The sequence below is a fragment of the Hyperolius riggenbachi genome, chromosome 7, assembly GCF_040937935.1.
Source record: "Hyperolius riggenbachi isolate aHypRig1 chromosome 7, aHypRig1.pri, whole genome shotgun sequence".
NCBI classification, from domain to species: Eukaryota; Metazoa; Chordata; class Amphibia; order Anura; family Hyperoliidae; genus Hyperolius; species Hyperolius riggenbachi.
In genome coordinates, this window is record NC_090652.1 from 25,871,131 (window position 1) to 25,993,026 (window position 121,896).

Here is a 121,896-nt window from a genome sequence, read left to right on the forward strand (position 1 = left end):
TGCTGCAATCATATGCTTCACATGTATTTCACCTATATGCTCATCTGTATACTCTGAATGCAAATGTCGCACAGTGAAAGAAAGCATTCCCAGAAGATAAGTGCAGCTGTTTAGAGCAGAGTCTGGGAGGATCATATTGCACAGCAATCACAGTGCCTGCAAAGTTACTGAGCTGAGCCATAAGCTTCCCATGTGATCACTGTGCACAACTCCGGAACAGCCTGCCTATAATGAGCAGCAGATTTCAGCCAGTATGTGTGCTCTACACATATCTGGCAGTGGCACCCATGTCCCCTCTCTCTAATCTACCTGTGGCTGCAAGGCTGGCTCCCATCCAACAGAGCGATCCATCTCAGCTCTGCTTCCAGGACCCCGCTGCCCGCTGAGAGGGGGCGTGTCGCTTCTGGCCCCGCCCCTTTTTGCGATCCGAATCACTCATTTTGATGATTCGGATGATCGACTCATAAAATAGAATCGTTCATGATCCGGACAACACTACTGGTCAGGGAGAAAATGACTAGTGGAAGCGAGGGGGGAGGAAGAGGGGGCTGTTTACCTGGCATACGGCTGGTGTCTGCAGGATGTCACTTGCCCCTGTATTAGTGTGTGCTTCGGAGAGGGAAAGGCAAACTGCAGCTGTTGCCGACAGAGATGGCAGCCTGGGAGTGAGAGGGTGGTTGGAGCTTCTGCACAGCCCACTACATAACAGACTGTCATGCAGCTAGCCACAGTCTGAATCTGGCGCCGGGGAAAAGGGGGAGGGCAGTCACGGAGAAAGCACCAATATGCCCTAATTGTGTGTACAAGCACACTGAAAATGCTGAAAATATGCAGGCACATTTGCCATGACTCACCTGATCACCTTATTAGAGATGGGAAGTTCGGATCTTTTCAATGATCCGGATGATTCGAATCGGATCATAGAAGAGATCCGGATCTTTGATCCGAATCTCGGATCATTTTACTACCGAAGCATTCGGGGGTGAAATGAATAGCAGGACAGGTCTTTTCCTGCTGTGGACAGGAGAAGGGGAGGGGGGTGGACACACAGAGAAGGGGAGAAGATGGACAGAGGGCAGGGAGTGGACCGAGAAGGGAGGAGGGAAGAGCAGAGAGCAGAAATGTTTGCTTGCACACAATACCCACATGCAGCAATCATATGCTTTACATGTATTTCACCTATATGCTCATCTGTGTACTTTGAAAGCAAACGTCGCAGTGAAAGAAAGCATTCCCCGAAGTGAAGTGCAGCTGTTTAGTGCCGAGTGCAGGAGGATCATATTGCCTTTCAATCACAGTGCCTGCAAAGTTACTGAGCTGTGCTGAGCCAAAAGCTTCCCATGTGTTCACTGTGTACAACTACTGAACAGACAGCCTATAATGAGCAGCACATTGCAGCCAGTATGTGTGCTCTACACATATCTGGCAGTGGCACCGATGTCCCCTCTCTCCCATCTACCTGTGTGGCTGCAAGGCTGGCTCCCCTCCAACTCAGCGATCCATCCCTGCTCTGCTTCCAGGACCCCGCTGCCCGCTTAGAGGGGGCGTGTCGCTCCTTGCCCCGCCCCTTTTTCGATCCGAATCTTTCATTTTGATGATTCGGATGATTCGACTCACAAAATAGATTCGGATCAAAGATCCGAATCGTTCATGATCCGGACAACACTACACCTTATGCTGTATGATGATAGCAGCTTCCCTCGGTCTGCTGCCCCACTCGCTGGTGGCTGTCTGCTTCCTTCTCTCCCGCATCTTGGTGTATTAGCTCCGCTGTTACTGCCCGCTTACTCAGTGGCGTACCTAGGGCATTTGGCACCCGGTGCTGGGTATTAAAAGACCCCCCCCCCCTTAAAAATGGGTGTGGCCACAACCTGCGGCGTGCTTCGCGGCAAAAATGGGCGTGGTCATGACCGGATGAGGGCGGAGCTAACTGTAATTTAAAGTATTAGCTAGTATAGTTGCCCCAGTATAGCGAGTAGTTTCCCCCAGTATAGTTGCCCCCAGTGAAGCTAGTATAGTTGCCCCCAGTTAAACGAGTTGCCCCCAGTATAGCTAGTATAGTTGCCCCCAGTATAGCTGGTTTAGTTGCCCCAGTATAGCTGGTTTAGTTGCCCCAGTATAGCTGGTTTAGTTGCCCCAGTATAGCTGGTTTAGTTGCCCCAGTATAGCTAGTATAGTTGCCCCCAGTATAGCTGCCCCCAGTATAGCTAGTATACCTGCCCCCAGTATAGCTAGTTTAGTTGCCCCCAGTATAGCTAGTTTAGTTGCCCCCAGTATAGCTGCCCCCAGTATAGTTGCCCCCAGTATAGCTGGTATAGTTGCCCCCAGTATAGCTGGTATAGTTGCCCCCAGTATAGATGGTATAGTTGCCCCCAGTATAGCTGGTATAGTTGCCCCCAGTATAGCTAGTTTAGTTGCCCCCAGTATAGTTAGTTTAGTTGCCCCCCCAGTATAGCTAGTTTAGTTGCCCCCAGTATAGCTGCCCCCAGTATAGCTAGTATACCTGCCCCCAGTATAGCTAGTATACCTGCCCCCAGTATAGCTAGTTTAGTTGCCCCCAGTATAGCTAGTTTAGTTGCCCCCAGTATAGCTGCCCCCAGTATAGCTGGTATAGTTGCCCCCAGTATAGCTGCCCCCAGTATAGCTGGTATAGTTGCCCCCAGTATAGCTAGTATAGTTGCCCCCAGTATAGCTGGTATAGTTTCCCCCAGTATAGCTGGTATAGTTGCCCCCAGTATAGCTAGTTTAGTTGCCCCCAGTATAGCTAGTATAGTTGCCCCCCAGTATAGCTAGTTTAGTTGCCCCCCCAGTATAGCTAGTTTAGTTGCCCCCAGTATAGCTAGTATAGTTGCCCCCACTATAGCTAGTTTAGTTGCCCCCAGTATAGCTGGTATAGTTGCCCCCAGTATAGCTAGTTTAGTTGCCCCTAGTATAGCTGCCCCCAGTATAGCTGGTATAGTTGCCCCCAGTATAGCTAGTTTAGTTGCCCCCAGTATAGCTAGTTTAGTTGCCCCTAGTATAGCTGCCCCCAGTATAGCTGGTATAGTTGCCCCCAGTATAGCTGCCCCCAGTATAGCTAGTACAGTTCCCCCCCCCCCCCCGCCCCCCCCCCAGTAAAGATGCCCAGGAGGGGGGGGAAGCAGGGCTAGAAGGAGGGGCAGTGGGGGCAGCGGTGGGGAGGGGAGAAATATCCCCCCCCTCCCTCACCTGGGACCCCTCCTTCTGCCTCTCTCTCCCCCTCCAGAATAGCTGCGACAAGTGCAGGGCAGCCGGAGGCGTATAGACAATTACTCACCTAATCTCCGCGTTCCCAGCGTCATGACGTTTCAGGTCTCCGCCTCCAATGCCGCCCACTGTGCTTCCACTAATCAGGAAGCACAGTGGGCGGCATTGAAGACAGAGACCTGTGACGTCATGACGCTGCGCTCCACGCTTGGAACGCGGAAATCAGGTGAGTAATTGTTCATACGCCTCCGGCCGCCCCGCACTTGTCGCCGCTATTCTGGAGGGGGAGAGAGGCAGAAGGAGGGGTCCCAGGTGAGGGAGGGGGGGGATATTTCCCCCCTCCCCACCGCTGCCCCCACTGCCCCTCCTTCTAGCCCTGCTTCTCCCTCCTGCTGTGCTGCTGTGGGGGGTCGTGGTGACACCCCCCTGGGTGTCTGACACCCGGTGCGCCCCGCCCCCCTGCGCACTATGGTAGGGACGCCACTGGCTTACTCCCTGCTTTCACCCCCGCTTGTCCGCCTTTTATTGAGATCCAAACTTCCCCTTGCTCGCTGCCCGGGCTTTCCTCTATCAGACCTGCAGGAAATCAGCCTGGCCCCCAGTGATGAGTCAGGCGAGTGGTGACCAATGAGGGCGCTGCATACTTCACATAAAGGAAGTGTGAAGTATACAGTGCTGTGATTGGTCATCACTCGCCTGACTCATCACTGGGGGCCACGCTGATTGCTGCAGGTCTTATAGCGGCAGCGGAGTAAGGGGAAGTTGCGTCTCACACTTAGGCAGATAAGCGGGGGTGAAAGTGGGGAGCAAGCGGGCAGTAATGGTACATAGCTAGGTTACATAGCAGGTGCCCCAGCTGCCCCTTCCGCCCTAGGCCTTTGCCTAGGAGGCCTGCCCACAAATCCGGCCCTGCCCCCATGACAAAGATGGCAGCCCTCATGACAAAGATGGCAGCCCCCATGAATCACAAACATTTGCCTGTTCTTTTAAAACAGGGTGGGTAAAAATTATATTACCTATCTATTCTAATTAACATAACTAATGTAACTTAATGACAGTATGTTTGTTTAGGCTGAACTTCCCCTTTAAATGATTATCAACTACTTAAAGGGCAAGCCTAAAAGTCGTCATAATCAAGATTTGCCAGCAGTGGGCACGTAGCTCACTATACACAGAATATTTATAGGTTAACAGGTTTACCTCTGGAAAAAATACGCAACACTCAACTGTTGAATTTATAAAATTATATTGATATATAAAAAAAAAATAGATAAAGCATATATACAGGAATATACATCTCTCCAGTTGTTGTCCATCATCTGATATACATTGTCAAAGTTCCTTTAGTGAAACAAGTCCATATCAATATAGCAACTCTTCTGCTGTAGATTTTATCCTCCATCGATAATTGTTATCTCGAGATTGTACAGTGTATGGTACACACAAATATAGTTTGATCCTTAAAAAATGGTATATAGAGTTCTATTCTTGTATAAAGAACTTTAAGTAGATATATCTTCAACAAGCAAAGCTGGGTAGTTGTCCCTAAGCTTGCAAATGCATTGAAAGAGACACTTAAGCCAGAAAAAAAAAAGAGTTTTACTCACCTGGGGCTTCTACCAGCCCCCTGCAGCAGTCCTGTGCCCTCGCAGCCACTCACTAATCCTCTGGTCTCCCACTGCCAGCTATTTTCGTTTTTGCCGACAGGCCCGTCAGGACTGGCCATGCGTAGCTTTTTCTGCATTCCCGACTGTAATTAGCGCTATTGCGGCAACGCGTATTTTTGTACGCATTGCGGCCCGCAATAGCGCTAATTGCAGTCGGGAATGCGGAAAAAGCTACGCATGGCCAGTCCTGACGGGCCTGTCGGCAAAAACGAAACTAGCTGGCAGCGGGGGACCAGAGGATTAGTGAGTGGCTGCCAGGGCACAGGACTGCTGCAGGGGGCTGGTAGAAGCCCCAGGTGAGTAAAACTCTTTTTTTTCTGACTTAAGGTTCACTTTAAATAGTAATGCTTACTGATTGTATATGAAGTATAGCATAAAAAAGTTATCTAAAAAACGTAAAGCTGCTGAAGTTTGAAATGACAATTCTTTAGCGTCTATATAAGCTATTGTCAATACATTCACCAAGAATAATGCATATTACCTCTCTTGTGTTCTAGAATCACAGTCAAAGGTAGACTAGGCCTCAGTCGATCTCAGTAGAGTTTTAGGCCCAATGATAAAATATACCAGCCTGCCAGGGATTTTTATTGTAAAGTTTCTAAGATGGCGTCTGTTAGGGGATTTTATGGTGCCGCACAAAATTCAAACTTATTTTTAACTGTTACATTTTGACATTTCGTGACATTTTAAACTACCGATTATCTGAACAGGTGCGTACATATATGACGCTACTTGGCTTATTAGCGTAAGCAATCTACGTTTTTTCTTATCAAAATTACATCAACAACATTTTAATTGGCTCTTATGACCCAAGTGGTGTCCTTATGACATCTTTCTGGATCTAATGGATGCCAAGATATATGCGTATGTTCAAGCTTATCTTATGTTCTAAAAATACGGTATGTTCTTTGGTACATTATTAATTAACGGGGATTTCTAAACGCCCCCTGTACAGGTTGTACTGTCTTGATCACATGGATTACTGTTTTGGTTTGGTATTCATAACAAACAGCCATCTGCTTTAATACATAAACACTAAAATATATAGAAAGCAAACTTATTTACCTTATTATATAAGTCTATTATTGATAAACTCATTAATTAATAACTCTGTGATCACTATACATGGTTAATATATCAGCGTATAGCAGGCTTAGCTTCTGCGGTGCATGTCGCTGGCCTTGCATAAGCGCATTGCATTGCAGCAACAACTGAGTATAGTCAAAACATTTCTGCAGCGCTATCTTGATATAAACATAACCTTGTACAGGGAACAGACAGCTTACTGCAGAAAATGACATTAAGTGTTACTCTAACCAACAATCTAACTGATTAAAGAAAAACTCTGCTTATAATCATAAAATCATGAAATTAACTCAAATAATCTGCAAAACATTTTATAACATATATAATAAGCTTAAAGAGAACCCGAGGTGTGTTTAAAGAATGTTATCTGCATACAGAGGCTGGATCTGCCTATACAGCCCAGCCTCTGTTGCTATCCCAAACCCCACTAAGGTCCCCCTGCACTCTGCAATCCCTCATAAATCACAGCCGTGCTGTGCGGCTGTGTTTACATCTGTAGTGTCAGTCTCAGCTGCTCCCCCGCCTCCTGCAGAGCTCCAGTCCCTGCCCCCGTCCCTTCCCTCCAATCAGCAGGGAGGGAAGGGATGCAGGTGGGGACTGGAGTTCTGCAGGAGGCGGGGAGAGCAGCAGACTGACACTATAGAGATAAACACAGCCAGCTCTGACAAGCTGTTTGTCAGCAGCGTGGCTGTGATTTATGAGGGATTGCAGAGTGCAGGGGGACCTTAGGGGGGTTTGGGATAGCAACAGAGGCTGGGCTGTATAGGCAGATCCAGTCTCTGTATGCAGATAATATTCTTCAAACCCACCTCGGGTTCTCTTTAAAGCAAGATGGAGATAATTTATCTGCATTAATATGATTTTCTGACAGGGCAGGGGGGATGCTTGACAGTCAGAAGTTTCTTACAGTTGACATGTAATTGGCACGCAACTGGAGCTGGTGCACTTGAGTCTTATGTTATGTCATTTTAAACAGACAATTAAATTGTGTGTAACTCTAGATAGGTTGTTTGGAGATTCTGTGTTTGGAGATCTTGTGCTATGCTCTCAAACATCCCGGACAACCCCACTGAAATGCTATCTTAGCGTAAAATCTTCACCCAACCTTCATTATGCACATAAAAAGCAGCATGGAGGGGCTCGGTGAAGGTGGCAGTGAAGGTGTGTAAACGGCTGATGATGTCCCCTAGCTGGAAGAAGGACAGACGGCCAGCTTCATACTCCAGATATATTCCTAATCTTCTGCAGGGAGACTGAGGATTTAATGACGTTTTCTGTGAGCCATGGGAAGCAGAATGTTCACCCTCATATCTACGGAAACTCCAAGATTTTTTATTATCTCCAATGCGGGATTCCTTCCCTTTTCTCTTTATACTAGGATAGCTTACCCCAACATCCCAATCTCCATCATCGCTGACATCCACTTCCCAGTAATGTCTCCCAGAGGAAAAGCTCTGAGAACTCATCACCTGAGGGTATTTTGTAAACCTCTCCAGTGAATCTCGTCTATAGTAACTTGTTTCAGAGTTTGTGGCCGTTCTGAAGTGATAACACAAATCCACAAGCATTGCTGCAGTGTCTACATCCAGAAACAGATCTGTTTTTTCTGGAAAAGAGAACTTAGTTTGTGATTTTATCTGATAAATTAGTTGATTCACTGATTTTTCTAATGCAAGGAAAATCAGAAAATCATCCAGATCAGGAACAGAAGGTTCCTCCATATCTTGGTCAGCTGTGTCGGATTTTGGATCTTGCAGGACATCTATTGGGTCAGTCATATCACACATCTTCTCAATGCGAGCCATCTTCCTGGACAGTTCCCCTCCTTGTGTCTCCAGATGCCGGATACAATCAGAGACAGACTGTGATATCTGCTCTTCTTGCCTGCTGATCTCATTCAGGACTTCCATCTCATGGACTTCCAGCTGTCTCCTGAAGTTCTCAAGCAGAGCTGTGACTCTCTTCTTCTCATCAGCTGCTTTTTCTTGCACGTTTCTCTTGTGGTCTTTTAAACTCTGAATTTTCTCTTCATCTATCCCTCTCTTCTTTGCCATCTTTTTTAGTCCATCTCTTAGTTCCTCCTTTTTCTTCTCAGAAGCCTCCTCTAGAAGTTCCACCTGGTGTCCTTTGTGTGTCCCATCAAGACAGCAGGACGCACACAGACAGGTGGAGTCCTCAAAGCAGTAATACTCCAGGAGCTTTTTGTGGATGGAGCATTTTTTGCTGATTAAAGATGATGTGGGCTCCACTAACACGTGGTCCACTGTCTCGTTATGAGCTGCCAGATGTTTATCACACATGGAGGTTTCACACTGTTGGCAAGTCTTAACTGCGGACACAGGGACATCCACACAAAACGTACAGCGAACCTCAGCTTTCTCTTGCTGCATAGCCATGAAATTCTCCACTATGTTAGTCAGCTTCCTGTTCTTCTCCAGCAGAGGGTGGTTTGGATACTCCGCTCTACACTCTGGACAGGAATAAACTTTTCCTGATGCCTTCTGTGTCTCCAGCACAGTCACAATACAATCCCGGCAGAAGCTGTGTCCACATGTCAGTGTCACCGGCTCTGTATACAGGCTCAGGCATATAGAGCAGCTCAGCTCTTCTCCGAGAGAGGTGGACGCCATAGTAAAAGGAACGAAGAGGAAACGAAACTGAAAATCTGTGCGTAGGGGGCGGACTCTTGTCTCTTCCCACTTAAAAAGTTAACCCATTCAGGGGAGAGAAGTGGAGTGAAATATTCATTCTTTTCTTTTTTTCTATCTTTTCTTTTTTTGAACTAGCAAAAGTGTGACTGTTTAGAGTCTGTACCGAATAGAGGGGAGCAAAGGGGCAAAGAAAGACAGCAGAGCAGTGGAAAATTCTTTTGTCTTTTAGTTACAATTACCAGCCTTATCCTCATCTGTAATTTTTTTTCTATCTGATTGCAAGGATAGCTGTCTCTTAAGGTGGCCACACACAATACAATAAAATTACTCAATTTTACAGCAATTTGATAAAAACGTTTATACAGAAAATTGAAAGCATTTCTTTTGATTAGAGTAAAAATTCTGATTGGATTTCGGTTTTTTTCCTTTTCTTATATTATTCTCCTCCTCAGTTAGGAGCGGCAGCAATTTCTGATGTTCTTTACAGATTGTATGGTGTATAGTAGATTGACAATTTTGTAATGTGGAAATGCAAGCAATTTTTTCTGAGTTTTCAATCATTTTTTTTTCATAATTGGGGAACAATTGAACACATGTGTGTGGTACATTGGTCAGATATTTTAAATGTTCCAATCAGTCAGAAAATTTGTTTGTAAATCTTGAATCGAAAAGAAATGTAAAAAAATTGTACGGTGTGTGTGGCTACCTTTGTGGCATAGCCTACCCTATTATTTTATTATGTGATATTTTTGGTTTTAAGCTACATACTCACCTCGTGATGCAGGAAGATAGATCCAGTAACGTCTCCCTGTCCTCCCTCCCCAGTCCATCTTCTGTCACATGACAGGCACAAACGAGACTTCAAGCAATTATGGTACTTTGCGTGGGAGTCGTCAGGAATCTTAAAGCCAGTTTCACACTAGGAATTGGGGGGGGGGGGGGCGCACCGCCAAAAACAGGCCTTTGGGGATTACCACAGCAGCACGGTGGTGTAGTGGTTGGGCAGCACGGTGGAGTAGTGGTTAGCGCTCTCGTCTTGCAGCGCTGGATTCCCAGGTTCAAATCCCAGCCAGGTCACTATCTGCATGGAGTTTACATGTTCTCCATGTATCTGTGTGGGTTTCCTCTGGGCACTCCGGTTTCCTCCCACGTCTCAAAAACTTACAGACAGGGCCGTGCCGAGGGTCCTTAAGTGGGGGGTGCTCAAATTTAAAAAAGGGTCCTTGCAAAGCGCTCCTCCCCCCGCTCCCCCTCCGCACACCCACCGCTCCTTGTTTCTGGCTAGGGGGTATTGGTTTGTCATATGGGTGCTGAATGCAGATGCTGGGTTCTTGGTGTGGGTATCGAGTGTCATGTGGGTTCTGGCTATGGGTGGGTATTGAGTGTCATGCGGGTGGTGATTGCAAGTACTTAGTGCCATGTGAGATCTGGGTGCATGTACTGGATGTCATGTGGGTGCGTAGTGCAGGTACTAGATGTGACATAAGTGTGAATACTGTACTGGGTGCTGGCTATGGGTGGCCTTCGGTGTCACATTGCTTTTGAATGCAGATACTTTGAGTGTAGGTACTGATTAAGTGGTTGTTTGGTGCAGATAATGGGTGCCATGTAGAGGCTGTGTGCAGGTGTGAGTACTGGGTGCAATGTCAGGCCTTGGTGCAGGTACTTGAGGTCAGGTCATGTGAGTGTGAGTACTAGGTGTCAGTTATGGGGGGAAGGGGTGGATGTTGGGAGAAGTACATTAGTGTGGGTGTTGCAGGAAGAGGAACTCATTGGGGGTGCTGGAGGAGGGAGAGGTCAGTTTAGGTGCTAGAGGAGGTCACTGTGGGTGCTGCTGGGGACAGGAAGGGTGCTGCTGGAGGGAGGGAAAAGTCAATGTAGGTGCTGGAGGAGGGAGGGGTCAGTGTGAGTGCTGGGGGAGGTAGAGGTCACTGTGAGTGCTGGGGGAGGTAGAGGTCACTGTGAATGCTGGGGAGGGACTCGGGAGAGGCCACTGCTGTCAGAGAGACACTATCTTACCTGCTCCCACACAGCTGTGGGGCTGGTTACACTTGGATTCCTGTATGGCACCTCTTTACTCCAAACTGGATATTGGTGGGATTGCTGTGGGTGCAGGGGGTGGGAGGTCACGGTGGTTGCTGCTATGAATGGCATAGTTGCTGCTAGGGGAGGTAGAGGTCAGTGTGGGTGCTGGGGGAAGGGTAGGTCACTGTGGGTACTGGGGTGAGGGGGAGAAGTAACTGTGGGTTCTGTGGAAAGTAGAGGTCAGTATGAGTGCTGGAGGAAAGGGAGGTCACTGTGGGTGCTTGGGGGGGGGGGCACTGTGGGTCTTGGGGGAGGTAGGGGGTCATTGTGGGTGCAGCTGATGGAATAGCCACACTTCATTTCAAAGTGGCCCGGGGAGGCGGGGCTTCTCGCGGGTGGGCGGGGATTATCGTGGTTGGGGGCGGGGCTTATTTTGCGTGGTCAGAGGGGCCTTTTTTGAATATTTTGAAAAGGGGGGTGCCTGGGCACCCAGAGCACCCCTGTCTCTGCACGTGCCTGCTTACAGATATGTTCCCGTGGCCAGGATCGTCCTGTGCATGCGCAGTACGAGAAAATCTCTACCAAGCGCAGTGGATGGTGACTGCCAGAAGGAAAAGTGAGCTGGGGCGGGGGAACAGAGGATCGTTTGGTAACTTTGTGTGCACAGGTCGGCTGCAGGGGGCTGGCAGAAGCCCCAGGTGAGTGGAACTCTTTTTTTTCAATATCTTCAGGTCTGCTTTAACCAGTTCGGCCTATCTGGACGAGCTTCCTCGTCCAGATAGGCACTGCTGCTGCTGCGGGCTGGTGCGCTCAATCGGGCGTGCCCCCGCGTGCGCTCCCGCTGCCCGCCGCTAGCCCCCCGATCAGTGAATGGGAATATAATTCCCATTCACCGATCTACCTTCCCCGCAGAAATACCGACGCTTTCTCTCCAGAGAGCGCGGTATTTCTGCCCCCAGGAAACATCTCCCCAGCATTTTAGTTCCTGGATGCGAGATTGTTCGCATCCAGGACTTTTTTCACTGTGGCCATCTTGTGGCCAAATAGTAAACTGCACCAACATACAATTTTAATAAAAAAAAAATATTATTTTACATATAAAATTAGCAGTTTCCCTCCAACACCAAAAATTACCCACATACACTTTTTTTATTAAAAAAATAAAATAAAAAATACAATTAAAAAAAACAAAAACAACATAAATAGTTGCCCAAGGGTCTGAACTTTTTAAATATGCATGTCAAGAGAATATGTTATTATATTATTTAAAATGATAAGCTTATAAATAGTGATGGACGCAAATTGAAAAAAATGCACCTTTATTTCTAAATGAAATATCGGCACCATAAATTGTGATAGGGACATCGTTTAAACGATGTAATAACCGGGACAGATGGGCAAATAAAATACATGAGTTTTAATTACGGTAGCGTATATTAATTTCAAACTATAATGGCCAAAAACTGAGAAATAATGAATTTTTTTCATTTCTTTCTTAATCTTCCTGTTAAAATAGATTTAGAAAAAAATAATTCTTAGCAAAATGTACTACCCAAAGAAAGCCTAATTAGTGGCGGAAAAAACAAGATATAGATCAATTCATTGTGATAAGTAGCAATAAAGTTATAGGCGAATGAATGGGAGGTGAACGTTGCTCGGATGCATGAGATTTTCGGACTGCGGTGCTGAACCGGTTAAGCCAAACACCAGACAATGTGGACTGAACAGCCTAGATGGATACATTTCCCTGATATTAGCCGGCACTATCTCCAAATCCACCAGGGAATTCTGGAATAGGAAAATCAATGCATTTGCAAACCACCTAGTATGGGATGCAGTAAGGACACCTGAACTGAGGGATATGGTGGCTGCCATAAATATTTTCTTTTTAACAATACCAGTTGCCTGGCTGTCCTGCTGATCCTCTGCCTCTTATACTTTTACTTTTAGCCATAGACCCGGAACAAGCATGCAGATCAGGTACAACAGGGGTAAAGAAGTGCCCAGAGATATACAAAACTAAGTTAAAACCTATACTAACAATGAAAATAACCTAACCTCAATGAAGACAACTTCATAAGAGAAAGGATACGTTTTAATTTAGCACAGGCAACACGTTTCACAGATCTATGTTCGCTTCCTCTGGCCAATTTCAGTGCTTAGAATCAACAAATGTGTATCGCTCAATATCTGTACATTCTGTAGACAAATATCTTTATAGCAATAAAAATCATCGAAACACAATGGAAATCATCCTATAACAGCAGGCTTAGCATTAAAAGAGTAAATACATTTCAATTATGTGGGAAAGATAATGTTAAAAAAATACTGTCTACACTCACATATAAGCCTCATTTTTCAGCACAAAAATGTGCTGAAAAGTTACCCCTTCGGCTTATATGCCAGTCGGTGGAGCAGGTTTTGTTACTGGCAGAGGAGCGTTAGAATCGTGTACTAGTGATCCTAAACTTACCAGCTGGCTCCCTGCTGTGTCAGTGCCCCCCATCCCCTGCAACATGGTGTGCAGAGTGCGCCGCTCAAGACTTCCAGTGTCCCCTGGCTTGTGGAGCGTAGCATGCAAGCAACGTGTCAGCGGTGCAATGATCAGGGATTCTTCCTGTGTGGCAATCACTGTCTCTCATATCTATAACGCCATCTAGTGGCATCTTGAGACACAGCTGTATCATCCTTGGGGCACACCTGGCTATGGGGAGAAGGAATGGCTTGTATTGGAGGGACATGTGGCTATTGTGGAGGGGGTTATACTGAGGAGGGGGCTTATACACAACTAAATCACTTTTTCCTGGTTCCTGAGGGAAAAGTGGGTACCTCGGCTTATATTCGAGTCTATACGGTAATTGGTCATTTTTCAGTATCGACTGTACATGTCTGCTATGATTATCTACATGTGGACACAAATGCCACTATATGTGTATCTATGACTGCACGCATAGTCAGTTTCATATGCATACATACACATACATGCATACTTGCATGTATGTAAGTGCAGGGAACAGTAGTCTTTTCTTTGCATGCTTCATTATAGCAAACACGCAGTAGTGTCTGAATCACACACCTGAAACAAGCATGTAATTAATCTAGTCACAATTCAGTCAGAGCACCTGATCTGCATGCATGTTCAGGGTCTATGTCTAAAATGTATCAGTGGCAAAGGATTACCAGGACAACCAGGCAACTGGTATTGTTTAACCACTTAAGCCTATCTTGATTAATATATCTGTCCAGATAGGCTGTGCTGCTGAGGAACGCTCCGGTGCGTGCTACCACCGCCTGCCATTAGCCCCCAGATCAATGAATGTGAATATAGTTCCAATTCATCGATCAAAATCCCCACAGAAAAACCAATGGCTTCTTATCAGAGGCCGCGGTCTTTCTGCGTAAAAAAAAATCCCCTTCCTCTTTCTAGTTCCTGGAAGCAAGATCATTCGCTTCCAGGACTTTTGACTGTGGTCATCTTGTGGCCAAATAATAAAACTACGCCCACATACATTTTTTAATATATAAATACATTGTATTACATTTAAAATGAGCTGTTTACCTCCCACACCAAAAACTACACAAATAAAAGTTTTAATTAAAAAAAAAACAATTACAATAAAAAAAAAAATAGTTACCTAAGGGTCTGAACTTTTTAAATATGGATGTCAAGAGAGTATATTAATATAATTTTTTTTAATTATAAGCTTGTAAATAGTGATGGACGCAAACTGAAAAAATGCACCTTTATTTCCAAATAAAATATTGGTGCCATAAATTGTGATAGGGGCATACTTTAAATGGTGTAATAACCGGGACAAATGGGCAAATAAAATACATAGGTTTTAATTACGGTAGCATGTATTAATTTCAAATTATAATGGCCAAAAACTGAGAAATAATGATTTTTTTTCCATTTCTTTCTTAATCTTCCTGTTAAAACGGATTTCGAATAAAATAATTCTTAGCAAAATGTACCACCCAAAGAAAGCCTAATTAGTGGCGGAAAAAAACAAGATATACTGTAGATCATTTCATTGTGATAAGTAGTGATAAGGTTATTAGTGAATGAATGGGAGTTGAAAGTTGCTCGGATGCATAAGGTGAAAAACACTGTGGGCTGAAGTGGTTAAGAGGAAATAAATAGGGCAGCCTCCATATTCCTTTCCATTCAGGTGTCCTTCAAAGTAAACTTGAAGCAAACCGGGGCTAGCCCATGCGCAGTATGGATGCGGCCGTCTTTGGAGGCATTCTGGGATGCGAGTTCTTCTGAAGCCTGCTGAGGAGGACAGAAGGCAAGTAAATTCAACGGGGACAGCGGTGGAACAAGGACACAGAGCGAGAGGCCGCAGGGTGTTATGATATCACCCCCTACAGCAAGCTGGGCAGCCTTATCCTGCCTTATTCTGCTGTGCTGTATTGCTGGAGCACGCTTACTCTGGTAACTATTCTTCCCCTACTGTTCTGATGGGTTTTCTTTTTGTTTTTTTTTGTTTTTTTTTAATATTGCTCACTATTTCTATCCTGAACAATTTTCAAATGGACTGCTTGTTCACACTATCAGCGTTTGCTGGTTTTTTGAAGTGCTGGCTAAAAGCACTTGTGTAATGATTTCCTATGACAGTGTTCACATAAGCATTTCAATTTTATTAAAATCGCAAATGCGCTACATGTACCATTTTCTGAGCGTTTTGGCTCAATGGAAGGTAGAGGAAATCGCAGAGTAGAGGAAATCGCAAAGTGCTTGAAAAGCCCTTTGTATAGCTTTTTCCTGAGCACTTTGATGAATAAATACGTTGTATTCCCGGGTTAAAGAGTTCACTTCCTGACAGACGTCAGGAAGTGAAAAATCAATCGCTCCGCAAAAGCGCTTTATAAAAGCGCTTTTTTAAGCCAAAATTGCTCTGAAAGCGATTGGAAAAGCACTTTCAAAATCACCCCATAAATCACTTGCAATCAGGCATGGGCTCAAATTCGGCTTCGGGTGATCCAGATAGTTACTATCCGGATTCACCCAGTAATTCTGTGCGGGCCGGGCGGGGGGGGGGGGGGGGGGGGGGAAGTCAAGCTTACCTAGCTGACGTCTTCTTCGCTCGTCCCTCGGCGCCTCCCACGATGCGGTCCAATCCGCCGTCACGTGATTACAAACACATCCTCCTTCAACCCGGAAGGAGGAAGTGTTTGTAATCAGGTGACGGCGGATTGGAACGCATCGTGGGAGGCACTGAGGGATGAGCGAAGAAGACGTTAGCTAGGTAAGCTTGAACCCCCGCCCACCCCAACCCCCCCGCCCAGCCCGCACAGCATTACTGGGTGAATCCGGATAGTAACTATCCGGATCACCTGAAGCCGAATTTGAGCCCATGCCTGCTTGCAATAGCGCTGGTGATTTATAATGTGAACAAGGCCTGACTGTCTGTTGCACCTCTGTTTGCTCTTGTTGTAGTGCTGTATGGTCATCTGATTGGACCCTTCCGCAGGGCTATGTGGCCCCCACTCGCCTACAGCAACTTTTTTTTGCAATTTTTCTACTTTGGACATTTGTAGGTTACGCACGTTCCTGTTGGTCCTGCCAGGTGCAGACACTGTTGGTTTTTTGTGCTGCCACCTTTTGTGAAGGGCTGCTTCCCCATAGTTGCACTACTGTACGAATCCTGCACGCTAACCCCACCCATCCCCCTCCCCAAGTCACGTAACCCAGAACCTCCACCCTCCCCCCACACCATGTGCATTCACAGTGTGTCCCCTGCAGCTTAAACTACTCCCCACCCCTTCCAGTCACTAGAATGCTCCTGCCTTTCCTCCCCTTCACCCCATCATTCATTAAAGGAAAAAGTACTTGGAAAAAAAGAGTTTCACTTACCTGAGGCTTACCTGCAGCCGCCCTGTGTCTGCGTCGTTACCAAACGATCCTCTGGTCCCACGCCACGGCTCTGTTTCGCTGTCTTCGGTCTCTACTGTACCTGCGCAGGATGCTTCCGGGAACAAAAGTGTGAGCGAGGTCACGTGCGGCCAGTGCCCCACAGGCGCAGTGCCCATCAACTTGTAAGTCGCCGAAAACGAAACCGAGCCGCAGCGGGGGACCAGAGGATTGTTGAGGGACATCGCGGGCGCAGGGGGCTGGCAGAAGCCCCAGGTAAGTGAAACTTTTTTTTTTGTAAAGGATACCCGAGGTGACAAATGATGAGATAGACATGTGTACGTCTAGCACACAAGTAACTATGCTGTGTTCCTTTTTTTTTTCTTTCTCTGCCTGAAAGAGTTAAACATCAGGTATGTAAGTGGCAGTTCCTGTAGTTAGGACCGGGTCAGACTACAGTGGGACCCTCACTGATAAGAAATTCCAACTATAAAACACTTTCCTAGCAGAAAATGGCTTCTGAGAGCAGGAAAGAGATAAAAAGGGTCAATAGTTCATAGATTTTAGCTTTGGCATACTTCAATGAATGTGTCATTGAACAAAAACATTAAAACAGTAAAAACTTAAAAAGTAGATTTAAACATAAAATAAAACTGTGGAATATCTTAAAAAGTCATTTTTAGGAGAAGGAGGATAGATACGATAGTTTATTTCATTCGTTTATTTTCACCTCAGGTGTCCTTTAAGTACTTCAGGTTTCCTTTTATCTCCTTGGCGGTAACCCCGAGCTATGGTCGGGGTGGAAAACCGCAGTTCAGAGCAGTAACCCCGACCTACACTTGGGGTAGCCGCCGGAGGCTCTATGCAGAGCAATGCGCGCAGCGGACATTTCAACTCACCTCCCGGAGGATTCCAACATCGGCCACCATTCTTCTTCAGCTCCTCCGTGAGATCGCCGTCTTTCGTCCTGGCGACAGCTGGCAATCTCACTTTAGGGTTACAGCGTGTGAGAAAATGCGGAAAAGCCGCCGCGTGTGCTCAGAACAAGGCGGCTGATTCCGCATCTAACGCGGCGGTTTGCACGCACAGGCCTACATCTGCTAGTATGGCTGAACGCGGAGAAACCGCCGCATGCCCTGATAGCGGTGCGGCCGGTTCCGCGTCCAGCGCGGCGGGTGGTACACAACACATGTCTGGTGTGGCTGGGACTGATAGTCCACACAGGTTCAGAAGGACGCGCACGCGCTGGGAGGCAGAACTTTTATGACAGCCAGAAGGGAGTCAGCTGACCAAGCCGGTCAGCTGACGATTCAATCAGTTTCCATTGGTCCAGCACTTAGGGGAGGCGCTGGTGAGCGCTGTGCTATTTATACTGGGTGCTGGACATTCACTGGTTGTCTGCCATTGCGATCACTACCTGGAAGCACTCAGACCTTATTGTCAGAATCTGTGTTATCATTCTGTTATACTTCAGACTAGTTCCAGGGTGTTGATGATCAAGGACCTCACATTCAAGATTAGGGAATTGTATTATCATTTATGTTATATTCCAGACTAGTTCCAGGGTGTTGATGATCACGGAACTCACACCCAAGACTAGGGAATTGTATTATCATTTATGTTATATTCCAGACTAGTTCCAGGGTGTTGATGATCACGGAACTCACACCCAAGACTAGGGAATTGTATTATCATTTATGTTATACTCCAGACTAGTTCCAGGGTGTTGATGATCACGGAACTCACACCCCAGACTAGGGAATTGTATTATCATTTATGTTGTGCATCAGACTAGTTCCAGGGTGTAGAGACCACGGAACTCACACCAAGACTAGGCATTGTTTGATATCTGATACAACCTTGGGAACTATCTCTCCCCCTTAGGAAATAGTCTCCTGTGCAGGTTCCTCCTACCTTCAGCCTGACTCCACCCCTTGGAGAATCGCAGGCTGTTGGAAGGTTCCTGTGTCAGCATAAGCAGTATTCCAGGCTGCTTCTTATCACCTGCTCAGCAGGTGCATTACTCTAAGTATTACTGTTGCACCAAACACTCATATTACTCAGGTGTCCAGAGGTTTGAGATATATCTGATTATCGGTGATACTGCAGATCATCAATAATCGGGTATATATCTGCATTCTCGGTGATACTGCAGATCACCAATAATCAGACCCTCTCTGTGTTACACCGATCGTTACACAGCGCCACCTGGAGGACGGAGGGAAAACTGCAGCACTGGAGCCCAGGGAACTGAGTGATTGCTGGGGCTGCTGAAGACTCTCTGCTGGTATGATTTATTTATGATTTTAGGGAGTAAAAGCATATGAAAAAAACTGTACCACTTTTAGACCCTAAAATCATAAGGAATCATACCGCCAGGGAGGTTAATGAATGACGGAGTCATTTTTTTTTTTTTTTATACTTCAGGTCCGCTTTAGGATGAGATACTTACAAAAGAAGCAGCCAGCAACAGGAAGCACCACCTTCCTCCTGGCCTCCCGTGACTCTCACAGCAGCCATTCATGTGCAGACACTCGCAGCATAATGCTGGCTATGCTGAATAACAAAGATCCAATACCCTGTAGTGGTGACGTCACCCAACTAGCGCACACCGGTACCAGCTGGGCGGAAGCAGTACAGCGAGAGGACTCTGTGGACAATAGAGAGCGGCCCCGCCTGAACACCGCCGGCTGTGGAAGGCAGCGCGGAGATCGTAGAGGATAACAAAATTGCAGATGATACAAAATTGTGCAGAATCATTAACTCTCAGGAAGATAGTGTCATATTGCAACAGGATCTGGATAGGATGGCTATATGGGCACATACATGGCAGATGAAATTCAATGTTGACAAATGTAAGGTCATGCATTTTGGACGTACTAATGGTCTAGCACCATACAAAATAAATGGGATACAGTTGGGGACATCAAACTTGGAGAAGGACTTAGGAGTACTCATTGACAACAAGTTAAATAATCGTACTCAATGCCAAGCAGCTGCAGCTAAAGCTAACAAAATTTTGGGATGCATTAAAAGGGAAATAAAAACTCGAGATGCTAGCATAATATTGCCCCTGTTTAACTCTCTAGTAAGGCCACATCTGGAATATGGAATTCAGTTCTGGGCACCACATTACAAAAAAGATATTGCAGTTTTAGAGCAGGTGCAGAGACGAGCAACAAAATTGATGCGTGGGATGGAAGGTCTCACTTATCGAGAAAGGTTAGATAAACTGGGTTTATTTAGTCTAGAGAAAAGACGCCTTAGAGGGGATCTAATTAACATGTATAAATACATCAGAGGGCAATATAATAGCTTGGCGGATGAGCTTTTTGTCCCTAGGCCTTCTCAAAGGACTAGAGGACATGATCTGCGCATGGAGGAAAAATGTTTTAGCCATTTATTTAGGAAAGGGTTCTTTACAGTAAGAGTGATTAAGATGTGGAATGCATTGCCACAGGAAGTCGTTATGGCAAACTCTATACCTGCATTTAAAGGGGGCTTAGATGCTTTCCTTGCGTTGAAAGACATCCATGGCTACAATTACTAGGTAATGCCTAATGATGTTGATCCAGGGATTTTATCTGATTGCCATCTGGAGTCGGGAAGGAATTTTTCCCTTTAGGGGCTAATTGGACCATGCCTTGTAAGGGTTTTTTCGCCTTCCTCTGGATCAACAGGGATATGTGAGGGAGCAGGCTGGTGTTTACTGGTTGAACTCGATGGACGTATGTCTTTTTTCAACCAAAATAACTATGTAACTATGTAACTATGTAACTATGATAAGCACTCGCATCAGAGCGGTTTTCAGAAGAGAATCCGTGGTGAGTGGAGCTGGCTATGAGAGACTGACATATGAGAATTATACATGCAAGGAATCGTTGTACTGGATACTGAATACACAAGACACTGGACCGGCCCTAAATCACTGAATGAAAGGCGGCCTGGGGGGAGATTGCCCCCCCTCCCCCCTGGCCAGTCCGCCCCTGTACTAAGTGATTACTAACAGAGCTCCTATATAAGAGACCTGAACCCTCTCACTCTGAGACATAAGCAGGATCTGTTTGTAATTTTCCTCAATGAAAACGGGACAATTCAAATTGGATCCCCTTCGTGCACAGATATGAGCGCTTCTACATAATAAATGTGGATTGTGTTATCTATAAACATAAGAACTATCTATTCACAAGTTTAAGCACAAATTGGATCCCTTCTGTGCATTGATAAGAGTGATTTCTAACAAACTTATTATGGTTAGTTGGCAATTAGAGTGCTGCTAATTTAAAGGGCCATATAGCAATATTGAATGGTTGTGGTGTGTATGAGTGTGGAGTGTGAATTGTGGATTTTTGAAATTTCATACATTATATTTTATTAAAATTTATTCTATAGAATACAGAATTAGCGCGAGTTGTGATTACATTATATTTTGTAATAATCAGATTACCCCAAAATACTAATAATGTGGCAGTGTTCCCACAACCAGGGCCGGCCCGCTCATGAGACGGGGTGAAACTTTTGCCTCAGGCGGCACATTTCTAGGGGCGGCATCCGCCCGTCGGTGGGTGCGGGGAGCCGGCCGCCGAGCTGGAGGGGTAGCGGGCAGGACGGGGGTATTGGGCCTAGCAGCGGGGAGGGGGGTCGGACCCCCCCTCCCTCGCCTGGGTCCCCCGATCTGCGCCCCCCTCCAGCCTTAAATAGATCAGAAGCAGCCGCTACTCGTAAGAGGCACGGGCGGGGAGGACTCGCCTCTTCCTCGATCCAGCGTGTGCTCCACTGACGTCACTTCCTGCAACGCCGCCCACTGTATTGTAAGTGTACGGCGTTGCAGGAAGTGACGTCAGTGGAGCGCACGCTGAATCGAGCGAGGAAGAGGTGAGTCCTCCCCGCCCGTGCCTCTTACGAGTGCCTCAGGCGGCAAAAAGTCAAGGGCCGGCCCTGCCCACAACATAAACATAATGCCACAGCATTCGCACAAAATACACACACTGTGTCTCTTTTGTCTCTTTTGTCCCCCTGTGCCGCCTCTGTTCTCCCTAGCCTAGGTAGCCATGCATAGGTGCCTTAGTATAAGTATCCAGGCATAGGGGCTCCAGTATAGGTAGCCAGGAGTAGGTGCTCCACAGTACAGTTAGCCAGGCGTAAGTGCCCCCAGTATAGGTAGCCAGGTATAGGTCGGTGCAGTATAGGTAGGTAGGCATGGGTAGGTGCCCCAGTATATGCAGCTAGGCATAGGAAGATGCCCTAGTAGGTAGCTAGGCATAGGTAGGTGTCCCAGTATAGGTATTTAGGCATAGGTAGGTGTCCCAGTATAGGTGGGTAGGTGTCCCAGTATAGGTATTTAGGCATAGGTAGGTGTCCCAGTATAGGTGGGTAGGTGTCCCAGTATATGTAGCTAAGCATAGGTAGGCACCCCAGTATAGGTAGCTAAGCATACGTAGGCACCCAATATAGGTAGCTAGGCATAGGTAGGTGCCCCAGTAGTTAGCTAGGCATCTGTGGTGTCCCAGTATAGGTAGTTAGGCATAGGAAGGTGTCCCAATATAGGTAGCTAAGCATAGGTTGGTGGTCCAGTATAGGTAGCTAGGAATAGGTAGGTATCCCACCCTTTTGTGTCATGGAATGTTATTAATTTAATTGCTTGCACTCTGTTAGACATTTATACATTTTAGCCATGTTAAATTTGCATTTGTAATCAGCAGTGCTGTATCTTGTATCAGTGTTCATATTTGATGTATATCATTGTCTGTAGCATTATGTATACCTTGTTTGTTTTCTTACATTGTACAGCGCCACGGAATATGTTGGCGCTTTATAAATAAATAATAATAATAATATCCCAGTATAGGGAGGTAGGTTCCCCAGTATAAGTAACTAGGCATAGGTAGGTGTCTCAGTGTAGGTAGACAGGCATGGTTAGGTGCCCCAGTACAGGTAGCTAGCCAGGTATAGGTAGGTACCCCAGTATAGGTAGCTAGACATTGAAAGGTGCCTCAGTAAAGGTAGCCAGGCATAGGTAGCTACCCCAGCATAGGTAGCTAGACATAGGTAGGTGGCTAGGTGCCCTAGTATAGGTAGCCAGGCATAGCAGTTAGGTTCCCAGTACAGGTAGCCAGGCATAGCAGGTAGGTAGGTGCCACAGTATAGGTAGCTAACTAGACATAGATACCCCAGTATAAGTAGGCACCCAGTATAGGAAGCTAGGCATAAGTAGGTGGCTAGGTGCCCTAGTGTAGGTAGCCAGGCATAGCAGGTAGGTGCCCCAGTACAGGTAGCCAGGCATAGCAGGTAGGTAGGTGCCCCAGTGTAGTTAGCTCACCAGACATAGATACCCCAGTATAGGTAGTAGGTAGACATAGGTAGGTACCCCAGTATAGGTAGCTAGGCATAGGTAGGTGGCTAGGTGCTCTAGTATAGGTAGCCAGGCATAGCAGGTAGGTGCCCCAGTACAGGTAGCCAGGCATAGCAAGTAGGTGCCCCAGTACAGGTAGCCAGGCAGGCATATCAGGTAGGTAAGTGCACCAGTATAGGTAGCTAGCCAGGCATAGATACCCCAGTATGGGTAGTAGTAGGTAGGAGGGGTGCGGCGCTGTAGCAGTGATGCTGGGCTGAGCATAGCGGGGTATAATAGACTCATGCAGTCGGGACTCACGTGCCTTCAGGCGCGGAGCTAGGGGGGGTCGCGGTAGGACAAGTGCCCCGGGGCGCCTGGTCCCCAAGGGCGCCCTCCGCCTGGCTGAGCTGCGGGGTTTTTTTTTTGTTTGTTTTGGTTTTTTTTCGGCGGGTGAGGGGAGCAGCGCAGAGAAGAGGGAGAGCTGTGCGGACGGTGGGGAAGGGGGGCCATCTCCCCCCTCCTTCCCTCACCTTAGGTGCTCTCCCTCCCTCGCTGTCCCCTCCAATGTCCGGGTGGCTGGCTGGCTGGCTGGCAGCGGCGGGCGGAACTCACCTCCGTCTCGCTCCAGCGCCGGCCGGAAGTTCGGGTGCGCAGCCGCTGTTCTGGTCTGGACCAGACCAGAGTAGTGGCAGATCCATCCGGCGCTGCGAGAGACGGAGGTAAGTTCCGCCCGCCGCTGCCAGCCAGCCACCCGGACATTGGAGGGGACAGCGAGGGAGGGAGAGCAGCTCTTCCTCTTCTCTGCGTTGCTCCCCTCCTGCTGGGGAGGGGGACACCTGACCTGGCTACCTACTCTGGGCACATATACCCCTGGCTACCTACTCTGGGCACATATACCCCTGGCTACCTACTCTGGGCACATATACCCCTGCCTACATATATTGGGCACATATACCCCTAACTACATATACTGGGCATATACCCCTGGCTACCTACTCTGGGCACATATACCCCTGGCTACCTACTCTGGGCACATATACCCCTGGCTACCTACTCTGGGCACATATACCCCTGGCTACCTACTCTGGGCATATATACCCCTGGCTACCTACTCTGGGCACATATACCCCTAACTACATATACTGGGCATATACCCCTGGCTACCTACTCTGGGCACATATACCCCTGGCTACCTACTCTGGGCACATATACCCCTGGCTACCTACTCTGGGCATATATACCCCTGGCTACCTACTCTGGGCGCATATACCCCTGGCTACCTACTCTGGGCACATATACCCCTGCCTACATATATTGGGCACATATACCCCTAACTACATATACTGGGCATATACCCCTGGCTACCTACTCTGGGCACATATACCCCTGGCTACCTACTCTGGGCACATATACCCCTGGCTACCTACTCTGGGCATATATACCCCTGGCTACCTACTCTGGGCACATATACCCCTAACTACATATACTGGGCATATACCCCTGGCTACCTACTCTGGGCACATATACCCCTGGCTACCTACTCTGGGCACATATACCCCTGGCTACCTACTCTGGGCACATATACCCCTGCCTACATATACTGGGCACATATACCCCTAACTACATATACTGGGTACATATACCCCTGGCTACATATACTGGGCATATATACCCCTGGCTACATATACTGGGCACATATACCTCTGGCTACATATACTGGGGACACATACCCCTGCCTACATATACTGGGCACATATACCCCTGGCTACCTGTTCTGTGGACATCTCTACCCCTGGCTATTCTGGGAACACCTATAGACCTGGGGCTACCTATTTTTGGGGAAGCACTGCTGTCAGATTGAGTGTATTTTGGGGAACTGCTGCCAGGTGAGAGGTGTCTACCATTTTAAGGGGGCATTCTGCCTATTTATGTGAAATGCTGTCTATTTATGTGCCTCATGACTGCTGAATTTGTCTTGTTGGGGGCCTCATGGTTACTGAATTTGTCTTGTTGGGGGCCTCATGATTTGTTGGGGGCCTCAAGATCGCTGAATTTGTCTTGTTAGGGGCCTCATGATTGCTGAATTTGTCTTGTTAGGGGCCTCATGATTGCTGAATTTGTCTTGTTGGGGGCCTCAGGATTGCTAAATTTGTCTTGTTGGGGGCCTCATGATTGCTGAGTTGGTCATGTTGGGGGCCTCATGTTTGCTCATGATTGCGGAATTTGTCTTGATGGGGGGGGCTCATGATTGCTGAATTTGTCTTGGAACATGCTGGAAGGTACATACTGAGGGAGGGTGGGTGAGCGTGAGCCTGCTAACCTCCATGTACATTTGAAGGGGCGTGACCAAATGTGGAGCACCCATAACCACGCCCACATTTGGTCACGACCCTTCACCTTAGGGGGTGCATTAATAGTCTTTGTCCCCGGGCGCTGAAAACCCTAGCTACGCCTCTGCGTGCCTTGTACTTCCGGTTCATGCATTCCAAGAAACAGGAAGTACAAGGCACATGGACCTCGCAGCGTGAGTCTATCAATCCCCGCTATGCTCGTATCTAACCAGACTATTGTTTAGCATTAGAAAACCTGCGCAGCTGCGGTCTTCTAACGCTAAACCGCGCATGCGCAGACCTGTCACGCCGGCCGGCGTGATGACACCATGCGTCAGGAACCAGGAGGAGCCGGCCCGGGTGTCGCCAGTAATGGGGGCCGGAGAGGAGCCAGGTGGACACCGGGGGACCTCGCCGCCTACGGTGGGCTTGAGGAAGCCCCAGGTAAGTGTAATCTTTTAATTTAAGTCACTGCTCAGGGTCCCTTTAAATAGAGTGACCAGACGTCCCAGATTGCCCGGATTTGGGGTCCGCTGTCCCAGGCTGCATGAGGTCCCGGGAAACGTCCCGCTTTCAGCAGCGGGACGTCCCAGCCTCGGGACTCTGGTCACTGTATCCTCATGAACTGGCAGCGGCGTCTATAGATGCCGTGCCAGTTCATTGCCTGCAGCCCCGCTCCAGCCTCCTCCTACCGGTGTCTGTTCCGACACCGGCAGGCGAGCAGGGCTATGGCAAGATGGCTGCCGAAGCCCTGTACTGGAGACTATTTGTGTCTCCAGTACAGGGCTTCGGGCGCCATCTTGCCGTAGCCCTGTCAGCGCGGGAGACGAGCAGGAGGAAGGTGGTCACGGGAGCAGCGTGCCAGAGGCCGGAGACTTCTGCCAGGTGAGTAAATGCTTTCTTTTCCAGGTGAAATTTGCTCACATTACGTTTCTTTTCTGGTGGAATGTTTGCCTGCATTGCGTTTCTTTTCTGGTGAAATGTTTGCCCGCATTGCGTTTCTTTTCTGGTGAAATGTTTGCCCGCATTGCGTTTCTTTTCTGGTGAAATGTTTGCCCGCATTGCGTTTCTTTTCTGGTGAAATATTTGCCCGCATTGCGTTTCTTTTCTGGTGAAATGTTTGCCCGCATTGCGTTTACTTTCTAGTGAAATGTTTGCCCGCATTGCGTTTCTTTTCTGGGGAAATGTTTGCCTGCATTGCGTTTATTTTCTGGGGAAATGTTTGCCCGCATTGCGTTTATTTTCTGGTGAAATGTTTGCACACATTGCGTTTCTTTTCTGGTGAAATGTTTGCCCGCATTGCGTTTCTTTTCTGGTGAAATGTTTGCCCGCATTGCGTTTCTTTTCTGGTGAAATATTTGCCCGCATTGCGTTTCTTTTCTGGTGAAATGTTTGCCCGCATTGCGTTTACTTTCTAGTGAAATGTTTGCCCGCATTGCGTTTCTTTTCTGGGGAAATGTTTGCCCGCATTGCGTTTATTTTCTGGGGAAATGTTTGCCCGCATTGCGTTTATTTTCTGGTGAAATGTTTGCACACATTGCGTTTCTTTTCTGGTGAAATGTTTGCCCGCATTGCGTTTCTTTTCTGGTGAAATGTTTGCCCTCATTGCATTTCTTTTCTGGTGAAATGTTTGCCCGCATTGCGTTTACTTTCTAGTGAAATGTTTGCCCGCATTGCGTTTCTTTTCTGGGGAAATGTTTGCCTGTGTTGCGTTTCTTTTCTGGGGAAATGTTTGCCCGCATTGCGTTTATTTTCTGGGGAAATGTTTGCCCGCATTGCGTTTCTTTTCTGGGGAAATGTTTGCCCGTGTTGCGTTTCTTTTCTGGGGAAATGTTTGCCCGCATTGCGTTTATTTTCTGGGGAAATGTTTGCCCGCATTGCGTTTATTTTCTGGGGAAATGTTTGCCCGCATTGCGTTTCTTTTCTGGTGAAATGTTTGCCCGCATTGCGTTAATTTTCTGGTGAAATGTTTGCCCACATTGCGTTAATTTTCTGGTGAAATGTTTGCCCGCATTGCAGTAATTTTCTGGTGAAATGTTTGCCCGCATTGCGTTAATTTTCTGGTGAAATGTTTGCCCGCATTGCGTTTATTTTCTGGTGAAATGTTTGCCTGCATTGCATTTATTTTGTACTGACATGTTTGCCCGCATTGTGTTTATTTTGCACTTACATGTTGCCCGCATTGCGTTTATTTTGTACTGACATGTTGCCCGCATTGCATTTATTTTATACTGACATGTTGCCCGCATTGCGTTTATTTTGTGCTGACATGTTGCCCATTGCGTTTATTTTCTGGTGTCCGGGGTAACTGTTACTGCATTTATTATTTAATGGTCATAGATGGCTATGTTTGCTGCTTTGTGGTTACGGTATACTATTAGCATCACACAGTTTCTGCACACCCATGATGCAAAGTCTCGTTTGTCCACATCATGGCGTAAACACTGCTTTCTTATGCCTCGCTGTTACATCATTACGTTAGCTCCGCCCATACAATGTCATGGCCATGCCCATTCCCCCCCCCCCCCCCCCCCCGGTCTTCATCGATGTGCGCTCCTCAGTCCTCCCCCACTTTTCGCCCCCCGCGCCCCCTCTCCCTGTCCCAGGTTGGACCCACAAAAATCTGGCCACTCTACTTTAAAGAATGTTTTTTTTCCAACCTGCCATGTATGTTTCCTGGATAGAGATGGTCAGAATTGTTCAATTCGATTGACATTTTGCTCCGAATTCCAAATTTCAGTTCTATGTTCAGAAAATGTTCCCTTACAATTCTAAGCCTCTGGCAGGGTCCTCCATTCCCTAGTGCAGTCTACATGATTGTGTGCTTTTTTCCTATGACAGCCTGTACTTGTATAACTTGGCCTACCTAACCAGCCCAAATCACATGATCATGTATCTTGTACCCTCTCCCTTCCCTAGTGTAGTCTACATGATCGTGTGCTCCTTTCCTATGACGGCCTCGTACTTGTATTATAACTGGGCCTACCTAACCAGCCGAGATCACATGACCATGTATCTTGTACCCTCTCCCTTCCCTAGTGCAATCTACATAATCTTGTTCTCCTTTCCTACGACGGCCTCGTACTTGTATTAATGGGCCTACCTAACCAGCCGAGATCACAGGATCATGTATCTTGTACCCTCTCCCTTCCCTAGTGCAGTCTACATAATCTTGTTCTCCTTTCCTACGACGGCCTCGTACTTGTATTAATGGGCCTACCTAACCAGCCGAGATCACAGGATCATGTATCTTGTACCCTCTCCCTTCCCTAGTGCAGTCTACATGATTGTGTGCTTTTTTCCTATGACAGCCTGTACTTGTATTACTGGACCTACCTAACCAGCCCATATCACATGATCATGTATCTTGTACCCTCTCCCTTCCCTAGTGTATTCTACATGATTGTGTGCTTTTTTCCTATGACAGCCTGTACTTGTATAACTGGGCCTACCTAACCAGCCGAGATCACAGGATCATGTATCTTGTACCCTCTCCCTTCCCTAGTGTAGTCTACATGATTGTGTGCTTTTTTCCTATGACAGCCTGTACTTGTATTACTGGGCCTACCTAACCAGCCTAAATCACATGATCATGTATCTTGTACCCTCTCCCTTCCCTAGTGTATTCTACATAATCTTGTGCTCCTTTCCTACGACGGCCTCGTACTTGTATTACTGGGCCTACCTAACCAGCCGAGATCACAGGATCATGTATCTTGTACCCTCTCCCTTCCCTGGTGTATTCTACATGATTGTGTGCTTTTTTCCTATGACAGCCTGTACTTGTATTACTGGACCTACCTAACCAGCCCAAATCACATGATCATGTATCTTGTACCGTTTGCATTGTATAACTTTGTTTTACGTTGTGCAACCTTGTTACGTCTGTCATTCTTGTATCATTGTATATATTTGTCAAATATATATATATATATATATATATATATATATATATATATATATGTACAATTAATAATAATACTAAAGGATTAAAATGTTACTTTGGATTTTCGCATCCGTGTCTCTAGAGCATGCACAGTTGATATGTTCCGCTATTCATGCAAAAATGAGAGCAATAAATGTCTGAAGAGCTTGCCCAAAACTCAAAGTAAAATGTTTTCTGATATAAAAAGTCGGTATTTGTCGAACTCTAACGTTAAACTTTCTATTTATTTATTTTAGCTTTGATGGACCTTAAAATCAACCTAATCATTATCTGGATTTATTAGATTTTTTTTGCATTATAATAAACAATATACATATAACATATGTACCGGTACTTTACTAGAGGCATCACTGTACAGCCTACACTAATAAATCCCAAACACAGCAAACAAGCCCTGTTACCATAGCAACCAAAAATGCAGGACGTTTTTTCCAAAAGGGGTAATTCCCCTTAACTTAATAACAAATTGGGCAAAATATTTAAGATATAAAGAAAAAAAACAAAAACACCAACATAACACTTGAACATTTACAAGCGACTGTTAGAGTGGGGGCAGGGGGGATGCTTGACAGTCAGAAGTTTCTTACAGTTGACATGTAACTGGCATGAAACTGGAGCTGATGCACTTGAGTCCTATGTTATGTCATTTTAAACAGGTGCAATTAAATTGTGTCCCACTCTATATCGGTAGGTTGTTTGGAGATCTGTGCCATGCTTTCTCACATACCGGACAAACCCTCTGAAATTTTAGGAAGAAATCAGTGCACAACCTTTGTTATACACATAGAAAGCAGCATGGAGGGGCTCCGTGAAGGTGGCAGTGAAGGTGTGTAAATGGCTGATGGAGTCATCCAGCTGGTAGAAGGACAGACGGCCAGCTTCATAATCCAGATATATTCCTAATCTTCTGCCAGGATTTTTTGACTTTCTTTCTGAGTCATGGTAAGTAAAAAGTCTCCAATGGAGGATTCATCCCCTTCTCTCTCTATACTAGGATAGCTTACCCCAACATCCCACTCTCCATCATCACTGACCTCCACTTCCCAGTAATGTCTCCCAGAGGAAAGGCTCTCACAACTCAACACCTGATGGTATTCTGTAAACTTCTTCAGTGAATGTGGTCTGTTGTGCCATGTGTCCGAGACTGCGGCAGTTCTGAAGCCATCAGACCAAAGGTCATTTGCAGTATCTGCATCCAGTAACATAGTTGTGTTCTTTAGAAAAGAAATGTCAGTTTGCGATCTTATCTGAGAAATTAGTTCATTCATAGACTTTTGTAATACAAGCAAAATCAAAAAATCATCCCGATCAGGAACAGAAAGTTCCTCCATATCTTGGTCACCTGTGTCGGATTCTGGATCTTGCAGTACAGCTATTGGGTCAGACATATTACACATCTTTTCAATGCGAGCCATCTTCCTGGACAGATCCCCTCCTTGTGTCTCCAGATGCCGGATACAATCAGAGACAGACTGTGATATCTGCTCTTCTTGTCTGGTGATCTCATTCAGGACTTTCATCTCGTGGACTTCCAGCTGTCTCCTGATGTCCTCAAACAGAGCTGTGACTCTCTTCTTCTCATCAGCTGCTTTTTCTTGTGCTTTTCTCTTGAGGTCCTGTAAGCTCTGAATTTTCTCTTTATCCCTCTCTTTGGTGCCATCTTTTTTAGTACATGTCTTAGTTCCTCTTTTTTCTTCTCAGAAGCCTTCTCTAGAAGTTCCACCTGGTGTTCTTTATGTGTCCCAACAATACAGCAGGACGCACACAGACAGGTGGAGTCCTCAGAGCAGTAATACTCCAGGAGTTTTTTGTGGATGGAGCATTTCTTGCTGATGAAAGATGACGTGGGCTCCACTAATATGTGGTCCACTGTCTCGTTATGAGCTGCCAGATGTTTATCACACATGGAGGTTTCACACTGTTGGCAAGTCTTAACTGCGCTTATTTGTAGCTTTAGAAGAGGACTATATAGACTGATGCAATCTCAAAAAACGGCAAAAATATTCTGAAAAATATTTATTAACACATGTAGAAAAACATCAAAAGAACATGGTTCTTCAGTATCACAGTGATTGGCCTTAGGAATGCATAAAGATAAATTTCGACAAGTGGTTGCAGCTTGGCAGGTATTGAACTTTAAGGCAACGACACATGTTCGTTTCGGGCTTTTATAGAAAATTGTATGCGCCCTTCATCAGGCCGTAATACCAGATTCTAAAAAATAAAAATATATAGCAACACGTTAAAAACACAAAATACAATTCATCAAGTGCGACAAAGAAACTGTCGCACAAGAGAGACCACCACCAAGAGGGATTTGTGATACCTATCCCAAGTTTAGTTCCAGAGTCTACATACATAGATAAGACCAAAAATCCGTGAAGAAAATTGAAAAGAGATGTGTGGAGATGAAGACAAGATAACGTAAAAAGAAAGGAGTCAGAGCCTCAGGATAAGGACCTAGGGTGAAAAAAGAGGCCGCAATAAACCCACTTCCTGGGGGCTAGTAAATATCAGTCCCCCTGTGGGAAAAGCAAGAGCCCAAGAGCGAAATGAACCATAGTGGACCGACTTCCTGGGGGCTAGTAAATATCAGTCCCCCTATTCCTAAGTTGGTCACCAAAGAGATATAGAATGTATAATGTATAGTACATCACCAAAAGCATGTGAAATGCATAGTATATAGTACATATATTGTATATATTCCAACCAGACCAAAAGTTTTGATATGAACATGGAGAAGATCAACAAACCTGTGCAGCTCAACCAGAGGGGAGGACCAATCAAGCAATGTCGGTGCTTACTAGTCAGATTTCCCACTTAATGAACAATATATTTGTGTTGTTTTGGGTGGGATATGTAGGGATATGCTGTATAGAAGTGAGCATTTACAGGGAGGCATTGTTGGCATTTGTACATTTATGGTTGTTTGATTTTGGGCTATGCCTCTGTCTGGGCCTCTCTGTGTGCCCATCTATTGAGTATCACATAGAGTTGGCTCAGGTCAGACTATACATATTACAGGGCTCTTTTTCCTTTTTCCTCTTTCTGACATATATAGGGGGCCTGACTGTGTGTTATATACTTGGGCATCTCACCATATTGGGACGAGCTTTTGCTGAGTTCATATATTTTTTATAATCTTTTTTAGACTTTGTGTGTCTGGTAAGTTCAGACACCCCCCAGTACTTGGCCTTCGTTGCTTGATTGGTCCTCCCCTCTGGTTGAGCTGCACAGGTTTGTTGATCTTCTCCATGTTCATATCAAAACTTTTGGTCTGGTTGGAATATATACAATATATGTACTATATACTATGCATTTCACATGCTTTTGGTGATGTACTATACATTATACATTCTATATCTCTTTGGTGACCAACTTAGGAATAGGGGGACTGATATTTACTAGCCCCCAGGAAGTCGGTCCACTATGGTTCATTTCGCTCTTGGGCTCTTGCTTTTCCCACAGGGGGACTGATATTTACTAGCCCCCAGGAAGTGGGTTTATTGCGGCCTCTTTTTTCACCCTAGGTCCTTATCCTGAGGCTCTGACTCCTTTCTTTTTACGTTATCTTGTCTTCATCTCCACACATCTCTTTTCAATTTTCTTCACGGATTTTTGGTCTTATCTATGTATGTAGACTCTGGAACTAAACTTGGGATAGGTATCACAAATCCCTCTTGGTGGTGGTCTCTCTTGTGCGACAGTTTCTTTGTCGCACTTGATGAATTGTATTTTGTGTTTTTAACGTGTTGCTATATATTTTTATTTTTTAGAATCTGGTATTACGGCCTGATGAAGGGCGCATACAATTTTCTATAAAAGCCCGAAACGAACATGTGTCGTTGCCTTAAAGTTCAATACCTGCCAAGCTGCAACCACTTGTCGAAATTTATCTTTATGCATTCCTAAGGCCAATCACTGTGATACTGAAGAACCATGTTCTTTTGATGTTTTTCTACATGTGTTAATAAATATTTTTCAGAATATTTTTGCCGTTTTTTGAGATTGCATCAGTCTATATAGTCCTCTTCTAAAGCTACAAATAAGTGTTGGTGGGTAAAGTGGATTACCCTGAAAAAGGACTGTGTTTTTGATCCTTCACAATACAAAGGACCGTACCTCTAGATTATTTGACAAAGACTATAGAATCCACTGGGTACCTTTTTTTCTTATTAAAACTATGTTGTGATTTGAGAACTACTCTTTGGCCCTTTTTTACTTTTGAGAGTATTTTAAATGTCAACTAACGGGCTATCTCCTCTTACAGAGGAAAATGTGCAATCTGGCAATATCTCTATTTTTTCATATTTAGATGAGGATGTTAAACGTATTTTGAGTAATGTCGATGGCTGCTGCAAGATCTTAGACGACATCGACAGTACAACCGCTGATTGGAAAGATCTTGAAAAAATTGAGAAATATATCATAGACCTGGAGCTCCATGGACAGACACTTGCTGAATACTATAAAAATAAGAAGATCCCTAGAGGTGTCAGGTCACATATTCGCCCCAATCTTTTCACTGATGACCGTGAGTTCTTGTGTCGGTTTGAGGGCATACTAAATAAATCCTCATTTGACATTCTTTTATTGTATGTAGAGTGGATCTATAAGAAGCTTCCTGGCTTTAAAACCGAGGCAACTGAAATCCGGAAAAAACTTGGTGAGAAGGCAAATAAAGAGGCTTTTGATTTCCAAATAGCACTATTGGAGGACGCCTTGGAAAGATATAAAAAAGAAACCTTACAAAACAAAAAGGAGAAATTCCAGAGAGATTGCCGGGACTATACGTCGGGCTACGTCTACAAATGGCAACAAAAAAACACCCCGTTGACCCCGGGAGGGGGGAGGGGCCAACGGAAACCGAGACGCAGATTTCCCAGACAAGGCCCAGAACCACCAAACTCTCCAGCACCATCTACTGGCTCTTCTGCATCGGAATCATCCTCTTTTTTAGGGGCAACAGGGCCCCCAACATCTCGGCCCCCCAAGAGACGGCAATCGAGACAGACGCCGAGGCGGGAATATTACTTCCGAGACCGCACATGACCCCTGAGCTATCGGGGAAGGGGTTGGATCTCTCACCAGTGATCAATATCTCTACTTATCAGCTGTCGCCTGATGAATTATCTGTATTATCAAAGGGACTTTCGTTCAGCCCAACGGCTACCCCCGACTTTTTTTCTTTGGATATTGAATTTGAGAAATTTTTTAGTCAACTTAGATGGAAAAGTTTTTTCTCTAGACAAACCACTGTCCCTAGGAGCACTTCTAATCTAGCTTTGTATGGTGCAAAAGAACTTAATCTCTTTCTTCCCACAGGTAATAGAGCACCTGAAGGCAATGAACAAGTGGAGGCATACATTAAAGTGGTGAAACGAGATATTGCCAAACTAGAGTTAGAATTTAAAAGAGGGCATACTCCCTATGTGAAACATAACCTCAGTCGAGCTGAGAAGGAGGCGCTCTTCAATCTCAAGAAAAATCGATCTATTATTGTAAAACCAGCCGATAAGGGTGGGGCTGTTGTAGTGATGAATAGAGATGATTATGTGTCAGAAATTTTAAGACAGCTTAATGATGAGAATGTATATCGAAAGTTGGACGTGGACCCGACATGTGTGTTTCTGGAGGAGCTCAAAGTAATCTTGTGTGATGCGTTGGACAGCAATATTATTGACCAGAAACTCTTTGAATATCTTTATAATGACAAACCTGTCACACCGGTCATCTATTGTCTGCCCAAAATCCACAAGAGACTTGACCAACCACCTGGGAGACCCATCGTTGCTGGATGTGACTCAGTGTTTAGTCATACTGCCATCTTTTTAGATAAGGTTCTTAGGAAGTATATGCTCAACCAGAGATCATACATTAGGGACACGTCGGACTTTATCAATCAAATGAGTGAGCTAGTCCTGCCACACGAGAATTGCTTACTCGTTACGCTTGACATTGAGTCACTCTATACATGTATTCCACACACTGAGGGTAAGGCAGCTATACGACAGTCTCTTTTAGGTGACCTTACGGTTGGCGGACTACAGGTTGAATTTATCATGTCCCTTCTAGAGTTGGTACTTGAGAGGAATTTTTTCCTCTTTCAAGATACATTCTATCTCCAACAAAGAGGATCCTCGATGGGTTCTAATGTGGCCCCTGTATACGCCAACCTGTTTGTGGAGAGGTTTGAGGAGGACTGGGTATACCGCAATGATCTTTTTATGAAATACGCCTGTATTTGGCGCAGATATATTGATGATATATTTCTGATCTGGGCGGGGCCTCGGTCCTCTTTTGACCTCTTCTACAATGAGCTCCAGGGAGCTTCTTCTGCATTGAAATTTACCTTCAGTGTGGATACGTCACAGATCTCATTTCTCGATGTGAATGTATGTAAACGGGGTCGGCTACTGTCGTTTGACTTATTTTCGAAACCTACAGATCGCAATACCCTCCTAGATTTTTATAGCTTCCATCCTAAATCCTTAAGAGAGTCATTGCCCAAGTCACAGCTTATGCGGGTACGTCGAATTGTTAGTGATGAAGAACAAACAAAAAGACGCATGTCTGGGATGACATCTAAATTTACAGATAGACATTACCCTAAAAAATTGGTTGAACGCATCAAACGAGATGTTATGAAATGCGAACGAGTTGAATTGTTAAAAAAATCTCGGAAAAACTTGGGCAATGACAATCAGGAACGTATGATTTTAGCTATGTCATTTAGTACATTGTCCTCGAGGGTTGCGGATGTAGTCAAGCGGCACTGGCCTATCCTGCGGTCTGTTAGCACCGAAATACCGGCATTTAAGCAGATGCCCATGGTGGCTTACAAGAGGGCACAGTCCATAAGAGATCACTTAATCAGGGCGGATGTGGGATCCTGTAAAGACGGGACGCAGAGAACTTTGGCACCCACGCGCAAGGGCACGTTTCCGTGCTTACATTGCTCGTGTTGCCAATTGGTCCTAAAGGGGAAAAGCATTAATCACCCCATGAAAGGGTTTCCAGTCAAATTTTCCCATTATGCCACATGTGATACTAAATATGTGGTATATGGCATCAAGTGCCCATGCGGCAAGATGTATGTAGGGGAAACCACTCGATCAGTTAAGGAGCGCATCATTGAGCACAGGTCTAAAATTAATGTGGCTCTGAGACGCAATCTAGATTTATCCCAGATTGATTCCCCGGTGGCCCAGCACTTCGTTTCTATGGGCCATTCGGCGAACCAGCTGAGATTTTGTATTTTAGATATAGTACCCCCCCCTAGAAGGGGTGGGAATAGAGAATTAATGTTACTACATAAAGAGGCCCGCTGGATTAGATTTTTACAGACACTAACGCCAGCTGGACTCAATGTGGAATACAGACCACTATAGGACACAATCTATTTTTCTGAAACAAACTTTCGAATTGAAAGTTTTTCTGTGTCTCCTTTCTCTTTCAGTACCGACTTGGACTATGGATTATTGATCAACATTGCCACCGTGAGCTCACCTGATGGCTTGAAGTTTTTTGGCCCTTCACTTCCGATGTGGGTTGGATGTTCGGGTATGTGACGCACTGTATGGCCCTCACTCTCGATTTCTTCTAGTGCTCTATATTGGTGGGACTTCTATTTTTGATGGGGCGGCACATTGTTGTGACATTGAAATAATTGATATGCCCCTTTAATAGAGTCACCTTAGTTTATATTATATTAATAAATATATTTATCATGTTGATATATCCTGCTAGCACTGGAGGGTATTTGGGAGCTTTTCTCTATTTTTTTTTTTTTTTTTTTTTTTTTTTTTTTTATATATATATATACCTTCCTCTACGTATCTGTTTGGTTAGGAATGGTTTATTGTAATATATCCCTATTAGCACCCTTAATATATACTTACTTCCTCCTGCGCTCCAGCGTGGGTATGAGATGATTCTCCATTGGTGCCTTTGGATTTCGTCATACTTACTTCCTCTTGCGCTCCAGCGTGGTCACTAGCCGCATTAGCCTTCCTCCCATTGGCCTGACAGCCGCTTCCGGTAGGAGGGGGCGGCACTCCCTCTCTACTGCTTTCTATTGGCTGCTCCGTGTGTGTGGATTTCACATCCGGGTCTGAGATGCGCTCCACGGTGGTTCCGCTCTCACGAGCTCCGGATTGGCTGACCCCCAATAGACAGCGTGGCTTGGTGGGATATTTAAGAGGCAGGACATGCCGTCTTTAGTTGGGTTCCCACCTTGCAGCGCTTGTCTCCAGCCGTTGGGAAGGTAAACTTATTCTTACAGCTTCCATCTTTTATTCAGTTTATTGACTAGTTGCTCCTCTTGTCATAGATTTCTAATGCTGATGGTCTGGCCTGTGTTGTATGTAGTGGATATATGTAGCTCTGTATATATTATTCATAGGCTTTCTGGTGTAGCTCTGTGTGGCCCTGTATATATTATTCATAGGCTTTCTGGTGTAGCTCTGTGTATATAGTTATGTCGGTGCTTACTAGTCAGATTTCCCACTTAATGAACAATATATTTGTGTTGTTTTGGGTGGGATATGTAGGGATATACTGTATAGAAGTGAGCATTTACAGGGAGGCATTGTTGGCATTTGTACATTTATGGTTGTTTGATTTTGGGCTATGCCTCTGTCTGGGCCTCTCTGTGTGCCCATCTATTGAGTATCACATAGAGTTGGCTCAGGTCAGACTATACATATTACAGGGCTCTTTTTCCTTTTTCCTCTTTCTGACATATATAGGGGGCCTGACTGTGTGTTATATACTTGGGCATCTCACCATATTGGGACGAGCTTTTGCTGAGTTCATATATTTTTTATAATCTTTTTTAGACTTTGTGTGTCTGGTAAGTTCAGACACCACCCAGTACTTGGCCTTCGTTGCTTGATTGGTCCTCCCCTCTGGTTGAGCTGCACAGGTTTGTTGATCTTCTCCATGTTCATATCAAAACTTTTGGTCTGGTTGGAATATATACAATATATGTACTATATACTATGCATTTCACATGCTTTTGGTGATGTACTATACATTATACATTCTATATCTCTTTGGTGACCAACTTAGGAATAGGGGGACTGATATTTACTAGCCCCCAGGAAGTCGGTCCACTATGGTTCATTTCGCTCTTGGGCTCTTGCTTTTCCCACAGGGGGACTGATATTTACTAGCCCCCAGGAAGTGGGTTTATTGCGGCCTCTTTTTTCACCCTAGGTCCTTATCCTGAGGCTCTGACTCCTTTCTTTTTACGTTATCTTGTCTTCATCTCCACACATCTCTTTTCAATTTTCTTCACGGATTTTTGGTCTTATCTATGTATGTAGACTCTGGAACTAAACTTGGGATAGGTATCACAAATCCCTCTTGGTGGTGGTCTCTCTTGTGCGACAGTTTCTTTGTCGCACTTGATGAATTGTATTTTGTGTTTTTAACGTGTTGCTATATATTTTTATTTTTTAGAATCTGGTATTACGGCCTGATGAAGGGCGCATACAATTTTCTATAAAAGCCCGAAACGAACATGTGTCGTTGCCTTAAAGTTCAATACCTGCCAAGCTGCAACCACTTGTCGAAATTTATCTTTATGCATTCCTAAGGCCAATCACTGTGATACTGAAGAACCATGTTCTTTTGATGTTTTTCTACATGTGTTAATAAATATTTTTCAGAATATTTTTGCCGTTTTTTGAGATTGCATCAGTCTATATAGTCCTCTTCTAAAGCTACAAATAAGTGTTGGTGGGTAAAGTGGATTACCCTGAAAAAGGACTGTGTTTTTGATCCTTCACAATACAAAGGACCGTACCTCTAGATTATTTGACAAAGTCTTAACTGCGGACACAGGGCCATCCACACAAAATGTGCACCGTAATTCAGCTTTCTCTTGTTGCACAGCTGTGAAATTCTCCACAATGTTGTACAGCAGGGGTCTCAAACTCAATTTACCTGGGGGGCCGCAGGAGGCAAAGTCAGGATGAGGCTGGGCCGCATAAGGAATTTCACAAGCCGCCTCTGCCAGCCCCTCTCACTCTTCCTTCACAGAGAGGGGCGGGGAGAGGCGGCGATCCGTGCGGCGATTGACGTCAGGAGGGGCAGAGCTGAAGCTGAAAGCTCTGCCCCTTCCAGGAAATGCCGACAGATTGCCCCCCGGGTGATTTGGGGGCTCTGCAGCCCTCGTTTAGCAGCGGGGATGCGGCGGATTACTTGGGAGCACTGAAGCAAACTATAAGGAAGCTTTTGCCGGCGAGGGCCACAAAATATTGTATCGAGGGCCGCAAATGGCCCGCAGGCCGCGAGTTTGAGACCCCTGTTGTACAGCTTCCTGTTCTTCTCCAGCAGAGGGTGGTTTGGATACTCCTCTCTACACTCTGGACAGGAATAAACTTTTCCAGATGCCTTCTGTGTCTCCAGGGCAGTCACAATACAATCCCGGCAGAAGCTGTGTCCACAGGTCAGTGTCCAGTGGCGTAACAATAGGGGTTGCAGAGGTAGCGACCGCATCGGGGCCCTTAGCTCTGAGGGGCCCCTAGGGGCCCTCGCTCAAGCACAATATTATCTATTGGCCCTGTGCTGTTAATAATCACTTCTATAGATGCTTTAAATAGTAGTAATCAGTAACAAACAGTTTCCCATCTCCTACTTGCACCTCTGATACTGTGGAAATCCTTGGCAGGTTTTGGTACGCCATACCAATTGTTATGTATAGAGTGCTTGGTGGGGAGCGCATGTAAAACTTGCAACGGGGTCCATAGCTCCATAGGGGGCAGCACGGTGGCGTAGTGGTTAGCTCTCTCGCCTTGCAGCGCTGGGTCCCTGGTTCGAATCCCAGCCAGGGCACTATCTGCAAAAGAGTTTGTATGTTCTCTCCGTGTCTGCGTGGGTTTCCTCCGGGCACTCCGGTTTCCTCCCACATTCCAAAAAAAAACATATGGATAAGTTAATTGGCTCCCCCTAAAAATTGGCCCTAGACTACAGTACTTACACTACATAATATAGACATATGGCAATGGTAGGGATTAGATTGTGAGCTCCTTTGAGGGACAGTTAGTGACAAGATAGATATACAGTGGAGGAAATAATTATTTGACCCCTCACTGATTTTGTAAGTTTGTCCAATGACAAAGAAATGAAAAGTCTCAGAACAGTATCATTTCAATGGTAGGTTTATTTTAACAGTGGCAGATAGCACATCAAAAGGAAAATCGAAAAAATAACCTTAAATAAAAGATAGCAACTGATTTGCATTTCATTGAGTGAAATAAGTTTTTGAACCCTCTAACAATAAAAGACTTAATACTTAGTGGAAAAACCCTTGTTTGCAAGCACAGAGGTCAAACGTTTCTTGTAATTGATGACCAAGTTTGCACACATTTTAGGAGGAATGTTGGTCCACTCCTCTTTGCAGATCATCTCTAAATCCCTAAGGTTTCGAGGCTGTCTCTGTGCAACTCTGAGCTTGAGCTCCCTCCATAGGTTTTCTATTGGATTAAGGTCCGGAGACTGACTAGGCCACTCCATGACCTTAATGTGCTTCTTCTTGAGCCACTCCTTTGTTGCCTTTGCTGTATGTTTTGGGTCATTGTCGTGCTGGAACACCCATCCACGACCCATTTTCAGTTTCCTGGCAGAGGGAAGGAGGTTGTCGTTCAGGATTTCACGATACATGGCTCCGTCCATTTTCCCATTAATGCGATTAAGTTGTCCTGTGCCCTTAGCAGAAAAACACCCCCAAAGCAAAATGTTTCCACCCCCATGCTTGACGGTGGGGACGGTGTTTTGGGGGTCATAGGCAGCATTTTTCTTCCTCCAAACACAGCGAGTTGAGTTAATGCCAAAGAGTTCTATTTTGGTCTCATCAGTCCACAGCACCTTCTCCCAGTCACTCACAGAATCATTCAGTTGTTCATTGGCAAACTTCAGACAGGCCTGCACATGTGCCTTCTTGAGCAGGGGGACCTTGCGATCCCTGCAGGATTTTAATCCATTGCGGTGTAATGTGTTTCCAATGGTTTTCTTGGTGACTGTGGTCCCTGCTAATTTGAGGTCGTTCACTAACTCCTCCCGTGTAGTTCTAGGATGCTTTTTCACCTTTCTCAGAACCATTGACACCCCACGAGGTGAGATCTTGCGTGGAGCCCCAGAGCGAGGTCGATTGATGGTCATTTTGTACTCCTTCCATTTTCGAACAATCGCACCAACAGTTGTCACCTTCTCTCCCAGCTTCTTGCTAATGGTTTTGTAGCCCATTCCAGCCTTGTGCAGGTCTACAATTTTGTCTCTGACATCCTTGGATAGCTCTCTGGTCTTTCCCATGTTGGAGAGTTTGGAGTCTGCTTGATTGATTGATTCTGTGGACAGGTGTCTTTTATACAGGTGACTAGTTAAGACAGGTGTCCTACTCAATTAGTCACCCTCATTAAGAAGTGTCTAACCACTCTGTGGGAGCCAGAACTCTTAATGGTTGGTAGGGGTTCAAAAACTTATTTCACTCAATGAAATGCAAATCAGTTGCTATCTTTTATTTAAGGTTATTTTTTCGATTTTCCTTTTGATGAGCTATCTGCCACTGTTAGAATAAACCTACCATTGAAATGATACTGTTCTGAGACTTTTCATTTCTTTGTCATTGGACAAACTTACAAAATCAGTGAGGGGGTCAAATAATTATTTCCTCCACTGTATATATATATGCATACACTGTACAGCGCTGCGTAATATGTCGGCGCTATATAAATACTAAATAATAATAATAATAGCTCCTTAGCTACGACACTGGGTCCAGGGCCAACCGCGCATGCGGGGTCCATCTGTTGGCATGCTTCCACCGCCTTCACATTGAATTCTCCCATCGATGGGAGTGAGATAGGGGAGCGTGCCTAGCCAGACTGTGCATGCGCCAACTGGTACCAACTGATGGATTTTTTAGGGCCAGTACTGGGCAAACAGAGAGGAAAAAGAGGATGCCGTGGGAGTGATCAGGCCGGAGCAGGCTGGAGGAAGCCCCAGGTATGTATGTTTTAATGGGAATCGTTCGTCTCTGGTATACTTTAAGTCTGACAGCCCCTCAACCCACCATCATTAAAGATACATAAGAGAAATAAATAAATGCAGATCTACTTACCTGGAGGCTGGAGCTTCCTCCAACCCCTTGAAGTCTCTGTGTCCCTCGTCACAGGTCCGCTGGCAGCCACTCTACTGTGGTCCCTTCTGTAGCTGATGTGGCCGGGAGCGCAGTGGGCAGTAGTACTGGCCATGTCAGTGGCTGCCAGCAGAGCTGCACTGAGGGACACAGACATCAAGGAGCAGGAGGAAGCCCCAGGTAAGTAGATCTGCATTTATTTTTTTCTCTCATGTATCCTTTAAAGAGACTCCGTAACAAAAATTGCATGCTGTTTTTTATCATCCTACAAGTCCCAAAAGCTATTCTAATGTGTTCTGGCTTACTGCAGCGCGTTTTACTATCACCATCTCTGTAATAAATCAACTTATCTCTCTCTTGTCAGACTTGTCAGCCTGTGTCTGGAAGGCTGCCAAGTTCTTCAGTGTTGTGGTTCTGTGATGCATCTCCCCCCTCCAGGCCCCTCTCTGCACACTGGCTGTGTATTATTTAGATTAGGGCAGCTTCTCTCTTCTCTCTTATCTTTTACAAGCTGGATAAATCCTCCTCTGAGCTGGCTGGGCTTTCACATACTGAGGAATTACATACAGGCACAGCTGTCTGCACTCTGCAGGAAGAAACAGCCTGACACTTCAGTGGAAGATAGCTGCAGGGGGAAAGAAACACACAAATGATCTCTTGAGATTCAAAAGGAATGCTGTATACAGCCTGCTTGTGTATGGATGTATTTTCTATGTGTGGACATACTGTACATCAACCTACTTGCTGTTTTGGTGGCCATTTTGTTTGTTTATAAACAAACTTTTTAAAACTGTTTTTAACCACTTTTAATGCGGCGAGGAGCGGCGAAATTGTGACAGAGGGTAATAGGAGATGTCCCCTAACGCACTGGTATGTTTACTTTTGTGCGATTTTAACAATACAGATTCTCTTTAAGACAGAGCCTGCCATTATTAGCGTTTGTGGACAGAGTCGTCGGTTTTGTATGCTGCAGTAGCAGAGTGCTCTTGCTAAATGGGATCATCCTGAATCAAAACTATCTCCTTTTTTGTAAACAAGCAACCTGTGAGTGCAGTTTGATGTTTGTCCACAAGATGGCGATAAAGAAATTATCACAATATCACGGAGCTTGTTTTCTGTACAGAGGGTTTTCAGGACAACAATGCAGAGCGGCGTGACGTGTTTATCATGCGCCCCATCCCCACTCAGAGCCCCAAAAGAAGCGTGGCAGCGTGAAGCTGAAGTATTGCCGATATATTGTTGCCAACTCAGAGCTGGTACAGGTATACTCCATGTGTCACCTTTGTCTCTCTGTAACTCCAGTGCCACTGATTCTACTTAAAAGGACTATATTACTTTAAATGTATGCTATTCTGTCGGATATGCTAAAGTGTTGGAACACCCCCCTGTGCTCCTGTATCTATGCCTCCTCCTTTACCTGTGCTCTCCTCCTGTCCTCCCTCCTATATATGTGCTCTGTTTGTGCATTCTTCTGTCTCCCTGTGACTTCTACTCTCCCCCTGGGCTTCCTCCTGTACATCTGTACCCCTCCTCCAGTCCTTCTCTCTCCCTCTGCTCCCTGTTTCCTGCCTCCTTCTCCCTCTCTTACACCAGCCCTGTATCGGCCACGCTCCCCGGCCCTGTGTCCCTGTGTCGGTGGCGCTCCCCGGCCCTGTGTCCCTGTGTCGGTGGCGCTCCCCGGCCCTGTGGCCCTGTGTCCCTGTGTCGGTGGCGCTCCCCGGCCCTGTGTCCCTGTGTCGGTGGCGCTCCCCGGCCCTGTGTCCCTGTGTCGGTGGCGCTCCCCGGCCCTGTGTCCCTGTGTCGGTGGCGCTCCCCGGCCCTGTGTCCCTGTGTCGGTGGCGCTCCCCGGCCCTGTGGCCCTGTGTCGGTGGCGCTCCCCGGCCCTGTGGCCCTGTGTCGGTGGCGCTCCCCGGCCCTGTGGCCCTGTGTCGGTGGCGCTCCCCGGCCCTGTGGCCCTGTGTCGGTGGCGCTCCCCGGCCCTGTGTCGGTGGCGCTCCCCGGCCCTGTGTCGGGGCCTCGGTCCCCGGCCCTGTGTCGGGGCCTCGGTCCCCGGCCCTGTGTCGGGGCCTCGCTCCCCGGCCCTGTGTCGGAGCCTCGCTCCCCGGCCCTGTGTCGGAGCCTCGCTCCCCGGCCCTGTGTCGGAGCCTCGCTCCCCGGCCCTGTGTCGGCCGCGCTAATTTTGTAGCCATAAAATTATTATTTTTTTTAAAGTGATCTGCAAACTTGGTTCTCCAGCTGTTAAGGAGCTACAAGTCCCACAATGCATTGCAGGAGTCTGACAGCCACAGTAAGGATTCATACAGGCAAATGCATATGCATAGTGGGACTTGTAGATTCTTAACAGCTGGAGAGCCAAGTTTTCAGATCACTGATGTAGGGTAGTAAGTGTAGCTGGAAGGGCAGTAGCAATTAGTGTAGCTGGGAAGTGTGGTTTAGATGGAGACAGTTTTGGTCCATAAGACGCCACTGCACCATGGAAGCATCAAGTGTAGTATTTCATTTATTTTTTTATACCACTGGTTTTTTGCCCTCTAAATCTAGGAGCGTCTCATAGTTCAGAGCATCTTATAGTCTGAAAAATGCTGTGATTCTCATTCTAACCCTCACCTATCTGCTCCTAACACCCCCCCCCCCCTTCCACCAAAGTCCAAGCTGCACTTGGAAATAGGGTTGCTGCGGTATACCCGTATGACGATATACTGCGGTTTGATTGTGCTTTGATTGTGCATGGTGATCATACCATGCACAATCTCCGGGGCGGGGCTACCGGGGGAGGAGTGAGGTAGCAGCGGGCGAACGAACAGCGGCGAGGATAAGCAAATGCTCACTTGCCGGCAGCTGGGTCCGTCCTGTACGCTGCACTAGCTTCATTCTACTTCCAGTTCTTGTCCTATTTCCCTGATACAGCGCCCCCTGGGCGCTATGACAAGGAGATGATGCAAGCACAGGAAGTAGAATGAAGCTAGTACAGCGTGGAGGACCCGGCTGCCGGCATGTGAGTATTTGCTTTGTATACCCTGCTGCTGCGTCCCCCCTGGCTCTCTATACTGCAGGCACCAATCCTGGATACATCTATCCCTGGCTACCTATGCTGCGGCCACCTAATTCTGGCTACGCCTATCCCTGGCTCTCTATGCTGCGGGGCACCAATCCTGGATACATCTATCCCTGGCTACCTATACTGCGGGGCACCAATCCTGGATACACCTATCCCTGGCTACCTATACTGCGGGCACCAATCCTGGATACACCTATCCCTGGCTACCTATACTGCGGGCACCAATCCTGGATACACCTATCCCTGGCTACCTATACTGCGGGCACCAATCCTGGATACACCTATCTCTTGCTATCTATGCTGTGGCCACCTAATTCTGGCTACACCTATTCCTGGCTCTCTATACTGCGGGCACCAATCCTGGCTACACCTATCCCAGGCTACCTATGCTGCGGCCACCTACTACTGGCTAAACCTATCCCTGGCTACTTATGCTGCGGCCACCTACTACTGGCTACACCCATCCCTGGCTACCTATACTGCAGCCACCTACTACTGGCTACACCTATCCCTGTCTTCCTATGCTGCGGCCACCTACTACTGGCTACAGCTATCCCTGTCCACCTATGCTGCAGCCACCTACTACTGGCTACACCTATCCCTAGCTACCTAGTCTGCTGCTACCTACTACTGGCTACACCTATCCCTGGCTACCTATGCTGCGGCCACCTACTACTGGCTACACCTATCCCTGGCTACCTATGCTGCAGCCACCTACTACTGGCTACACCTATCCCTAGCTACCTAGTCTGCTGCTACCTACTACTGGCTACACCTATCCCTGGCTACCTATGCTGCGGCCACCTACCACTGGCTACACCTATCCCTAGCTACCTATACTGCGATCATCTACTACTGGCTACACCTATCCATAGCTACCTATACTGCGACCATCTACTACTGGCTACACGTATCCCTGGCTACCTATACTGCGACCATCTACTACTGACTACACCTATCCCTGGCTACCTATGCTGTAGCCACCTACTACTGGCTACACCTATCCCTGGCTACCTGTGCTGCGCCACCTACTACTGGCTACACCTATCCCTGGCTACCTATGCTGCGGCCACCTACTACTGGCTACACCTATCCTTGGCTACCTATGCAGTGGCCACCTACTACTGGCTACACCTATCCCTGGCTACCTATACTGCGACCATCTACTACTGGCTACACCTATCCCTGGCTACCTATGCTGTAGCCACCTACTACTGGCTACACCTATCCCTTGCTACCTGTGCTGCGCCACCTACTACTGGCTACACCTATCCCTGGCTACCTATGCTGCGGCCACCTACTACTGGCTACATCTATCCTTGGCTACCTATGCAGTGGCCACCTACTACTGGCTACACCTATCCCTGTCTACCTATACTGCGACCATCTACTACTGGCTACACCTATCCTTGGCTACCTATGCTGCGGCCACCTACCACTGGCTACACCTATCCCTAGCTACCTATGCTGCGGCTACTTACTACTGGCTACACCTATCCCTGGCTACCTATGCTGCGGCCACCTACTACTGGCTACACCTATCCCTGGCTACCTATGCTGCGGCCACCTACCACTGGCTACACCTATCCCTAGCTACCTATACTGCGATCATCTACTACTGGCTACACCTATCCCTGTCTACCTATGCTGCGGCTACTTACTACTGGCTACACCTATCCCTGGCTACCTATGCTGCGGCCACCTACTACTGGCTACACCTATCCCTGGCTACCTATGCTGCGGCCACCTACCACTGGCTACACGTATCCCTGGCTACCTATGCTGCGGCCACCTACTACTGACTACACCTATCCATAGCTACCTATACTGCGACCATCTACTACTGGCTACACCTATCCCTGGCTACCTATGCTGCGGCCACCTACCACTGGCTACACCTATCCCTGGCTACCTATACTGCGACCATCTACTACTGACTACACCTATCCCTGGCTACCTATACTGCGACCATCTACTACTGGCTACACCTATCTCTGGCTACCTATACTGCGACCATCTACTACTGGCTACACCTATCCCTGGCTACCTATGCTGCAGCCACCTACCACTGGCTACACCTATCCCTGGCTACCTATACTGCGACCATCTACTACTGGCTACACCTATCCCTGGCTACCTATACTGCGACCATCTACTACTGACTACACCTATCCCTGGCTACCTATGCTGCAGCCACCTACCACTGGCTACACCTATCCCTGGCTACCTATACTGCGACCATCTACTACTGGCTACACCTATCCCTGGCTACCTATACTGCGACCATCTACTACTGACTACACCTATCCCTGGCTACCTATACTGCGACCATCTACTACTGGCTACACGTATCCCTGGCTACCTATGCTGCGGCCACCTACTACTGACTACACCTATCCATAGCTACCTATACTGCGACCATCTACTACTGGCTACACCTATCCCTGGCTACCTATGCTGCAGCCACCTACTACTGGCTACACCTATTCCTGTCTACCTATGCTGCGGCCACCTACTACTGGCTACACCTATCCCTGGCTACCTATGCTGCAGCCACCTACTACTGGCTACACCTATCCCTGTCTACCTATACTGCGACCATCTACTACTAGCTACACGTGTCCCTGGCTACCTATGCTGCGGCCACCTATTACTGGCTACATCTATCCCTGGCTACCTATACTGCGACCATCTACTACTAGCTACACGTGTCCCTGGCTACCTATGCTGCGGCCACCTATTACTGGCTACATCTATCCCTGGCTACCTATGCTGCGACCATCTACTACTGGCTACACCTATCCCTGGCTACCTATGCTGCAGCCACCTACTACTGGCTACACCCATCCCTGGCTGCCTATACTGCGGCCACCTACTACTGGCTACACCCATCCCTGGCTGCCTATACTGCGGCCACCTACTACTGGCTACACCTATCCCTGGCTACCTATGCTGCAGCCACCTACTACTGGCTACACCCATCCCTGGCTGCCTATACTGCGGCCACCTACTACTGGCTACACCTATTCCTGTCTACCTATACTGCGGCCACCTACTACTGGCTACACCTATCCCTGTCTACCTATGCTGCGGCCACCTACTACTGGCTACACCTATCCCTGGCTACCTATGCTGCGGCCACCTACTACTGGCTACACCTATCCCTGGCTACCTATGCTGCAGCCACCTACTACTGGCTACACCTATCCCTGTCTACCTATACTGCGACCATCTACTACTAGCTACACGTGTCCCTGGCTACCTATGCTGCGGCCACCTACTACTGGCTACACCTATCCCTGGCTACCTATACTGCGACCATCTACTACTGGCTACACCTATCCCTGGCTAACTATGGTGCGGCCACCTACTTCTGGCTACACCTATCCCTAGCTACCTATGCTGCAGCCACCTACTACTGGGGTGGGGGCACATTTATTTAATGTAAGGGGGGGGGGGGGGCAGGTCCAAATAATTGTGTAATACCGTTGATTTTTTTTTTTTTTTTTTTTTTTGACGGTTATCATACCCTGGCATTTCATACCGTTGCAACCCTAATTTGAACTCTTGCTTACTCATTGTAAAGGTGGCCACTAATGATACAATCTGCTGAACGATCGATTATGAACGATTCTTTGTATGAATAATTGTAAATGAACATTTGGGACCATTATTAGATATAAATCTCCTAACCCATCCGATCAGAGTGACGGGATTGAACCGAAATACAGATCGATTTCATTACTCTGATCGGATGGGTTAGGAGATTTTTTTTTTTTTTTTTTGTCCTTTAGTGGTCCCAAACGATCGTTCATACAAAATAATTTTAAATCGATCGTTGTATTATTTATTGTATTATTAGTGGCCACCTTAACACCTTGCAGTCTCTCTGTCTCCAGTAGTTTGCCTTGTTACACTTTTCTCATGGCATTTTATGCCTTTTCTTGCTACAGTTTCTTCTTTATTGTACTCCTTACTGTTTCTCTTTCTCTACTTCTTGCTCTCTTGCTCTCTCCCTCTCTTTACAAAACTTTTTTTTCTGCAGCCCCGCCCATACAGTATGTAGCACTTGTCTTTGTTTTGTCTGCTCTTTTTCTCGCTGCCGCTTTGCTCTCTCTTTCACTCATTCCTCCACTCTGCTGTGTTTCTTTGCTCTTTTTTTAATTGTCTTTCTCCCCCTTGTTTTCACTGCAGATTTCTCCACCTAAACAGTCACACTTCTGCTAGTTTAAAAAAAAACTTTACAAAACTTTTTCCTGCAGCCCCGCCCATACAGTACGTAGCACTTGTCTTTGTTTTGGCTGCTCTTTTTCTCTTTCACTCATTTCATCACTGACTTTCTTTGCTCTTTTTTTTTAATTGTCTTTCTCCCCCTTGTTTTCACTGCAGATTCCAACATCTAAACAGTCACACTTCTGCTAGTTTAATAAAAAAAAAAAAAATTGTTCCACTGTCATTCGCTCCTCTGAACGGTATAACTTTTGCTGCAAGAAGAGTTCCCACCCCCTACAAACAGACTTCCAATGGCGTCCGCCTCTCTAGGAGAAGAGCTGAGCTGCTCTATATGCCTGAGCCTGTATACAGAGCCGGTGACACTGACATGTGGACACAGCTTCTGCCGGGATTGTATTGTGACTGTGCTGGAGACACAGAAGGCATCAGGAAAAGTGTATTCCTGTCCAGAATGCAGAAGGGAGTATCCAAAACGCCCTCTGCTGAGGAAAAACAGGAAGCTGTCCAACATTGTGGACAATTTCACAGCCATGCAACAAGAGAAACCTGAGGTTCAGTGTACGTTTTGTGTGGATGCCCCAGTGCCAGCCGTTAAGACTTGCCAACACTGTGAAACCTCTATGTGTGATAAACACCTAACAGCTCATAACAAGACAGTGGACCACATGTTAGTGGAGCCCACGTCATCGTTCATCAGAAAGAAATGCTCCATTCACAAAAAACTCCTGGAGTATTATTGCTCTGAGGACTCCACCTTTCTGTGTGTGTCCTGCTGTCTTGTTGGGACTCATAAAGGACACCAGGTGGAACTTCTAGAGGAGGCTTCTCAGAAGAAAAAGAAAGAACTAAAAGGTGTACTAAAAAAGATGGCACCAAAGAGAGGTATAAATGAAGAGAGAATTCAGAGCTTACAGGACCACAAGAGAAAAGCACAAGAAAAAGCAGCTGATGAGAAGAAGAGAGTCACGGCTCTGTTTGAGGACATCAGGAGACAGCTGGAAGTCCATGAGATGAAAGTCCTGAATGAGATCACCAGGCAAGAAGAGCAGATATCACAGTCTGTCTCTGATTTAATCCAGGATCTGGAGACACAAGGAGGGGATCTGTCCAGGAAGATGGCTCGCATTGAGAAGATGTGTAATATGACTGACCCAATAACTGTCCTACTAGACCCAAAATCCGACACAGCTGACCAAGATATGGAGGAACCTTCTGTTCCTGGTCTGGATAATTTTCTAATTTTGCTTGAATTAAAAAAATCCATAAATGAACTTATTACTCAAATGGAATCAAAAGTTGATTCCTGTTTGCTAAAGAAAGCAGATCTGTTACTGGATGCAAAAACTGCACATGATCTTTTGGATTTGTCTGATGACTACAGAACTGCCTCAGCCTCTGAAACGAGTTACTATAGACCACATTCACAGAAGAGGTTTATTACATTCCCTCAGGTGATGAGTACTCAGAGCTTTTCCTCTGGGAGACATTACTGGGAAGTGGAGGTCAGTGATTATGGAGAGTGGGATTTTGGGGTAAGCTATCCTAGTATAGAGAGAGAAGGGGAGGAATCTGGCATTGGAGATAATAACAAATCTTGGAGTTTCCGCAGAAATGATGATGAACTTTTTGCTTACCATGATTACTCAGAGATAATGTCGTTAAAACCTCAGTCTACCTGCAGAAGATTAGGGATATATCTGGATTATGAAGCTGGACGTCTGTCCTTCTACCAGGTGGATGACGCATTTAGCCATTTACACACCTTCACTGCCACCTTCACTGAGCCCCTCCATGCTGCTTTCTATGTGAATTACGGAGGTTGGGTGGAGATTTTACCCTAAGATGGCATTTCAGTGGGGTTTGCTGGCATCTGAGAGAGCATAGTGCAAAATCTCCAAATACAGGATCTCCAAACAACCTGTCTATCCAGAGTTGGACACTTTCATTAAAATGACAAACCATAGGGCTCCAGTATCATGTAAGTTACATGTCAACTGTGAGAAACGTGTTCAAGGTTTAACTTTTAACAAAGTTAACCTTTTTAAAGATTCAAGTGTTATGTTTTGTTTTGTGTTTTTCAGGGCTGTGGAGTCGGTACAAAAATCTTCCGACTCCAACTCTGACTCCTCAGTTTATGAAACCACGACTCCAACTCCGACTCCAGGTACCCAAAGTGGCTCAGACTCCGACTCCTTAGTCTAATACTTAACAGGGCTGTGGATTTTGTACAAAAATCATCCGACTCCGACTCCTCAGTTTATGAAATCAACGACTCTGACTCCGGGTGCCCAAAATTGCCCCAACTCCGACTCCACAGCCCTGTTTTTTTTTTTTTTTTCTTTTACTTTACTTCTTGAAATATTTTACTTAATCTGTTTTACTGGCTGGAATCACCAGTTTTGGAAGAAACGTCCCGCATTTTTGGTTGCTATGGTAACCAGTGCTATGGAGTTGGAGCAATTTTGGGTCGGTGGTTTCATAAACTGAGGAGTCGGATGATTTTTTTTTTTTTTTTGTACCAAATCCACAGCCCTGGTAAGTATTTGTCTAAGGAGTTGGAGTCGGATGCATTTAGGATACCTGGAGTCGGAGTTGGAGTCAGAGGTTTTATAAACTGAGTGGTAGGTGGAGTCGGATGATTTTTTTGTACTGACTCCACAGCCCTGATGGTAATGGCTTGTTTGCTGTGTTAGAGATGGGATTTATCAGTGTAGGCTATAAAGTGATGCCTTTAGTGAAGTACATAGGTTATATGTATATTGTTTATTATAATTCTAAATAAAATGCAAATAGATCCCGATAATGGAGATATTGATTTTTTTGCTTAAAAAAACAGAGCAATTTTCACATTTCAGTGCTCCTCCCATTCATTCACCAATAATTTTATTGGTACTCATCACATCTAAATGATCTATATCTTGTTTTTTTTTGCCACAAATTAGACTTTTTGTGGGGGATATTTGCTTTTAGTAATTACGCTATTCTCTATCCATTTTAAAGGGAGAAAAAGAGAAGAAAAAATACACTATTTCTCCATTTCCATCCGCTATAGTTGTAAAATAAACAATGCTACCACAGGTAAAACCCACACATTTTATTTGCTAATTTGTCCTGGTTATCTCAACATTTAAATAATGTTCCTAGTACAATGTATGGCTACAATGTATGATTTGGAAATTAAGGCGTTTTCTCATTGTACTCTATCAGTGATTAAAAGCCCTTATCTTCAAAATGAACAGTAATATGCCCTCATGGCAGACATATTTAAAAAGCTGAAGTCCCTAAAGTAACTACGTATTCTCTTTTCAGTTCTGTAATCTTTGTTTTTTTATTACAAGCATTTTATTTTGGTACAGAGTATATGAAAATAACACTTTTATTGCTTTTCATTAAGTTTGCCAGTTAAAAAAAAATATCACATGACTTAGGCCTTAGCTGTCAAACACCCCAAATTCTATTCTCTCACTTATCACGGTTAAAATGATACCCTATATTAGTACTGTTCGGGTTCTGCAGAACATCACCCTGTTCGGGTGATGTTCGAGTTCGGCCGAACATCTGATGGTGTTCGGCCAAACTGTTCGGCCATATGGCCGAACTAAGAGCGCATGGCCGAACGTTCCCCGAACGTTCGGCTAGCGCTGTGATTGGCCGAACGGGTCACGTGTAGTGTTGGGCGAACATCTAGATGTTCGGGCCGAACATGGTCGCGATGTTCGGGTGTTCGAGCCGAACTCCGAACATAATGGAAGTCAATGGGGACCCGAACTTTCGTGCTTTGTAAAGCCTCCTTACATGCTACATACCCCAAATTTACAGGGTATGTGCACCTTGGGAGTGGGTACAAGAGGAAAAAGTCATAAATGTAATACAGATAAGAGGTTCCAGGAAAAGGGACCGGTAACGCTAACCCAGCAGCAGCACACGTGATGGAACAGGAGGAGGGTGGCGCAGGAGGAGAAGGCCACGCTTTGAGACACAACAACCCAGGCCTTGCATGAGGACAAGAAGCGTGCGGATAGCAATTTGCATTTTGTCGCCATGCAGTCATAAATGTAATACAGATGAGAGGTTCAATAAACAGGGACCGGAAACGCTAACCCATCACAGATGTTCATTGTTCATGTAACTTGGTTGGGGTCCCGGGAGTGTTGCGTAGTCGTTTCCAATCCAGGATTGATTCATTTTAATTTGAGTCAGACAGTCTGCATTTTCTGTGGAGAGGCGGATACACCGATCTGTGATGATGCCTCCGGCAGCACTGAAACAGCGTTCCGACAGAACGCTGGCTGCCGGGCAAGCCAGCACCTCTATTGAGTACATTGCCAGTTCGTGCCAGGTGTCTAGCTTCGATACCCAATAGTTGAAGGGTGCAGATGGATTGTTCAACACAGCTATGCCATCTGACATGTAGTCCTTGACCATCTTCTCCAGGCGATCGGTGTTGGAGGTGGATCTGCACGCTTGCTGTTCTGTGTGCTGCTGCATGGGTGTCAGAAAATGTTCCCACTCCAAGGACACTGCCGATACCATTCCCTTTTGGGCACTAGCTGCGGCTTGTGTTGTTTGCTGCCCTCCTGGTCGTCCTGGGTTTGCGGAAGTCAGTCTGTCGGCGTACAACTGGCTAGAGGAGGGGGAGGATGTCAATCTCCTCTATAAAGTCTCCACAAGGGCCTGCTGGTATTCTTCCATTTTGACCTGTCTGACTCTTTCTTCAAGCAGTTTTGGAACATTGTGTTTGTACCGTGGATCCAGAAGGGTAAAAAACCCAGTAATTGGTGTTGTCCAGAATGCACACAATGCGTGGGTCGCGTTCAATGCAGTCCTAGGCCGAAGAGGTCATAGCCTAGGGTCACAAAAAACCTGTTTTATTTGGGCAATTTCAATGGTGGCGAGTCTGACGTACATAAATCGCAGCAATGGCCGTTAGCAAGGTCTGAATCTCACGAAATGTCTCATGCAGGTAGAAGACATATTGTTAGACTTGGGCTCCAAAGATGGGTTCCCTACATCTCTGCAAACCAGAGTTACAGGGCTCCAAATTTGGTAAAATCCCCCACAGGCTTTCATTGGGCCTCCTATTTACAGTTCCAAAATCTCACATCTTTTCAAAGGGCAATTGCTCAGCAGTGGCAAATTTTCTAGCATTGTAGGGACCCTTAGGGGGAACATGACTGGTGAGTTTTGGGCCCCTAGGCCAAAGAGGTCATAGCCTAGGGTCACAAAAACCTGTTTATTTGGGCAATTTCAATGGTAGTTATGCTGACGTACATAAATCGCAGCAATGGCCGTTAGCAACGTCTGAATCTCACGAAATGTCTCATGCAGGTAGAAGACATATTGTTAGACTTGGATTCCAAAGATGGGGTCTCTACATCTCTGCAAACCAGAGTTACAGGGCTCCAAAATTGGTAAAATCCCCCACAGGCTTTCATTGGGCCTACTATTTACCGTTCCAAAATCTCACACCATTTCAAAGGGCAATGGCTCAGCAGTGGCAAAACTCACCAGTCATGATCCCCCTGAGAGTCCCTACAATGCTAGAAAATTTGGTACTGCTGAGCCATTGCCCTTTGAAAAGATGTGAGATTTTGGAAAGTGAAATAGGGAGGCAATGAAAGCCTATGGGGGATTTTACCAATTTTGCACCCCTGTAACTCTGGTTTGCAGAGATGTAGGGACCCCATCTTTGGAATCCAAGTCTAACAATATGTCTTCTACCTGCATGAGACATTTCGTGAAATTCAGACGTTGCTAACGGCCATGGCTGAGATTTATGTACGTCAGCATAACTACCATTGAAATTGCCCAAATAAACAGGTTTTTGTGACCCTAGGCTATGACCTCTTCGGCCTAGGACTGCATTGAACGCGACCCACGCATTGTGCGCATTCTGGACAACACCAATTACTGGGTTTATACCCTTCTGGATCCACGGTACAAACACAATGTTCCAAAACTGCTTGAAGAAAGAGTCAGACAGGTCAAAATGGAAGAATACCAGCAGGCCCTTGTGGAGACTTTAGAGAGGAGATTGACATCCTCCCCCTCCTCTAGCCAGTTGTACGCCGACAGACTGACTTCCGCAAACCCAGGACGACCAGGAGGGCAGCAAACAACACAAGCCGCAGCTAGTGCCCAAAAGGGAATGGTATCGGCAGTGTCCTTGGAGTGGGAAAATTTTCTGACACCCATGCAGCAGCACACAGAACAGCAAGCGTGCAGATCCACCTCCAACACCGATCGCCTGGAGAAGATGGTCAAGGACTAAATGTCAGATGGCATAGCTGTGTTGAACAATCCATCTGCACCCTTCAACTATTGGGTATCGAAGGTAGACACCTGGCACGAACTGGCAATGTACGCAATAGAGGTGCTGGCTTGCCCGGCAGCCAGCGTTCTGTCGGAACGCTGTTTCAGTGCTGCCGGAGGCATCGTCACAGATCGGCGTATCCGCCTCTCCACAGAAAATGCAGACCGTCTGACTCAAATTAAAATGAATCAATCCTGGATTGGAAACGACTACGCAACACTCCCGGGACCCCAACCAAGTAACATGAACAATGAACATCTGTGATGGGTTAGCGTTTCCGGTCCCTGTTTATTGAACCTCTCATCTGTATTACATTTACGACTGAATGGCGACAAAATGCAAATTGCTATCCGCACGCTTCTTGTCCTCATGCAAGGCCTGGGTTGTTGTGTCTCAAAGCGTGGCCTTCTCCTCCTGCGCCACCCTCCTCCTGTTCCATTACGTGTGCTGCTGCTGGGTTAGCGTTACCGGTCCCTTTTCCTGGAACCTCTTATCTGTATTACATTTATGACTGCATGCCGACAAAAAGCATGTTACCTGTGCAAAGAAAACAGACATTTCCCGCATTTAAAAGACAGTTTTCCCTTTGAAACTTTAAAATCGATTTTCTCAAAAACTCTAAGCTCTTTTTGCTAAATTTTTTCCTCTTGTACCCACTCCCAAGGTGCACATACCCTGTAAATTTGGGGTATGTAGCATGTAAGGAGGCTTTACAAAGCACGAAAGTTCGGGTCCCCATTGACTTCCATTATGTTCGGAGTTCGGCTCGAACACCCGAACATCGCGGCCATGTTCGGCCCGAACCCGAACATCTAGATGTTCGCCCAACACTACCCTATATACATAATCACATATCTTCCTGGTCACACAGCAGACCACAGGTAGCACCAATTATTTTTTCAAGGCCATTTTTTGCACCAAAACGAAACTAGTCATTCCTTCTTAGCAAAGCCCATGGAGCGTCTGAACTGTACAGGTCACCATTCTGAAAACTAGAGACCCAGGCCTACTCAGATATACATATTTTGTGACATCTGGACTTATTCGGTTTTGCTGAAATTGCACCATAACTTTGAAAATGGTATTTTCTTGTGTTTTTTTTTTTACTTTGGCACCAAAATGATTCACATGACATAGGGCCTCATCCCTCAAAGACCCCAAATTCTATTCTCATTTGTCCCAGTTTTAGTCCGGTTTTACAGTTTTTTTTTTTTCCACTTTGGCACTAAAACACATTCATATGACATAGGGCCTCAGCCCTTAAAGACGCCAAATTCTATTCTCTCATTTGTCACAGTAAAAATGATAAACCGCATACATAATCAGATAGCTTTTTGGGCACACAGCAGACTGTTAACCACAAGTAGCACTAATGACTTATTCAAGGCCATTTTTTTTTACCGAAGTGTTTTAACCTTGTACACACTTTCAATTATGATTGGCCAATCGCTGACCGATTTTACCACCTCCCCATGAAGTATGAAAGTTAACAAATATTGAATATTATGAGCAGATTATGCAGGTAAACCCTCATCCTGTAGCATGATGGTTTACCTATACGATCTGCTCATATTATTCAAGACTCGATATTAGAGGTAGTAAAATTGGTCAATCATAATTGAAAGTGTGTAACAGTCTTTAGGAAAGCATGCTGAGGGCTTATACATTTTTAAGGAGACAGTTGCTAGAATAAAACCTGGTACACACATTGAATTTTGATTGGCCAATTTTACCACATCCATATAGTATAAGGACTGATTGTGAATACTATGAACAGATAGTGTAGGCAAGCTCTTATACTACATAAGAATACAGCAAAGTCTCTAAACATCAACACAATTGGTACTCACTATTTTAGAAGCTGTAGAAATGTGGAAGCCAGAAGGTGTTCGGCAGTCATGTCAGAGGGTGATTTGACATCCATGCCAGAGGTCAGAGGTGGTTCAGCATCCATGCCAGCATCCATGCCAACCATGCCATGGTTCAGCATCCATGCCAAATGAAGGTGCTTGTGCACAAGCGCCTTCATTTTACTGGGCATGCCCAGACTTTACTTACACATGCCTGTGCACAAGTGCCTTCATTTTACTGGGCATGCCCAGACTTTACTTACACATGCCTGTGCACAAGTGCCTTCATTCTACTGGGCATGCCCGCATGTTACACATGCCTGTGCACAAACTCCTTCATTCTACTGGGCATGCCCAGACCTTACTCACACATGCCTGTGCACAAGCGCCTTCATTCTACTGGGCATGCCTGGATTTTACACATGCCTGTGCACAATCGCCATCATTGTACTGGGCATGCCCAGACCATACTCACACATGCCTGTGCACAAGCGCCTTAATTCTACTGGGCATGCGCAGACCTTACTCACACATGCCTGTGCACAAGCACCTTCATTCTACTGGGGATGCCCAGTCCAGATGCACTACACCACAGCCAGAAAATGAAGAGGATCCCTGCACTGGAACGGTGGGCTCAATGAGCATCTGGGAAGCTTCTGGACCATCCAAAAGGCTTCCCACCAATAAGGTAGCTGACATTTTATTTTTCAGTAGGTCTAAGGCCCGTTTAAAAATGGGCGCTAGGCTCTGGCCGCGACCCCTGCACTGGCTGTCTTATAAATAGTGGAGAGCAGACGTGTGCATGCCCGCCACTCGCATGCTGCTCACGCACACCTTCCCTGGCCCCGTTCTCCCACTGCGTCATCCTCCCAGCTCTGCGCTGTGCGTCCCTGTTGCTCTAGCAACCACAGGGACAGCGCAGACCTGTTTGCTGGCTGAACTGCGCGGATATGCGCAGTTCTTTTCCACGTGGACAGTTGGACACGGACAGGATGACGCAGGGACAGTTAGGTTTTATTATATAGGATTACTTCAGATGTGCTTAACCACTTCAGGATTCCGCGTACGCTTAATTACGCCCCTGAATCCTGAAGTGGCTTCCATGGGTTCCATGTCAGTTCACGGAGGGTGTTTCCGTGAACACCCTGCGAGCCGCCGATCGCGGCTCGCAGGGTAAATGTAAACACACGGGGAAGATCTTCCCCGGTGTTTACATATTTACGGCGCTGCTGATTGGCCGGGGATCGCCGGCATCTGATAGGCTAAAGCCTATCCTATCCGGTGCAGGACGGAACTCCGTCCTGCGCCGCTCACAGAGGGAGGGAGAGGGAGGGAAGGGGAAGGAGGCCAGGAAGCGCTGCGGAGGGGGGCTTTGAAGAGCCCACCCCCCGCAAGCGCAAGCAGCCGGCGGCGATCAGACCCCCCCAGCAGGACATCCCCCTAGTGGGGAAAAAAGGGGGGAAGTCTGATCGCCCTGGCTGCTAGTTGATCGGTGCTGCGGGCTGGAGAGCCCACGCAGCACCGATCAGCAAAAAACGCTGTGGTACAGAAGTGGTTAAAGTACCCCTGAGATGGCCAGAACAAGTTCTGTTGTTATTAATTGGGGCTTCTTCCAGCTCCTGTAGCCTCACAGGTCCCCTGGTTTCCCCCCAGTCCGGTGCAGTCCTCTAAAAGATTGCCGGCCGCAGCCCGCAGGCTACTCCACGTGTGTGGTCCCGCCCACATGCCTTCCCGATAAAGTGCGATGGAGAAGGCACACAGTCGGGACTGCGCATGCAATGTATCCTGCAACTGGGCCAGCTGGTGAGGATTGGAAGGGCCACAGCTGCAGATTGAAGAAGTCTGAGAGGAAATCAAGGGTTACGGGGGGCTGGAAGATGCCCAGGTAAGTATAGCAGAACTCCTCCCCTCCTCCATCTCAGGTAGAAGCCGGAAGGTTTGGGCGCCGGGATAGGTGCCCATTGTAATTATCGGCAAGCAGAGGAAATTTGGTTAATAGATGCAAATGCACACATAGGGAAGACCTCAGATGCACTCCACCACAGCCAGAAGCCCAGCCAGACAATTAAGAGGATCCCTGCACTGGAACGGTGGTCTCCATGAGCATCTGGGAAGCCAGGCCTAAGGCCCGTTTAAAAACAGGTGCTAGGCTCGGCCAGACTGTAGGGGAATAAAACATACAATCTGATGGAAAATGCATTCTGTTATTAATAGGATGCATTTACACTGTCAAATGGAATACAAATACACAACACGCTTGCTGGACCGCAAATGTAAAATGTAGTCATGCTGCATTTTTTCACAGCCGCAACACGAAACAATGACCACAAATTCGGATTTGAAGGTAAGTGCTTGTTTCTGAACCCGAGCTTTGACTCAGGTTCTCTATAGCAAAGAAGTGAAAATTTTAAAAAAAAAATCAGATACTTATGCAGAGGGAAGGCTCTGGGTCCTATAAAGCCTCCCCGTTCCTCTCATGGTCCCTGCGTTCCAGCGCTGTCACCCCCGTTCAGATTTGCCGCCACTGGAGGCTTTGGCAGGCCCCATTGCTCCAGAAGATGAGTGGCTCCGTACTGCGCATGTGCGAGTGTGTGACAGTGCGCTCAGGAATGTGCAGTATGGAGCGGCCCATCTTCAGGAGCACTCAGCTGATGAAGCCTCACTGAGCAGCATTCAACCAATTGGTAGAAAACCTCTAACGGGGGTGACGAGGCTGAAACGAGGGGGACCATGTGAGGAATGAAAGGCTCTGTAGGACCTTCCCTCTTCATAGGTGAGCATCTAATTATTTATTTATTTTTACTACAGATTTACTTTAAGCCTGACAGCCTCTCAACCCTCCATCATTAAAGGATACATGAGAGAAGAAAAATAAATGCAGATCTACTTACCTGGGGTTTCCTGCAGCCCCTTGAAGTCTCTGTGTCCCTCGTCGGAGTTCCACTGCCAGTCACTTTTCTGCAGTCGCCCCTCCGTAAGTGCTACTGCGCTGTGTGCAGGCGCAGTAGTACTCCTGCATGTGCTGAAGCTGCCGACCTCATCGGGTCGGCAGCCCCACAGACTGGACCACAGAAGAGTGGCTGCCAGCAGAGTTGCACTGAGGGACACAGAGACTTCAAGGGGCTGGAGGAAACCCCAGGTAAGTAGATCATCTGCATTTATTTTTTCTCTCATGTATCCTTTAGGACACAACCTGCAATTTTTAGCGTTTGTGGACACAGGTATAGTTTTTGTATGCTGCAACAGTAGTGTTCTCTTGCTAAATGGGATCATCCTTACTGATTCAAAACTCCTTATATATATTTTTTTTTTAATAAAGCAACTTGTGAGTGCAGTTTGAGGTTTGTCCACAAGATGCCGATACAGAGATTATCACAATGTTCCTGTGTAATGACAGATCGTGCTGCCCGGTAACTCTACTAGTTCCCTGTCAGGAGAGTTTCCAGGACAACGACGCAGAGCAGTGTGAGGTGTTTACCATGCGCCCCACCCCCACGCAGAGCCCTAGAAGAAGCGCGGAAGCGTGAAGCGGAAGTAGAATAGGCACCTTCTTGGTATAGCACAGCTGGTGTAGGTACTCCTTGTGCTTGTGACTCCCTGGTGTCAACAGTGTCCCCCATGTAACTTCTGTCTTCCTCGCACTCCAGTGGGCCTCTGGGCTCTTCCCTCTGCGACTGCGCCACCAGTGTGTCCCCTCTGGCCTCCTCATGTCCTGCGCCCCCTAGTATCTACTTGTTGCCTCCCTGTCCATCCAGTTATCCCCTCCTGTCTCCCTGCTGCTTCCTGTCATCCAGCCACTGTCTCCCTGTGCTCGCCTCTGCTGCCTCCTGTCCCTCTGTTATCACTGTGTCTCTGTGTCCCCCGTGCTCCCCGTTTCTGTGTCTCCTCCTGTCTCCCCTCCTCTCTATATGTGCTCTGTTTGCACATTCTTCAGTCTCCCTGTGCTTTCTCATACCTCCCAACTTTTTGAGATGAGAAAGAGGGACATTTAAGCCACACCCCTGATCACGCCCCCAGTCATGCATACCATAAAGATTTCATAACAAAAATATGTTGTTTTATAATTCAAACCACACTTTTCTTTCCTGGTTCATTTTCCTTCATATTAACATTTTAAAATGAGTAATATATCAATTTAAAGGGACTCCGAGCAGTGCAGAAACTATGGGAAGATGCATATCATTTTAAAGCTCTCTTTCTCCTCTTTCCAATGATATATCAACCGCCGCCCTACGCCTTTTAGTTTTCGCGATTGAAATTCCCACTGCCGCGATTTCGATCGCGAAAATAGAGAAAACTAAAAGGCGTAGGGCGATGATTTAGGGGTCGTCAGAAAGAGGAGAAAGAGAGCTTTAAAATGATATCCATCTTTCCATAGTTACATTGTATTACACAGGGCGACTTTTTCTGCTGAATGGAGCTGCTGACTTTGAGAAAAAATCGTCCTGTGTAATACAATGTAACTATGGAAAGATGGATATCATTTTAAAGCTCTCATTCTCCTCTTTCTGACGACCCCTAAATCGTCGCCCTACGCCTTTTAGTTTTCTCTATTTTCGCGATCGAAATCGCGGCTGCTGCAATTTCAATCGCGAAAATAGCGAAAACTAAAAGGCTTAGGGCGGCGGTTTATATATCCTTGGAAAGAGGAGAAAGAGAGCTTTAAAATGATATGCATCTTCCCATAGTTTCTGCACTGCTCGGAGTCCCTTTAAAGGATGGGAATAAAGTTTAGAGTTAATCAAACACATTTTTAGTAGAGGGATATATATATTTACCTAGAAAGAGGAACAAAGTCCTGAAAGAGGGATAAATGAGGAGGGAAGAGGGACTGTCCCTCCAAAAGAGGGACACTTGGGAGCTATGGTTTCTACTCTCCCACTGCTGCCACCTCCTCCCTTTCTCACACCAGTTCATCCTCCTCTTCCAGGACTCCTTCTGCCGCGCTCCCCAGCCGGCCCTCTATTGGCCGCGCTCCCCAGCCGGCCCTGTATTGGCTGCGCCCTCCGGTCCCACACTATGAAAAATTTGGCCACAAATGCAGACTCTGGCATACTTTTTTTTTTTTTTTTTTTTAAACAGTAGAGAAGTGACAGAACAGGCACTGCCGATTCCCAACTTTATGGATTGAGATGACACTGGATCAATTCTACTGGAGCGGGTGGTAAATGGTGCCGCTGATTGCGTGCTCAAACTTGATATGACACAAGCATTAGTCTAGATTTGAGAAAGATAACAGCAAAAGTTGGCCCTTGCAATCCATAAAAGTAGCTTTATTCTTCCGGCCACAATTCTTAAAACAAAGCACGAGATGTAACAAATGCTTCCTACCAGTTTCCTTTCTGGCTTTGGGGTGAGGTGGAAGCGGTGGGCCGCCTGACTACCGTTTCGCTCTCCTGAGCGTCCTCTGAGGCAGTGCGCAGAGCTTTTTTTTGTAGTTCTATAGTAATTACTATTGGACTACTACAGGGAAGCTGAGGAAGAGGCAGAGGGGAGACGCAGGCTGTGTTTGGCCTGCAGGCTAGACTTTGTACATGCCTGCTGTGGTGGAACATATTCTGAATGCTGCATATGCAAATGGACACAATGAAAATCGACCCTATCCATTCTCATTAGTACTTTCCACAGAAAAAGATGACTGAACTGCTCTGATCTTTGCGAACGACCTAAGAAGAAGATGCAGAATAAAGTGATGGGAGCGTGCTGCACCCCAACCGCCTTATAGAAACCTCTTATGCCATGCTAGTAATCCTGTCATCAATGGAAATTGTATCTTAAACGACCACTATACTGCTAAAAGAGTAGGCAATTAAAATCTGACAGAACCGACAGGTTTTGGGCCAGTCCATCTCCTCATGGGGGATTCCTCAGTTTTCTTTGTTTTCAGCAACATTTCCTGAACAGCTGTTTAACTGCCAAAATAGTAAGATACCAGCCGGCCTCCCTAATCACTTGCACACTATTTTGTCAGTTAGACTTTGCAACTGCTGTTCAGGAAATGCTGTTGAAAACAAAGAAAAACCCTGAGAATCCCCCATGAGGAGATGGACTGGCCCAAAACCTGTCGGTTCTGTCAGATTTTATCTGCCTACTTTCTTTGCGATAGTGGTCCTTTACTGTTCCTTATCCCCTGAAAAGCGCACAAACTACTCTTGAAAAATGTAGACCATTATAGTGGTCCAAGAATGGGGGGCTTAGTGTATAATAAATAATCAGTGCAATGAGCCTGGCTGGAATCATGCTATTTATTTTTTATAACTTATGGCTATGAAGACATTTATTGTACAGTCAGACCCCCAGTATCCGGCACAGGTGGGGATTGCCGAAAGCCAGATATGTGTTCTTGCCGGTTGCTTGACAAGTCTAGCAACCAGCCCTAAAATATGAATTATTATTAGTATTTATATAGCACCGACCTCTTCCGCAGCACTGTACTGATAATACTCACTGGCCCTCAGAGGGGCTCACAATCTAATCCCTACCATAGTCGTGTGCATTATAGTCTCAGGTCTATTTAGAGGGTAGCCAAATTAACTTCTCAGTATGTTTTTGGGATGTAGGAGGAAACTGGAGTGCTCAGAGGAAACCCACACAGACACGTGGAGGACATACAAACTCCATGCAGATAGTGCCATGGATGTGATATAAACTGGGGATGCAGCGCTGCGAGGGAAGTGAGCTATCTTTTATGCCACCATGCAGGGCTGTGGAGTCGGTACAGAAATTATCCGACTCTTCAGTTTATGTAACCAGTGACTCCAGCTTCGACTCCAGGTACCCAAAATGGCTCTGACTCCTCGACTCAGACCCCTTAGTCTAATACTTACCAGGGCTGTGGATTTGTTAAATTAATCATCCGACTCCTCAGTTTATGAAACCACCGACTCCAGGTACCCAAAATTGCTCTGATGCCGACTCCACAGCCCCCATGCAGCAGAGTGGTTGGCGGCAGAAATAACATAAAACTTGCAGCACCATCTTCTACGCTTCCTGCAGCTCCCAGCTGCTTTCCTGCATCCTCTGTGTACAGCTCCTGAAGCGTGCATGTGACCTGATGCAGGTCGGGTGACACACTGGCAGCCGTGCATGTGACCTGATGCGGGTCAGGTGACACACTGGGAGCCGTGCATGTGACCTGATGCGGGTCAGGTGACAGACTGGCAGCCGTGCATGTGACCTGATGTGGGTCAGGTGACACACTGGGAGCCGTGCATGTGACCTGATGCGGGTCAGGTGACACACTGGCAGCCGTGCATGTGACCTGATGCGGGTCAGGTGACACACTGGGAGCCGTACATGTGACCTGATGCGGGTCAGGTGACACACTGGGAGCCGTGCATGTGACCTGATGCGGGTCAGGTGACACACTGGGAGCATGCATGTGACCTGATGCGGGTCAGGTGACACACTGGGAGCCGTGCATGTGACCTGATGCGGGTCAGGTGACACACTGGGAGCCGTGCATGTGACCTGATGCGGGTCAGGTGACACACTGGCAGCCGTGCATGTGACCTGATGCGGGTCAGGTGACACACTGGCAGCCGTGCATGTGACCTGATGCGGGTCAGGTGACACACTGGGAGCCGTACATGTGACCTGATGCGGGTCAGGTGACACACTGGGAGCCGTGCATGTGACCTGATGCGGGTCAGGTGACACACTGGCAGCCATGCATGTGACCTGATGCGGGTCAGGTGACAAACTGGGAGCCGTGCATGTGACCTGATGCGGGTCAGGTGACACACTGGGAGCCGTACATGTGACCTGATGCGGGTCAGGTGATACACTGGCAGCCATGCATGTGACCTGATGCGGGTCAGGTGACAAACTGGGAGCCGTGCATGTGACCTGATGGGGGTCAGGTGACAGACTGGCAGCCGTGCATATGACCTGATGCGGGTCAGGTGACACACCGGGAGCCGTGCATGTGACCTGATGCGGGTCAGGTGACACACTGGGAGCCGTGCATGTGACCTGATGCGGGTCAGGTGACACACTGAGAGCCGTGCATGTGACCTGATGCGGGTCAGGTGACACACTGGGAGCCGTGCATGTGACCTGATGCTGGTCAGGTGACACACTGGGAGCCGTGCATGTGACCTGATGCGGGTCAGGTGACACACTGAGAGCCGTGCATGTGACCTGATGGGGGTCAGGTGACAGACTGGCAGCCGTGCATGGGACCTGATGCGGGTCAGGTGACACACTGGGAGCCGTGCATGTGACCTGATGCGGGTCAGGTGACACATGGGGAGCCGTGCATGTGACCTAATGGGGGTCAGGTGACACCTGGGGAGCCATGCATGTGACCTGATGCGGGTCAGGTGACACACTGGGAGCCGTGCATGTGACCTGATGCTGGTCAGGTGACACACTGGGAGCCGTGCATGTGACCTGATGGGGGTCAGGTGACAGACTGGCAGCCGTGCATGGGACCTGATGCGGGTCAGGTGACACACTGGGAGCCGTGCATGTGACCTAATGGGGGTCAGGTGACACACCAGGAGCCATGCATGTGACCTGATGCGGGTCAGGTGACACACTGGGAGCCGTGCATGTGACCTGATGCGGGTCAGGTGACACACTGGGAGCCGTGCATGTGACCTGATGCTGGTCAGGTGACACACTGGGAGCTGTGCATGTGACCTGATGGGGGTCAGGTGACAGACTGGCAGCCGTGCATGTGATCTGATGCGGGTCAGGTGACACACTGGGAGCCGTGCATGTGACCTGATGCTGGTCAGGTGACAAACTGGGAGCATGCATGTGACCTGATGCTGGTCAGGTGACACACTGGGAGCCGTGCATGTGACCTGATGCGGGTCAGGTGACACACTGGGAGCCGTGCATGTGACCTGATGCGGGTCAGGTGACACACTGGGAGCCGTGCATGTGACCTGATGGGGGTCAGGTGACACACTGGGAGCCGTGCATGTGACCTGATGCTGGTCAGGTGACACACTGGGAGCCGTGCATGTGACCTAATGGGGGTCAGGTGACACCTGGGGAGCCATGCATGTGACCTGATGCGGGTCAGCTGACACACTGGGAGCTGTGCATGGGACCTGATGCTGGTCAGGTGACACACCAGGAGCCATGCATGTGACCTGATGCTGGTCAGGTGACACACCGGGAGCCGTGCATGTGACCTGATGCGGGTCAGGTGACACACTGGGAGCCGTGCATGTGACCTGATGCTGGTCAGGTGACACACTGGGAGCCGTGCATGTGACCTGATGCTGGTCAGGTGACACACTGGGAGCCGTGCATGTGACCTGATGCTGGTCAGGTGACACACTGGGAGCCGTGCATGTGACCTGATGCGGGTCAGGTGACACACTGGGAGCCGTGCATGTGACCTGATGCGGGTCAGGTGATACACTGGCAGCCGTGCATGTGACCTGATGCGGGTCAGGTGACAAACTGGGAGCCGTGCATGTGACCTGATGCGGGTCAGGTGACACACTGGGAGCCGTGCATGTGACCTGATGGGGGTCAGGTGACAGACTGGCAGCCGTGCATGTGACCTGATGCGGGTCAGGTGACACACCGGTAACCGTGCATGTGACCTGATGCGGGTCAGGTGACACACTGGGAGCCGTGCATGTGACCTGATGCTGGTCAGGTGACACACTGGGAGCCGTGCATGTGACCTGATGCGGGTCAGGTGACACACTGGGAGTCGTGCATGTGACCTGATGCTGGTCAGGTGACACACCAGGAGCCATGCATGTGACCTGATGCTGGTCAGGTGACAAACTGGGAGCATGCATGTGACCTGATGCTGGTCAGGTGACACACTGGGAGCCGTGCATGTGACCTGATGCGGGTCAGGTGACACACTGGGAGCCTTGCATGTGACCTGATGCAGGTCAGGTAACACACTGGGAGCATGCATGTGACCTGATGCGGGTCAGGCGACACACTGGGAGCCGTGCATGTGACCTGATGCTGGTCAGGTGACACACTGGGAGCCGTGCATGTGACCTGATGCGGGTCAGGTGACACACTGAGAGCCGTGCATGTGACCTGATGGGGGTCAGGTGACAGACTGGCAGCCGTGCATGGGACCTGATGGGGGTCAGGTGACACCTGGGGAGCCATGCATGTGACCTGATGCGGGTCAGGTGACACACTGGGAGCCGTGCATGTGACCTAATGGGGGTCAGGTGACACCTGGGGAGCCATGCATGTGACCTGATGCGGGTCAGGTGACACACTGGGAGCTGTGCATGGGACCTGATGCGGGTCAGGTGACACACTGGGAGCCGTGCATGTGACCTGATGCTGGTCAGGTGACACACTGGGAGCCGTGCATGTGACCTGATGCGGGTCAGGTGACACACTGGGAGCCGTGCATGTGACCTGATGCTGGTCAGGTGACACACCGGGAGCCATGCATGTGACCTGATGCGGGTCAGGTGACACACTGGGAGCCGTGCATGTGACCTGATGCGGGTCAGGTGACACACTGGGAGCCGTGCATGTGACCTGATGCGGGTCAGGTGACACACTGAGAGCCGTGCATGTGACCTGATGCGGGTCAGGTGACAGACTGGCAGCCGTGCATGGGACCTGATGCGGGTCAGGTGACACACTGGGAGCCGTGCATGTGACCTAATGGGGGTCAGGTGACACACCAGGAGCCATGCATGTGACCTGATGCTGGTCAGGTGACACACTGGGAGCCGTGCATGTGACCTGATGCTGGTCAGGTGACACACTGGGAGCTGTGCATGTGACCTGATGGGGGTCAGGTGACAGACTGGCAGCCGTGCATGTGATCTGATGCGGGTCAGGTGACACACTGGGAGCCGTGCATGTGACCTGATGCTGGTCAGGTGACAAACTGGGAGCATGCATGTGACCTGATGCTGGTCAGGTGACACACTGGGAGCCGTGCATGTGACCTGATGCGGGTCAGGTGACACACTGGGAGCCGTGCATGTGACCTGATGGGGGTCAGGTGACACACTGGGAGCCGTGCATGTGACCTGATGGGGGTCAGGTGACACCTGGGGAGCCATGCATGTGACCTGATGCGGGTCAGGTGACACACTGGGAGCTGTGCATGGGACCTGATGCTGGTCAGGTGACACACCAGGAGTCATGCATGTGACCTGATGCTGGTCAGGTGACACACTGGGAGCCATGCATGTGACCTGATGCGGGTCAGGTGACACACTGGGAGCTGTGCATGTGACCTGATGCGGGTCAGGCGACACACTGGGAGCCGTGCATGTGACCTGATGCTGGTCAGGTGACACACTGGGAGCCGTGCATGTGACCTGATGCGGGTCAGGTGACACACTGGAAGCATGCATGTGACCTGATGCGGGTCAGGTGACACACTGGCAGCCGTGCATGTGACCTGATGCGGGTCAGGTGACAGACTGGCAGCCGTGCATGGGACCTGATGCGGGTCAGGTGACACACTGGGAGCCGTGCATGTGACCTAATGGGGGTCAGGTGACACCTGGGGAGCCATGCATGTGACCTGATGCGGGTCAGGTGACACACTGGGAGCTGTGCATGGGACCTGATGCGGGTCAGGTGACACACTGGGAGCTGTGCATGTGACCTGATGGGGGTCAGGTGACACACTGGGAGCATGCATGTGACCTGATGCGGGTCAGGTGACACACTGGGAGCTGTGCATGGGACCTGATGCGGGTCAGGTGACACACTGGGAGCCGTGCATGTGACCTGATGCGGGTCAGGTGACACACTGGGAGCATGCATGTGACCTGATGCGGGTCAGGTGACACACTGGCAGCCGTGCATGTGACCTGATGCGGGTCAGGTGACAGACTGGCAGCCGTGCATGGGACCTGATGCGGGTCAGGTGACACACTGGGAGCCGTGCATGTGACCTAATGGGGGTCAGGTGACACCTGGGGAGCCATGCATGTGACCTGATGCGGGTCAGGTGACACACTGGGAGCTGTGCATGGGACCTGATGCGGGTCGGGTGACACACTGGGAGCCGTGCATGTGACCTGATGGGGGTCAGGTGACAGACTGGCAGCCGTGCATGTGACCTGATGCGGGTCAGGTGACACACTGGGAGCTGTGCATGGGACCTGATGCGGGTCAGGTGACACACTGGGAGCCGTGCATGTGACCTAATGGGGGTCAGGTGACACCTGGGGAGCCATGCATGTGACCTGATGCGGGTCAGGTGACACACTGGGAGCCGTGCATGTGACCTGATGCGGGTCAGGTGACACATCGGGAGCCGTGCATGTGACCTGATGGGGGTCAGGTGACACACCAGCAGCCATGCATGGACGCAGGAGGTTTTGTAGATTTTTTTTCTGCTACACAGAGAACTCAAGTCCCACCTCCCCCCATACCCCCCCCCCCCCCCCCCCAGTTCTCCCCCTCAGGCACGCAGGATGTTTGAGACTGCCAGAGTTCACCAACAAGGTGAGGTTTACTATATATGCCGAAGAAAAGACTATAGTTAGCGTATAATGTATATTCTACAGATCCTTATCTCCCGTAGTTATAATTACCTGCTGGCCCTTTTTGTGAATCTCTCCTGGGGCTTGGTGTCCGCTGTCCTCGGAGGCTCTGGATCCCTCTGGTGAGATTGCCGTCTGTCGTCATGGAGACAGCTGGCAATCCCATTATAGGGGTATAGCGTCACCTGGTGGATGGAGGGAGAAATGCAGCACTGGATCCAGGGAAGGTGCATGGCTGTTTCTCTCTGTGGTATGCTTTTTTCCCCCTGGTTTTAGTGTCTAAAAGCCTGTGAAAAAATTGCACCGCTTTTAGACCCTAACATCCGGAAGTAATCATACCCCCGGGGAGGTTAAACTGTAAATTACTACTTCCCCCTCCCCCGTGACGAGTAACTACGTCCCTGCAAAATGCCATATCTCTGTGCAGAGACGTAGCCACTACGTCCCTTCCCGCTCACCCCCCCTCTCGCACGCTCACGCGACCGTTACCACCACTAATCGTTCACCGGGAGATCATTGAATGGCAACACAGTTCCCATTCATTGAACTAAGTCCCCGCATGTATGACCGCAGTCATCTACGAGACAGCGCCGCCATTCACAAAATCGATGCTTACACATCCACGCATTACTTCCGCCTTGCGTAGTAATACTACGCATACAGAAGTTATGTGCAACATCTTGTGGCCAAATAGTAAAATGACATCTACACTTTTTTTTAATGACACCACGCACCTCCCACACTCGCCAATAGTTACCCCCCAAAAAATGTTGGTAAAAAAAATATACAAATTGGCCTCGATTCATAAAGCATTCCCGCATGCGGAAATGCTGAAAACAGCTGACTTTACCGACCACCTAGCAAAATCTGTATTCATAAAGGCTGTTTCCGCATTTAAAGCCGACATTCCTGAGCAGAGCGATAAATCACCGCCTTGTGCAGTGATTATCGTAACAAATGTAGCAAAATATCAAATCATAAAAATTAGAGCAAGCGGTATGCGGACGGGGATTACCGCTACCTCGGATGTGGCGAGAAGCGTGCGGAATACATTGCAGTGAATGGGACAGAGCTCCCAAGCAGCAGCAGAGAGAGCAGCGCACGGAGGGACTCTGCCAGCTTCTGTGTTACCGCAAGGCTCCCGACAGCGTACAGCGGGAAATCTCCGCACTGTTATCGCAGCTGGCAACATTTTATGAATGACCACCCAGAAGTCTGAAATACCGAGCGCGGAGTTTTCCCGCACGGATTTACTTCACCGAACACACTTTTATGAATCGAGGCCATAGCTACCTTGGGGACTGAACTTTTTTAATATGTATGTCGAGGGAAAATTACTGTTACTTTATAAATTACGGCCTTGTAATTAGGGATGGACACAAAACTGAAAAAATGCACCATTATTTCTAAATAAAATATTGGCGCTGTACACTGTACTAGGGAAAAATTGCAATAACCGGGACAAATGGGCAAATACAATGTGTGGGTTTTAATGACAGTAGCATGTATTATTTTAAAACTATAATGACCAAAAAGTGAGAAATAATACATTTGTTTTCTTATTTTTCCTGTTAAAACACATTTAGAATAAAGTAATTCTTAGCAAAAAGTACCCCTCAAAGAAAGCCTAATTTGCTGTGAAAAAAAAAAAGGATCTAGATTATTTTGTTGTGATATGTAGTAATAAAGTTATAGTAGTATGAATGGAAGGAGCGCTGACAGTATGCGGCAACCACAGATTCTCCAGTCCGGCTCGGAAGTTTCAGCACCTGCCCTATAAGACAACACCCGGCGTTTAAGACGACCCCCGACTTTTGACAAGATTTTCCTGGGTTAAAAAAGTAGTTTTATACGCCAGAAAATACAGTAATATCTCAGCTGTAAGAATATAGCCCAAGTAGTAGATGCGTCACTAGTAGGGATAGTCAATGAGATGCAAATATTCTATGTTGATGCAAGTTTATGCAATTTTTTTTGCAAATGGATGCAAATGATTTGTTTGGTCCGTTCTCAAGCTGCATACATTTTCATACATAATTTGCATAATCCTGCATCAACTCAATTATTTGCATCTAATTGACCTTCACTTGTCACTTCTGTGACATCCAGCTGAGCTATGATGCAAACTGACATTCATATATAATTTTAATATTTGGATATATTACAAAATAGTAGTAATTTGATATGAGCTCTAATTTAAAAGTGACTTTGAGTGTTAACACATGTAATTATTGTCAGCTCCCATACCCATTCTACATCATTTTCAACTTCCCTTTGCTCATTAAATCAATTAATTTAATGTCAAATCTGATTAAACTGCGCTTAGGACATAAATATACAGTCTCAGTGGAGCGCAATGTAAAAAGTCACTTAGAAACTTCAAAAGTCTGCTGTGTTACCACTTTAAAAGACAAAAAAGAGTTCCATAGCGTAATACTGTAAGGCTCAAGTTTCTCCTTCACCAACAATATACACCAGGTGGATTCCACTCCCCGTTTACAGCCACCAAGTGAGTATAAGGCTCCCCCCCAAACAGCCCGCACTCACCCAGTAACCCTCTTAGACAAGAGGTATGTATAAGCACTCGGGGGTCAAAGCATCTCCTTCTGCTATCAACCTTGCATAGGGGAGGTCTTTCATGACCTGTAACACTGCCTATGTGGTGTATGTGATTTGGTGTGAGTGCGGCCTACAGTATGTGGGCCACACCACACGAGCTCTTAAGAAACGTATTTCAGAACATGTGTACAATATAGGCAGGGGGTTTGAAAAACATAGCTTATCGTTGCACTTTAAAAAATGTCAAAATCAATTAATTTAATGTGTTGTTAAATTTGGAATTGGTGACTACAAATTAAGTCATACGGTAGTGTTGTACTCTACATGTGCAATCCCTGCATATCTGTTAATGCACGGGGAATGTTGTATTTGTTGCACAAAGAGATGTTGTCTATCACCTGTAGACCTGGTTCAGATCATGCATGAAGAATGTAATGCAGGAAGAATCCATTAATTTCCCTGTACAGTACCTGCACATCCCTCTTACATGTAAACACATGTACTCCTACCCAGGGAGAGTTTTCAATTCTATTTAACAGCTACTCTACAGCTATAGTGCTGCCCATAATTATTCATACCCCTGGCAAATTTTGACTTAAAGTTACTTTTAGTGATAATACAAAAATAACAGAGGCGCCAATGTAGGGTAAAATATATTAAAAACCGTCTAAAAGGAAGGAAATGGGTGGATTCACCTCCCTCAAGTACAAAAATGACCAGGCAGTATGAGCCGTTTATGATCAGAACATTTATTTAAACCAATTCTCCAAATTATATGTAACGATCGGTGTCAGCACGCAGAGAGAATCTGATTATTGGTGATCTGCAGTATCACCAAGAATGCAGATATATACCTGATTATTGATGATCTGCAGAATCACCGATAATACAGATATATTGCTAACCTCTGGACACCTATGAATGTGTGAGTGATTGGTGTAACAGTAATACTTTGAGTAATGCACCTGAGAGCAGGTGATTGCAGGCAGTATGAGCAATACTGCTCTTGAGGGTACAGACACTTTCCAGTAGCCTGAGACTCTCCAAGGGGTGGAGTCAGGCTAGAAGTAGGAAGGACCAGAGAGTGAGTGACACCTGAAGGTGGAGGTCACTGACTGATCTGGAGACTATCTCTTAATGGGAGAGATAGCTCTCGAGGTCGGGAAAGCCAGGTCAGCAACACACGGCAGACAAAGTATAAAGACAGAAGGCTGATTCGGTATCCAAGACAAGCAGGGTTTGGCAACGGAAAGTCAGATATGCAAGGTACCGAATCAGAGAGCAAAGGAGTAGTCAGGAAAGCAATAAGTCATAACAGATATCAAACAATGCCTAGTCTGGGTGTGAGGTCCTTGGTCTCTACACCCTGGAACTAGTCTGATGTATAACAGAATGATAACACAAGTTCCCTAGTCTGGGTGTGAGGTCCGTGGTCTCTACACCCTGGAACTAGTCTGATGTATAACAGAATGATAACACAAGTTCCCTAGTCTGGGTGTGAGATCCGTGGTCTCTACACCCTGGAACTAGTCTGATGTATAACAGATTGATAACACAAGTTCCCTAGTCTGGGTGTGAGGTCCGTGGTCTCTACACCCTGGAACTGGTCTAAGCATAAACAGAATACAATACAAGTAATCTGGCTCAGTGTGAATTCCCAGGTCCACCTGGTTCAAACACACTGTTGGATCTTACTAAGGTCTGAGTGTTTCCACGTAGTGTTCGCAACGGCAGACAACTTGTGACTGGCCAGCAGTAACTATATATGGAGTAGTGCTCTCAGGCACCACCCCTAAGTGATCAACCAATAGTAACCAGCTCTGGAGTCAGCTGATCGGCGTGGTCAGCTGATCTCCCCTTGCCCAGCATAAAAGTTCTGCCTCTCAGCGCGCCCGCGCGCGTATTCCTAAGCCTGTGTGAACTAACAGACTCAGCCACACCAGACACACGCTGCTGCGTGCAAACCGCCGCATTGGACGCGGAATTAGCCGCCTTGCTGTCAGCACACGCGGCGGCTTTTCTGCATTCTCTCACATTATAGTGCTGCAACGCGTTTCACGGGCTAAACATCCCGCTTCATCAGGCAATTGAACAAGGAGAACTCAACTGTAGGTCTATCACTCTGCTAGAGCGCCTCTCTACAGAGGGTGTGTTTTGGTGTTTTTTGTATCAGCAGCAGTGGCCTGTGGCACCGTGGCGGTCGGAGACAGCGCCAGCTTGCTTCAGCCTCTTGAACTCCTCATGCTCAACAACATGTTTTTTGGCCAAATGGGTGATGAAGCTGGAGGTGCCATACTTGTAGGAGTCACAACCTCTGCTCATCTGTAGTTTGCACACATTGCATATGGCAAACTTGCTGTCCAATGAGGGCAGAGTGAAAAACCGCCAGATTGGGGAGGTGAAGATTCCCCTGCGGCCTGAATGAGATGCTGCGGCTTTTCTCCCTGTGGCGTTTGGGGGTTGAGTGGTACGGCTGGTGGTAGCGGCAGAAGGATGTGGTGGGTCCCGCATTCCACGGCCACTGTCTGCAATGCTGATCCTCCGTGCCAAACCCACCGATGAATCCTCCTCAGCGTCAGAGCTGACATCCCCATCCTGTGGATGGTAGTCACGGTCCTTCATCCCATCATCAACATCATACCCCCTCCTCAAAACCCAGAACATCCTCCTCAAACTCCTTGCGGCTAACAGCCCTGAGTTCAATCGTGGCGCCTAGAGCGAAAAGCTCGCTGACTGAGGGTAGGCTGCCCGCTGGGGTCGACACTGACACGGCAGACCTTCTGAGGGTGGCCGTAATGTTGCTCCCTGTCCTCTTGCCCTTGCTGCCCCTCCCCCGGCTGCCGGTGCCAGCAGACATAGTACAACTTATACGTGATGATGTCACCAGATTATGTGGGGTACTTTTACTTTAATGAAATCGGGGTTGGACTTTAAATCAAATCAGCACGGAGTGACAGACCGCAGAGTAGAGGACAGACAGTGCACACTATCTGTCTAACTGTCACACTGACAATGCTCAGCACAGCAGCACTGCAGTAATCTGTAGTAAGATAACACAGTACTTCTCTCTAACAACTAACTGCAGTACTAACTAACTATATAATGCAATACAATAACACAGTAATCCTATTCCCTAACCTATGCTGGCCTGCACAGCACACACAGACACAGACAGGACCTAACTGAGTGAATGAAATCAAACAATTACACTAGCTAGCTAAAAAAACAATAGAACAATAGTGTAGTGAAGGTGTTTAGCACTCAAAGCTTTAGGTTTATCACTGTATACAGGCAGCACTTGCTAGGCCAACAGCACTGGAGCAAGTCTGTCAGTGACCAGCCAGCCAGCCACACAAGCAAGGACTTATTACACAGGGGGGCTGGCCAGAGTTCCCTTCTGTGATTGGGTGCCAGGGCTTAGGCTGGGAGGCCTCTGATTGGCTCAATGAGGTCAGGTGGGGCTGGCCAGAGTTCCCCTCTGTGATTGGTTGCTAGGGCTTCTGCTGGGAGCCCTCTGATTGGCTGGGAGATCTCCGATTGGCTCAATGACATCATCTCCTTTTTACAGTACCCGGATCCAGATATCCGCGGGTATCCAGATTATGCAGCCAGCTACCCGCATAGAGCTATCCAGATATTGGCTCAGGTATCTGGATCTGGATCCGACCCGGATAGCATAAAAATGGTCGGGTACCCGGATCTGGATGAGCATCCCTGGCTGTAATAGCTGATAAAGGCTTTTCTATTGATTATTGAGAAGGATATGAATCATTCTGGACTGGACACTTTTCGCTCAAATGTAAATAAAAGCTGATAAATGTATGTTTTCCACAATAATGCCTCTTGTACATCGTCTTCTTATCTTTTAGGAGACACCTACGTCATTTCCCGTCAAACATTACTTGCTGGTTGAATAAAAGTAACTTTAAGTCAAAATTTGCCAGGGGTATGAATAATTATGGGCAGCACTGTATATATTGGACAGCAATATATATCTTAAAGAGACTCTGAAGCCTCTTAAAATCCCCCTTTTTATTTAACAATCCCCTTCTACACTACCACCCCATGTAAAACGCCGCTATCCCGCGGCAGAATGCTGTATTTAACTCCCCCAAACACCGGGGCAAAAATCCATGACTTTCTTGGTCGTGGATGTTGCTGCCCAGGGAGGCAGAGCCTACCGCTGGAGCTCTGCCTCCATTAGCATCAATCACCGCTGATCGCCGCCCCTCTCAGTGAAAGAAGACTGAGAGGAGCGGGGAGAGTCGGCGATTGATGTGAGTAGAGGCGGAGCTACAGCCCTAAGCTCTGCCTCGACAAGGAAGCGCTTCCCCAACATTGCCCTGGGGATTTGGGGGAATTAAAAACAGTGTTCTGCCACGGGATAGCGGCGTTTTACAGGGGTGATAGTGTAGAAGGGGATTGTTAAATAAAAAGGGGAATTTTAAGAAGCTTCAAAGTCTCTTTAAATTTTTAAAGTGCATCTCTGGTGTACATAAAAAACACAGAGATATGCCAGTGCTTAAAGGGAACCTTAACTGAGAGGAATAAGGATGTTTCCTTTTAAACAATACCAGTTGCCTGTAGCTGCAGTAGTGGCTGAATCACACACCTGAAACAAGCATACAGCTAATCCAGTCTGACTTCAGTCAGAGCACCTGATCTGCATGCTTGTTGAGGGGCTGTGGCCAAAAGTATTAGAAACACTGGATCAGCAGGAGAGTCAGGCAACTGGTATTATTTTAAAAGAAAAATCCATATCCTTCTCAGTTTAGGATCCCTTTAATTTGACTCTACTGAAAAAAAACGTCCCCTGGGGGGTACTCGCCTCGGGAGGGGGAAGCCTCAGGGTCCCAATGAGGCTTCCCCCCCTCCCTCCCCTGTAACTGCAGGCAATCCAGTGCTGGCTCCCCTGAAGCCTCCCGCAATCCTCCCCTGACAAGGCTTGATATATTTACCTTTCCGGCTCCAGCGGGGGCGCTGTTGCGGCTCTCAGCACTGAGATAGGCGGAAATAGCCGATCTCTGTCTGGTCCGCTCTACTAGGCAGGTGCAGGAGACTTGCGCCTGCGCAGTAGAGCGTTCCGACAGCGATCGGCTATTTCCGCCTATCTTCGAGCGGAGAGCCGATACTGTGCCTGCGCTGGAGCCGGGAAGGTAAATATTTAGATCCCCGCTGTTCGGAGGGGCGCAGCGAGACCGCCGTGGGACACAGGAGGGCGGGGGAAGCCTCAATAGGATCCGGAGGCTTCCCCCACCCGAGGTGAGTACCCCCCAGAGGAGGTTTTTTAGTTACAGGTTTTCTTTAAAAGTTAAAATGCCCCACGTTGGACTCCATTTACAATACATGTACAGCAAATAAATTAGTAACGAAAAATTACTGACAGCGGTAATTCGTTTTTTTTTCACATTTACAAAATTATTACGAGTGCGGTATCATGACAGTAATAGTGAAAAAAGTCATTAAACGCAGAAAATATAGTTTTCGGCAGAAAAATTCCAAAATCCAGTAAACGGCTCAAAAGGCTCTAGACTGCATGTAGAAAGTGAAAAATAGCAGCAGGTACTTACAGGTGATAAAAAAAATTGAGGATTTTAGTAGAAAAGTAGGTCCGGCACCAATCTGCTGCTTCAGTGAAAATTTAAATCCAACAGGTACAGTAAGGTTAACATTGGGAAGTACAAAAAGACAGCCTGACAGCCGTTTCGCAGGTCTCCCTGCTTCGTCAAAGGCCTCTGATGAAGCAGGGAGACCTGCGAAACGGCTGTCAGGCCGTCTTTTTGTACTTCCCAATGTTAACCTTACTGTTCCTGTTGGATTAAAATTTTCACTGAAGCAGCAGATTGGTGCCGGACCTACTTTTCTTCTAAAATCCTGGCTGTATGACTGAATTGGTGGTGAGCACATTCTGTTCGGATTAATAATCCAACTGCAAATTTCCAGCAAGCCTTGAGTGCCAGTCATTCCTGTAACCCTGATTGGTTTTTGATTAAAAAAAATTGGTAATTAACGATTAAACTATGAAAAAAAAAAAGTGTGTGTAATTTTTTTTTTTTTAACAGACACACTTTTTGTTTTTTACTGCACTTTTCCTCAATCGGTAATTTCAGTCAGAAAACATTGTGAATGTGAACATGGTCATACGTCAGTCGATAATCTTCAGACATTTGGTTACCAAATGCGGTAACTCATTGTGAATGGAGGCCGTAGTATGTTTAATAAGATTCACTGGAACCCCCATATCAGCTGGGTTCTGGTGCATAGCTCTGTCCCCTTGCAGAAAATGTCCCTGACCTTTCTTTATCAGATATAGAAAAGGCAGAGGCCTTTTTCTACAAGGTGTTGGAGCTACACACCGGAACCCAGCTCATGTGGGGCTCTGATGTATCTCATTATACAGAGGACATGCTGGGGCATTCTCGCTGCTAATGACAGGCAGGGATGGCCAACAGGGTAGAGTGTCAGCTTCCCGGCCAGGAGTTTTGTTTTGTTCCCAAAGCAGATGCCATCTTAATATAGCTTTAACATTCCTTTTGGCAGTGATGAAATGCCTTTTATGTCACATACTTTCAGTCAACAAGTTTGTTATATGCAAATTAGAGGAGTCGGAGTTGGTGGAACCATAAACTGAGGAGTTAGTCGGATGAGTTTTGTACCGACTCCACAGCCTTGGTTATATGCTGGCTATCCACTTTAAAGTGTACCTGAGCACAAAAGTTAATGTATTCTTACCTGGCACTTCCTCCTGCCCCCTTCAGGCCATGGGTACCCTTGCCGTCTCCTGGGGCTGCTCCAATCCTCTGCTAACTGGCTCGGTAAGTTTCTTCTGTTGCACATGCTCATCCGCACGCGCAGAACTCTCTCCCAGCTGCAGGGGGCGCTCCCAGCCGTGCATGCGGAGAACAGCGCGACTGGCCAGTGTTATGGAGCTAAGAACAGAGCGGCCGGGGAGGATAGTGATGGAGCCCATGTACAGGTTTGTCTGTCTATGCCTTGACAAAGGAGACCCGACTGGCCCCGAAACGATCGACGGCTATGGCGGTCAGATGTCTTAACGTGTGTCGGAACAATAAAAATTGCATCGTTCCTGGAGTAAGACTGTGTGGACCTTTCCTTCGATTGTATGTGACATCACAGTGGCTAGTGTGTCCCTTGCCTTATGGGTAACAATAGTTACACAGCCAACACACCGGCCGTGCTGTCAAAGCTAAACATTAATAGTGGGCGTGCGTGTAATATGGGTGCCTGGAAGAATTGGTGCAAAGTAATAACAGAATATGGGTTATTTATATAGGTATTTCTACTCTCTCTAATCTCCCCCCCCCCCCCTTCTCATTCCACCACTCTGTCTTTCTTTGTTACTTTACTCTTTTTTTTTTTTAATTGTCTTTCTCCCCCTTCACTGCAGATTCCACCATCTAAACAGTCACACTTCTGCTACTTAAAAGAAATAGTTCCACTGTCATTCATTCCCCTGAACGGGATAACTTTTCCTGCAAGAAGAGCTCCCACCCCCTACAAACAGACTTCCAATGGCGTCCGCCTCTCTCGGAGAAGAGCTGAGCTGCTCTATATGCCTGAGCCTGTATACAGAGCCGGTGACCCTGACATGTGGACACAGCTTCTGCCGGGATTGTATTGTGACTTTGCTGGAGACACAGAAGGCATCAGGAAAAGTTTATTCCTGTCCGGAGTGTAGAAAGGCGTATCCAAACCACCCTCTGCTGGAGAAGAACAGGAAGCTGACTAGCATAGTGGACAATTTCATGGCTATGCAGCAAAAAACTCAGGTTCGGTGTACATTTTGTGTGGATGTCCCTGTGTCCGCAGTTAAGACTTGCCAACAGTGTGAAACCTCCATGTGTGATAAACATCTGGCAGCTCATAACGAGACAGTGGACCACCTGTTAGTGGAGCCTACATCATTTTTCAGGAGCAAAAAATGCTCCATCCACAAAAAACTCCTGGAGTATTACTGCTCTGAGGACTCCACCTGCCTGTGTGTGTCCTGCTGCCTTGTTGGGACACATAAAGGACACCAGGTGGAACTTCTAGAGGAGGCTTCTGAAAAGAAAAAGGAGGAACTAAAACATGAACTAAAAATGATGGCCTCAAAGGGAAAGTTATATGAAGGGAAAATTCAGAGCTTACAGGTCCACAAAAGGAAAGCACAAGAAAAAGCAGCTGATGAGAAGAAGAGAGTCACAGCTCTGTTTGAGGACATCAGGAGACAGCTGGAAGTCCATGAGATGAAAGTCCTGAATGAGATCACCAGGCAAGAAGAGCAGGTATCACAGTCTGTCTCTGATTGTATCCGGCATCTGGAGACACAAGGAGGGGAACTGTCCAGGAAGATGTCTCGCATTGAAAAGATGTGTAATATGACTGACCCAATAACTGTCCTGCAAGATCCAGAATCTGACACAGCTGACCAAGATATGGAGAAACCTTCTGTTACAAATCTAGATGAATTTCTGATTTTGCTTGTGTTACAAAAATCCATAAATGAACTCATTACTCAGATGAAATCACAAACTGTCTTCTCTTTTCCAAAGAAACCTGATCTGTTACTGGATGCAGATACTGCACATAACTTTTTGGATTTGTCTGACTCCAGAACTACCTCAGATTCTGAAATAGATCACTGCAGACCACATTCACTGAAGAGGTTTGCAACATTCCCTCAGGTGATGAGTTGTCAGAGCTTTTCCTCTGGGAGACATTACTGGGAAGTGGAGGTCAGTGATGATGGAGATTGGGATGTTGGGGTAAGCTATCCTAGTATAGAGAGAGAAGGGGAGGAATCTGCCATTGGAAATAATAACAAATCTTGGAGTTACCGCAGATGTGACAATAAACATTCTGCTTCCCATGACTCAAAAGCAAAGTTATTAAAACCTCAGTCTATCTGCAGAAGATTAGGACTATATCTGGATTATGAAGCTGGACGTCTGTCCTTCTACCAGATGGACGACCCCATCAGCCATTTACACACCTTCACTGCCACCTTCACTGAGCCCCTCCATGCTGCTTTCTATGTGTATAACAAAGGTTGGGTGAAGATTTTGGCAGCAGGAAATTTGGGCAAGGGGCGAAAGTTTGGATACCGCCATAGGGGCCCATTGAAATAGCGGTGTTGAGGGGAAATATGGGTGCCTGTGTTGCCTGAAAAATAGGTGCTGAAATTACGCCTCAATGCTGATATTTCAATGGGCGTCTATGACTGCACCTGAAAAATTAAATTTGGGGTTTTTTTTGTAGCGACTTATAGCGAGGGGGTGGTTAAGGTTAGGCATGCGGGACGGTAAAGATTAGACATCAGGTAGGGTGTACGTGCTGGTGGGACGGTTAGGCGTCAGGAAGGGTGTCTGTGCAAGGGGGGGGGGTGGTTAGGTGTCAGGTGGGAGAGTAGGCTTAGGTTTAGCTATAGTAAAATATTGGTGGCTAAGGTTAGGCATGTGGTAGGGAAGGTGTTTGGTGTAAGAAAGGTGTCTGTGCAGGGTGGTGGGTGTGGTTAGAGTTAAGTTTCAGGAAGGATGTGTGTGTGTTGGGGGGGGGGGGGGGGTTAGTGTTAGGTGTCAGGAAGAGTGTGTGTGGGGGGGAGGGAGCGATGGTTAGGTGTCAGGAATGTTGTCTGTTGGGGATGGTTAGGTGTCAGGAAGGGTCTATGTGCGGGGGTTGGTAAGGGTTAGGTTGCAGGAAGGGTGTGTGTTTTTGGGGGGATGCGGTTGGGTGTCAGGAAAGGTGTCGGGGGGGGTGAGAGGTTTACTCATCAGGGGGAGGGTTGTGTGTGAGAGTAGGGTTAGGTTTAGCATAGTAAAATATTGGTATTTATCTTTACAATTTAATGGTAAAATATCAGTACATTTTACCAATATTCAGGTTTCCTGGGCACCCAAATTCCAGGTGCCGTTTTATGTAGGCAAAGATTTCACTCTAAGATGGCATTTCAGTTGGGTTGGCCGGGATGTGAGAGAGCACAGCACAAGGTATCCAAACTGCCTACCTATCCAGAGTTTTAAAATGACTTAACATAGGACTCAAGTGCAACAGCTCCAGTTACATGTCAACTGTGAGAAACTGAAAAACTTCTGACAGTCAAGCATCCCCCTGCCCCACTCTGACGGTCTTTCAAGGTTTAAGTGGTATGTTCATGTTGTTGTTTTGTTTTTTTTGTTTTGTTTTGTTTTCATTTTTTTGCTTTCTTTCTTAATGTTTTTTGCTCAGTCTGTTTTACTGGCCAGAATGACCACTTTTGAAAGAAACATCCTGCATTTTTGGTTGCTATGGTAACGGCTTGTTTGCTGTGTTAGGAATGGGATTTATTCGTGTAGAGTAGACTGTACAGTGATGCCTCTAGTTAAGTTCATAGGTTATATGTATATTGTTTATTATAATGCTAAATAAAATGCTAATAAATCCAGATAATGGAGATGTTGATTGTATAGTCCATCAGAGCTAAAATAAATAATAGCTTAGAATTCAGACCACTCAGATGTAACCTTTTTGTATAAATAGCTTTCTGCAGCTATGAATCCTGTCTTGAAATTTTGATCACATGACCAGAAGCTACTCTGTGAGTGGATGAGTTTTCAAGTCTGTGGGTGTGGCCAGGTGCGCCGCCAGCATACAGGCGAGCCACGCCCCCGCTTGGGGCTTCACACTGCGGGAGGGCTCGCTCTGCTGTTGGCGTGCAGGTGAGAGCGCCAGGTGGAGCGGCGGGAGGGTGGACATATCAGCAAGGGAGTGGGCAGAGAGAAGTTTCCACTTGCCTACCTTGATCCTGGACACAGCTTCTATCTACTTCCTGTCCCAGCGCCTGTCGCTATGGTAACGGCACCCCTTGTGATGACGTAACCGCATGTCATCACAGGGGGAGCTTTTACCGATGCGACGCGCACTGGGAGAGGCTGAGGATAGAAGCTGCGTGCAGGATCCAGGCAGGTGAGTGGAAACTTCTCTCTGCCCACTTCCTCGCCAATATGTCCACCCTCCTGCCTATACTGGGGACATCTAACAATCTAATCTATACTGGGGGCATCTACCTATATAACCTATACTGGGGGGCATCTACCTATATAACCTATACTGGGGGCATATACCTATGTAATCTATACTGGGGACATCTACCTATCTAATCTATACTGGGGACATCTACCTATCTATTCTATACTGGGCGCATCTACCTACCTAATCTATACTGAGGGATATATCTAATCTATACTGAGGGGTACCTACCTATCTGACCTATACTGGGGGCATCTACCTATCTAACCTATACTGAGGTGTACATATCTAACCTATACTGCGTGCACCTACCTATCTAATTTTTACTGGGGCAAATATATTGCCTACCTATATTGGAGGCACATACCTATCTAACCTTTACAGGGGCACCTACCTATCTATATGGGTTACCTATACTGGGGGGACCTATAGCTGACTACCTATACTGCGGGCACCTATACCTGTCTCCATGTTGGGGGCGCATTTTACGCCCTTGCCTTGAGTGCAATTTAGCCTACAAACTGCTAGTATTTGGCTCCACCCACATCATGTTTTGGCCATGCCCATTTTTCATCACGGCGCGCTTTGTGTGCCGCTTTGTTTGGAGGTATCCATTTTTCCTCCTCTCTCATGGATGGGGGGCCTCAACTTACGGACTGCTTGGGGCCACCAAAACCTTAGCTGCACCCCTGGGTGTGGCTTCTGCAGCTGCTTGCATTGTGTCATCTCCACTGTTCAGACTGAAAGGGGGCGGGCACAGGCTGTAAGGGCCTGTACACACTGCTGCGCTTTTCAAATCGCACGCGCTTTTTAATCGCAAGGTCTTTTGAAAAATAATGAAAATCGTGAAAACCTGTACACACTGGTGCGATGTGCTTTTTCTATTCACATGAAGGCTTGCGATTTTAAAAGCGCAGCAGTGTGTACAGGCCCTAATATGTCTGAGAAGATTGCTGCAGTAGTTGAGGGATTATTATTATTATTGATTTATAAAGCGGCAACATATTCCGTGGCGCTGTACAAAGTAAGAAACAAACCTGGGGTACATAATAATACAGACAATGGTGTACACCAAAATACAAGATACATAGTTAGTGACAAAATACAAAGAATGATACAAAATATAGAATTGGTAATGACAGTGATAAAAGTAACATAATGAATAAAATGTATAATGATTTCCAAGACACAAAAGGGGGAGAGAGCCCTGCCCTTGCGAGCTTACAATCTAAAGGGAATTGGGGGAAACAAGAGGAGGGGTAGTATACGATAAAATATATAAAGGCAGTGTATTTTAGGATACCTAGTAGGAATGCAATTTGGTCTTAGGACAAAGGGAAGTGGCCTAAGGTAGCGCATATGCTTGTCAGTACAAATGTGTTTTTAGAGAGCGTTTAAAGGTAACAAAGGTTGGCGAGTGACGGATGTGTTGTGGGAGGGGATTCCAGAGAAGGGGTGAAGCGCGTGCAAAATCTTGTAAGCGGGAATGTGAGGAGGTGATGCTAGAGGAGGACAACAGAAGATCGTGTGCCGATCTGAGATTGCGATTGGGTTTGTATCTGGAAATCAGTGAGGATACGTGCTGGGGAGAGAGATTGTGGAAAGCTTTGTAGGTTAGGGTTAGGCGTTTGAACTGGATCCTCTGGTTAATTGGCAGCCAGTGAAGAGTTTGACAGAGAAGAGCAGCAGAGGAAGATTGAGAAGAAAGATGAATGAGATGAGCAGCTGAGTTCAGTTCCGACTGGAGCGGGGCCAGTCTGTTAGAAGGTGGTCCACAAAGTAGTACGTTGCAGTAGTCCAGACGAGAAATTATAAGAGCATGTATTAACATTTTAGTTGTGTCTTGAGTGAGAAAAGGACGGATGCGAGATATGTTTATAGACACCTGAGTGTGTACACTGATGTAGAGAAACATATGTGATGGCGGAAGCGACCTGGGCCCAGAATCTCTTCACTATAGGACAGAACCACCAAATATGTGCAAGGTCTCCTGTTCGTCCACATCCTCTAAAGCATAGGGGAGAGTTATCTTTGGAAATGGTGCAACGACGGGTCTGTCGTCACCTCTCGCTGGGCGGGTTTTCAGGTGACAGCCCGGCGTGTGTACAGTCTGTCTGCAGACTGATACGGCTGTTTCTGAGCGATCCCTTGCGGATCGCTCAGAAACAGCCGTATCAGTCTGCAGACACAGAGGCGTAGCTAGGGTTTTCAGCGCCCGGGGACAAAGACTATTAATGCGCCCCCTAAGGTGAAGGGTCGTGACCAAATGTGGGCGTGGTTATGGGTGCTCCACATTTGGTCTTGCCCCTTCAAATGTACATGGAGGTTAGCAGGCTCACGCTCACCCACCCTCCCTCAGTATGTACCTTCCAGCATGTTCCAAGACAAATTCAGCAATCATGAGCCCCCCCATCAAGACAAATTCCGCAATCATGAGTAAACATGAGGCCCCCAACATGACCAACTCAGCAATCATGAGGCCCCCAACAAGACAAATTTAGCAATCCTGAGGCCCCCAACAAGACAAATTCAGCAATCATGAGGCCCCTAACAAGACAAATTCAGCAATCATGAGGCCCCTAACAAGACAAATTCAGCAATCTTGAGGCCCCCAACAAATCATGAGGCCCCCAACAAGACAAATTCAGTAACCATGAGGCCCCCAACAAGACAAATTCAGCAGTCATGAGGCACATAAATAGACAGCATTTCACATAAATAGGCAGAATGCCCCCTTAATATGGTAGACACCTCTCACCTGGCAGCAGTTCCCCAAAATACACTCAATCTGACAGCAGTGCTTCCCCAAAAATAGGTAGCCCCAGGTCTATAGGTGTCCCCAGAATAGGTGGCCAGCAGTATAGATGTCCCCAGAACAGGTAGCCAGGGGTAGAGATGTCCACAGAACAGGTAGCCAGGGGTATATGTGCCCAGTATATGTAGGCAGGGGTATGTGTCCCCAGTATATGTAGCCAGAGGTATATGTGCCCAGTATATGTAGCCAGGGGTATATATGCCCAGTATATGTAGCCAGGGGTATATATGCCCAGTATATGTAGCCAGGGGTATATGTACCCAGTATATGTAGTTAGGGGTATATGTGCCCAGTATATGTAGGTAGGGGTATATGTGCCCAGAGTAGGTAGCCAGGGGTATATATATGCCCAGAGTAGGTAGCCAGGGGTATATGTGCCCAGAGTAGGTAGCCAGGGGTATATATGCCCAGAGTAGGTAGCCAGGGGTATATGTGCCCAGAGTAGGTAGCCAGGGGTATATGTGCCCAGAGTAGGTAGCCAGGGGTATATGCCCAGTATATGTAGGCAGGGGTATATGTGCCCAGAGTAGGTAGCCAGGGGTATATGTGCCCAGAGTAGGTAGCCAGGGGTATATATGCCCAGAGTAGGTAGCCAGGGGTATATGTGCTGTGGAAAGAATTTTATAATTGATCTGTTAATCTTTATATATATTCTGTATATCCTGTGTAACCTATGTGACTATATAGTCCACATGCACAAGATTAGATTATTGTGTTAGAGTGACACTTTAAGTTAACCAAAGAGTTATCACGATACCATTAAATACATGTTATACATATGTTTTTGAACCATATACTGTGCAGTCTCCTTTGTCCTTCACAGTGAAATTCCAGAACAACCTCCAAAACCTCCCCCCAGTGTAATTCTGTGCCAGGCCCTGAGGCAGGATGTTGGGAAGGGCAGTCTAAACTAGTTTTCTGAAGGTGGATATGACTTTGAGAGGAATGAACCAAGGAACTGATGTCAGAATATTTCTCTTTCCTGTTGACTTTCTATTTATTCATGAGGGACACAGAGGAAGAACAACCCCACCTAAAAGGAGGAACTGGACATGATGATTGGACTTTTAACAGATAGAACTGCCCAAAGGGAGGAATATTTTATTATATTCATTAGGTTTAAAAGCCTCTGCGCACAGGAAGAGCTTGCTTTTCTTTGCTTAGCAGGATTTGTGTAGCTACAATCCATATATATATGCTGGCGAAGAAACGCCCTTGTACAAGAAATAAAAGATTTCTATGATTTTGGCAAATGAATGAAGAGTGTCTCATAAGTGAGTTTATTTACTTTTAACATCTGGTCTTCATCGAACCGGAAAACCTATAGTCACAGAAACGTGAGTCCGAGGAGCGCGTTTGCGACTGGCGAATCTGATAACAAGCTGGTGAAAGCCCACCGGGACGACGTTTCCTTAAAAAAGCAGGTGGCCAAACGCAACTGGAGCTCACGTCTTTGTGACGTACGGTTTATTTCGAACCGTGAGACTTCTTCAGCCAAGGTCGGTGAAATCGCCTGCTTAGGATTTCTAAAACAAACTTCTCGGGTGTCCTGAAAGCTTCTTAATTGTAAGTACTACCTTTTGTTTTTTGTAACTTCTTATACACAGGGCTGCGCAAAATTAGAGTGTAAGCTGTTGATGTGTTGTTATGATGTTTGAAGTATGTTTAAAGGTTTAACTCCCTAAGTCCTAAGTCCTAAGTCCCAAGTAACGGTTTATTACACTGAGCATTGTCAGGTCTCTGCTGCAGCCCCCGAGGTGCCTTAGCAGGAAAGTTTTCATCTTAATGCAGGCACTCTGCCTCAGCGGAAATTGTAAGATCTTTGCACTGTAAATACAGGAATTGTTACATCTTTGTGCATAGAGGGCAGTACATTTTCCGGGAGGGGACCCACGGGACATTGCGAAGAGGTGTGTAAACAAGGGGGGGGGGGGGGGCGAGTTAAACAGTGAAGAATTGTTCGATTGTTGTGAGAGAATGGGCCAAGGTACAAGTGAACTTATGGCCACTAATGATGAATGTGTTATGCGCAAGAAAAATAAAAACTGGGTAAAATATTGCAGCCTGTGGAAAAGTAAATATGAGTTTTCGGGACATCTGCATTTTGAGGAGTGCAGAAATCTTGTTTCTCAAATTAAATGTGATGCTCAGGGAAATGTGGTTTTAGAGAAACAGTATGGTTTACCACAAGCTCAAAGATGGCTTCTAGAAGCATGTACAAGGAGGGGCCAAGTCTTAGCACATTGGTTAAGGATAGAGAACAAAGACTTGGAGGAGGTATCATCTACCGTATGCCAGGTTCCCCGGGACTTTCCCCAAAACCAAACTCAGCCCCTCCCACAAAAGGTGGATGGGACCTCCCAGACATATGAGGTGAAATATGATATTAATGCATCAGACATAAATGAGCTATTGGATAAAGTGATGAAGGTTTTTAGTAAATATAGAGGTGTAGCTCCCCCTGCTGCTGAAACAACAGATTCCCCTTATGAACGGTGTAGGATTGCTGTACGTGAGGTTTTGACTGAAGGATTGTGCAAGTGTGTCACACAATATGTTGTGGATCATAGAGTCTGCAGACCGAGTGATTTTCTAAAAAGCATCCGGCACCCTGTATGTGGGATTAAGGAAAAGAAAGGGAAGAAAGTTGCTACAAATGTTTATGGTTGCAGTGATGAGAATGGTTGTTATGTGAATGATAATGGGCATTTCACACGCCCACGAAAGTGCAGATCTAAGGATTTTGAAGGTCGCAGGGAATGCGGAGCATGCTTTGAATGTGGGTTGAAAGGTCACCTGGCCCGGCAATGCCCCCAGAGGGCCAGAGGGGCCACAGTGACAAAGTGTAGTTAAGGGTACTAATATGTGCCCTAGTTGAAGGTAAATGTGTAAGTGTATTACTGAGAAAACGAATGTCAAGATGGAATGTTATGCTATGGTATTAAAAGGATCGTGTAAAATGTGAAGCTGGGAATTCTGAGCTCTGAAATCTAAATCACCAGAGCTCCCCTGGAAGTATCCAGCAGAGGGGGAGGAGGAGGGGGGCTACAGAGAAAATCCACAAGTTCTGAGCTGCTGTTTGTCTGTCTGTTTGTTGTTTGTGTAGTTTCCACAGTATATAAATGTCTGTATAAGTTTTATACTCTACCTGTCTGATGTTTGTCTGAAGATTGGAAATTTAAAAGTGATTTTTACTGTCTGCAGTTGTCTGTTTGTAATGTTAAATTCTGTGAAATTCGAGTGGAGTTTCTGTCTGGGATTTGTGTGAAGGTATGGGTTACGCCCATATTTCTGAGGAGGGGGCAAGAGGCCTCATGGACAACTAATCCCAGCCTAGATGTGTGTTGGAGCGGAACGGAGTGATTTGAGAGAATGCATGTAGCAAGATGAAAGGGTTGTTTGCAAGAAGTTAATATATATATTTTATGAAACCCAGAATGCGGGATAAAAAAAAAAAAAAAAAAAAAAAAAAAAAAAAAAGGAGAAACCCCGCAGATATTACTTTCAATTATAAGAGTAAATATGATGATTTTTGTTTTTTGTTTCTGGGAACAATTGATTGCTGCATTGCTGTAGTATGTGGGTCATTGTCATCGATTGATTGGCCGTTTTGATTGACACCTGATTAAATTTTTATAGTTCATGGAGATGTTAGAAGGAGTTCAGTAAAATGACTTTGAAAAAAAAAAATATTTTGACCACAATGTTTTGTCTAATGGCGGACTGCAGAGAGGGATGCATGATCGTAGTTCTCTGCCAAGAGCCCAACCCCCCCCCCCCCCCCCAGCCCCACCCCACCCCCCAATCCCACCAGCTCCCCCCCCGCCTATGCTGCACAGCCTGTTTGCTTGGGCCTCTACGTCCTTATTGTCCAAAACTGCTGCACCACCCTGGCCCTGTACTTTTGTTTTCTTTGTTGTTTACTGCTCAAAGGATGTTTTTCCCGTCCGCATGTGCGCAGTGACTTGTCCCAGGGCAATTGACAAATCTCTGTGGATCAGTTTCTGAGTACAGGAGGGAATACACCGACAGGTCTTACAGTGGTGAGCTAAAGAACATCGTAGAATAGATAAGCTTCTTTCTGCGTCTTTGCTCAAGCTGTGTGTTTATCACTTACCCTACGCCACCCTGTTATATGGGATTCTGTCCCCCACTGTTTTCACTAACAGCCCATATGCCTTCCGATCATGCATATGTTCGCGGCTTAGTTGTGTCCGCAGGGTTAGGTGCCAGCAACTGAAGAGCCCACCTGTCCTACGGACCATGGATGTTATGCAGGCTCCCGCAGCACTGGCCATCCACTTGTGTGCAACCTCCCAGTCCCCTCATCTCCCGTGGCAACGAAATGGCAGTTCTAACGTCTACGACTACAGCTCTCTCTGCAGCTTTGCTGTCTCAGGCTTCGCTTTTAGGTCACCCTGTATACTGCTGACCTCCTAATTTTTTTCCTTTTTTTTTGACTGATGTGATGTTTAAACTGGTTTGCAGTAATGACACATGTTTTTTACACATGTGTCAACAGGAGGGATAGTGTGGTAACAAAGGGTGTATGGTGTGGTAACTAAGCTAGAAAAACACCACATGGAAGAAATTGTGATGCTTTGAGATGTTGTCCGCAGCTGTGAAACAAACAGATGTCCTTTTTTTCAATACACAGGAATAGCTCCAGAGGAGGGGTGACTGACAGATAACCTGAGACATACCCGCAAGCACCAAACATTTACCCAGGCCCAATACCCACAGAAAAGGACAGGACAAGGTAACAAAGAAGGAGCATTGTCCTTCCCCAGGGTGGGAGGGCCCTTACCAAGTTTCTGAAGCCTGGGTCCATCTGATTCACTGTAAAAGGGTGCCCCCTACCTGTCTCCAGGGAAGGAACATTTGCCTGAACTGGTCAAGAGGGGCCGAGGGTGAGAAATATATTAGCAGGTTGCTTCTCACCTATACGGCTGTTCTTGTTTAAAGCAGGATGAAGGAGGTAGAGGAGGGAAAGAGGGCACCCCCGCACATGAGTATAATGGATGTGGGTTTCTTTAAAACTCCAGTGGGAAAAGGAACCATAGTTGCTATGGTAACATTGGCCCTGATTGTGATCATAGTTGAAGGAATCACCTGGTTACAACTCCCTACCGACGAGACTTTAACTAGACAAGTTAGAAAACTAATCACACAAAGAACGTCCAAATATACTAACCACGGGTATGGGACAGGGGTGATCGACTTGAATGCAACCATCTCACCTGGTATGGACAATGTAGTGTTTAGGCTAAAGCCTGCTGAAATATTTGTGGATAAGTATGGAACTAACTACAACTTTTACTTGGGAGCAAGGGACAGACTACCCATATTAAGCTGGAAAGATGTGTGGAAGACTACTGATCCATCTGGGTGGGAGACATGCAGTACAAAGTTAGACCCCAAAGACATAAACCTGTACGACAGAATAAGCATCCAGAAGGTCGCAAATGAAGTTTGGATAATATTAAAAAAACCCGAGGCGACAGATACTGGCACATACGTACTTGGGGTTACGATCCCAGGGACAGATCCCTATGTTATTATGACAATGACAATCACTGTTCGACCCGAACAAACCACTGAACGACCTCCATTGAACAGAAATGGTAGGCCAGACAAAAAGACTACTGACAGACCCTCATTGAACAGTGTTAACAGAATGGACGTGACTAGTAACAAGGTTTTAGTGAAAGGAGAGCAGCTACCCCCTAAGCTACTCCATCTATTAAACGAGGTAGAATACAGGGGGAATCTTTGGACCTCTTTGGCAACTTTTACTGCAAATCAAATGAATGTGTCTGACTGTATTGTGTGTGCAGCGGCTAGACCGCAGATTGCTCTGGTACCAGTAGTGGCGAGTGGGTCTGAACTAGAATGTATGATACAAAGTATGATAAGTGTGAATCAACCACTGAACTGTACCACAGAGAGAGTCCGTATGAAGGTACCAGGCACGCCACAGCGTGCATTCGCTACAGCCAGCAATCTTACGTGTTATAATAGATCTGCCCCCAGTAACCATCCAATGATCAAGTATTGTAGAGAAATAGTGGAAATAACCAATGATAAAGGGTTGAGCCTAGGAACAAAATGGCAGTTAGAAGATACTTGGTGGACTTGTGAACCCAACAAAGCAGAATCATCATTGCCACCAGAATGGAAAGGGTTGTGTGCCCCTGTCTGGATGATAGAACATGTCACTATATTGCCCTATGAGTCCTTTAAAATTTTGGTGGATAAAAAGGTACACCGGAGTAAAAGGGAGGCACCAAAAGGGAGTTTGGACCCATATGTATATATTGATGCAATAGGGGTCCCCAGAGGGGTGCCAGACGAGTTCAAGGCTAGGAACCAAATTGCTGCAGGGTTTGAGTCCATTTTCCTATGGCAAACAGTTAACAAAAATGTAGATTGGATTAATTACATTTATTACAATCAGCAAAGATTTGTTAATTATACTAGAGATGCTATCGAAGGTTTGGCAGAACAACTGAAAGCAACATCATTAACAGCACTGCAGAATAGAATTGCATTAGATATGCTGTTGGCAGAGAAGGGGGGTGTATGTGAATTTTTTGGGGAACAATGTTGTACCTATATTCCAGATAATACATCCCCTGATGGAAAAGTGACAGTGGCTCTTCAGCAGTTAAAAGACCTATCCGAAGAGCTGAAACGAAACTCAGGTGTTTCAAACCCAATAACAGACTGGTTACAGAACTGGTTTGGAAGCTGGACTTCATTTTTTCAGAGTTTTGGTATCGCATTCCTAACTGTTCTTATGGTTCTGTTCCTACTAGCCTGCTGTATTTTTCCAATGCTGAGAACATTTTTTGCAAGGTTGATAGATAAGCATATGAGTACAACTATGTATGCAGCCTTAGCACAGCATGATGAAGAAGCATACAGTGATTTGGGAGGAGATTATGATGGTATGCTGGAGGGAGATGGCCAGGCCAACGTGTGAGGCAATAATTCCAGCTCACGGCCAGAGCCTGATTTTTGTTTTTGAGCATTTCACTTCTATGCCTTGACTTGCTGTAGTGCATACCCATTTGCAGCAAAGGGGAGTAGAAGGCTGTGTTTGCTTGAACCTCTGACCCCTGTAGTGGAGACACATTTGCAGATACCTGAGGCTTAAGTAAGCATAAGCACAGAAATGTGAATGTAAATATTCTTTTTTATAACACATATATAATCAAGCCACAACCCACAGTATTAATTATAAACAGGAGGGAAATGTGGAAAGAATTTTATAATTGATCTGTTAATCTTTATATATATTCTGTATATCCTGTGTAACCTATGTGACTATATAGTCCACATGCACAAGATTAGATTATTGTGTTAGAGTGACACTTTAAGTTAACCAAAGAGTTATCACGATACCATTAAATACATGTTATACATATGTTTTTGAACCATATACTGTGCAGTCTCCTTTGTCCTTCACAGTGAAATTCCAGAACAACCTCCAAAACCTCCCCCCAGTGTAATTCTGTGCCAGGCCCTGAGGCAGGATGTTGGGAAGGGCAGTCTAAACTAGTTTTCTGAAGGTGGATATGACTTTGAGAGGAATGAACCAAGGAACTGATGTCAGAATATTTCTCTTTCCTGTTGACTTTCTATTTATTCATGAGGGACACAGAGGAAGAACAACCCCACCTAAAAGGAGGAACTGGACATGATGATTGGACTTTTAACAGATAGAACTGCCTAAAGGGAGGAATATTTTATTATATTCATTAGGTTTAAAAGCCTCTGCGCACAGGAAGAGCTTGCTTTTCTTTGCTTAGCAGGATTTGTGTAGCTACAATCCATATATATATGCTGGCGAAGAAACGCCCTTGTACAAGAAATAAAAGATTTCTATGATTTTGGCAAATGAATGAAGAGTGTCTCATAAGTGAGTTTATTTACTTTTAACAGTGCCCAGAGTAGGTAGCCAGGGGTATATGTGCCCAGAGTAGGTAGCCAGGGGTATATATGCCCAGAGTAGGTAGCCAGGGGTATATGTGCCCAGAGTAGGTAGCCAGGGGTATATGTGCCCAGAGTAGGTAGCCAGGGGTATATATGCCCAGAGTAGGTAGCCAGGGGTATATGTGCCCAGAGTAGGTAGCCAGGGGTATATGTGCCCAGAGTAGGTAGCCAGGGGTATATGTGCCCAGAGTAGGTAGCCAGGGGTATATGTGCCCAGAGTAGGTAGCCAGGGATATATGTCCAGTATATGTAGGCAGGGGTATATGTGCCCAGAGTAGGTAGCCAGGTCAGGTGTCCCCCTCCCCAGCAGGAGGGAAGCAGCGCAGAGAAGAGCTGCTCTCCCTTCCTCGCTGTCCCCTCCAATGTCCGGGTGGCTGGCAGCGGCGGGCGGAACTTACCTCCGTCTCGTCGCAGCGCCGGATGGATCAGCCACTACTCTGGTCTGGTCCAGACCAGAGCAGCGGCTGCGCACCCGAACTTCCACCCGGCGCTGGAGCGAGACGGAGGTGAGTTCCGCCCGCCGCTGCCAGCCAAGAGCCACCCGGACATTGGAGGGGACAGCGAGGGAGGGAGAGAGCACCTAAGGTGAGGGAAGGAGGGGGGATATGGCCCCCCTTCCCCACCGTCCGCACAGCTCTCCCTCTTCTCTGCGCTGCTCCCCTCACCCGCCCAAAAAAAAACAACAACAAAAAAAACCCGCAGCTCAGCCAGGCGGAGGGCGCCCTTGGGGACCAGGCGCCCCGGGGCACTTGTCCTACCCCGACCCCCCCTAGCTCCGCGCCTGTGCAGACAGACTGTACACACGCCGGACTGTCGCCTGAAAACCCGCCCAGCGGGAGGTGACGATAGACCCGCCGTTGCCTGCAGTCCGGCGTGTGTACGGACCTATAGACCCAGGTCGCTTTTCCATGCTTCCATTGAGGTTGTTTTGGTAAATTCCAGAGGCTATGAGATTACAGAGTAAGGCCTGGTGCACACCGAGCAGTTTTTGTATCGTTTTCCAAACCGCTGCCGCCTGTGAAAACGCTTGGCTAATGTATTTCAATGGGCTGGTGCACACCGGCGGTTTGAGGTTTTTAGCAAACCGCAAACGTGGGTCCTGCAGCATTTCTGCGGTTTGTAGATGCATTTCTGCCTCAATGTTAAAGTATAGGAAAAGCTCAAACTGCTCTCAAAAACCCTACATCAGAACGGTTTTCCAGGCGTTTTTGTTACAGAAGCTGTTCAGTAACAGCTTTTACTGTAACAATATGTGTAATCTGCTACACAAAAACGCTCCAAAAAACGCCAGGCATGTTTAGAAAACCTCTCTAAACATGCCCAGAATCGCTCTGAAAATCTGCTTCAAAAACCTCTAGCGTTTTGAGGATCTGCTAAAGGTTTTGGTGTGCACTGGGCCTATAGGTAGGAAATTAGACCACTTTGTAATGGACGTTGAGAGCACCAGGCTTCATAGGTAGTACATGTCTGGGAGGTAGGTGGAGGATTAGGGCTCTTACACAGTGGGACGTTGTGTTGCAGGGGATGTTAAGGTCGCATAACGTTCCCCTAACGCAACGCATGGTGGTGCTAAAGGTGGACGCTACATAGAGCCGCGTTATGCGGCTCTTGGTGCGCCATTTTCGTTTGATAGAACCGGCAATGATTCATATGAATCATTGCTAGCAGGCAGAGAACCGAGAATGATTCATATGAATCATTGCTAGCAGGCAGAGAACCGAGAATGATTCATATGAATCATTGCTAGCAGACAGAGAATGATTCATATGAATCATTGCTAGCAGGCAGAGAATGAATCATATGAAGCATTGCTAGCAGGAAGAGAACCAGCATTGCAGTGAATATTAATTAGCCATGTGGCTAGGCAAAATAGCGGACTCTCCCTTCCTCCTCTCCTGCACACAAAAAACAATAAAACAACATTACTGAGCATGTGCAAACAGTCTAACGCGGCTAAAACCGCATATAACGCACAGCATGCTGCACTTTCATAGAACGTGCAGCGTTACAATGTAAGGCAACGTGGGCACTGTGAACAGCCCATTGATTTTACATTACTGTGAGTTGGGCTGCGTTACAGGCTGCTCTAACGTGCGCCTGTAACGTCCCACTGTGAAAGCAGCCTAAGACATTGTTTTTAGGAAGTGATATATTTGGATTGCCCTGAAATGCTCAGTGGGTGGGAAAGATGTGTGCGAGCAGAACTGGGACCATAGAGGTATTTGATAATGGATCCAATCCTGGCGGAAAATTTGGGTTGCCAAAGATAGGAAGTTGTAGGGGAACGATGGATGGTAATTTCGTACTTAATTTCAGCCTATTCCATACCGTCAGAGAGTGGGCAGTTTGTATTTAGCAGGAGAAGGGCTTGGGGACCATTGGAGGGTTGCTAGAGTAGTGGGGGCTAGCAAATCATTTTCGATGTCGACCCACAAAGGGTGGTTGTGTTCAGAGTATATTTGGGCGTGCTGTCAGTTTTGACGAACTGCACACTGGGCTTGGTTCACTAAACTCATATCATGGCCGTTTTCGTTTGCATTTTCGCGTTTGCGCGATCGCAAATTTTCACGTGAAATTGACCACGGTTTCGTGCAACAATTCATGATTGCGTGCGATAGTTCGCAATCGCGTGCAAATTTCAAAATGCGCGCAAAAACGGCGATATGAGTGGTCACAGTTTAGTGAATCAAGCCCATAGTGTACGATCCACATGGCAGCATGAGTCCATAGACTGTCATTTTGCCATTTACATTACAGGTGTGTGTTCCCATGGGTTGTGATGTAATACGTCTGGGAACATATCGCACAACACACACCTTTCCCAGTAATACAGTATACAGGCTGCAGACTTGAGAAGAGGATGGAGCATCCAGGGCGGGGCCAGAGGATCAGCACCCCCCAGGTAAGTAATGGTCCCCCTCCCCCCCCAGCGACACACCACAATCCCAACCTCCCTTTGTGGAGATTTGAGTTTTTTAACAGTAAGAACACACTGCTCGGTGCCCTTTAATGGTTTAGCAGATGGAATACAACAGTGTAAATTCCTTGTTCCCTCAAAATAACGCAATGCTCAGCCTGTAATGTCTAAACTGCTGGCAACAAAAGTGAGTACACCCCTAAGTGAAGAATGTTATAATTGTGCCCACTGTGTCAATATTTTGTGTGTCTGCCATTATTTTCCAGCACGGCCTGAACTCTCTTAGGCATGGAGGTCACCAGAGCTTCACAGGCTGCCCCTGGAGTCCTCTTCTACTCCTCTGTGACAAGCTGGTGGTTGTAAGAGACCTTGCGCTCCTCCACCTTCTGTGTGATGATGCCACACAGATGTTTAATAGGGTTTAGGTTTGGAGAGATGCTTGGCCAGACCAGCACCTTTACCCTCAGTTTCCTTAGCAAGGCCGTGGTTTTTGGTCACATTAGAATAACCCTGCGGCCCAGTTTGCAAAGGTAGGGGATCATGCTCTGCGTCAGTATGTCACAGTACATGTTGGCAATCATGGTTCCCTCAATGAACTGTAGCTCCCGAATGCCGGCAGCACTAATGCAGCCCCAACCCATGACACTCCCACCACCATGCCTGACTGTAGGTAAGACACATTTGTCTTTGTACTCCTCACCTGGTTGCCACCACACATGCTGGACACCATCTGAACCAAATAAGTTTATGTTGGTCTTATCAGCCCACAGTATATGGTTCCAGTAATCCATGTCCTTAGTCTGCTTGTCTTTAGCAAACTGGGTCCTTAGTCTGCTTGTCTTTAGCAAACTGGGCTTTCTTCTGCACCATCTTTAGAGGAGGCTTCCTTCTGGGACAACAGCCATGGAGGCCAATGTAATGCAGTGTGCGGAGTGTTGTCTGAGCACTGACAGGTTGACCCTCCCCCCCTCCCACGTCTGTGGATAAAACACCAATCACGGTGAAGCTAGACACATGGAGGCACACCTACCAACTTTAGAAAGAGGGACACTTAACCTCCTTGCCGGTTATCCCGAGCTCAGCTCTGGGTAACCTGCGCAGGAGGATTTCTCAGGCCCCGCTGGGCTGATTTGCATAATTTTTTTTTCCTACACGCAGCTAGCACTTTGCTAGCTGCGTGTAGTACGCGATCGCCGCCGCTACCCGCCGATTCGCCGCTACCCGCTGCGCGGAGTCGCCCCCCCCCCCCAAACCCCTGCGCAGCCTGGCCAATGAGTGCCAGGCAGCGCTAAGGGGCGGATCGGGATTCCCTGTGACGTCCCGACGTGACGTCATCCCGCCCCGTCGCCATGGCGACCGGGGAAGCCCTGCAGGAAATCCCGTTCTCAACGGGATTTCCTGCTTACTCTGATCGCCGAAGGCGATCGGAGTGGGTGGGGGGATGCCGCCGCTTAGCGGCTATCATGTAGCGAGTCCTGGGCTCGCTACATGATTTAAAAAAAAAAATTTTTTTTAAAAAGTGCTGCGCTGCCTCCTTGCCGGCGTGAATTGAACCGGCAAGGAGGTTAAAGAGAACCAGAGACAAGAACAAAAGAGATTTATACATACCTTGGGCTTCCTCCAGCCCAATCAGCCTGGATCACTCCCACGTCGCCTTTCTCCGCAGCCTCTGTCCGCCGGTACCCCGGTCCCGTCATTTCGGCCAGTCGACGCAAGCGCAGTGGGCTCCCTCTGTACTGCGCAGGCGCATGCGTACAGAGCCGGAGGGAGCCCCTGCGCATGCGGAAGACTGGCCGCATCCGGCGGAAGTGACGGGACCCGGTACTGGCGATAGAGGCAGCGGAGGACGGAAGTGTGGGAGCGATCCAAGCTTATGGGGCTTGAGGAAGCCCCATGTATGTATAACATCTTTTTTTATTTTTTAGGCAGTCTTCGCCTCTGGTTCCCTTTAAGCCACACTCCTAACAAAGCCCCTGACCACCCCTAATCACCTACACTATAAATATTTCATAAGAAAAATATGTTGTTTTATAATTCAGACCACACTGGTCCTTTCTATCCTGGTTCATTTTCCTTCATATCATTTGAGCTACAAAATTAGAAATCCATTATTTTAAAGGACGGGAATAAAGTTTAAAGTCAAACACATTTTTCGGTAGAAAAATACATATATTTCTACGGATTTGTACATGATTCCTGAAAGAGGGACAAATGAGGAAGAAAGAGGGACAGGGCTCCCAAAGAGGGACTGTCCCTCCAAAAGAGGGAAAGCTTTGCATGGAGGACCTGATGGGGAACTAGAAGCTCAATGTGCAAAATAGTAATCATAACACTTTACCTGAAAGCTGTGCTGAAAAACTTACACAGTAGTGTCACATGCTGGGGTGCACCAATCAGAAGTAAAGATCCAGCCCCCACTAGTGGCTGGATAGTGTACTGGGGAAGGGCCCAGCCCTCAACATGGGAGACCAGGGTTTGAATCTTACCTAGATTGTTATTATTAAATGTAGAGACCAGGGAGCAGGAATCCTCTCTGTGTGCCAATCCATTGTCCGCAAACTGCACTGCAGGAAGAGAAACGGACCTCATAAGTATTACCGCCCCAACGATGATACTGGTTGCCAAAGTAACTCTTCATAAACGCAAACAAAAATACGCTTGGTACGCAAACTCCGCAGCGCGCATCAAATGCATAGAGCAACACGCCTGACAAATCACTCCAATGCGTGAAGCGTAAAAAACAAAAATCACCTGACTGGTTGGTATAAACACAAGGGGAGGCAAGCCACCAGCGCCATCCTACGAAAAAATAAATAATCCTCAAACCTTCTTTTCTTATTCTCTCTTTTCGTAGGACGGCGTTGGTGGCTTGCCCACCTTGTGCAATTTGAAAAAGGGCACTGCTGCCCCGAAACAGCATCTGTCATTGTGATTGCTGACTTCTTGATGCAATAAAATAGCCTAATTACTTACTCCTGGGAGGTGCCGATCCATAATTGAAGTTGAACCAGTCTGCTCTTCTTGGGACACGGGTTGGGATCATGGCTTACCATCGCTTACCTCGAGTGGTGCTCCTCCTGACTGTCTGTTGGAGTAATGTCTGTAAACTGTCTATTAGCAATGGTCAATAAGATGCAAATAATTACAACTTGCATGCAAACTGTATGCGGCTTAAATCCGGATCAGTGTGAGGGTGGGAATACTTCAGGTAGGCCTAGTGCACACCAGAGCGGTTCGGTCGCGTTTTCAGATCCGATTGCGGATGTGGAAACGCGTGAGTAATGTATTTCAATGGGGTGGTGCACACCAGAGCGGGAGGCGTTTTGCAGAAACGCATACTCCCGGGCTGCTTCAGATTTTGGATTGCGGAGGCGTTTCTGCCTCATTGTAAAGTATAGGAAAAACACAAACTGCTCTGAAAAATGCTACATCAGAGCGGTTTTCCAGGCGTTTTTGTTACAGAAGCTGTTCAGTAACAGCTTTACAATATCTGTAATCTGCTGTACCAAAAACCGCAGCACAAAACCGCAGAACGCTTCAAAATAAGAAGAAAAAACGCAGCTAAAAGTGCTAGCGTTTTGCGGATCCGCTTGCGGTTTTTGGTGTGCACCAGGCTGCAGTGCATAAAAGGTAGCGTTTTGCTGCATATGCATTTGTGAATTTTGAGTGCGTTTGCGTTTCGCACATGCATTGTCTTGCGTTTTGCTTGCGTTTTAATACGTGTGCATTTCGCAAAATAAAAATTGCATATGCATTTTTGTGGGTTTTGTATGCATTTTATGATAATCACTAGGAAGTCAACAGGAAGCGGAAATACATCATCTAACTTGTTTTTTTTAAAAAACGCACTAAAACGCAATACCCCTGCCTCACCATTGACATTCATTAAATGCGTTTTAGTTGCGTTTGGAAAGTCCTGTGTTTTTAAAAACGCACATTGCAGAACGCAAACAAATGCGTTTTTCATGCGGCCCATTGAGGTGCATTATGTGTGTCTATGCTGCACTTTCCGAAACGTTAGCATTACTGCCTAGTGTGTTCCTACCCTAATGCACCACCTGTTTATTTTGATTGGTCCAGTTTTAACCTGCATACAGTTTGCATGCACGTCTGAATTAATGACATCAAAACAACCAACCGCACTGGAGTGTCTGGCATGAAAGCCGCTGGGGCAGACCAATACTTCAACGGTGGGCATGGACAATGAGATGCAAATTATTCCGAAGTAATTCAGAATTATGCAAATGTTCACAGCTCGAAAATGGACCAATGAAATCCCACCTTGGTTTTATTTCACATGAGACAGCATAGACAATTTGCTCAGGCAGGGGACAGGCTTGATTCTCCCTAAACGCCTGCAGATGCCCGCATAGTAAGTTTTCTGCAGCTAACTGACAGCCATGGGAATTGCACGCAGCGTGTGATAAAGTAGTGCAGGCTGCAAATGTTTTTCCTGAATGCAGGAACCACACTAATGCTACGTACACACATGCGACAACGATCGTTCGTTGTCAACGACGAACAAACTTTTAATTGACGAAAGAACGACCTAAGTAAAGTTAGTTGTAAAAGGTGTGTAACGATCACATCGTTAGAACGACCGTTACACCACGTAAAAGCACCTATTGCGCCTGCGCATAAAAATGAAAAGTTCCATGGAGAAATAGTGAAATGCGCATGTCAAGCCTAGTACGAACGACCTTTCCAACGATGTACTACTTTTGCAAACGATCGTCGTTGGGAAAAATCCGCCAAGCTAGATCGTTCGTTTTGAACGATCTAGCTCGTCCGTCGTTCGACTTCATGGTCGTTGGCTGCTTTTTTTCAAACGATCGTCGTTTGAAATGATCGGGGAACGATCGTTTCAAACGACTATAGTCGCATGTGTGTACGCACCTTTAGGCCCCATTCACACCTAGATAAACAAAAAGAAAAGATCATCTGCATGAGGAATAAATAAAGGTCCACAATACCAAATGCTACTTCAAAGTAATATCTTTATTCAAACACAGAGACCAAACAATGACAATAAAAACACTTCAAATGTGGGTCATAGACCCTGGGGAATCAGTTGCATAAATACAATATCAAAATGTACTACAGTTGCTGCAACAAACAGCAGCTAACACAATCATGAGGCAGTAATGCAAATACATCTGATCACAAATGTCCATGTCACTGAGGGTACGTTTCCACTTGTGCGGCGCGATTTGCTCGCGGAAAACGCGTCAACGAATCCGCATACGGTTGCGGATTCGTTGACGTTTTCATGTGGATTTTGACGCGGAATCGTTTGCGATTTTAACAACGCGATTTTAACCATGTCAATGCCGGCAAGCATTGCCATGGGTTTTTAAACGAAATCGCACACGGAAACGCCGGGAAAACCGCAAGACTCAAGTGCTTGCGGTTTTCCTATTTAGTTACATGACCGACGATTCGCGTGCGGGTGTGCGGTGTGCGAATTCTGACGGCTCTGCTGTGCAGATTTTTTCTGCAGAGCGAGCCGCACAGAATTCCTGACAAGTGGAAACGGCGCCATCCACTTGTATTGGTTGAGCGAATCTGCATGCAGGAAACGCATGCAGATTCGCTCTAGTGGAAACGAGCCCTTAATCTGAATCTATGCAAATCAAAAAGACTCAACAGCATAAATGGCTGTAAAATTCACTGGTCAGCAAAAACATGGCGACTGGCACAATGAAAAAATAATCTGACCTCTCACACAACGTGGATAATAATGGTACTCAATATAAATAACAATGGCCAGTTAGCGCTCCCAGAGAGACAGTGGATAAAAAGTGAAAAGATCTGGAAGTTACCTGCCCGTAAGTGTAATGATGCCCGCGGTCCCCAGGGCCCCCTCCACGCGTATCGCGGCTCCTGACGCTTTTTCAAGAGGCAGGAGCCTCACACCTAGAATCGCAAAACACTAGCGATTACCGCTAGCGTTGTGGGAGTGATTTTTCCGCTATTAACGCGGAAAAATCACTGGACACTGCAGCGTTTTGGGAGCGATCGCAATTAGCGGTGCTATGCATGCTAATCGCGAATCGCCAGCAAAACGCTGCATGTTTGCAGTTAGCGTTAACCGCAAACGCGGCAGTGAGAACACTGCCATAGGCTAACATGGACCCTGTGTTTTTTTTTTTTTCATTTAAAATAAACAAATAATGTTTCCATTGGCTTGCATTAAAATTGAGACACAATTGCAGCAATTGCGATATTTTAAAAATTGCGTTCACAGCTATTTTGCCTTGATTTTACTGCCATTTTAAAGTAAGTCAAGTCAATAGAAACTTTTGTAAAAAAAATAAAAACTACCCACAAAACGCTCTCTAGTGTGTCAAGGCCCTAAGGGAGGGGTCACACTTGCAGGATCGTACACGCCCCTTTTTTTTACGCTACTTTGTGTGTTTTATAATATTTGTGTTTATTTAATGCAATTTTAGTGCATTTTGTCCCGTTTGAATGCATAATGTGAGCATAAGTAGTGCATGCAGTCAGTTTTTTAAACAGACCTAAACCACACCCTCCACACTGCAACATCGCAGCAGGCCAACAGGAAAGCATGATGCGCATTCCTGCATGCGATTTCACATTGCAGCAATACGTACGTGTGACCCGTGGCAAAATGTGACAGGAAAACCAAGAGCGATTGCTCCAAATGTGACCCCTCCCTCAAGGTGCCCATACATCAGATCTGATCAGAGAGAGATCTGTCGGCTGCCCATACACTGCAGGACGATTCCCAATCGATTTTAGCATGAAATCTCGCAGGAATCAGCCTTGTGACGCTGCCTCTGTCACTGTCTCCCCAGATGTTATGTGGGCTCCCCAGTGCCCGTGTGTTATACCCCCACGTGCTGCCGGCATGACGTCACACACGTGCCAGTGCTATACGCCGTAGACGCACATCTGGACACTCGGTGGCAGCGGACAGGTGAGATAATTTAACGCATGGGCACCAGTGGACACACATAACATTTGGGGGGATTCAGCGGCTGTGGGTTCCGTCGTGGTCATTCCTCGTGAGATTGCACCCCGTTACCGACGCACAGCCGCTAGACCAAGCCGGCCCGAGAATTCCCAGCATGTCAGATCGCTACATTTGACCAGGTTCACCCCAAAATCGGTTGAATCAATCGTCGATCAGGAATGCTTATTGTGGCACTGATTTTACTATCGAATCGGATGGTCGATCGGCCACAAAATCGCATGGCCACCTTCAGTCCTCCAGCAAGTTGTTATTATCTGCGTCGCATTGCGAGGGGTGTGCTATGCAAATTATTCCATGGTGATGTAGGATTATGCATCTTCTATTGCATACAAATTTGGGTGAAACTCGAAAAATGTATTTCAGTAATTCAACTTAAATGTTGAGGGTAGGAACACACTAGGCAGAATCGCATATGCGTTTTCCACTGTGTGCTATGGAGAACCCATATGCGATTCTGCCTAGTGTGTTCCTACCCTTAGGCTGCTTTCACAGTGGGACGATACAGGCGCAGGTTACAGCAGCCTGTAACGCAGCCCAACTCACAGTAATGAAAAATCAAAGTGCTGTTCACAGTGCGCACGTTGCGTTGGAGTATAACGCTGCACGTTCAAGGACAGTGCAGCATGCTGTGCGTTATACTCGTATGTGGCTGCGTTCGAATGTTTGCACATGCTCAGTACTGTTTGTGTTTTTTTTTTTTTTTTTTAAATTTGTCGCATGCGCCGTTTTTGTTCGATAGTATGCGTCAAAAAGTACGCATCACAGACTCATCAAGAGACGCATAACGCGGCTCTATATAACTTCAATACTGACATGCGTTGCATTAGGGGCATGTTATACGACCTTAATGTCGCATGAAACGCAACGTCTTGGTGTGAAAGAGCCCTAAGGCCTCCACTAGCAGTTGATAGGCAGTGAAATGCCTCTCAAACTCTCACAACTGCTTGCTGCTGTCTGGCAACTGCTTGCTGTTGCCTGATAACTGCTCAACCGCTGCCTGGTAACTGCTTGCTGAGCACACAGCTCAACAGTCCGTGGAAAAGAGGCCTAAGGCAGGGAACACACTTAGCAGAATTGCATGCGTTTTCCCCATAGCACATAGTGGAAAACGCATGCGATTCTTCTAAGGGCCCTTTCACGTGGGCAGTTGAACTGTGTGCTCACCAAGCAGTTATCAAGCAGCAGTGAGCAGTTACCAGGCAGCAGCAAGCAGTTGTGAGAGTTTGAGAGGCATTTCACTGCTTATCAACTGTCCGTGGAAAAGAGGCCTAAGACCCCATTCACACTTAAAACTGCAAAACATTTTGCGGGAGTGATTTTTCCGCGATTAACGTGGAAAAATCCAGGGCCGAGGAGTCGGAGTCGTGGAGTCGGAGTCGTGCAATTTTGGGTGCCTGGAGTCGGAAAAAAATGCACCGACTCCGACTCCTAATGAATTTGTAACTGTAATTAAAATAGAAAATATGATAAAATGTTCTATTTCTCAGATAATAGTCATTAAAAATAATGTATATATACAGTATATATACAGTAATAGCTGTGCTTAGTCCACAAAAATGAAATAAACAAAATTAGTTACTTGTGCTGCTTCAATAAAGCAGTCCCCGTATTTTTAAAGTCAGATATACATATCTGATTGTGACTGTATATATGATGTGTACACAGGAATCTCTTATATATACTAAATAACATCTATGCTGTAAGTATAAAGCCTGATGTGTAGCAATGTCACTAATAGAGATGGTCAATGAGATGGAAATAATTCTGCATTGATGCGGATTTATGCAAATGTATGCACTCCCTTTGCTGATGAAATCAAATAATTTGATATGTTATTAAAATTTGGTTTGGTGATTACAAATTAAAGGGTAACTGAGACGGATGAAAAGTAAAGTTTTATACATACCTGGGGCTTCCTCCAGCCCCCTTCAGGCTAATCAGTCCCTCGCTGTCCTCCACCACCCGGATCTTCTGCTATGAGTCCTGGTAATTCAGCCAGTCAGTGCTGTCCGGCCGCATGCCGCTCCCACAGCCAGGAACATTCTGCACCTGCGCAATAGTGCTGCACAGGTGTAGTATGCTCCTGGCGGCGGAGTGTGTGCATGCGCACTACGCCTGACTGGCTCAAGTACCTGGACTCATAGCAGAAGATCCAGGTGGTGGAGGAGGACAACGAGGGACTGATTATCCTGAAGGCGGCTGGAGGAAGCCCCAGGTATGTATAAAACTTTAATTTCATCTGTCTCAGGTTTACTTTGTTACACAGTAGTACTATACTCTACATATGCACTCCCCACAGAGCTGCAGGGAATCCACTGAGAATGCTGTGCACATTGAACACAGAGGGCTCTATTCATAAAAAAGTTGTTGCGAGAAAACTCCTGGAGGGAAAATACCGCAGCGGTATTTCACACTTTTGGGTGGTCATTCAAAGAAATCTTGAAAGCTGCGATGCAAGTGCGGAGATCTCCCGCTGAAGGCTGGCGGTAAGCTGTCGGAAGGCATGCGGAAACACTTCAGCCGGCAGAGTCCCTCCGTGCACTGCTCTCTCTGGGAGGTCTGTCCCATTCACTTGTATGTAATCCGCAAAATCAGAGGAAGCGGTATTTCCCGTCCACATACCGCTTCCTCTAATCTTTATGAATGGCCATTTTGTTACTTTTTTCTAGATAAATCTAGAAAAACACTGGAGAAGGCGGAAATTTCTCGCTCTGCTGGGGGATTGTAGATTTTCATGCGGGAACAGCTTTTATGAATGCCGACTTTGCTAAATGGACCTGAAAATCCGCTGTTTTGAGCGGAAAACTTGCGGGAAGGTTTTATGAATAGAGCCCAGAGGTGTTGTCTGTTTACAACCTCCTCATTCCCCTGCAGAGTACCTGCACATCATTCTTACATGTACCCACACTTACATTGCCTAGGGCCTGATAGATGTTCTTTGTTCCGGTTTGTACCTTTTACAAGTACTCTTACCAAGGACTAGTTTTAGTCTAAAGGGAATAAATATAGTAGTCTACATATCCTTCTCACTTCAGTTGTCTTGTAAAATTCCTAAGCGTTGGCAGTTAAGAGACGAATTTCATGTTACATACTTTTAATCAACAAAATTGTAATATGCAAATTAGAGGAGTCGGAGTCGTGGAGTCGGAGTCGGAGTCGGTGGAATCCTAAACTAAGGAGTCGGAGTCGGTGGATTTTTGGACCGACTCCACAGCCCTGGAAAAATCACTGGACACTGCAGCTTTTTGGGAGCGATTAGCGGTGCTATGCATGCTAATCACGAATCGCCGGCAAAACGCTGCCTGTCACGCGTTTGCGTTAACTGCAAACGCAGCAGTGAGAACACTGCCATAGGCTTACATGGGCTAGCGGTTTTTCAAAACCGCTAGCTTTTGCGCTGAGCGGAAATCGTGCGATTCCCGCTCAAGTGTGAATGGGGCCTTAAAGAGAACCTGTACTGAGTAAAAATATTTAAAATAAACACATGAGGTAACTTCAAATGAACATTACATAGTTACCTTGCCATCAGTTCCTCTCAGAAGCTCACCATTTTCTTCTGACAATAATCCCTTCCAGTTCTGACAATATTTTGTCAGATCTGAAATATATCAGTTGCGGTCACTTACAGCTGAGAGGAGAACTGATGTGTCCATGTTTCCCTATGGCTCAAGTGGGCGATGTTACAGTTTAACAGTGTGCTGACCAGAAAGCTGTTATAAGGTAATGACCATTTTCAAAATGGAGGACGGAAAATTCCCTTGATCACAGTGAACAAACAGGACGCAGGAGAGGAGAAAGACGCTGAGGAGTAGACTACATGGAAGGGAAGTATGACTTGTGTATGCTTATTTTGACTTTTAATGTTCAGTTCAGGTTTTCTTTAAGGCTCATACACACATCAGACTATAGTCTTTGGAAAATGAAAGATCACAGACCAATCTTACCACCCTTCATGTAGTATGAGAGCCATACTCTACACAGTCTTTTCTATGGAGCTGAACTCCACATCAGAAAAAAATCTTTGCAAGATGCTGCACACACAGATGCTGTACAGACACAAAAGATCAGTATCTGCAAAAGATCTGTTCCTGCCAAAAATCCATTCCTGCAAATTGCAATGATAGTCTATGAGATCTGCAGATCATCATACACACATGATTTAACTGACATTCATCTGCAGACCAGATCCACCACGATGGATTTTCAGATCTGCGGATGATTGCTTGATCTGCAGATGAATGTCAGTTAAATCATGTGTGTATGATGATCTGCAGATCTCATAGACTATCATTGCAATTTGCAGGAATGGATTTTTGGCAGGAACAGATCTTTTGCAGATACTGATCTTTTGTGTCTGTACAGCATGTTTGTGTGCAGCATCTTGCAAAGATTTTTTTCTGATGGGGAGTTCAGCTCCATAGAATAGACTGTGTAGAGTATGGCTCTCATACTACATGGAAGGGGGTAAAATTGGTCTGTGATCTTTCATTTTCCAAAGACTATGGTCTGATGTGTGTATGTGGCCATAGGCCTGGTGCACACCGAAACCCGCTAGCAGATCCGCAAAATGCTAGCAGATTTTGAAACGCTTTTTCTTCTTTTTCTGCAGCGTTTCAGCTAGCATTTTGCGGTTTTGTGTAGCGGTTTTGGTGTAGTAGATTTTATGTATTGCTACAGTAAAGCTGTTACTGAACAGCTGCGCTAACAAAAACCGCCTGGCAAACCGCTCTGAAGTGCCGTTTTTCAGAGCGGTTTGCGTTTTTCCTGTACTTAATATTGAGGCAGAAACGCATCCGCAATCCAAAATCTGCAGCAGCCCGGGAGTATGCGTTTCTGCAAAACGCCTCCCGCTCTGGTGTGCACCAGCCCATTGAGATACATTGACCAAGCGTATCCGCAGCCGCAAGCGGATCGCAAACCGCAGCAGAACTGCTCTGGTGTGCACTAGGCCTTAGTGTGTTCCCTGCCTGAGCCGAGAATATTGAACATTTTCACAGTATTCTAATGGTCTGAGATTTATATTTTGGGGTTCTCACAAGCTGTAAGCCATAATCATCAACATTATAACAAAAGGCTTGAAATATCTCACTTTGCATGTAATGAGTCTATTTCATATACTAGTTTCAACCTTTTAAGTTGAATTATTGACAAAATGGACTTTTGCACGATATTCTCATTTTTCAAGTTTCACCTTTATATGCAGCTTGAAATTGAGCCAATTGAATGACGCCATGGTGGAATTTCATTGGTTCATTTTCAAGCTGGATAAATTTGCATAATCCTGCATCAGCTCAGTCCAGCATTTCTCATTTCCTCCAGGCAGCCCCTCCCAGGTGGGTAATTATAAAGGTCTGAGCTGCCTCTGACTGAGAGGTTTGCTGTTTCTGGATCTTAAGGTGGGTACACACGTCAGATAAAAGTCTTTGGAAAATGAAAGATCACAGACCAATGTTACCCCCTTCCATGTAGTATGAGAGCCATACTCTACACAGTCTATTCTATTGAGCTGAACTCCCCATCAGACAGACATCTTTGCAAGATGCTGCACACACAGATGCTGTACACATGCAACAGATCAGTATCTGCAAAAGATCTGTTCCTGCAAATTGCATTCATAGTCTATGAGATCTGCAGATCATCATACACACCTTGTTTAACAGACATTCATCTGCAGATCAGATCCACCAGGATGGATCTTCAGATCTGCAGATGATTGTCTGATCTGCAGACATGGGCATACCAATAGGCCCTGCAGCCCCTGCTCCCGCGAGGGGCTGTTTTGTGGGGGCTGGAGGGGTGGCAGCATGAGGGGAAAGCCTTGGCCACAGTTGGTGGGGAGAGGGGAAGTTCCCCCCCCTTCTCTCACCTCGGGGCTCTCCCCTCTGCGCTCCCCTCCAGCTAGTTACAGTGTGGGCAGCGGGCAGCGGCGGCAAGACACATACCTTCTTCCTTGCGTTCCACCGCATACTCCTCGCTCTAGCGGCTGACGTCACTTCCGGAAGTGACGTCAGCCGCTAGAGCGAGGAGTCTGCTGTGGATCGCACGGAAGAAGGTATGTATCTGCCCGCCGCTGCCCACACTGTAACTAGCTGGAGGGGAGCGCAGAGGGGAGAGCCCCGAGGTGAGGGAGAGGGGGGGAACTTCCCCTCTCCCCACCGACTGTGGCCAAGGCTTTCCCCTCATGCTGCCACCCCTCCAGCCCCCACAAAACTGCCCCAAACGGGCCCCAGGGGGGGGGGGGGGCGCTCTGAAATTCTGCAGGGGGGCCCGGTGGGGCCTAGTTACGCCCCTGTCTGCAGATGAATGTCTGTTAAACAAGGTGTGTATGAGATCTGCAGATATCATAGACTATGAATGCATTTTGCAGGAGCTGATCTTTTGCAGATACTGATCTTTTGTGTCTGTACAGCATCTTTGTGTACAGCATCTTGCAAAGATTTCTATCTGATGGAGAGTTCAGCTCCATAGACTAGACTGTGTAGGTATGGCTCACATGCTACATGAAAGGGGGTAAGATTGGTCTGTGATCTTTCATTTTCCAAAGACTTTTATCTGATGTGTGTACCCACCTTTAGGCTTGGAACCCACTAGCAGCCCTTTTCAAAGGCTTTTCTGAGTGTTTTGTGATTTGAAAAGCTCTCGCTAATGTAATGCTATGGGTGTGATCCCACTTGAGCGATGTGATTTTATAAAAATCCCCCATAGCATTGCATTAGCAAGAACTTTTCAAATCACTGGGGCTTAGAAAGCGCTGCAAGTGCGTTCTAGACCCTTTACCTCAGACGGCTGAACTGTGTGCTCAGTAAGCAGTTGTCAGGCAGCAGCAAGCAGTTGTGAGTAGGCTTGCTCATCACGAAATAATCACGAGTAACCATGGTGCAAGCCTCATTGAAACGCTGGGCGGAGAGCGGCATTATGGGTAATTAATCCAGCCGCATGTAGCCGCAGTAATTAGAGCTAATTTGAAACCCAAGTAACCACCGTGGTTAATCGTGATTATTTTGTGATGAGCAAGCCTAGTTGTGAGCGTTCAACTGTCTTTTCACTGCCTATCAGCTGCTTGTGGAAAAGGGCCTTGTTCACATCTAAAATCGCAAGCGGTTTTGCTATTTTTTTTATTTTTTTATTTATTTATTTTTTTACTCCCTGATGCAAAGCAGTGAATTCTTTGACCTGGAAAACAATAAATACGATGGGCTCTATTCTCAATGACTTCCCGCATGCGGTGAAGTACATGCGGGAAGTTTGCGACCAAATTAACGCCATGTTGAGATTCTCTAAATTTTCCGCATGCTTTTCCCGCATGCGGTAAAAGTGCGGGATTCATGCGTAAAAATTTCCGCAACAGTCGGTATTTTACGCGAAATTCTCAAAAAAAAGAGGTGCCTTATTTCTGACTTAACTACCGTTTTTTTTTTTTATCACCTACTAGTACTTGGTGATATATTTCACCTCCCATTGACTTAAATCAGGGCTGCCCAATAGGTCGATCGCGATCTACCGGTAGATCGCGACCGCCTTCTAGGTAGATCGCGGCCTCTTGGCCGCGTCTTGTTAAATTTTGCGGCCGGCAGCTCATCTGGTTTAGCTGTCGGCCGCTGGCCAGTAAGGATGCAGGGGAGGGGAGAAGAGGCGGCGAGGAGAGAGGCGGTGCGGCCGCTACGTCATGGCTGGGGGCGGCGGCAGGCAGCATGCGACGTGCGTGCTTCTAACGTGCCCGGCGCCGCCCCCAGTCATGACGTAGTGAATGCGCCGCCTCTCTCCTCACTGCCTGTCCTCCCCTGCATCCTTATTTTCCAGCGGCCTGCCTGCCAGAGGTTTCGGGACTCTTTGAGGTACAGTACCTGACTAACCTACACTGCGGGCAAATATACCTGGCTAACCTACACTGCGGGCACATATACCTGGCTAACCTACACTGCGGGCAAATATACCTGGCTAACCTACACTGCGGGCACATATACTGTACCTGGCTAACCTACACTGCGGGCACATATACCTGGCTAACCTACACTGCGGGCACATATACCTGGCTAACCTACACTGCGGGCACATATACCTGGCTAACCTACACTGCGGGCACATATACCTGGCTAACCTACACTGCGGGCACATATACCTGGCTAACCTACACTGCGGGCAAATATACCTGGCTAACGTACTCTGCGGGCAAATATACCTGGCTAACCTACACTGCGGGCACATATACCTGGCTAACCTACACTGCGGGCACATATACCTGGCTAAAATACACTGCGGGCAAATATACCTGGCTAACCTACACTGCGGGCACATATACCTGGCTAACGTACTCTGCGGGCACAGATACCTGGCTAACCTACACTGCGGGCACAGATACCTGGCTAACCTACTCTGCGGGCACAGATACCTGGCTAACCTACTCTGCGGGCAAATATACCTGGCTAACCTACTCTGCGGGCACAGATACCTGGCTAACCTACTCTGCGGGCACAGATACCTGGCTAACCTACTCTGCGGGCACATATACCTGGCTAACCTACTCTGCGGGCACATATACCTGGCTAACCTACCCTGCAGGCACATATACCTGGCTAACCTACGCTGCGGGCAAGTCTTAAATGCAGTCTGGAGCCTTCAGTGCTGTTTGCTGGACTTTAAATTTTTTTTTTTTTTGGACAAGTTCTTTTATGCCACTTTTTTTTCCCGCATGGTTTCCGCATGTTTACTATGTAATTACGCATGTTTCCCAAATTTTTTTACGCGTTGTTACCTAAGAAGGACCCCCCCCCCCCTCCCCCCCGCACAGCTTTACTGGGAGATATCCGGATAGTAACTATCCGGATGTCTTCCGAAGCAGATTTGAGCATCCCTGCCTTCCATTAGACCAAAATCGCCCCAAAAATGGTACAGGCAACGCTTTGCAGAGCGCAAAGCAGACGAAATGCGCTGATATGAACCTTCTCATAGAGATTCATTGCATAAGGGTTTTGTGGGCGATTTTGAAAATCGCCTGCACTTGAAAAAAGGCCAGAAAAACCCTAGATGTGAATAAGCCCTGACAGAAGCTACACTCAGGTGCAGAGAGTTTTAATTTTAGGCCTCTTTTCCACGGACAGTTGAACTGTGTGCTCCACAAGCAGTTGCCAGGGAGCAGCGGGCAGTTGGGAGAGTTTGAGAGGTATCTCACTGCGTACCAACTGTCCATGGAAAAGAGGCCTGAGGGCTGGTTCATAATGGGGCGATTCTTCTGCGCTTTGCTGATCGCCGGCGATCAGCAATGCGCTGCTACAATGTATCCCTATAGATACATTCACACTGCAGTGGTTGCGATTTTGATTAATCGCAGCCGCGCTGCATGCATCGTTTTGGGGGCGATTGTGCTGTGATTCTCATACTATTGAACGGGAATCACAAGTGCAAAGCGCACAAGAATCGCAAGACTTTTTGTTTGGCTCGCGATCGCAGGCTAGCGGTGCTCCGAGTGTGAACGAGCTGTTACTCCGGTTACACAAACATATGTGCGTCAGACACCTGGAGGCAGTGAGGCTGCATTTCCACTTGTGCGGTGCGAATGAAAATTCGCATGGATGACGATGTATGCGAATTTAACCATGGCAGTGCTGGTGTGCTTTTCCATTGTTTATATGCGAATTCGCATGAAAATTCGCATACCCAAACCTCATGCGAATTTCCAATTAAATACATTGTATGCGATTCGCATAGCGGTATGCAATATGCGAATTCTGATGGCTCTGCCATGCGAATTTTTTCTGCACAGAAAAACGCAAAGGAATCCTGACAAGTGGAAACAGTCCCGTTCACTTGTATTGCTATGCGAATTTGCATGCGAATTCGCGATAGTGGAAATGGGCCCTGATAGTGGCTGATTGTATTTATTTCCTCACACTGTGAATTGTGGACCAATGCAATTTACTCTGTGGCCTATAGACTTTGGAGGTGATTTCTCAGGGTTTCCACTATGTGCCAGGATGGCTGTGAATCAAATAAGTGTGCCCCCTGCCAACGGGCATTCAGCTCCTTCCAGAGGTGACAACCCACCATATGGGCTGGTGCACACCAGAGCGGTTCTGGAGCGTTTTTTAAAACGCTTGCAGGGGTAAACCGCTTGGCTAATGAAAGTGAATGGGATGGTGCACACCAGAGTGGTTCGTTTTTTCCAGAAACGCAAACTCAGGGGCTGCAGCATTTTTTAGATTTCTGAGGAATTTCTGCCTCAATGTTAAGTATAGGAAAGTGGAAAACCGCTCTGAAAAACGCTAGATCAGAGCGGATTTCCAGGCGTTTTTGTTACAGAACATTTCTGACATTATTCTCAGATCTGAAAGATTAGATTCATTCTTGTTTCTGGCATTATTCACACACTATTACATCCTTAAGCTGCGTACACACATGCGACTATAGTCATTTGAAACAATCGTTCCCCGATCATTTCAAACGACGATCGTTTAAAAAAAAAAAAGCAGCCAACGACCATTAAGTCTAACGACGGACGAGCTAGATCTTAAAAAACGAACGATCTAGCTTGGCAGATTTTTTCCGACGACGATCGTTTGCAAAAGTAGTACATCGTTGGAAACTGGTCGTTCGTACTAGGCTTGACATGCGCATTTCACTATTTCTCCATGGAACTTTTCATCTTTATCCGCAGGCGCAATAGTTGCTTTACGTGATGTAACGTTCATTCTAACGATCAGATCGTTACACACCTTTAAAAGCTAACTTTACTTAGGTCGTTCTTTCGTCAATTAAAAGTTCGTTCGTCGTTCACAACGAACGATCATTGTCGTATGTGTGTACGTAGCTTTATAGACCAGCAGAACTGCAACTGGTATTGCATAAAAGGAAATAAATATGGCAACCTCCATATATTTCTCACTTCAGTTGTCCTTTAACTCTTCCTGTACTGGAAACAGTATGTGACTCACGTCTGTGCCGCTAATGTTTTTTTTTTTTTTTTTTTTTTTCTTACCAGTTTTACACATACATTATATCATAAGCTTATTTTCCCTTCAGATTCCCTATACATGAAATAAAAAAATGATTTCAACTTACCCGTGGTTTCCTGCAGCACCCTGGAGTCCTCCTGTGCCCACAACGTCCTCCTGATCCCCTCTGGCCAGCAGCGGTGACCCCAGCAAAGCTGGCCCATTGCCACCAGTTGTCCACTACTGCGCATGCGTGGCCCCGAGCCGTGCGCACCCTGATTAGGCTCCAGCAGCCCAGAGCCTTCTGCAGATGCGCAGTAGTGATTTTTGCGTACTGTGCATACACAGAATACTCCCAGCCTTGGGAGCGTAATCAAGGTGTACGTGGCTCGGGGCCGCGCATGCGCAGTAGTGGACAACTGGTGGCAATGGGCCAGCTTTGCTGGGGTCACTGCTGCTGGCCAGAGGGAATCAGGAGGACGTTGTGGGCACAGGACGACTCCAGGGGGCTGCATGAAACTTAAATTATTTTTTTATTTCACTTAAAGTGACCCTAAAGTCAGGAAGAAAAAATGAGTTTAACTCACCTGGGGCTTCCCTCAGCCCCCTGAAGCTGATCGGTGCCCACGCTGACTCCATCAGATGTCCCTGGACCGGCCGGCGGCGACTTCCGGTTTCGCCGTCACCGGCCGACAGGCTGGGAACGAGAGTGATTCTCCGCGTTCCCAGCCAGAATAGCGCCCCCTATGCTGCTATTGCGGCCTCCCTATGCCGCAATAGCAGCATAGGGGGCGCTATTCTGGCTGGGAACGCAAAGAATCACTCGCGTTCCCAGCCTGTCGGCTGGTGACGGCGAAACTGGAAGTCGCCGCCGGCCGGTCCAGGGACATCTGATGGAGTCAGCGTGGGCACCGATCAGCTTCAGGGGGCTGAGGGAAGCCCCAGGTGAGTTAAACTCATTTTTTCTTCCTGACTTTAGGGTCACTTTAAGTATTAATTTAAATATCCATCCCCCAGTTGTGTAGATTGTGACATTGTAGTATTGTAACATTGCATTATAGCAATACTATGACATGTGACATTGCATTATAGCATTACTCTGCAGATGAAGTGGATTACTCTTTAAGAAGGGGCCCCCCAGATGCCAGCCCCCTCCCCAGGTGAAATAAGTATAGGGATTACCCCTTACCCATTTATACAAAGGGTTAAAAAGAAATAAAATCGCAACCATAAGTAAAGTATTTTAATTTTCTAAATTAACCATGAATACTTACCTTTAAAAAAAATGCTCCCACGCCAGTATCCTCAGAAATGTCTCACGCCAATATTCCCAGATACTTTGATTGAAGATCTCTGCGCACCTGCCGCTCCCCACTGCAGCTCTAGCTATATTAAGTATAGCAGAGCCTAAGCGTCTTCAAATTTCCCTCCAAGACTCCCCATTGGTCTATTAACAGACCAATGGAAATCTGGAGCATTCCCATTGGTCTATTAACAGCCCTGGAGGAAAATTTAAAGATGCTTTCTGCTCTAGCTATACTTAGTATAGCTAGAGCTCCATCCCTCCTGCACGGCCCCCACTCTCCTCCATGCCCACCTACGCCGGCACCCTGGAGCACCCATAGCATCCTGATATCAGAGCTGTGGGTGCTTCAGGGAGCTCCAGAGCAAAGCAGGTGGTTTTGACGCTCAGCCTGAGCCCCGGAATTAGGCACCTAATGTTAAAAGGTGCATAAAGGTAATTCGGGGTTTTGCCTCTCCCTCCAAGTTGCTAAAACTCGGAGGGGGAGTAGTATTTAGCGCAACCGGGGATTTCAGCTGTAGCAGGATGAGCCGTTATTCAGCTCACCGGCGGTGTACCAATACGTACGCTCAATTGAGGCAGCTCTTGGCCATTAGACCACCACCCCTCAGCCAACAGTCCAAAATCATCCAAAGCTCAACCAATCCAAATGGATACTTGCGCCCAGCCCCTCCCGCCACTCCCAGGTTGTGAGCCTTGAGGCTACTGATGCATCTGTACAGCCTCAACCTTGCATGATCAAGTCCCTCTCTGTCCATGTGTCTTATCATGCCTCGTACATGTGTATGAGGTTTAACCCTTTCCGATCCTGTGTCGCCAATTGCCATTAGAGATGGCCCGAACAGTTCGCCTGTGAGCAGTATTTTGCGAACATCGGCTGTTCGCATTCGTGGTGAACAGCGAACATGTGGCGTGTTCGATTCACCCCCTATACATCATCATTGAGCTAAACTTTGACCCCTTACTTCAGTCAGCAGACACATGGCAGCCAGTCAGCTTGCACCCCTCCTGGACCCCCCACCCCTTTATCAAAAAGCAGTTATGGTGGTAATATTGGATCAATTCTCTGCTGGCTGCTGACTGTTAGTGAGAGCAGGGTCAGACTTGCTGCAGATAGATAGGGAAAGCATTAGCCAGGCCTGTGTCCTTGTTCCTCACTTGCTGTGAAAGCACACCAAACAGCCCTTTTGAGGGCTAGCACATCGGTCTCCTGTTGTTTTTTTTTTGCTTGTTTTTTTGTGTGTGACACCCCACAGCCCACTGACACCCAGAGCTGTGCGCACACTACTGCTGTTGCCTCATTAAGTTGCATGCACAGAACCACTCCTGTGTATTATGTCACTGTATTCTGATAGTACTATTGCATTTCTCTGTGTGCAACACTCCACAGCCCACTGACACCCAGAGCTGTGCATAATGTAATTTCTGTCCTTTAGGGATTAAAACCCAACTTTGCGTCAATTCCGTAATTTTTGGGAAGACTTTTTGCATGGATCCCCGACTGGCATACCACAGTCCAGGTGTTAGACCCCTTGAAACAACTTTTTCATCACTTTTGTGGCCAGAAACAGCCTTTGTAGGTTTTAGAATTCGCCTGCTGATTGAAGTCTATGGCAGTTCGCCAGATTCACCTGTTCGCGAACGTTTTCAGAAGTTTGCCGTTCACGAACAGAAAATTCTATGTCTCTAATTGCTATATGTCAGACATTGGCATTTCCAAGTTCAGACCCAATGTTGGACTTAGTTCGACATATAAAAAACATGGCTGCCACTAGAGGCGCCATTGCCTGATAAAATTACACTTTGATTGCTGCCGGCCCCATGCTCCGCTGATGCGCCCTGTAATTTAAATATTACAAGGTCACATTTGAGCTTGGCTCTAGGGGCGCCGTTGCAGGATCTAGTCCGGCACAATGTAAGTCTATGTGCACCAAAGTGTTGGACTTTGACACCTTTGGGTCCATGCTGTGAAATTAAGCTGACACACAGGCTAAAAAGTTATTTTAAATTGAAGATGAAAAATTATCTCCTAGAAGAAAAAGTGAATTGCATTATGGATCCTTGAATACTATGAGCAGATTGTGTAGGTGAGCCTCATGCTACATGATTGAGGTGAAAAAATTGGTCAGTGATTGGCCAATCTTAATTGAAAGTGTGTACCAGGCTTTAGATTAAATTAGATCCAAACTTTTGCCACCTGTTTTTTAATAAATCAAGAGCAGGTTTGTTGAATAATTGGTGAATGAGGTCATAAATGTCTCTGCCCTATTTATATGAACTGATGATCCGTCCCTTGTCTTTTCTCCCTCCAGAATGGCATCTGCTGCTTTTGGACACGAGTTGAGCTGCTCCATCTGCCTGGATGTTTATACTGAGCCGGTGTTGCTGAGATGTGGACACATCTTCTGTCAGGGCTGTATTGTAACTGCTTTGGATGCGCAGGAGAGGTCCGGAGTCTATTCCTGTCCAGAGTGCAGAGAGACGTTCCAAGATCGTCCCGTGCTGGAGAGGAACGAAAACCTCAGCAACATTGTGGACAACTTCACAGCTATGAAGCAAGAGAAACCCGAGGTTCAGTGTACGTTTTGTGTGGATGCCCCAGTGCCGGCCATTAAGACTTGCCAACAGTGTGAAACCTCCATGTGTGATAAACATCTGACCGCCCATAACAAGACAGTGGACCACTTGTTAGTGGAGCCCACATCCTCTTTGATCAGCAAGAAATGCTCCATCCACAAAAAACTTCTTGAGTATTACTGCTCTGAGGACTCCACTTGTTTGTGTGTTTCTTGTTGTCTTGTTGGGACACACAAAGGACACCAGGTGGAACTTCTAGAGGAGGCTTCTGAGAAGAAAAAGGAGGGTTTAAGACATGAACTAAAAAAGATGGTGCCAAAGAGAGGGAGAAATGAAGAGAGAATCCAGAGCCTACAGGACCACAAAAGGAAAGCGCAAGAAAAAGCAGCTGAGGAGAAGAAGAGAGTCACAGCTCTGTTTGAGGACATCAGGAGACAGCTGGAAGTCCAAGAGATGAAAGTCCTGAATGAGATCAGCAGGCAAGAAGAGCAGATATCACAGTCTGTCTCTGATTGTATCCAGCATCTGGAGACACAAGGAGGGGAACTGTCCAGGAAGATGGCTCGCATTGAGAAGATGTGTGATATGACTGACCCAATAGCTGTCCTGCAAGATCCAAAATCCGACACAGCTGACCAAGATATGGAGGAACCTTATATTCCTGAACTGGATGATTTTCTGATTTTGATAGAGTTAAAAAAATCCATAAAAGAACTTATTACTCAAATGGAATCGCAGGTTGACTTCTCTTTGCCAAATAAAACAGATGTGTTACTGGATGCAGATACTGCACACGACCTTCTGGCTTTGTCTGATGACTTCAGAACTGCCGCAGCCTCCGAATCAAGTTACTATAGACCACATTTATGGAAGAGGTTTGTTTCATTCCCTCAGGTGATGAGTACTGAGAGCTTTTCCTCTGGGAGACATTACTGGGAAGTGGAGGTCAGTGATTATGGAGATTGGGATGTTGGGGTAAGCTATCCTAGTATAGAGAGAGAAGGGGACGAATCCGGCTTTGGAAATAATAACAAATCTTGGAGTTTCCTTAGATATAATGATGAATATTTTGCTCACCATGATTACTCAGAGATAAAGTTAAATCTTCAGTCTACCTGCAGAAGATTAGGAATATATCTGGATTATGAAGCTGGACGTCTGTCCTTCTACCAGCTGGACGACCCCATCAGCCATTTACACACCTTCACTGCCACCTTCACTGAGCCCCTCCATGCTGCTTTCTTTGTGAATAACGAAGGTTGGTTGGATATTTTATCCTAAGATGGCATTTCAGTGGGGTTTGCTGGGATGTGAGAGAGCATAGCGCAAGATCTCCATATACAGGATCTGCAAACAACCTGCCTATCCATAGTTGGACACAATTTAATTGTATCTGTTTAAAATGACATAACATAGGACTCAAGTGCAACAGCTCCAGTTGCGTGGCAGTTACATGTCAACTTTGAGAAACTCCTGACTGTCAAGCATCCCCCTGCCCCACACTGACAGTCGCCTTCATATTACCAAACGCAGATGGCCATGCAATCGCAACGCGCACGAATGCACGCCATCTGCATTTGCATGCGTTGTGTCGCTGATACTTATTCACTGTAGTGAATGGGTCAGCCGCGGGTCTCGGGGAAAAAAATGCATGCGTTTGCGGTACGCACTGGTCCAGAACGCATGCAGTGTGAACATCAGACAGGGCCTTATGGTTCAAGTTATGCTGGATTTTTGTTTTGTTTTTGTTTGTTTTTGCTTTATTTCGTAAATCTTCTGCCCAATTTGTTTTTTTTCTGGCTGAAATGACCATTTTTGGAAGTAACACCCTTATTTTTGGTTGCCATGGTAACAGGGTTGTTTGCTGTGTTAGGGATGGGATTTATCAGTGTAGGCTGTAAAGTGAAGTACGAGTGTATTTATATTGTCTATTATAATGGTAAATAAAATGCTAATCAATCCAGATCATGGATATGTTGAATTTATAGTCCATCAGAGCTAAAATAAATAAATCAATTCAAATAATAGCTTAGAATTCAGACCACTCAAATGTAACCTCTTTGCATAAACACAGCTTACTGCAGCCATAAATCCTGTTTTGAAATTCTGATCACATGTCTAGAAGCTAATCAGTGAGACGGTGAGTTTTCAAGCCTGTGGGTGTGACTTCTGTAGCTGCTTGGATTGTGTCATCTGCACTGTTCAGACTGAAAGGGGGCGGGCACAGTCTGTATTATGTCAGAGAAGATTGCAGCCTATAGCTCACACAGTGCAGGAAGTGGTTGGTGTCTGGGCTCCTGAACAGGTATTTTACAAAGGATTTATTTGTCATCAAGTAGTTGAGGGATTTACTGACAGCTGAGTATCACTGTATACCAATGTAGAGAAACATATTGTATGTGCCTTCAATGAGGGTGTAAATCTAAAGTTTATTACACCAGAGGATTAAATGACAAAATAGCACAATCCCTTGTTTTCCAGTTTCAACAGTAATATGGGCCACCTGTCATTTGGCTCCAGGAATAAGGATGAGTGCCACACGCATTTCCGAACTCTGACTTTTACCTCAGAATTTCCCAATTGAAAGTCAGAATTCTTGGAATACT

The 121,896-nt window shown here is 46.7% G+C and overlaps 4 protein-coding genes across 5 annotated transcripts; 3 read left to right on the forward strand and 1 right to left on the reverse strand.

Annotated features, from left to right (window-relative positions):
• Positions 1-6,788: 6,788 nt before the first annotated feature.
• On the reverse strand, positions 6,789-8,619 carry LOC137525441 (E3 ubiquitin-protein ligase TRIM39-like). Its single transcript, XM_068246524.1, has one exon. The coding sequence runs from the start codon at positions 8,606-8,608 to the stop codon at positions 7,061-7,063; it is 1,548 nt and encodes a 515-aa protein (XP_068102625.1). The 5' UTR covers positions 8,609-8,619; the 3' UTR covers positions 6,789-7,060.
• Positions 8,620-43,414: 34,795 nt separating this feature from the next.
• LOC137525442 (E3 ubiquitin-protein ligase TRIM39-like) lies at positions 43,415-52,359 on the forward strand. The gene is made up of 2 exons (XM_068246525.1): positions 43,415-43,527; positions 49,713-52,359. Exon 2 carries the CDS (start codon positions 49,847-49,849, stop codon positions 51,395-51,397), a length of 1,551 nt encoding a protein of 516 aa, XP_068102626.1. The 5' UTR covers positions 43,415-43,527; positions 49,713-49,846; the 3' UTR covers positions 51,398-52,359.
• An 8,833-nt stretch (positions 52,360-61,192) lies between these two features.
• Positions 61,193-82,228, forward strand: LOC137525443 (E3 ubiquitin-protein ligase TRIM39-like). Of its 2 annotated transcripts, none has more exons than XM_068246527.1 (2): positions 61,193-61,293; positions 80,154-82,228. In XM_068246527.1, exon 2 carries the CDS (start codon positions 80,278-80,280, stop codon positions 81,874-81,876), a length of 1,599 nt encoding a protein of 532 aa, XP_068102628.1. In that variant the 5' UTR covers positions 61,193-61,293; positions 80,154-80,277; the 3' UTR covers positions 81,877-82,228. The 2 variants fall into 2 exon arrangements, with proteins under 2 accessions (XP_068102628.1, XP_068102629.1); XM_068246528.1 differs by having other exon boundaries at positions 61,193-61,289.
• Positions 82,229-82,534: 306 nt separating this feature from the next.
• LOC137525444 (E3 ubiquitin-protein ligase TRIM39-like) lies at positions 82,535-121,203 on the forward strand. The gene is made up of 2 exons (XM_068246529.1): positions 82,535-82,890; positions 119,026-121,203. Exon 2 carries the CDS (start codon positions 119,027-119,029, stop codon positions 120,569-120,571), a length of 1,545 nt encoding a protein of 514 aa, XP_068102630.1. The 5' UTR covers positions 82,535-82,890; position 119,026; the 3' UTR covers positions 120,572-121,203.
• Positions 121,204-121,896: the final 693 nt, after the last annotated feature.

Excerpts from the sequence above, each read along its gene's own strand:
- LOC137525444 (XM_068246529.1), top strand. The coding sequence starts at position 119,027 with ATGGCATCTGCTGCTTTTGGACACGAGTTGAGCTGCTCCATCTGCCTG.
- LOC137525442 (XM_068246525.1), top strand. The coding sequence starts at position 49,847 with ATGGCGTCCGCCTCTCTAGGAGAAGAGCTGAGCTGCTCTATATGCCTG.
- LOC137525443 (XM_068246527.1), top strand. The coding sequence starts at position 80,278 with ATGGCGTCCGCCTCTCTCGGAGAAGAGCTGAGCTGCTCTATATGCCTG.
- LOC137525441 (XM_068246524.1), bottom strand. The coding sequence starts at position 8,608 with ATGGCGTCCACCTCTCTCGGAGAAGAGCTGAGCTGCTCTATATGCCTG.